Source organism: Cyprinus carpio, chromosome A13 (assembly GCF_018340385.1).
Source record: "Cyprinus carpio isolate SPL01 chromosome A13, ASM1834038v1, whole genome shotgun sequence".
Lineage (NCBI taxonomy): Eukaryota > Metazoa > Chordata > Actinopteri > Cypriniformes > Cyprinidae > Cyprinus > Cyprinus carpio.
Window position 1 is genome coordinate 13,276,242 of NC_056584.1, and position 144,179 is coordinate 13,420,420.

Below are 144,179 nucleotides of genomic sequence, written 5' to 3' on the forward strand. Positions count from 1 at the left end.
CCTTATTGTCACCCCACTTTGGAACTGCATTTCCCATAGTCCTGTCTGTTTCATCACTGCTCATTGCACTCAGCTGTCCCTGGTTTATTAATCATTGCACTCAGCCAGTTCCTCGTTAGTATTTGTAATCCCACCTGTCTATATATACCTGGTTTGTTTCTGTCTGTGTCACGGAGTCCTTGTTAATGTTGAGTATTATTCTTATTCTACTCTTGCCTTGTGTTCGTGTCATATTTAGTTGTTTGGATTATGTTTGGTTTTGACCCCTGCCTGGACTGTTTACCCTTTTGGATTATCCCTAAATAAACGACTTACCTGCAATTGGTTCTATCACCGATGTGTCATTGGATCCGTGCCGTGACAGAAGGACTCCGTCAACATGAGAAAGAGGTGTGTGTGTGCAGATATCTTCCCCAGCCACAGAGCGGGAGAGAGGCGGTTTTGAGGGAACTCGCCTGGTGATTTTCCGGGGGACCAGGGGAGGTCGCCGAGGAGGGAGTGGCCGAGAGGAGATTCAGCATCGCTCTCAAACCATGGCCTTTGACCCGGGACTCCTATGGAATGGGTCCAGAGCCACCATCTCACCATGAAGGAGCACACGCCCGCCATGGTGGCGCCATGCCCATGATGGCCGCTAGATCAGCGCCAAGAGGCAGAAAAGCCAGCCCAACCAACTGGTCACCAGCCCAGTACCACATCACAAGAATGGCCGTCACAAAACCGCAGCACAAGATGGCCGCCAACCCAGCGCAGCTGCGGTGCATGGCCACCAACCCCGCACCACGAGGCAAGATGGAGTGCCATCCTCACACCTCAGTTCCAGATGGCCACCATCTCAGATCCTACGCCCAAGGATGGCCGCTGACTCATTCTTGGAGTATTTCTCCAGGCTGTGACCCTAACTGTTCACATCAAAGCTGCTGAGCCAGCGCCACAGCACAAGATGGCCGCCAGCCCAGCGCCACAGCACAAGATGGCCGCCAGCCCAGCGCCACAGCACGAGAGGGCCGCCAGCCCAGCACCACTGCACAAGATGGCCGAATCTACACCTGTGTTGGCAGACAAGATGGCTGACATCTTACCGACATAGAGGTCGCAGGAGGAGGAGACCGGCGTCAGCCGTTCCTCAAAGCCAGGAGGACGTTCCCAGAGGCAGGCCGCTGCCGTCCAGAGGGACGTTCCCGAGCAGGCCGCTTGACGTTCCCGAGCATGGCCGCTGCCGTCCAGGGGGACGTTCCCGAGCATGCCGCTGCTGTCCAGGGGGACGTTCCCGGCGAGCAGGCCGCTGCCGGAAGGGGGACGTTCCCGAGCAGGCCGCTGCCGTCCAGGGGGACGTTCCCAGAGCAGGCCGCTGCCGTCCAGGGGGGACGTTCCCGAGCAGGCCGCTGCCGTCCAGGGGGACGTTCCCGAGCAGGCCGCTGCCGTCCAGGAGGAACGTTCCCGAGCAGGCCGCTGCCGTCCAGGAGGACGTTCCCGTTCAAGTCCAGGAGGACGATCCCGAGCAGGCCGCTGTCGTTTGGACGTGCCCAAGGTTCCCGAATGCCGAAGCGGTGCCCAATTTTGTTCCCCGAAGGCGGTGCCCCGAGAGTGACCGATTGGTCCAGGTCGAGGCGGTGCTGAGATGGTTCCGGAGGTCGAGGTAGTGCCGATAGAGTCCGGAGGTCGAGGCGGTGCCCGATGCCGGTCCGGAATGCCGGTGACTGCCCGATGCCGGTCCGGAGGTTCGAGGCGGGGCCCGATGCCGGTCCCGATGCCGAGGCGGGGCCCGATGCCTTTCCGAAGGCTGTGCCCGATGCCGAGGCGGGGCCCGAGGCTGTGCCCGATGCCGAGGCGGGGGCCCGAGCTGTGCCCGATGCCGAGGCGGGGCTTGTTGCCCGAGGCTGTGCCTGTGCCGAGGCTGGGATGAGGCGGGGCCCGAGGCTGTGCCCGATGCAGAGGCGGGGCCCGAGGCTGTGCCCGATGCAGAGGCGGGGCCCGAGGCTGTTCCGGAGGCCGAGGCGGTGCCCCGTAGGCTGGTTCCGGAGGCCGAGGCGGTGCCCGAGCTGTTTCCGGAGGCCGAGGCGGTGTCCGAGGCGGTGCACGAGATGGTTCCGGATCTTTCCGGAGGCCGAGGGCGGTGTGAGGCGGTGCACCGAGATGGTTTCCGGAGGCCGAGGGCTGCACGAGATGGTTCCGGCCAGGCGCGGTGTCCGAGTGACGAGATCTTCCGGAGGCCGAGGCGGTTTGTCGAGATGGTTCGGAGGCCGAATGCACGAGATGGTTCCGGAGGCCGAGGCGGTGCACGAGATGGTTCCCGGAGGCCGAGGCGGTGTCCGAGTGCACGCGCAGATGGTTTCCGGAGGCCGAGGCTGCACGAGATGGTTCGCGGATGCAAAGTAGGCGGTTCCTGGTTCCGGAGTTGACCGTCCGAAGTAAGGCCTTTCATCTGTGAATGGAGGCCGAGGCGGTGCCCGAGATGGTTTCCGGAAGGCGGTGTGCCGACTCCGTTCTCCGGAGGCCGAGGGCGGTGTCCGAGGCGGTGCACGAGATAATATTTTTGTCCCATGCCGTTCCGGAGGCCGCTTAAGGTCGTATTGCCCGAACCCGAGTCGTTCCCGAGGCGGTTGCCCTTGTCCAATGCCGTTCCCGAGGCGGTGTCCAATGCCGTGACCTGGATCGCCACAGTCTGCCTCCTCCACTGGCTCCCCGAATGGCAGGTTTCGGGCCACTCAAAAATTCCTCCCTGGCCATCGGCACCACGAGAATGGACTGATCCACCGTGGCACCTGAACTGCCTGGCCCCTCGTGGTCCCCTGAACTTTCGGGTCCACCGTGGCCCACCTGAACTGCCTGGTTCCTCGTGGTCCCCTGAACTTTCGGGTCCACCATGGGCCCCTGATCTGACCGAGCCACCTGGCTGCCAGGGGGAGCCATCGCTGCCGGTCCCAGTTACCTCACACGGGCCTGGCCCGCCATCCCTCCCCCTGTTCTGCCTCCACTGGTCTCTTTGTTTTGTTTGGTTTGTTTCTGAGGAGCATCTAAATCTAGAAGCTGCTCCTTTAGTGTCACGGTGTCTGGATGATCCCTGGGTGTCCACTTCTCACTTCCCCTTATTGTCACCCCCTTACAAAACTGCATTTCCCATAGTCCTGTCTGTTTCATCACTGCTCATTGCACTCAGCTGTCCCTGGTCATTAATCATTGCACTCAGCCAGTTCCTCGTTAGTATTGTAATCACCTGTCTATATATACCTGGTTTGTTTCTGTCTGTGTCACGGAGTCCTTGTTTAATGTTGAGTATTATTCTTATCCGTCTACTCTTGCCTTGTGTTCGTGTCATATTTATGTATTGTAATTTTGACCCCTGCCTGGATGTTTACCCTTTTGGATTATCCCTAAATAAACGACTTACCTGCAATTGGTTCTATCACCGATGTGTCATTGGATCCGTGCCGTGACAGAAGGTGCATGGCACTTTGTGTCCATATTAAATAGTTCTGAATCAAATTACTCCAAAGATGCTTGGATATTTTTCCATATTTGTGGACCAATAGGTATGTCTTTCCACAAGGTGATCTAATAAAGCCATTCATTGGTTCCTGGCTTTGTCTTTCATTCGAAACATAACTGATAAATATGAGAGAACATTTGGTTTCTAGCTTCCTTTTTCCTTTTAGCCAGCTACCCTTTGCTGTACAAATCCTAAAGACTAATAAGAAGCTATAATACAGCTTAATGACTTGTGTGAGTTGCAGTTTTGAGTGGATGGGTGAACTTGTTCTATTTTACAAATCCTATTCATGTCCCTGAATTGGCAGTCCTGAACTAATCCATTCATTTACATCTTCTACAACAGATGACCCCCAAGTAGTAGAGTGAAGATGACTATTTTTCATCTGGCTCTTTGTGCTCCAGAGTCTACTTAACTGTCACAGTTCTCATAGACAGAAATGATTACTAATGCTGACTGACCTTGACCAGTGTGTCTGTTGCTTTCAGCTTTTCAGCTCTGTTTCCATTCAAGCTAGAGCTATTTTGTCAGTGTTTGAAGTGTAGATGTACTACTGACAACTTTTTACTCTACAATCATGTCTGATTCTGTACCATATTTAGAGGCCTAAATTATTATTAATTCAGCAATATATGTTACTTAATAAATATTTTGCAATAGTATACACTAAATGACACACAGTGGCCCACAACTGTTACTTTTAATGAAACTATATGGTTGACCCTCTGTATCCATTCAAAGTTATTATGCTGCATAACTCAACATTACTATGCACATATAATAATTTCACAAATATATATTGATTTTGACATTATTGTGACTTGTAATAAGTATTCTGTGATGTGATAGAAGTAGTGTTGTCCTAATCCTTGCCGTGTGAATTCTGGTTCCATAAGCCTGCCCATGTGTCATCAGATAAGTACAGTAGGATTATTGTGAATATGTGATGAGACTGTGAATGTGCTTCAGCATCACTGCTGTGAGTGCTTGTCTGATCTGGTGGTTTATCACAGTTATGGATTTACCAGTGGATTGTTATTGCTTTGTGAAATAAATGTTTTATTTACATTTTTGAAGGGGCTTTATGCTTGCATATGGACAGCTAAAATATTTAGAATTTCTATTAAAGAGGTTGTTCATGGCTGCTTGGCCAGTTATAGTAAATTATGAGAGACTGTTGTGTGTGTTTGTTTGTGATTAATTAACTGAGTTTTCTTGAGTATTTATTTCTTTAAGTAAAGCCACATTTTGTTTGGACTGGAGAGAAGCTGAAGCACAAATGAGAATCCATCAGTGCATGCAGGTCTCAGGCCTTTGCATCATATACTCCCATGGCCTTTGTGGGAAAATATATTTTTCATAGTTATCCATTCTTTTTATGTGAAAAAAGAATTACGCAATATTTTTGGCAGTTTTGTAAAGAAACACACTCATAACAGACCAAAGCACGGTGTATTCTTTAATGAAAAGCAGAAACGTAAGGCCACACACTTCACATCTTCACATGAGACAGAATGTGACAGATCACCACCCTAAGGTTTGTGTGTGTGTGTGTGTGTGTGTGATATTCAGGAACTAATATTTATTCATGAACTAGAATCTTTTCTAATGGATTAAACTGAACTAAAAGAGAAATTAAAATGTCACACCAAACCCCCCCCCCAAAAAAAAGATTTATAATAATTTTATGCAACATGTCCTCATTACAAAGGATAATACTGCATACTGTGCAGACAATATTAAGAAATATTTTGTCTGAAAAAATTGGTGGACTGGTTTTCCACTAGACTTGTGAAGTGATGCAATTAAGTGACGCAAATGCTGACATTAATCTCCCATTAGCACAGCATCTGTCCTCTTTCTTATTGCGTCTGTTCACAGGTCAGAATTAGATTAGGTTTATTTTAGTGTATAAATGTTGATTTAGAATGGCATACTTTTTGTTAAAGTTTGGAGTATATAAGTTAGAGATTTTAAATCGTATACAGTATAAAATAAGTGATTTTAAATCAATGTTGGTTGCCTATAACCTATTTATGGGCTATTGGTTTGCATTTTTCTCACATTTCATCAAATCAGCATTCATTTATTTTTTAGTTTTATGTTACTTTTTATGTTTTATGTGACTTCAGAAGCACTCATGTTATCATCAGCATGTTGAGCTGTTGCCTAGATTGATGTTCTGCATGCAGGTTTAAGAACTACGGCTCAATGTGACTGCAACTAATTCTGACCTGTCAGTAAGAAGGATTCAAGGGAAAGTGATTTGACCCCTGCAGGGGTTGTGTTGACTGATGGGGGGCTGCTGAGCTGCCATTTACCTCCTTAAGTGCAGGTGTGTGTGAGTGGCCAGCCTTCTGAGCATCTGTTCCAAAATCAAACTGAGACACTCCTGTGTGCTCTGAACTGGAGATCAATGTCTGTGTGTCTTTTCCATATCTCTTCTACAAGTTGGAGCAAATTTGTTTTAAATATTCTCGTTGGCCTACTTAATGTTAAAGAGACAGCCCAAAAATGACAATTCTCAACATTATTTACTCATTCTCACATTGTCCAAAGCTGTATGACTTTCATTCTTCTGTGGGACTTACAAGATATTTTGGTAACCGAACCGTTTTGGTTTCTTATTGACTTTGTTTGGGTTTGTACAGTAGTTGTATGGACAAAATACAATGTAAGTCAATGCTCACTTTTGTTACCAACGTTCTTCAAAATATCATCTTTTATGTTCTACAGAATAAAGAAAGTTTGGAACGACAGGTTGAGTAAACGATGACAGAATTGTCATTTTTTGCGCACTTTCAATTAATGATAGCATTCTGCAAATAGATTGCTTACTAATTGTAGTCCGATACTGATTCCAAATTGCATGACAAAAATGGTAGTTATTAACGTAATCCATTACATTAAACATTTTTGATTACATTTTGATTTATTTAACTAGGATAATCTTGTACCATATGGATATAAAAATGCAAAGAAAAAGAAAACATATTCCATTTGTTGTTAATGGCAACACGAAGTGCATTAAACATTACATTACATCAAGGTTTCCCAAACTTGAAGGAACTGCAGGGGGTTCATGAGTTTAATGAAAAGCAAATACCTAATTAAATCGTAAAAATGTAAAATAAATCATAAATAAATCGTTTAAAATAACACCAATCGAAATAAAAAACTTACAAAAAAAAGAAATTAATATTTTATTTGTTTACCTGCATATCATGTGATCATTAAGCAACGTCAGAGAACTGTGAACATGCAAAATGTGATACTAAATGATTAACTTATTACCATAAAATCTAAGGTAAATATGTCATGTGAAAGGTTGACAAAAAAAGTTTGGGAATCCCAGCACTGCATAAACATACAAGTAGCCTACACCATTTTTGGAATCTGATTAGTAATCCAGATTAGGTCTATATGTAATAAAATACTATCTAGTAACCTACTGTACGTTGCATGTTAATTGCGATTACGACAAGTGTCCAAAAACATTACATTCAGTTCGCACTTAAGTATTTTTAAAGTACGCTAAAGTGTACTCCATTTTTTCAAGGGTAAATACATATAAACGACCTACATTAAGTCAGAAATTTGAAATTATAACATTTCCTCTAATTTCTATTCAAATCATTGTGATTGTGCATTAGTTAGAAAATAATGCAAAATAAAAATCTTTCCACTGAACCCCACTGTATGCCTGTATAAAACTAAATTTATGTTTGTTTCATATTAATTTGGTGTAAAATCAATGATCTGACAGACATAAATGACCATTAAATGTCGTGTTATGTACAATTGCATCAAAAGGAATAAAAAAATATGTATAGAATTGTCTTAACATTGTTACACTTTTATGTCCTTTCACATTTCTCTTTTTTGTTTGTTAGTTTGTTTGCTTGCTTGCTTGCTTTTTAAGCTACTGACTATTTAATCGTTTTTGCTTTTGGAGTGTGTAAGGTCATGTCACTATGCTGCTCTAATTTCATAACAATCGTCTCTCTGTGTGTGTGTGTGTGTGTGTGTGTGTGTGTGTGTGTGTGTGTGTCTGTGTGAATGAAATATAAAGGTGTGCGAATAGTTATGCTGTCACTGGGGTACTTCTGCGCGCGCTCGCACACGGTGAGCACGACGTCTGAACAGAATCTGACATCTGTACAAGCCTCGCTCTAATCGCGTTTAACGCTTTCTGTCAGTTGCGCGAGTGATGATGAGCGGCGCCGCGCGCTCAGTGAGGAAGGGCATCTCGTGTCCGACACAAGACCCGAACTGCACTCGCATCGCGGAAAGCCTCTCCTCGTGGAACAGCTCCGCGATGAGCGCGTACAGGCTGGTAGATTTACCCCCCACGACCACATCTGTGAGTTAAACATGTTTCTCCAAGATATTTCTTTCAGTCTTTCTCATCTTCTCCTTTGCAGATGTTCAGGTGTAACTGAAAATGTTTGGCCAAATGCCATAAATGTTTTTCTTTAAATATAGTGTAATAGATGGATTTGTCTCTGTTTGGTTCCAGTCAAATTTACAGTAGGTTTTACAATATCAACATGTTATGTTTGCAATGTAGCATACAGATGTTGGATATGTTTATGTTGTGCATTTGACTAGACAAAACAAATAGTTTAGACCAAACATATAGTGTAACTGCTCTACAGTTGTAATAGTGCTTAAAAAGTTCACTCTGCATAATTATGATGATCTATGCCAAGGAGGGACATCTTTTGGTAAATGTTTCTCTCAGCCTTTGAGAGTTCTTTCTTGATGCTACATCCTTCATAAATGTGACGTCTAAACAATTGAGTTCAGGGATTTAAATTGTAAAAAAAATTTTTTTTTTTTTACTTTCTTCAATTTAAATTGAATGTCGTTAAATTGAAGTGATGCTGTCGTGTGTATGTTCCCGTTATGTCCCTGTTTGTCCTTGTCCTGTGTGTTTTCCTGGTTCCTTGAATATTATTAAAGTCTATAAGTTTGAATTCGACTCTGTGTCTCCTCGCTCTGTGCTCCTCGCAGTAGCAAACCGTGACAGATGCATTTAAAGAAATGTATTTCTATGACATAAATATGTTGTTCTGGGTGAAATCCATCATACCAGTGTAAGCTTAACCAGTGTTTGGAACTAGTTTGTCACTGGTCTAAAGTGCCTTTTTTTTAAGTCTGCCAACCTTAACCAGCTTTATCAAACTCTTAACAGGTTGATTTAGACCCCAGCATCTGATAGTCTCTCTAATCTCTCATCTCTAGATAAGCTTGGACCTGCATAGCATAGAAAGCCAGTTTCCATCAGCAGGGAAACTGAAAAATATCCAAAGATTTTGATATTTAATTTATACGTTTCCAGGAGTTAAGCTATTCCAATAGCTTACATATAAAAATGGTATTACACCCATCTTGTTTTAACTGTCTTAAAATTCATACCTATAGTTAAGACTGTGTCTTTATGCTACTGAGTCAGGTCAGGTGCATTCCTTTTTTCTCTTGTGAAATCTCAATTCTTAAACACAGATGACTGAAACTGTCCTTCGCCGTTAATCACTTAATTTTACCATATATGGCTCGAGACTGTGGTTTGAGCCTGAAGATGTATTTGTGAGGTTAAGTCCTTTGGGGTTTTTACTGTTGGGATAATTATTAAACATTAAGCTATGAGAGGACTTATGAAGGCATGTCAGTGCCACAGAGGAGTACCACTGAATTATATATTTATGCTAATTGTGTATGACTTGGGGCTGTTTATTCTTTCTCTTACATGTTGATGTGTCTTTCTCCCATCATTAAATGAGGTGAACAGATAGTCTGGTCTCCTGATGGGCGTCTCTGCCAACACAACACAAAGTGTGGTAGATTGGTAGGCATTCATTTAACCAATAAATAAATATACACTACCAGTTGAAACTTTGAAAAAAATAAGGATTTGTAAAATGTTTTTAAAAGAAGTTTTTGAAAGTTAATTCAAATCCTATCTATATATCTATCTAATTCCTATCTATAATTCAGCATGTCTACATCAGTAAATGAGATCTGAAAATTAAGCTAAAATAAATGAGATTTTCTAAGAGAGAATTTGAACAGTCATTCATTTAAAAGAAACACATGATTTCAATGAGATTATAACTTAATGACCTGGACTAGGATTTGAATGATTTTATTTTACGCAAATTTAGTAAAACACTGTTATTGACCTAATCTCTTGTTGCCACAACGTTTTAGCATAAAATGAACAGATGGGGGTGCTGTATTTATATCCTGAATTTGCATTAGGGTGGAATGTGGGAGACATTAAAATGGGCCCCAAAAGCTGTTACTGTAACACATCACTATTTCAGCTATCTGAAATTATTTTATGTAACTCTGAGCCTTATTTAGGAGGATACATTTTTGGGTCAAATGGGATTTATTATGTGATGAACCAAATTTGCATAAATCATACACACACACACTTGTGCTTGTGACCCATCAGAAATAAAATGTGACCTAGAAACCCAGTGACACCTCAAGATGATAAGATGCTCATATTTCCAGGTCATAGTGATGTAGATTTAAGTCTATCAATAACTTTGATAAACTGACAGCAACAAACCTCACAGGAAAACTAGCTTCACTGAGCATGAGGGATTAGGATAAAAAAGATGCTCCATAATCACGCGATTATGATATAATCATATTGAGGTCTATGCTCACATATTGACTTCTAAATGCGTTCTTTTCCTCCTGTTGATTAAAATAATGTGATCTGTGAGCAGACTCATAACGTGGACTATCTTATAGATGTAGGACAGTTTGTTTACTTAAGGAGAGTTTGTTGACTTTGGGATCTTGAGATTAATATCAAATTGTGTGGGTGCATAAATGTTTATTATTATGAAAATTGTTATTATTGTGAAAACATTCTGCAAGTACAGTTATTTTGACTCATGGGAATTAGCCATTCACCATAAACAAAATTAAGAAAACACATTAATTGGCTGATTGTTTGGCACTAAAACCCAATATATTGTGTAACAACCAAAACAAGCTCATCTGCCAACTTTGGACAAAATTTGCATGCCTTATACAGTGTTTCTCATAGAAATGCAGCATTTTTTGAGACAATAGAAACCAGTGTTCTTTTAACAGGGTTTTTTAATTTATTTAAATAATGTATAATGATGTGATTTGAATGTACAAAGGGGGAAAAAAGCAACATATGTGGTTTTAATTCCTTAATATTCTTTAAAAACACATTTTAAATAATTTGCTCAATATAGGTCACTAATCACTATGTAGCTATGATTCTTTCAGATGAATTACTGTTTGGCTTGTTACATCATTTATCTGAACTGCTGAACTCCAAAATTAATTAAATGACTAAATTATATATTAATTATTATATAACATAAGAAGCACTGTACCCTTAATTGTGGTTAAATGTTCAAAGGTTACCATTTGAAGAAACAATCCGTGTAATGTTAACTATTTCCAATGACAGTGAGTTGTATTCATCCTCAGGAGTGAGATATATAATAGTAAAAATGTCAAAACAATAATTATTTTGTGTTCATAGTGAGGCGATCCTGATTCCAGAGCAAATGTTTTCATGATGAGTTATCCCATTTGCGTTATCATCTGCAGTAAATTAAAAATAGCTTTAAAACACCTTTCTTCTCTAGAATAACATGGTTTCGAAGAAGCTGGCACTTTGAAACATCTTCAAAAAATCCCATCAAAACGCCTCAACACAGTTACTGTCATATTATATACAGAGTGAGAAACAGATGTGGAACTCAAACAGTATCTATTTCATATAATCATATTAAGGATAGCAAATTGCATGAGCTCATAAACATTTAAAAGGGAGGAGAAAATGCTTCCCATGTAATGTGTTTTGTTGTTGATGCCAAAGGCTGTGTCCAAGCAAACCTATTTTGGCTCAAACCCATCGATTGGAAAAACTAGCCAAATTAGACAGATTGCATGACATCCTTGAGAACATAAACACATCTACACGAAACAAGATATGACCCAGAAAAAAAATGCATGGTTCTGTTATAGCTGACTCTGTTTTGCATGCAATAATTTCCCAGGATTTATATTAACCGAGTGTTGTGAGAGATTACACCATCAAAAACAATTCCTTTGCCATAGTAGGATTTCTTAACTCTCCTTCTTTTAAGTATCTATTTCAGTCTATTTAAAAAAGGGTTTACTGATCTAATTGATCTGTCATTTATAAATCAAGAGTCAGACATTTGAGAAAAGCTAAAGAAGATTTTAAAATAAAGATTTCAGCTATTCAGATTCACATTCTAGCTTTTACTACCAGTTTGTGTCTCAATACACAGGTATTTATATGAACAGATTAAATGTCCTGATTTAGACCTGAATCTGCAATGAAAAGCCTAAAGAAATGCCAGCTCACTGTCATTTTGGCCTGTTTAAATCCCTCAAAGATTCAAATGTGCATGAAAATTGCCAGCAAATAATTGGATTTGACTGCAAGTTCACAGACTTTTCAACATTAATACAATGTGTTTATATCTATACAGTCAAGAAGACAATCAAAAATATTGTATAAACTATAGCTGTATAAACTGTTTTCAATACTTTCAATGTAGTTCAAATTCCCATTTAGCGTAGATACCACAACTGGATATCCTTTCAAAAAAAAAAAAAAAGTAATCTGTCTAAAAATAAGTGATGAAAATCTATTTATCATTTGATGAAATATACAGAACAAAACATCTACAGTGTGAATGAATTAATGTCAGTTGAGCTCAGGCCTAATGGTGTTTGTTAAACAGAATGCACTAGAGCTGTAGTCAAGTCCAGCTTTGTCGAGTCCAAGTCAAGTCCAAGTCCAAAAGTTTCGAGTCCAAGTCAAGACCGAGTCCAAAGAGGTTCGAGTCCAAGTCAAGTCCTCAGTCCAAAAGTTTCGAGTCCAAGTCAAGACCCGAGTCCAAATGAGAGAAAAAAAAGGACCTCTTCAAGACCACATACTTAACTAATGTATGTGATGCGAGAGACAGATCACAGCATCCTATTCTAAGAAAATAATTTTACATTATTATTTGTAATGATCAAAAAGCATGTGCAAAGTAACAACTCTGTAGGAAAGGGGTCTCCAAACTAGATCCTGGAGGGCCAGTGCCCTGCAGAGTTTAGCTCCAACTGGCCTTAACACTATCTGGATGTTTCTAGTGTGTCTAGTAAGAGCTTGATTAGCTGGTTCAAGTGTTGTTTAATTAGGGTTGGAGCTAAACTCTAAAGGACACCGGCCCTCTAGGACCGAGTTTGGAGCTGTAGGGTCAAATTATTTTTATGTACTTTATTTACATTTTATTTACTTTATAATGCTGCTGTTGCTGACATTATGTCTGTGGTCAAAAATTTAAATGACTGATGCCTTGGCGCAGCACACACACGCAAAGCGGGATATGACAATGCGCGCAGTTAAGGCTAGAAGGGATACGTTTGGCTCTACTGGGGCATGCGCACATAAATACCGGCGAAATTTTTGTCATACTGTACTAGGGCTTGTCGGAAACAATCGACTACTCGAGCATGTATTAACCATAATGCATACAAATGTTTGCGAGTTTGCAAGTGCGTGAATTTTAGGATTACAATATTGCGTGGTAGCTGTTACTTTCTATGACCTTATCTATGTTTCATGTAAAAATAAAATATGTAATGTAATAATTAGGCGTGTGCCTAAAGCCTAATACCTGGATAATGGCTTCAAAAACGAATAACGGACAAGGAATAATTCTGCCTGAATAATCGGCTGAAGCTGGCACAGTCCGGTGTTTGCTAGATAACAGCTGAGTCATGTGATCAGCGCAATAGTATACACAGACCTCTATAGTCACGAGTGTGAAGTAAATGAATGTAAACTTTATGAGTGAAAAGAGCGCAAATCAAACACAGAATTGGTGTTTCCTCTCTGTGCATCTCTCAGAAATCAGAGCTTTGCAGGAGTAATATCACCTATAATAGTACATCATACACGTTATATTATTTGTGTATATATTTTAAAAAGCAATGATTTAAACCTTAGGCTACGATATGATATGAATGAATGGAATAAGCTCATCAATCAAACAGCAGCGTTGCGCGTCTCAGTCTCTCAAAAACCAAACCAGTTCTCTCTCAAGAGTAGGCTAATAATCAGCGTAGATAAGGATACAATTTTCTACTTGTCCTACATGTTTGCATCGTTATCTTTTGCTGGTTTGCGCGGGACACCCACATTTGTTTAGTGAAGTTCACTAAACACTTGCTTAAAGAGTTCTGCGTAATGAAAATGTGCGCATTGAATGGATTCAGTCGTGTTCAAATGATCACTAAATGTTTGTCATGACATCTCTCTGCTTGCATGATAAATATTATTTTAGAAATTAATAGTTATTTTAGTTTAACACGACATACTTGTTCAGTGATAACTTTGAAAAAAAGATAAAAAAGTCATGACGGTCTTGTCAAGTAACTGTACGACGTTGTATCCGAATGCAGATACGAAAAATGTTGGTGATTGCTACAAATACTGGCTGTTACATGAAAATTTTAAATATGTAATGTCATAATTATAAAGTTTTGCAAATTTACAAATGTAATTGTTGCATAAGGCTATAAATTAATAAGCATTTATTGATTAAAAAAACCAATTTAATGTGTTTTCATTTACAATAGCATGAACCATGAGTAGATGAGTAACTAAAATAAAATAAAAAATCGACTAGTAGAAATCAGTAGTCTTGCAACCCCTATACTGTACAACATTAATAAGTATTTCATTATTGGTAAATTTAAGGCTACCTATGTGTAGACGTAAATAAAACACAATCTAACAGGTAGAAAATTAAATTAGAAACATCTAAACTTTTCAGAACGCAGCAAGTGCGCCACTGGTCATGCACATCCTTTCCGTAACAAAATTGAAAGCTAAGCCAAGATGGAGAAACAGGTGATCATAGCTGTACAAGGATAGCCATTTTCAAAAAATTAATTTATTAGCAGAGCTACTGCAAGGGATTTTTAGTGCTGGAAATCCATTTATTTTTTGCTGAAACTTCTGCGTCTTCATGGAGAGCAGGTCATGGTTGCTTAGCAACGGCAGACGCCACGGGAGTGCAAGCATAGAGCGCAGGCTACAGAGTGCTTTGGAAAAAAGGAGAAAGCGGCGCGCCTAGCGTTTTCCACACGTTTTCAGTCGCGACATGCAAATGTGGTTTTGGTTTTGAAGGAGAAGAAATGTTTTTTTTTTTTTTTTTTTTTGCTGGACTCGACAGCGAGTCCAATGAACCAGTCCGAGACAAGTCCGAGTGCAAACACCACCGAGTCCGAGACATTCCGAGACGATAGAAAAATGTCTCGAGTCCGGACTCGAGTCCAGTCCGGACTCGAGTAATACAGCCCTGTTTGTTTTGTTAAACAGAACAAAGGTCATTAAAAAACAGCAAGTGCTGCTTTTCATCTGAGCTATTAATTAATGTGTTACCCTGTGTCTTCAAGGTTTCCATGGTGGAAGAGTCAGTTTACCCTTTCCCAACAGTGGACGTGCCTGATCATGCTCATTACACTATCGGTGCTGTCATCCTTACTGTTGGCATCACTGGCATGTTGGGAAACTTCCTGGTCATCTATGCATTCAGCAGGTAAGGAAAAGAAAAGAAAAGAAGAGAAAAGAAAAGAAAAGAAAAGAAAAGAAAAGAAAAGAAAAGAAAAAAAAAACACTTATTATGAAATCAGTGTATGAATTTTTTATTGTTCATTTTCAAAAGAAGCCAAACTGTAGTCAGATGGATTGGTGCTCAGCATCATTAGACCTGTTTATGAGCATGTCATGGAATCATCTACTCAACCGATTCATTCAAAAACACTGATTTGTTTAGGAACAAAACAAATGACTGCCTGAGTGAGTCACGAACAGTCACTCAACCGATTCAGTAAAAAACACTGGTTCAGTAACTAAACTATTGTTTCAGCTTTTTCTTTGTGTTGCACAGGGAGGCTAATATTCTCATAGATGTCATATAGCTAATATAATTTTCCAAATGAAAGAAAAATTAATAAACTGATTGTGTGTGTGTGTGTGTGTTTGTGTGTGTGTGTGTGTGTAGGAGCCGGACCCTGAGAACACCTGCAAACTTGTTCATAATAAACCTTGCCATCACAGACTTCCTCATGTGTGTCACCCAGGCACCCATCTTTTTCACCACCAGCATGCACAAGAGATGGATCTTTGGGGAGAAAGGTACATATGCATGGTTTCACTATATATATATACCATGATGATGCCCCTGTTAATAAGATGCAAAATGTGGACAGGACCAGTCAAATGTTCTCACAACAAGTACAGCCAAATGTACACACAGACAGAGTCAAATACATAGACTTATCTCTGCAGATAGATCATTAGTTATTGCATAGCCAGTGTCTGAAATAAAACATGCATGTCCATGATTTATTGTACTCTATACTTTTTGAATTATTATGAATGGATTTAAGATTAAAGAAGAGTTAGATGGTCTGATGAAATGAATCACTTCTCAGGTTGAATGGGTTCAAATGAAGCAGAGGTTGCCCTTGGAGATGGCCTTGGTCTCTTACTACTTACATGGATTCATACTGAGCTTTCTTTATGCTTTTGTTGCTATGAATGATGAATGTCTTTCTGACAGATGTATGTAACCTTTTCTAGTACAGTTGTTTCTTTTTCATCAGTTGCCAAATTATAATATCTCTAAATTCCTCTCAAAACTCCGCATCAAGGCTTTTCTTTTCTTTACTTTGCTCAGCTGTGAAATGCCACTGTTTGTGGTTCTAGCTGATGGCAGACTCTATTTTCCCTGAGGTGTTTTAAATGTCAGTTCCTATCAGGACTGAATCGTAATTGCCTTCATCAGCTTTGACTGGTGCTTGCTGACGTTTGCAGTGAGACCAGGCGTTCTGTGATTGTGATTACTGTAGTGATTGATGCTGATCTTTTGTGTTCAGGGGGTTTACTGAGCAGCCATGAAATTGTTGTCCACTCTTTTCCTCTGTAACAGGAAATCATCTCACCCAGTCTTATCTTAAAGAGACGGTTGTTTTCATTGGAAAACAAGTAGCAGATCTCAAAGTAGCAGATCTCAAAACCAATGATATACATAGTCTGACTATTGGTGGAGACCAATAGATAAATTAAAAAGATAAGTTGAAATTAATTAAAATAAGACAAATCAAGCACTAAAATAAGCAAATAAAAACAACTTAATATTAAGATATTTATCAAGATATCACCTCCATCTACTTTCTTGAAAAATCGAGCTATAAGAGCGTGTAATTTTTTTATTAATAAAATTATTTTTTTCCATCTAGCCAAGCTTCTTATCCAGTAACAGCTGGAAAAGTCACTGTGCCCTTTAAGTATTGTTGTAGACAGTGGGGGGGCAATAAGTGAAAAACGTTGAGAAACACTGATATACAGTACATGTTCTGTAATCAGTCCTGCCTTGAACAAAAAAATAGCATATGGCAAAAAATCAATTTATTATGTAATTTCCTCTCAAATAAGTTTTTTGGCATATTGAAGGCATCTGCTCTATTGACTTCCATTCAAACAGAACAGCCTCTGGTCGCAGTTGGGATCCTGATATGTTACGCTTTTCCAAGCGGAGCTCGAATCCTCCCTCCTGGAGGTGGAAAACAGTTAAAAGATGTGCTTCTTGCTTCTGTCAGCTCTGACTCCACTACACAAAACAAGACCCAAAAATGACCATCCTAATTCGATCATGACAACCGTGCGCTTGATCCCCCTGAAAGCTTTCTCAATCAATCAGAGACAACCCACAAAAATGCTCACTTCCAGGATTAACCTGAAAGCATAATCTAACTGACAAGGTGTGAGAGAAGAGAGAAGACATCCTGATGTGTGAGAGGATTATCTTCTATAAACAGACATCTCTGTTTTGTAATTAATTAAAGTGCATGCCATAAATGTGTTCCGAGAAAACAAGCACAAATTATCTTAAATCAGACTGAATGCATTGCTGCTTATTCTGAATGGGTGTGTGGATGTTGAGGAGGTGCCAGACTGTGTGTGAATCGAGTATAATGGTGTGAAATCATCTGTTTCTAATCTCTCCACTGGTTCTTCTTCTGACTGTGTGTGAATCGAGTATAATGGTGTGAAATCATCTGTTTCTAATCTCTCCACTGGTTCTTCTTCTCTTTGACCTGTTTTATTGCCAACATGATGAATTATGTGAAATAAACTCCAGACAGTGCCAAACCATCTCTCTCTCTGTATTTGTGTGTTTATTTAATGTATTGTAGAATCCACTTAGAACAGTAGCGTTACTAGGATACCATGATGTGCATTTGGATATGTGGGGTGAACAAAGTTCATTTAAAATGCCGGGGGGCCCTACTAGAGGGCCTTAGCAATACTCAATATTTCATCAGGTGGAAGTTTAGTTAATGTAAAAAAAATCTTTATCCAGTAAATCAAGTGATATAAGGGGGCCTTGGAGCCATGACATGACATGGAGTCAAAAAGGCTGAGAACCACTGATTTTAAAAGAAGTAAAATTCAAGTAAAATAATTTTGCCATTTTAAAAAGTATGAAATACTGCCCACTGCAACGCAAATTAGTTCACCAGTTTCCAATTCTGTGGCAATGCACTGTATTGTAACAATAAGGGGGACAGTTAACCTAAGCATGTCTACACACAGATCTGTTTAGCAACAGATGGAGATGGGACAGCAGTAACCAGAAAGAAAAAACATTCATTGTAAGTTTCATACCTGATTATTTAATGTCAGTCCTCAAATGGAGCCAGCGGCAGTTTGTGTTTCCTGCCAGCCAGTAGTCTCCAGGCCTAAAAAGCTAGTTCACACTGCCCCAACAAAACAGCAGAAAACACCAACATTTCAAATTTAGAATGTTTGGAAGCATAAATGTTATTTTCACACTGATCACCCCAACAAAAACACCAGGGTAAAGGTACTACTCCAACAAAATTTACCTACAATTTACCACAGAAAATGTGAATTCTGTATTAGCTGATGGCAGACTCTCTTTTTCCCTGAGGTGTTTTTTAAATGTCAGTTCCTATCAGGACTGAATCGTAATTGCCCTTCATCAGCTTTGACTGGTGCTTGCTGACGTTTGCAGTGAGACCAGGCGTTCTGTGATTGTGATTACTGTAGTGATTGATGCTGATCTTTTGTGTTCAGGGGGTTTACTGGGCAGCCATGAAATTGTTGTCCACTCTTTTCCTCTGTAACAGGAAATCAGCTCACCCAGTCTTGTCCTATAGAGACGGTTGGTTTCATTGGAAAACAAGTAGCAGATCTCAAAGTAGCAGATCTCAAAACTAGTGATATACATAGTCTGACTATTGGTGGAGACCAATAGATAAATTAAAAAGATAAGTTGAAATTAATTAAAATAAGACAAATCAAGCACTAAAATAAGCAAAAAACAACAACTTAATATTAAGATATTTATCAAGATATCATCTCCATCTACTTTCTTGAAAAATCGAGATATAAGAGCAAGTGTAATTTTTTTTAATAAAATTATTTTTTTAAAGTTATGCCAAGCTTCTTATCCAGTAACAGCTGGAAAAGTCACTGTGCCTTTAAGTATTGTTGTAGACAGTGGGGGGGCAATAAGTGAAAAACGTTGAGAAACACTGATATACAGTACATGTTCTGTAATCAGTCCTGCCTGTAACAAAAAAATATCATATGGCAAAAATCAATTCATTATGTAATTTCCTCTCAAATAAGTTTATTTGGCATATTGAAGGCATCTGCTCTATTGACTTCCATTCAAACAGAACAGCCTCTGGTCGCAGTTGGGATCCTGATATGTTACGCTTTTCCAAGCGGAGCTCGAATCCTCCCTCCTGGAGGTGGAAACAGTTAAAAGATGTGCTTCTTGCTTCTGTCAGCTCTGACTCCACTACAAAACAAGACCCAAAAATGACCATCCTTAATTCGATCATGACAACCGTGCGCTTGATCCCCCTGAAAGCTTTCTCAATCAATCAGAGACAACCCACAAAAATGCTCACTTCCAGGATTAACCTGAAAGCATAATCTAACTGACAAGGTGTGAGAGAAGAGAGAAGACATCCTGATGTGTGAGAGGATTATCTTCTATAACAGACATCTCTGTTTTGTAATTAATTAAAGTGCATGCCATAAATGTGTTCCGAGAAAACAAGCACAAATTATCTTAAATCAGACTGAATGCATTGCTGCTTATTCTGAATGGGTGTGTGGATGTTGAGGAGGTGCCAGACTGTGTGTGAATCGAGTATAATGGTGTGAAATCATCTGTTTCTAATCTCTCCACTGGTTCTTCTTCTGTTAAAAAAAAAAAACAGTGAAAGAGATATAAGAGCAAGCATAATTTTTTTTATTAATAATTATTTTTATTTTCTTCAGTCCACTGGTTCTTCTTCTCTTTGACCTGTTTTATTGCCAACAAACTCCAGACAGTGCCAAACCATCTCTCTCTCTGTATTTGTGTGTTTATTTAATGTATTGTAGAATCCACTTAGAACAGTAGCGTTACTAGGATACCATGATGTGCATTTGGATATGTGGGGTGAACAAAGTTCATTTAAATTGCCGGGGCCCACTAGAGGGCCTTAGCAATACTCAATATTTCATCAGGTGGAAGTTTAGTTAATGTAAAAAAATCTTTATCCAGTAAATCAAGTGCTATAAGGGGGCCTTGGAGCCATGACATGACATGGAGTCAAAAAGGCTGAGAACCACTGATTTTAAAAGAAGTAAAATTCAAGTAAAAATAATTTTGCCATTTTAAAAAGTATGAAATACTGCCACTGCAACGCAAATTAGTTCACCAGTTTCCAATTCTGTGGCAATGCACTGTATTGTAACAATAAGGGGACAGTTAACCTAAGCATGTCTACACACAGATCTGTTTAGCAACAGATGGAGATGGACAGCAGTAACCAGAAAGAAAAAACATTCATTGTAAGTTTTTCATACCTGATTATTTAATGTCAGTCCTCAAATGGAGCCAGCGGCAGTTTGTGTTCCTGCCAGCCAGTAGTCTCCAGGCCTAAAAAGCTAGTTCACACTGCCCCAACAAACAGCAGAAAACACCAACATTTCAAATTTAGAATGTTTGGAAGCATAAATGTTATTTTCACACTGACCCAACAAACACCAGGGTAAAGGTACTACTCCAACAAAATTTACCTACAATTTACCACAGAAATGTGAATTCTGTATAAATTGCTTGGTTACAGACTTAATTCTGTTCCTCTTGTCTCTCCAGGTTGTGAGTTGTATGCATTCTGTGGGGCTTTATTTGGCATCTGCTCCATGATCACACTCATGGTCATCGCTGTGGATCGATACTTCGTGATCACACGGCCGCTAGCCTCCATCGGTGTGTTGTCTCAGAAGAGAGCGATGCTGATCCTTCTGATAGCTTGGGCTTATTCACTTGGCTGGAGCCTGCCACCCTTCTTTGGCTGGAGTAAGTGTAGTATATCTGTTGTTTTAACATTTTAAACCAATTAAACTTTGTGAAATGTTTTAATAGGAAAGTGTTCTTTTGCTTTTCCCCCCATTTTTCTTTTAAAATAAATGCCACTTTTTAAAATATATTTATCTAACAGGCCTACAAGGTCATTCATACATGATTAAGTGTGGCCTGAAGGGATAGTTCACCCAAAAATTAAAATTATGTCATCATTTATGTCATGTTGTTCCAAAACTGTATGACTTTCTTTCTTCTGTGTAATACAGAATAAGAAAAAAGGGCAATATTGCAAAACTTGAAAACACAGAGTCCTTCTTTGTAAAAAAAAAAAATATAGTGACCCGATTTACTCATCTATAAAAAAAAAGCTAAATATTACTGAATTAGATCAAAACAAAACAAAATAACAAACAAAATCTTATTTATTTTAAGCCAGATGTCAACGTGTCATGTGATGTCTGTGCATTTGCAGGTGATTAAGTGTGGTCCTGTGCTAATGGTGTTGTGTATACCTTTGATGCTCTCACAAGATGCATCAGTCTTTTATAAGCTCAGATCTTTTGGGACAAGTACACTGAGCATTCTGGGTCATCCATGTGTGAGCACACGAGCATGTGAGTGGTTAGCCAATGGCTTTACAAACAGTGCGCTGTTGGACTCTGATCTGTATCGCATAAAGGTGGTCTCTGAGGACCAAGGCTTTTAGCTTAAGAAGGATAGACAGTTAAAGCCCGGTGCTTTTGGCTCTCCAGCACTTTCTGTCTCTGGTTTACAGGCAAACTGCTCTTCACACGAAGGGTGTCTGTCTGCTTTAACAGTTCTGACAGACATATATATCTTCTGAAAGTCACACCAACCTCAAACCTCAGAGAACTGATGATAGCAGCACACATGCATGAAAGCCAGACTGTGATTGGTGGCAATAAGAAATACTGTGATTATAGCGTATTCTTAAATATCCTCAGCTGTGTGTGCATTGGTTCGTATTTCAGACAGTATACTTAAATCCTTTTTCTTTGTGAGTTTGTTCCAGTTTTTACAATATTCCATTGGGTGTAAAACAGCTTAGCTGCTGTCTATCCTTCACTTCCCTCCACAAATTCTTTATTTTTTGTCTCTGTTTTTCAGGTGCTTATGTTCCCGAAGGGCTGTTGACCTCTTGCACCTGGGATTATATGACCTTCACACCCTCCGTGCGAGCTTACACTATGCTCCTCTTCACCTTTGTCTTCTTCATTCCGCTTATCGTCATCATCTACTGCTATTTCTTTATTTTCCGATCCATTCGCAGCACTAATGAGTGAGTTCGTCAATACAGATCTAACAGAACAGTATGAATTAATTAGCATCAGCAGTGTTCCAAAGCTGTCTGTTCCTAAAATTTCTTTTGTTTTAAATATGTAATATATAAAATCTTATATTCATATATAAGTTGTATTGGTGAAATGTGAGTACAATGTAACAATGAAGTACTTAAAAACCTTCATTCAGCATTCAGTTAATCTTGAGGTGTGACCTATTGAAAATAGTTAAACTTCTGATGGCAATAAACCAATGATAGCAAATTAGTGTTGTTAAACTGTTGCTTTTTTTTTGTCTTTGGAAGAGCTGTGGGCAAAATTAATGGAGATAATAAGAGAGATTCAATGAAACGATTCCAACGGCTGAAAAATGAATGGAAGATGGCGAAAATTGCTCTTATTGTCATTCTCATGTATGTCATCTCCTGGTCTCCATATTCAGCTGTGGCACTGACAGCCTTTGCTGGGTAAATAAATCCCAACCCTGACAACACAATATAATGTAATATTGATATACACTACCATTCAAAAATTTTGTGTCAGTAAGATTTCGTTTTTCAGGAAATTATTACTTTTATTCTGCAAGGACACATTAATTTGATCAAAAGTGACAGTAAATACATTTATAATGTTACATTAATGTTGCTGAGTTTTTTATTTATTTATTTATTTTCTGGACATTGAAGAATCATGAAAAAAATGTATCATGGTTTTAACAAAAGAATATTTAGCAGCACAACTGTTTTTAACATTGATAATAATAATAATTTAAAAAAATGTTTATTGAGCAGCAAATCATCATATTAGAATGATTTCTGAAGTATCTGAATACTGGAGTAATTTCAGCTAGAAATTCAGCTTTGCCATCTTATTTACAGTATGACTTACGGTCATTATGTAGACTGCAAGTACTGCAAGTACTGCAAGTACCATACAGTAAAATATATACATAAATTAGCATGTTAATTAATCTATACACTTATTTTCCATTTGTTTTTCAGTTATGCTGATATGCTCACACCATACATGAATTCAGTACCTGCTGTGATAGCCAAAGCTTCAGCAATCCACAATCCCATCATCTATGCCATCACACACCCCAAATACAGGTACTGGAGCGAGTCTTAGTTTCTTAGTCACTGATGTCAGTTCCATATATTTTTGAAACGAGACTGGTTTAGTTTTGACTCCCAAAGTGGTAATGAAAAACATTATTGATACTGTAAGTGGTAACGTTTGACAATTTAATGGACAGACTCACTTTCCATTAATGCAGAACATGGGTCAGAGTTAAGATTACCCGGTCTGGCCCCATTAGGACTAAACACCTGAGGCAAATTGTGATTGTTTTAATTTTTCCTAGTGTCTAGCTCACTGAGCCATTCAATCGCAGATTGATCAGAAACATGCATTGCTTCTGGGTTAAAGTGTGAAATTCCATTTTGATTGATTTCATTAACCTGAATATCCATTTTAGCATAAAGAGTCATTAATCTTGCACAGAGCGTCCTGATGGTATGGTACCATGTGTAAGGCCTGCTGGGGTAAAAAGTCTTTTTGATTGGATTTTCTCCCACAACACTAAACCACATTTTCCTAAGCACATTTTAGTCCCTATGCATTGAACACATTACCATGCATGCACTGTCAAAAGGTTTATTTTGATCTAGGTCTAAAATGTAATAATACTACAGTATCTGAATTATGTAGCTAACTTGAAGCTCTGACACAAAAGATTTTCAATAAACTTATTTTGTCTATTAAAATTGCTGCCTTCAAAACAGGTTTCACTTCAACTGAATTAAAAACATATCTGTGTATATATTTTTAACAAGACTACACACTAAGATTTTGACATTTCTGATACCAATTAGTGTCATTTTAGTATTATTTGTATATTATTGTAATATTTTCAAATATTTTAAATTAGCTTTTATTTTTATATTTTCATATTTTAGTTTTTTGGGACATGCTTTTGTCATTTTTATTCATTTTTAAACTGTTAAACTGTACTTGTACTGGTTAGTTGCCAAGTCAACATTTCTAATATTTGCTTAAGTTTATTAAATGTTAAGTTTTAATCAAATATTTATATTTTGGTTTTTTTTTGTTGCATTTTAATAACTGAAAACATTTGATTGTTGATGATTGTTGATACCAATGAATAGATAAATTAATATATCTATCAGTGATTTCTCATGAGTATTTTACAGTGTCTCATTGACATTGATTTTGATATGATTATTATTTGAATAGATCTGGACCATGATCTATGTACAGTAAATATGGATCCACCATGTCTACGGTGTTTCATGTCTGTATCTCATCTATGTCTTTTTCAGGTTGGCCATAGCAAAATACATTCCGTGTCTTCGTGTGCTGTTGTGCGTCCCCAGGCATGACCTTAACTCGTTCCACAGCAGCTTTACATCCACACGTCGCTCTACCGTCACAAGCCAGTCCTCTGATATGTCCGGACAGTTTCGCAGAACCAGCACCGGCAAGTCCCGGCTCTCCTCAGCCTCTGACAGTGAATGGACAGATACTGAGGCTGATCTCTCGAGCATGAGCTCCAGGCCTGCCAGCCGGCAGGTGTCTTGTGACATCAGCAAGGACACTGCGGAGACCCCAGACTTCAAACCTTGTAACTCCTCCAGCTTCAAGACTAAGCTCAAAAGCCATGACTCAGGCATCTTTGAAAAGGTGACCTCACAGGCTGAATGTATTACATATGTGGCAAGTATCAAAGGAGTGTAACTTGTGTCACAAAAATGTGTTCATGTAGATTTGCTAATCCTGTCATCCTCTGTTTATCCTCATGTTGCTCTGTTAAACCATGAGTGTAGTTTGACATTTGATCTAGCCAGTCAATTTGGTCAGTCACACTTTTAAACCAAAGACTATAGAATACCCAAGATGTGTCACTCCTATAGTTTTGCAGAATGCAGCGCTCAATATGGCCACTCTATAGAATAAAGCCCTGCCTTCTGAATAAAAGAGCCAATCGATAATCTGTAAAGTCATCGCATCACTGCAGCTGCTGTTAGAAGTCCTGATTGCTATAAGAACAGTCAGCCTTGTGGAGACGTGCACTTAGGACTGCACATGCGCACTGGCTGGTCTAACCTTAATAATAAGCTTTTTAAGCAAAATAAACATTCATGAGACAGTTGTTGTCAGATTTCATTGGTGATTTCAAATATGAAATTTAATTGTAAGCTTGGCAAACATTTTTTGAGAATTTGATGTTTACCCATTCAAAGAGATAGGAGCTGCACTTGCATGCCCGAAAGGGGTTACAAAGATGGCCACTGAGTGAAATGACTTACCTTAAAGGGACTTAGTTTAAAACACATTTCAGCTTTTCTACATAGTTCTAAAAGTTTCTTTTCTTATAGTTCTAAAATCTGTGTTTAGGTTTTTGTGGGTAAATTAAAAAACCTTCAGATGTAAATGATCCTTCTTCTGACATAAATGTAGAAAAGTGAGCTGCTACAATGGGTTACGTCCTGTCCTGATTATCAAACACCACATCAGCATATTCATCTAACTTTTTTTGTTACATGCAAATTTGTCTACAGTTGGTGTGCGTTGTAAAAAAAAAAAAGCTGCTTATCCATTTATGTCATACAACAGGCAAGCAAGGCAGGCTATTATCCATCAAAATGCAGATTTGAGATTATGAGAATTTTGATTTATTATTTATTTACAATATAAGGCTTAAAATGTATTAAAATAACTACATTATATGCATATTAACTTTTGAGTTGAAAATATTATTTGATATTATATAAATATTATATATATAAAAAAACTGTAAAATCATTCAGTTGCTAGGCCATGCTTCTCTGGCTCCCCTGCAAGCAACACATATGTGTTGAATATAGAACAAGCAGTTCAACAGTGACCATCAAGAGTATGGACTATATACTCTTATGGACTATATAAAAAAAAAGCTATCAGGCAAGTTTTATCACGTTTTGGTTACACTTGGAGTATATAATAAAAAATTTATCACGTTTTGGTTACACTAATACATGAGAATAGGTAGATGACAACAGAATGTTCATTTGTGAGTGATCTAAATAAGATGTAATGTACAGTCAGTTGGTTATTGTCACAAAATAAACCCCTTCAGGATAATGTGAAATCACCCGGTTGATGTTGGTTTTTGTTGTTGTTTTTTGTGATTATCCTTTACATATTGCTTAAAAAAGGTGCACTGTGCCACCAACTAAGTCTCTAATGCTCACCGAGGCTGAATTTATTCAGTCAAAATACAGTGAATACAGTAATTATATTATAATATATATATATATATATATATATATATATATATATATATATATATATATATGTATATATATATATATAAATATTTTATTCCTGTGATGTTACATGATTCTTCAGAAATCATTTTGATGATTTGATGCTTAAGAAACATTTTCATTATTATAAAAGAAGCACATTTATTTGAAATAGAAATCTTTTTTTACTAAATGTCTCAATTTAATGTGTCCCTGCTAAGTAAAAGTATTGCTTTCTTTAAACACTTTCTGACCCCAGACTTTCAAACAGTAGTGTATGTACCTGATTAATATCCTGGCTCTCTTATTTCTGACCTAGAGTTCCTTTGATGTGGATGATGCATCTGTGGCCGGACTCGTTCATCCAGACTGTACTAACCCTTTAGCTGTAAGTGTGAGTCTGTTTAAGTTCAGTATAAACCAATCAAGCCTTTGCAGGATCCTGGAGGTGGAATGGTTTGAAAAATTTGCTTACCTCAGGAACGTTTCGCTCTGGTGTCACTGGCAGAACAACTCGACCAGGCAATCAAATTTGTACATGAAAAATCTGAAAGCATATTCGAATTGCTAGAATGCTGTTTGCTGAATCACAGTGTGCTGTTAAATTAGTTAATGAATTTGAATTCTGATTGCAGAAGAAACCGTATAATAAGATTACTGTTCCATTTTTCCATGAAATGCATTTTTCAAATGCATTTATCAAAACTTTCTTCTGTGCTGTTTGCAGGCTGGTGACGGTACAGACATGTCAATTTCAAGAACTGCGATTGGTCGGATTCCCAGTATTGTCATCACCTCTGAGTCTAGGTCTTTCCTGTCCTCAGTACGGCCCAGCCACAGAAGCAGCCGCTCAAGCGCATCCAGTGCTGGGGCAAATCCACCCAGGAGAGACTCTCGTGGAGGAGTCCAGCAGGGGGCAGTGCATCTCTCCACTGCTGCTGAAACACCTGCATCTGCTCATCCTTAATATCTCTAGTGCTCATACCTCTTCACGCGCATCTGAAACTTACCTTCGAGCTTTGTATTGGGGTTCAGTGTTTTTTGTGAGTTATCCTGTTCTGTGGATTAGACCTTCAGTAAAGGGAACTTGAAATGAAAAAAAAAACCTGAGAGATGAATCAGTGTCTGTATCACAGAAGGTCAAATATGAAAGTCACACATTGATGTCTTTTACATGTGTATTACATTTTTATAATGACCTCAACTGTTACACAATGTCCAGCACCTTTGTTTCGCTCTATTTTAAGGAAATATTTAACAGAATCAGTCACTGCTCAATCCGTGGAGACTTGGATGGATGGAGAGAAAGCATCTCAAATGATTTTAGTCTGGACATCATTGTTAAATGGCTTGTACAGGTAATATCTGCTTGTTTGTGTTTGCTTTAGTTTTAAGCTTTTTTGTGTTTCTTGTATACATTATAAATGTAATTTTGATTGTTTAGTTTTAACCTTCAGCATTTTTTATGATGCCATAATGATACCATTTCAACCATAAATCTGATCTGGTTATTTTACTGAGATTCTACCTGAATGTTTTGCCTAACAGGATCATCTTAAGACTGTGTGGTACGTGAGTTTTGCTCACAAGACACTGAAATGCTTGCTTCCACAGAACTTCAAGGTATGCAATGTAAAGACATATTACAGGAACATCCTAACTCAGAATCCTATTTTATCTGTTTAGTAACCATGGTGATCTCATTTTGAATATTAAACCTCTCAGATCTTCAGACTTAAAGCTAGACTATGTAACTTTTTTATTAAAACAAACAAACAAAAAAACAAAAACAGCAAATTGTTATTGATGAGAGATTGAAAGAGATTGATCTTTCGAGCTATGACTTTTCTTTACCTTTAAATACTGAATTATCATATAGGAAATCGTATAGGCTACATATATTATTTTCCTGTGCTTGTCACGTCATATCTGTACACAAAGTAAACCTCCAGTATTAAAACAAAGAAACACTCTGGTAAGAAACCCTGTAGCCATGTGTACACCAGTGCCTCAGACCACTTTCATTCACACAGAGACACCGAGCTGATGCGCAACCAAAGCAATTTTCTTCTGCAAGATGAATGCAGTTTTCCTTTTTAACCGCTAGAGGGCCACAAGTTCCTTAGGGCTTGTCCCTGTACCCACACGTATATTGGGATTTTATATTGGAATTAATTCATTTTCTTCCAAATAGCACATAGTGTAGCTTTAAGAAGTTTATGTTGTTTTTAATTTGTTTTGTTTTATATAGGAATTTTTGTAGTTTTTTTTTTTAGCTTTTTTATCATTTTTTATTTTTGTATGGTGCAATGGGAACTTGAGAGTTGAGGATTTGGGATTGTGGAATTTCATTTGTTTTCATGTTTTGGATTTAACATTATTGAAAATAGAAACGGCACCTCATTTCACCATAAAGTATCTGTTTATTATCTGTTTAACTGATGTAATCTAGTGATTGGAGGGATAAAAAGATTTTTGTATTGCTTTGGATAAAAATAATCTTAAACAGCCACAGAATCCAGCCACAGAATGCATATGCCTGGAATATTGATCACATGCTGACATGTACATCCACCTTTACAAGCGTGTTGTTTTTAATATCCTAAAAATGTTAGTTATTCTTTGTGTTTTTAATTAGCACTGTTTGAATATTCACTTTAGAGTACACAGTCAAATTATATTTTTTTTTTGATGTCCTAAAAATACTGTTAAAAATAAGTTTCTTGGAAATACATATGTATATTTAATTTTATTTTTTTAAGTGAATATATATAAATTGACACTCCCAGAATTCCCTGCATGACACATTTGATGTTCTTTTTTGTTGAAATTGATTTTTTTTTTTTTATCATTGTGTACATTAGGTTTTTATCTTACATCTAATGTTGTTAAATTAATGTTATTGCATTATTTCAGTATCGTGTGTTACCATGATGGTGTTTGGTGTTTGTGTGGATGACTCTGTGTATCTTCTATATACAAATATTGCCCTCCTCAGCTCGTAGAATCTGTTTATGATGAGCTTTGGTTCATCATGTGACTTTCTCATCACCACCAGTTTTTGGTGGTTATCATTATTACAATGGTTCAAAACAGATATTTAGTACTTCAATATGTTGGTTTATTAATATTACATCATTTAATGAAATATGGTATTTTATTGTAAATTTGAGTTAAGTCTTTAAAACCTAAAATTTTGCTATTACATTTTTTACTGTGAAGTTCTGGCAACCACAGCTGCCGGTATTTTACCGTAAATGTCACAGATTTTATTTTACAGTGTATGTTTCCAACACCAAGGAGAACATTATTGTATATTTGTAATGCACTTATGTGGTTGTCCCTTTTTATTTATTTTTAATAAACCTGCAGTTGTACTCATTGTTTCTTTTCTTTATAAAATATAAAGAGGAGCTAGTTCTTTCATAATCAAATTTGCAAGAATTATTGTAATTTTTCCTTTATAAAATATTTACTGTCAAGTGACATCACTGAAGTAAAAAAAAAAAAAAAAAAAAATAGCTGGTCTATTTATAAAGATGTTTCTCTAGCCTTCAGACATCGCTGTCCTCACCAACACTTGCTGTCAGTAATGCTTTGATAATTTTTCTCAACCACAGCTTTGATGGGTTTTTCATTGGCATTTAGAGAATACAGCTAAAGTTTCCTATATTGTCAAGATGAATGCTTCTGAGGATGAATGGGCTTTTTCATGACAAGAAGCCCACTCTTAAACTGAATGAGGAGGGATACAGACATACGTTGTTTACTAGAAGTATTATTTTCTTTTTATGGTTCTGCAAGTAATTTTGAGTTAATTGTGCCCAAAGGAAAAACACATCTGCATCCCTCTGGCCATGAGTTGAACTGCATGAGCCCACTTTTAAGTTTATTGTCTCTTAACGATGATGGGAAGAGGAAAAATGACCAATTCATGTAAACACTCTGATGAACAGTCAATAACATGGTGCGAAGAGGACAAACAAATACAGAAAATACAGATTTAAAAAAAAAGAAAAGGTATCAGTAAGTGTTTTTTGTTGTTGTTGGTTTGTTTTTAAATCTTTGATTCACCCAGGATGCATTAAAGTGGTTAAACTGAAAAATTGAAAAGTGACAATAAAGAATTTTACATTGTTGCAAAAACATTTAGAACTTTTGAATTTCATATTCATAAAAGAATCTTGGAAAAATATGTATTTAAAAATATTTTAAATTGTAATATTTCACAGCGGTAATGTTTTTACTATTATTTCTGATCAAATAAATGCAGTTGTAAGCATAAGAGTCTCATTCAAAAACATAAACAAATCTCACCGACCCCAAAAGTCTGAACAACAGTGTGTATATCCTGGAATAGGCTAGAAATATTGGGCATAACATTTGCCAGCATGTGAGTGTAAAATATGTGGATTCCCATCTCAGTCAAGTCTTCTTTTAAAGGTATTTGGGAACATTATTCATGTAGGCCTAATCATGTCTGCGTGCACTGTGGTTTGTGGTTAAAATGCTCTTACACTGAGTCCTCTCATTGCAACTATGACGCAGGTAGTCATTTCTAAACAATGCAGCATCTGCTTTTTCAGACAAAGACCTCCTGTGGGCAATGTGCCAGTTGCTAATTCAGCAATGGCTCTTGAAAAAACACATGCCATTACATTACAGCAAGAAATGTTTGCACAATTCTGCACAATATTCCATCATGGGTTGGAAAAGTAACAAAAGTATTTTTAGCACTGTTTTCTCTTTAGAGGAAAAGTTTCTCATGTGTAAAAGCTTATATTAATTCATCTAGCATTACGAATTTACATCAATGTGTCAATATGATTAATGGAAAAATCTGATTGTAAGGAATGTGTGCTGTATCTGAACATGAAAAACCCACTGAATAAAATGCAATAAAAGTAAAATAAATGCGTAAAATAAAATAATAATAAAATAAAAGCGTCTGGTTTAAGTTCACAAGGACAACAGAGGGACGACTGTCTCTTTAATAATTCCTCTCTAATGAAAATCCCTCGCCCTCTGCCCCCCCGTCCCGTGTAAGAAATTACGAATCCTACTATGGAAAAAAGACTTTGCTCATTAATATTTATTGATGCGTTGCATGGTAACCCTACTAACACACATAGACTGTATAAAAACAGCTAACACATCAATCACAAAGCTACTTAATATTTATGAGACAAACGCTCACCATGTGATGATTCGTTAATTCGCCAAGGTGATTAGCTAACCGTCTACATTTCAGCGAATCACTGAGGCTCACTGGGGGAACACCACATTCCATAATTAATATTCATGAGCAAATCCTTCAGCATAGTATGATTGGTCAATTTGCGTCCCGTGTGCTTACGTACGTACACCCGGGGTTCCAAGGATCTGGCGTGAGTGACAGAGAGCTCGCCTCTGGAGGAAACGGAGCGACTGCAAACTGCAAGGCTCGCGGCTGTCAGTATAAAGCAACTTTTAGCACGCAATGTAGGCTGAAACAGTAGTTTGAGAAGTTGTTTAATGGTTTGTTGGATGGAAATGGAGGCAACAGGCTTGACCCTGTTCTCGAGACGCTCAGTGGCTGCAGTCGCGTGAAAGCATTTGTAGGGCTTCACGAATTTTCACATTCATCCATACCTAACCGATATATTACTATAAATATAATGTGAGTCTAAATATAGACTATTCTGCAGTCAGTAGCGTATCTGTTATTGTTTTGAATTTGTTGTCATGGTCATGAATCTGGTTTTGGCTTCTGGCAGCACTGATTCAGTGATGCTCATTCTCTTTGAGGTGTTTTGCATGGGACATTATTTTACATGTTTTGCATGTTTCTATCTACTAAAAGAGGAATCAGTGATTTTTGTTTATAGTAGCTACATGTAACGTTAAGTCACTACTGTGCATGGTGAAAAGGTGTAAATGTGTTTTGTTTAAAGCTATGATTGAGGTGGAATACATATTGTCATCAGGTGGCAAGTTCTGGATGCTGCTGCTGTCAGTTTTGTTGTGAATTTATTTTATTTATTTTTTTGAAGGTCAGTATTCAAAACCTTGGAAACCTTGGTGCAAACCATTATGTCTGGTTAGAAAAGATACCACGACTTGAATCAGAAAATACTTTGAAAACTTAAAAAAAAAAAAAAAAAAAAAAAACAATACAAGTTTTTACAATAATAGTATGTTGACTTTGCCAGGGTTCATAATGACAAGCACTGCATCAGAGCAATGTCACACACTGTCCAGGATTGGCACAATTGCTATATTACTTCAAATTCTTCCATTGACAAAGAGTGCTAAACTTAGCTGGAAACTAGTGGTGTCCCAAATTAGGCCGGGTGAACTGGCAGGCCCTCAGTAGTTATCTTCCCTCTGATGTCTTGGTGCGGACCTTGTGATGTGCTAGTGCACGAGAGGTCCTCTTATCTTGGCTCTCTGAGAGCAATAAGAGCATATCAAGCTTTTCTCACTGCCACTCATTCTTTGTTTAAAGCTGCTCATAAAGAGCCTCCAGATGCCTCTGAATGCTTGGGATAACATTATCTCATGTAGATGCCATTCAAGGTTTGTTTGCAATAAAGAATATGAGAAAATTACCTCTTACATTAATGATTACAGTGTCAGTGGAATGTTTTAAATGCTAGTATGACTTTAGAGTGATTGATTGCATCTAAAGTTAATCTATCCATGAAGAAATACTACCATTCAAAAGTCTGGGGCTTAATGATTTTTAATGATTTAAAAAAAAGTCTCTTATGCTCATCAATGCTGCATTTTATTTTTTTAAAAATGCAGTAAAAGCAGTGAAATATAATTACAATTTAATTAACTGTTTTATATTTCAATATATTTTTAAATGTAATTTATTCCTGAGATGCAAAGCTGAATTTTCAGCAGTCATTACTTCAGTCTTCAGAGTCACATCGTCCTCCAGAAATATGCTGATTTGCTGCTCAAGAAACATTTTTTATTATGAGTGTTGAAAATAGTTAAGCTGGTTAATATTTCTGTGGAAACTGTGATCTTTTTTTAAATCTTTTGTGGCATTAAAAATGCCCTTACTGTTATTTTTTTTATTAAAATTTGAATTTCCTCAAACATATTGAATATATTATTGACCCAGTTGTTTAGAGTGATGATAAAATTGATAAGCACTTCATTTAAACAGGAGACACAGTTCAATCCCAGAATGCATGAGATAAGCTTGTTTGTGTCCGTAGGGGCTGCCAATTAAGTCTAACCTTTTGTTAACCTTTTTCAGAATCAGCCAGGTTGCACTTGCAAGGAATTAAGCCCAACCCTAACCAAAACCTGCCCAGGACCCAGATAGATGAGGCACCCTTAAAGAAAGGAGTCTAGAAAAATCTTTTAACCTAAGAGGCGCCTATATTAGCCCTGTGAATCATGGGAGGCCTGGCATTCTGGGTGTCCCCTTACATGCCATATAAGTTCCCCTTCCTCCCCCTCCCCACAATGCCATAGTGCTATCGCTCTCGGCAGAGGGGCAGCTATTCTTAGGCTGTCTGTCCAGCTCATTTGAACAGGCAAGAATCCTCTTCCTCTGGCTCATAGCTCTTCTCTGTTGCTCCAGTTATTTTGCATTAGTTGCAGTTTGGCTGGGACTGAATTCATTGTTTTATGCTTTTACTTTGACCCTTTTGGCCTGCAGGTTTTTTTTGTTTTGTTTTGTTTTGTTTTGTTTTGTTTTTTATCGGAGAGGTGTGAGTGTTACTTTCATTTTACACTTTTTTTTTTCTTCTTCTTCTTTCAGAGGCTGTTTGGCACGTGCCCCGCCCCCTCCAAATTCATTTTCCCCATCTGTTCTGATATTCTGTTGCTTAAATAATACACAGGATTTGTTTGAACAATGAGTTCGTACACAATTTCACTCGCTGGACCTTCACCTTGGGGCTTCCGGTTGCAAGGAGGCAAGGACTTCAACATGCCCCTCACCGTCTCCAGGGTAAGACCCCCAAATCCTGGCCAAACAGACAGTGATTCATTAGTTCAGCACCATTTATTGGATACAAATCAATGTAGATTGAGTCCAATCGACTTAATTTAAGTTTTCATGAGTTTTGTTTGAATACAAAGAATTTTCAGTTTCACTCAAATTTGAATTCAATTAAATTCAATTGCAGTTCAGTTTAGTTTTTTCAAACATTACTCTCCAATCTTATTATGAGACTTAAAAAATGATCCTTCATTTCACTACAGTGTAACTTGGTTATTTGTAGTTCATTTGTTCATTCATTGTTATATTGGTTCTTGATCCTATGCTGATATGTTGCTGATCCAGAGTTGTTTGTTATGTGTAGTAATGACCTTACTCATAATATGATGAAAATTATTATGCCTCTCCTATATTCTTATGCTATATCCTTCTTGATTTGGAAATTTGCATTGGGCATGTGCAGTTTGTGCCACAAAGAAGTGATTTGTATCTTGGTGTAAAGTTTATGCATTGCCCTTCAATGCTGTTAGATATTGTGTAATGGATTTTCTGAATCATTTTATAATCTTTCTACAATACTGCTTTATTGAGGGCTCCTGTAAATCCATATTTACAATGTAGTTGTACTGTATTGAACAAATGCATGCTGTGAGTTCATTGCACTCAAGTCGATTCATCCTTGTTCTGCTGTTATCCTTGCATGTGACATGAAGTCATGGTGACTAATGCTTCTCTTGTACAGCTAGTTCTGTGAAATTGTAGTTCGATATATACAAGGAATTCAGCATGAATGAGTGCAAAAAGGTGTTTATGAGGACTTTATTTTGCCAGTATTGTAAGACAGGAAGGTCAAATATCACAGAAGGGTGAGTTCTCATTGTACTGTAACAATTATAGCTCTGCAAATGCACATAGTTGACCTACAGTAGTAGGAGAAACATTTTACTTTGTGAAAGCATAATGAAAACAAATCAGAGAATGTTATATTGTTGGCATATGTATGTTTGACTATAAATGTATCTGTTTGTGTGGTTGTGTTGGAGTGTATCTGTCAAGTGAGAGCCCATTCCACATGGACATTCCTATTCTCAGATGTCTAGTGAGGACAGATTCACTGCCCCAATATGTTGCTGGCATTAGAGGGTCTTGAAAAAATAGATCCTCTTGTGTAAAAAATGTCAGACAGTGATTGAGTGGTGAAACAGTGGCAATACGTGCCACAAAGAGATGATGCACTGCCAATCTGTCACCTCTGCCAACATAGTCTGCGGTCAGGAAGAATGTCTGTCCTGCACTATGCTAGGTGGTCCATAGTGTTAGTCATATTATAGTGACCTGTACACCTTCAACAGTATCGTAATGCACACTGGAATCTTCTGACGCTTATCTAGGCCTTTTATTTGCAACATTTGACAGCCATTTGGTCTCACTGTACTGGTTACTAAGAATATCTAAATCGAGATGTGTGTGGCAGGTCTGTTTGTCTACAGGAAAAGACCAGTAGCACAGGGCCTAGTCAGTCACTGTAGAGTGACAGATGGTACCCAGTACATTTGTTCTGGCTGTTGGTTGGCTCAGTAGGGGGCTTTTCTATAAAAGTACCTCACAGGTGTGCGGGCCTGCTGTAAATGAGGCAAGAAGTGTTCTGCTATTCTGTATTTGAATCAAGACGTAGATTTACATCTGCTGTGAGTATCACATTAGTAGGTCTGAGGAAGATCAGTGTAACTTAAGAGGATGAATATTATTCACCAACCCACAGGAGACAGACGGCCTGGGTGTTATTTACTGATCAGCCAGTGAGAATTCCAGTTCGGTTCCGGACACTTTGAGTGTTATAACATGCAATAATTAACTGTTCTGGACCTGTTCATGGGCTGTTGAGATCGAAGAGTAATTAATTAGCTATATAATATAATATAATATAATATAATATAATATAATATGATTTATTATGATATTATATGTTATGATTTATTATGATATTATATGTTATTATTTTATTATATAAGAATTAAATTGATCAGAAATGACAAAGACTTTTACATATATTTTTATATTTTATCCTGACAAATGTATTTATCAAAAAATAAAATAAAATAAATAATATATATGTTGTTGTTTATTTTTTCAACATTGATAATAATGAGAAATGGTTCTTGAGCACCAAATCAAAATATTAGAATGATTTCTGAAGTGTCATGTGACACTGAAGACTGGAGTAATGGCTGCTAAATTCTTTTAAAAATACAATAGAAAACAGTTATTTGAAATTTTAATAATATTTCACAATATTACAGTTTTGCTAAGCATTAAATATAAATAAATAACCTTCTGAATTGGGTGAAATATTGTTGTCAGATAATTTTGTGTATGACTGTGAGTGCTCCTATACAGTGCTAGGTGCTGAAATGAGGGTTTCTGTTGGCTGAGAGCAGCTCAGACTGTTAACAGATGGCACACAGAAAGCATGAACTTGCAATTCAGTTCAAACTGAAAGCAGCAGATGAGGGATATAAATACCTCTGGGTGGTTTGGATGAAAAGGAGCTGCTAAGGAAAATAATACTTTTATCTGGAGAATGCATTAGACAGTAATTAAGTAACAGCAACAAAGAGACATTAGCAAACATTTGCATTCTTACTAAATTTACAAAATGTCTCTACAGCATTTAAACTAAGTTGAGATCCAAACATTTTTTTATTATTCTAATGTGTAATAATCAAACATTTGTATTGTTTATTATTGTTGAGAAGTTGATTTGTACTATTGATCTGACTGGTGGTAGGAGTAAAGGGGGGTTGGGACCGCCAATGTAAAAGAGGAAAGTGATGTGGTTACCCATCACTAAATCACCTTATACTTACACTAATGTTCTGTGACATTTAATTTGATGCTATGGCGTCATTCGAAATGTGTTTGCCTCTGAAAAGATTTTACAGTTAAATGTGAGCACAGATCCACAGTTTAGGATCTGCCAAATAGTTTGAGGATGTTTCATCCATTGAAGGGCATTTGCTGCAGCCTAATATAAAACTCAGCATAATGTTATTGTGGGCTTTCTTGATGTACCCTAATGAACCAACTGGTGGAATAGTGTTTCACTTTTGTGAAATGATATTAGGGAGTTCAAATATGGATATTTCAAATTAAGGGCTACTCTCATTCACATGGAATTCACTGAGCATCCAGTTAAAGCTTGTGAAGATTGAGTTTTATGGTTGGCTTAAATTTGATCTGCATTAATACTATCAGTGTGTAGGATTAATGACACAAATGTAGCTGTCTCTTCACTTGGACCACATGTAAAAATGTTTTTTTAAGTTCTAGAAATAGCACAACACCCCTTGTGAGAGTGTCCCCAACAGTGTTGATTTTCATTGTGACTTTCCAGTGCTGGACTGCTTATATGACATCTCTCCACACGCCTATTCTCTAATGAGCCGAGGGAAGTTGTTCATTCCAGTCAGTCTTCAGGAAGATTGATGCTGGCAGATGAACACAAACCTACTTAATTTTTAAAGCTGATTATTGCATTCTCTGTTCCCAAGAGCTAGTTGAAAGAAAAAAGGGGCTACAGTCAGTCTTTCATGGTTACTTGTTTTTTTGTGTAATGTACTTATTCAGTGTATTTATAAAATATTATATTATATATATATATACACTGGCCCCATGGCAAAATATGTATATATGTTTTAACAACATACACTACCATTTAAAAATATCAATGTTATTTAACAAGGATGCATTCAGTTGATCATAACTGACAATATATAAAAAAAAACTATTAAAAAAAAACCCTGATTTAAATAAATGCTGTTCTTTTGAACTTTCATCAAAGAATCCTGAAAAAAGTTTTATGGTTTCCACAAAACTATTAAGTAGCAAATTTATAATCATATAATAAAGAAATCCTTCTTGAGTAGCAAATCAGCGTATTGATTTGCTTGATTTCTAAAGGATTGTGACACTAAAGACTGGAGTAATGGCTGCTGAAAATTCAGCTTTGCAAATTAAAAACATATTAAAATAGTTATTTTAAATTGTAATAATATTTTACAACATTGCTGTTTAGACTGTATGTGTGATCAGATAAATGTAGCCTTGGTGAGTGACTTCCAATTAAACAAAATTTTTTGGAATGGTAGTGTATATTACATGCATCAGAAAAATATGTTAATATTTTTTTTATTCTGTGTTTTTTCTATAAATATTTGTTTGGAAAACAGTTGCATGCAGTGAATAATTATTTGCTTGCAACAAGTGACAGGAGGTTTTGTTGATTGTTTGATTTCTGTTTTTGACACTGGTTAGCCTACCGTGAAATGTCCTTGGTACAAAATATTGCTTCACATAACTGTTCATTAAGCATCTAATATCTTCTTATTGGCTGATTTTGTGTCTCATTGGACCAGGTTAAGTCACGGTGCCAGTCAGTTGTGGTCCACCAGACTAACTTGATGATAAAAGCATGCAATTCATTGAACTTGATGTATTAAGTCAGGAATCGAAAACACTCAGGACGTTCTTCAGAGCAAATTGTATGACCCTCAAATAGTTGTGTTAATAATGTTATTATGTAATGGTAGTCTCTCTCAGATAGTCCCAAACCAGTAGGCAGCAAGTGCCAGTCTTGGAGTTTGCCACGAGAGCCTGAAGCTGGGGCTGCTGACAGGCAGAGCTGTTTTTAGGCTGCTGAAGTTCAAGTTAGTCCTGCTGGGGAAGACTCTTAAGAGCTATTATATACCAACATAAACCAAAATGACACGCTTCCGTCCAGCAGTACAGAAATGTTTGATGTTTTTAACCAAAGCTTGTACTCAGATATTTCAACAGGTTGGCTTTGATGTGTTGTGATAAACTCTTGGTCTTTTTCACATGTGTTGTATTCATTTGGTGTCGGGCAGGTTTACTCAGCTCTTATATGAGGGAGGATCAGGTCACATTGCATTCATATGGTGTCGGATTCTTTTCGGTCTTGTTAGCATAAATGAGCCCATCTGGTTAAGTACTCAGGCCTCAATCATGAGCGAGTATTGCTACTTCTGTTTTATGTAACTGATAAAGTCTTCACCATTTCAGATATTTTGATACCATGACTGTCAATTCAAATCATGATTGGTACAGATCTTATTGTGTTTACTTAGAAACCACAGAGTACAAGGCTATAAAAATAGTGGGACTTTATCCATTATCTTGATTTTATCCAAGGAGACCAGGAATGTTTATTAAGAAAATATATAGGGTGCATTTGGTTTCATGTTGAATTCATTTTATTTTTGCTTTACAGTCCATCTATCTAGCCATGAAATTTCTCTCTAGTTTTCCCTTTGGCCTTTCCCCTCTGCCATTTACTTGACCCATAGAACAGCTCCTTTGTGTTGTTGTGAGTGAGCAGGAGATTTGAGCTGGCATATCAGCCACTCATTCATCCAGGCATCAATTGGAATGAGCTAGAATGGAGAGTTAGTGCATATTTTGTGTGCCAGGCCTGTTAATCCTCCCTTCAATCTCTCCAAGCCTTTGTTTTCCCATGCTCCCTTCCATTTCCTTTTGCCTTTAGTTTTGCTAACCCCGGCACAAAGCAACAGTACCGGTGCATTTACTAAAACAAGTCAATCTGAATTAAAAATGTTTTGCAAAACATCTTTATCCATTTGTTTTTTTTTCTGCCAAATTTTATATTATGTGGCCTAATATTCAACATAAATAATGAAGCCTTAAAGGGGCGAATCACCCAGAAATTTAAATTCCAGCATCATATACTTATGCATATCATTTCAAACCCGTGTTAATGGGTTTCATTTTTGGGTAAAGTAACCGTTTTAATTTGTAGCACAGGTCAATTTTTGGGGATGAACATTACTGTCACAGTGGCCTGTCTGAAGGTGGCAGGACACTCCCCCTGTTAGATGTGGCAATTAGACTTGATGTTTATAGAGGAAAAAGACTCTTAAAACAACCCCTGCACTCTAGTGGGTAGCACCATTTGCACAGATACAATTTAGAGCAGCTGTCAAGCAGGAAAATGACTGCAATTGCTACCCACTGTGGGTAGTTATATATACAGAACACCTTTTTGAAAGGAGGAGGAAGAAGCCTGTCATTTAAGGCTATTTTGGTCTCAACGTGGCCATTTAACTGTGAGCATAATCATTCCAACCTCGATTTAACCAAGGGCTGGATGTTAGATTCTGACTGATACCCAGACCAGCAGACTAAGTTGAGTGTTGTTGTTTTTTTTTTTTTTGCCAAATCTAGTGTGGCTTATTCTTACAGTCTTGTACCTCAATAAGCATATGAGACAGACTTTAGTTATTTGTGAATTTGTTCCAGAGGATAGGAGCTTTCCAGTTGGGAGCTGCAATTATGTTGGGTTCAGTTCATAAACATGGTCAGTGAACTTGAGCTGGTTAATAAATTTGAGAAAATGATTATCAAAAACTGTGCCACGGCAGTATGTAAGAAGGGCAAATGCAATCTGTCATATTTGCCAATGAGTATGTGTGAAGTGCTTGGATATTGACCATCCAGGTGTCGGATTGCATTGATCATGTTAAGCTCATCCACAGTGTGGATGTGACCACAGTAGTGGAAACACAGCTGTCACATACCGTATTCACATCACATAGATATAACACACAGTAGCCAGATGCTGCAAGCTTTTCCCAACAACGGCACTGATTTATGAGATATTATGGAGTGAAATATCAAGACGAGATTGAATCTGCAGGCTTTTTCATGTTTTTTTTTATTTTTATTATTTTGAGTAAAAATATTTGTAATGATTAAACCTGATCAAATAAGATAAGTTCTACACTCTTATTGCAAGCCTAAAGCATAATCAAATTAACCAAAATATTTTGTAAGCAAACACTCAAGGGGTGCAATCAAAGACTCTGTGTTTGCCCAACAATTATCAGCTTTACATTAGTAACCAGATATCCTTGATGCATGATAGTTTTAATCTTTCTTTTACGCCGATTGAATTGTCTGACCTTTGATGTAAAGGGATGAGTCTGTAAAAAGTATCAGAGGAGAATAACAGCAGTAACAATAAAGTTGTGGCTACATTTACTGTTGTACTGCTGATTTTTCAATAGAAATACATGCAAATCCACAACAAGTTCAAGTTGTACATGTGATATTCGCTGCATTGACCAACAGAAAGCTGATTGGTTTGAAAGTGACTTCTGTGTAAACTGTGATTCATACAGTATAAACAATGTACCTTTTTTGCTAACTTGACAGGACCTTAAGAAACAAAAGTGTCCATCTATCCACACATTTCTCAGATTTCTAAGCCAAGTGTAATTTGAATGCAACTTCAAAAAAAGAGTATTTTTCATTCCATCATTTATTGTAGCCAGTGCATAATGATGTTGTTCGGCCAGCTCTGCTGTTCTTTTCTGTCTGTCAGTTTGATATTCCTGCTGGACCATTTGCTGGTTTGTCAAAGTCTCAATTTAGGTACCACAGGCTTTCAAAGCTTCCCACTAGTTAATGAGTATCAAATAGCAGACACTGATCAATGTCTGACACTGATCTAGATAACTGAAAACCAAAGAATAATCTTGGCAAAAATATTGCAGGTATGATACCAAAGGTGACCCATGAATTGGCACTTTAGTTAAATTGATTGTTCTATTAGCATTGTGGCTTAGAGTGAAGCATTTTGGAGGGATAGTTCACCCAAAAATGGAAATTCTGTCATCATTTACTGACTCTCATGTTATTCCAAACCTGTATGACTTGTTTTGAAGTATGTTTATAATCAAAATGTTTAGTCACCATTGACTAAAATAAAAATGCTCACTTTTTCTCCAAATCGTCTTATGTAGTTGCAAAGCTTTAGCAATCTTACTGCTTGATAGGTTTTGGATAATTGACAACAAATGTCTTCCCTGAAGGAGGCAATGGAGATGTTACGTTGACACTTGGGAGCCCAATCTCTTTACAAGAAATGGCCAATGATAATTGGTGAATGGCATTGGCATGCCAAGCCACTCCCCGTACATATGGGTTTATAAGATGGAAGCATGCATCCACTCATTCAGGTTTGTGCTGAGGAGCCGAGAAAGAATCCCGGTATTTTTTGTAATGTTCATGGTTGAAGCAAGCTTGTCAGGACAGATGCACCTCAGTCTGCAACCTACCCAACACCCCATAAGCCAGATCACTGATCATTGATGCGGAGACGCAACCAAAAAGGAATGTGAATAGTAAGACTGGTCACAGCAGTCTAACAAACTGTCTTGACCCCAGTACAGGGGAACACAACAGGGACTGACAGAAAAAACTGTCCAGGGAAAGACACAGGTTTACAAAGGGAAACCATAACATGGAAGAACCAGGAACATTGTCTTAAATGACAGGAACTTGACCTCAACTGAGTCAAGTGGCTCGAAGGGGTCAAAAAATCCCACCAGGATAACAGAGAGATCCCAACAGGGAATAAGACCAGTCTGGAGGATTTAATCTCCTTGTGCCTCTCAGGAACCTGATGATCAGATCGTGCTTCCCCAAGGATCTTCCATCCACTGCATCATGATGTGCTGCAATATCAGCGACATACACTTTCAAAGTGGAGGGGAACAGCCTCTGTTCCAGTTTCTCTTGCAGTAATGAAAGCACAATTCTGACCGGGCATCTTTGGGGGTCCTCTTAGTGAGAGGAACACCAATCAATGAACAGACTCCACTTCAGAGCACAGGCCTGCCTGGTAGAGGGGGCCCTAGCCTGAGTGATAGTATCTATCACAGCCCGTGAGAGGCCAGTGAGGTCCGCCACTTCCTGTCCAGAAGCCAGACATGCAGGTTCAACTGATCAGGATGTGGGTGCCAAATAGTGACCCTGCCCCTGAGAAAGATAGTCCTTCCTCAGGGGTATTCTCCAGGGAGGGGCTGTTGCGAGAAGCATGAGATAGATTAGGGTGGGCTAATATGGCACAAGCATCAGGACCTGCTCCTCGTTCTCCCTAATTTTGTGCAGAGTCTGAGCAAGAGGGCACACTGGGGGAAAGGCGTACTTGCGCATAACCTGGTGCCAGCCGTGTGCCAGTGCATCTGTGCTGAGGTGGGCCTCGTTCAGGGAGTAGAACAGATGGCAGTGTGAGGATTCCTGGAAAGTGAACATGTACACCTGGGCTTCCCTGAATCGACTCCAAATCAGCCAGACCACCTGGGGATGGAGTCTCCGTTTTCCCGGAAGGGTAAGCTGTCATGAGAGCGCAAGAGGAGCCTCTGAAATTGCTCTAGAAGAATTGCCGTTTTCCCCCTGAATGAATTTAAGAAATTCATCACCGAATGAGCATGCTCATTTGTGAGACATGCTGTCATGTTGACTGAGTCCAGGCCCCCAAGTTCCAAGCAAGCGGCAACATATGGACGATTCCTGACGTACCCATGGTGGGGTAGCAGAGGGGAGGAAGAGGGCCCAACCTGGGAAGCGTGGCATCCGGAAGTAGAGGCAGAGGAGAAGCTCTTACCTGACTCCCCGGTTCCTGTGGGAAGGCAGCAAGGGAAGTGTGAGGAAGTGGAGCATCCTGCAACCACAACCTCTTGAGTAGCAAAACAGTGTGCTGAGACTGATAGTGAGGAAGCAAAGCATCGTTCACTGACAGATCCTGACACATCTGACCCAAAGATGAAGGAAATTGTTCTTTCATTGAGAATGTGTGTACTGCTGCCCGAGGGGTCAGCGGTGACTGAGCGGTTCACTGTCGTCGCTCCTCTTTTGTATCCTCCCAGTCTCCTCCGTGGGACTCGAGACCGGTGAGTGGAGCAGATGTCGCTCATTTCCCAATCACTCCACCGGCCTCGCTCCGTTCCCATGGCTCTCGGCCCCGCCCCACCCGTCACAGGCGCTTACAAAGCGATCAGCTCTGAAGCAAAAAACTGAAATAGTGGATACACGCCGCTATCTTATATATCCATGTACTGGGAGTGGCTTAGCATTCAAATTCCATTTGCCACTTGTCATTGGCTATTGCTTGTAATGCTTAGAGGTGATTGGGGCTCTGAAGTGAAACCCCTAACGTCAATGTCAACGTAACGTTGAATGTGACTGACTGAAAGGGAACTAACTTTCACAGAGTAATGTTTCAGACACATAATTCTAATTTTCTTTTCATGGCTGGGTTGAAATAGGCTTTGCAGTCTTGGCACTTCTGTTTAAAGCCTTGGCTCACATGTGTATGGATAAATTTATTCATTAAAAATTCAGAACAGATGGAAATGGAAAAAAGATGGGGAAAAAAAGATGGAAAAATGCAAAGTCAGTTCTTCAGTTCTTCTCAATGGGAGATTTTACTCAGGAAAACATAGAGTCAAAACTTCATAATCTAGCCAAAAGAGATTAGAGAGAGAAACATGCACACATCTGAAATCAGCTTTATTCATTTTGCATTCACACTGCTTTTTTGTAAATGAGACAGTCCTTAGACATCTACATGACCATGCATTTTATGCATATGCATTATTTCAGACTTATGGTCTGTAGACTAAGCATGTGACTTTATTCTGCAAACTCAGTCTTATTTTTAGAAAGAGGAGCACATTGTCTGTTCCAGCACCAAGCATGCAGCATGCCAAATGTGTGCTTAAGATCTCTTTGTGCACCCAGCTGTCATGGATTCAGAATCAGAATGTGGTTTTATCCTCTGCTGATTTTATTGAGAGTGTATCAAGCAAGCACCTGTAGATGACAGAGCCTTTCCTTTTGTTCAGCTTTATTCATACATCCCACTTACATTATCAAATGTCTAAGTATTGTGTTTGCAAAAGTGCTGACCTGTCAGTATTTAATTTAAAAGCTTGTTTGGTTTGTGGCAGATTACACCCGGGAGCAAGGCAGCTTCCAGCAACCTGATTCAGGGTGACATCATCGTGGCCATTGATGGGGTCAGCACAGAGGGGATGACACACCTGGAGGCCCAAAACAAGATCAAGTCTGCCAACTTCAATCTGGCCCTCACCATGCAAAGGTACAGTGCATTGCTAGTGTTTTGGAGGTGTGTGTGTGTAACTCTTGTTTGAGATCAAAAGTTTGAGATCAGTAAGATTTTTTTTTTTTTTTTTAAAGAAGTCTCTTATGCTCACCAAGACTGAGTTTATTTGATCAAAAGCACAGTCAAATCAGTTATATTGTGAAATATTATTGCAATTTAAAAGCTCAGGGAAAACATCCCAGGATGATTCCCGTTTAAGTTTCTTCCATTCTGGTGATCTGTCATGTTTACACTGTGATGCACACTGCTATTTAATCTGTTTTGGCGACCATAAGTTTGTAACACCCTGTATCTTCACTTTTTCTCATCCTCTTGTGGGGTCTGTCAATTCTGTAGCTACAAGCAAATTATTGATTTAAGTAATTATAGTAAATACAGATGATGGAGGGTATGGGTTACTGTGATGAAGATGCTATTGTTGGCTCATTCACTGCAGTGTAACAAAAGCAGGCCTTGACTGTTCAGTGTAGTCAATCATGGGATTAATTTTTATGAACCGTAAACAGACTGCAGCTTCAATATATCATAAACAAATGTGACGGAGATTTTATGTGAGTTCAGATGAGCTCAGTACGTGTTTAGCCAGGGAAAGGTGATGTGATTTTATTGCCTTCATGTTAGTCGAAAAAGAACATATAAAGAGTATTATGACACATCTGACAACTCACTGGCTTTATCAGATCAGACTGGCTGCTGATTCATATTACTCATGTTCAGCATTACTAGACAAGCGTCCTATAGCCAAGCATCCACGCATTTAAAAAGCTCTTCAAAACAGACAATGAATATCATCCACTCAGAAGCTGCAGCTTCTAAAATCATTCTTCACAGCCTCTGGTGAGAGTCCATTCATCCACTGGGAACCTCATACACAAATTAACTTGATTTGCTATTTTCCAGCTTTGTGCTCCAGCTCAAGGCTGCCCAGCACTGACACAGCATAGCTTTAAGCAAGGCTACGATCAGTTGATCTGGATCATTTTCTAATTCTTATATGGATATGACTTTCAAACTTTTCAGTTAGATCAGAACTCATGCAACTTTATTTACATTCATTTAACTAGCTCTGTATTCATCTTAATTGTGTGCTAGATTTACAAATACAATTAATGCATGAAGTGCACTGCTTGAAGTATTACACTGAAAGGTAATAAATAAAGGAAAAAAGCATTTAAAAAAATATATTGTTGCACTTTAAGTGTAAAAATATATGCTACTATTCAACAAGATTTCTAAATGAATTAATACTTTTATTCAGCATGCATTCAGGATGCATTTTAAATAGATGCTGTTGTTCTCATCAGTTTCATACTTTATATTCATCATAGAATCCTGAAAAAGTATCAGTTTCCTCAAATATGTTAATATTTTTGAAAAAGTCATTGATAATGTTTCTTGAGCATCAAATTAGCATATCAAAATAATTTCTGAAGGACCATGTGACTCTGAAGGCTGAAATAATGAAAATAAAATATATTTAAAATGCAAATAGAAAAAAAATATTTAAATTTTGATAATATTTCACAGTATAACTGTTTTTAATCTTATCGGCCCCAAACTTTAAAGGGGTCATAAACTGAGAAATCAAAATTCAATTGACCATTTGACATGTAAGAGGTCATTGTACTATAAAAACATCCTGTAAGTTTCAAAAAATTTCTTGTTAGTCTATAAACAGCTTATATTGAAGCCAGTCAGCCAAAGCGACAGGTTGTGGAATGTGCCACTTTATAATGTAATAGTGTGGTCAAACACCGCCTCCACAGAAGAAGATCAACACCTGCTTCTACATCACTGCCTGTTAAGCCCCGCCCACCAATTCACGTATGTAAGCAGAGAGGCAGATGCAGGTCGATAAAGATGATAGCAGAAAAAAAAGTCATAACTGGGACACATTGAAGGCTCTTGGGTAAAAAGATTGTATTGAAGGATATCTGTCATTTATTTTAGGCATGTAGTACAAATATCAATTATCAATAGATGAAGCTTCAAATTACTCAGAAAAATCTCTTTTTTTGTGACCCATTCAGAGGGAGTGGCATGCTTGGGTTAGTGTATCTTCCTCATGGACCATATCTGCACCAGTCATCTGTGAGATACATGAAATATATGAGTTTGTAAATACATCCTTGATCTCTCCAGTGCAGGTTACTATTCTGATGTGTCTTATTTATCAAGTCAGGTTTACTGTAAGTTCACTTTATCAAGAGCAAAACCCCCAAAAGGCATGTTCACCTTTATTTCCCCTCTTTGAGCATACCTGCAGGGATTTTAAAACTTGTCAAGATATGTTGTTTGCTTTGTCGTCAACCTGTATTGTGTTCCAAGGACTTCTCTTGTGTCAATTGTTCTTTGTGCTTTTCGTTTTGCACAAATTTTCAAACAATGTGCACTATGAAGTATGTTAGTGTTTTCCTTGTTGTGTACAAGGCAAGTAATGTTTTGATTTTTGTTCTTCTGAAAAGGTTCAATTCGGCACAACGTCTGTTTGGACAAAAGCATTTTTCTGATAGCTGCAAAAAAAAAAAAAGCTTCGGCTGAGGATGGGATTCATCATTATATTGTAAATGTGCCAGTGTTCAATCTCAAAGGAAAGTTTAAGAAGAGACCAGGAAAACTGATAATTTGTGTATCTAGAACTGTGTGTGAGATGTTTATAGTTCAACACTGGACATTGCAATTTTGTCATAAAATATGTGATCCTTTAGCACTTCTGTCATTTACTTCAAATGTTTACTCAATTTTATCATAGGTCAAAGCGACCCACTCCAGTTACCATGACAGCACCAAGGATTGACTCCCCTATGCCTGTGATCCCCCATCAGAAGGTCTGTCACACGTTACTAATGCACCACTCACTCATGCATTCTGCATACATCTGCACAGTATATGTCCATGTAATTCAGATATTTTAAGTCCATATTGAATGTCCACATTACGTTCCACATGAATGTTCATGAAATGTCAGAATTAGAGAAAGTATAATTTAGGCCTCAGAGCAAGCTTCAGCTGAAGTCCACAGTTAAAAGGGGATTTTTTTTTATAGGATTATATTAAAGATTCTTTTTAGAGGGTAAGATAATAGATTCTGTTCTTTGGCTTCCCTCAATTCAGGATGCCTTTATCATTTATGATATCGTTACAAATGTTCTGCTTTAGTAAAAAGCCTTATGATTCCCCTGTTTGTTTTCACTTTGCATACTCAGCAAAAAGTTAACTAACCATTGTTAATGTAATGCTGATAACAATTAGTTTGGCATTTTATTAAAAATATTGTGTTAGTCACACAAAAGAAAAGCTCATAAAGCCTTGATTCAAAGTCCTGATTAGTACATACACTACCATTCAAAACATACTTACTCAGTAAAGATGCAATAAATGACCAAAAGTGACAGTGAAGACTTTTATCAAATTTCATAGTCACGGATTCCACAAAAATATTAAGCAGCACAACTGTTTTCAACTTTGATAATAACAAGAAATGTTTCTTGAGCATCAAATCAGCAAATTATAATGATTTCTGAAGGAAATGACTGGAGTAATGGCTGCTGAAAATGTAGCTTTCCATCTAAATAAATACAGTTGTAAATGTATATTGCTTTAAATTGTAATAACATTTACAGTTTTTACAGTGCTTTCACCAAATAAATGCAGTCTTGGTGAGCAAGACATCTTAAGAGACTTAAAAAAAAAATCTATGAAAACTGATCTTTTTGAATGGTAGTGTACAAACTCATTATGTTTTAGAATGTAAAAAATAAGGTATTTAATCAAAACATGAGTCGTTTCCCACCTTCATTTGGTTACAAATCAATATGATCAGACTTTCTTTGTTTCAACAAGAAGGAGGTAGAGTATTTTTCGAAATGTCCTGCCTGCACTTCAGTTTAATGAATACAAAATAGGGGCTATAAAGCTTTAAAATAAGCATTCTGCAAATAAAATATAAAAAATATTCATATGTTTTTCAAACAACACAAGGGTGCATACTGTAAATTATGACTGAATAAAATGTTTTTGGGGTGAACTATTCCTGTAGCTTTCAGTAAAACATCAACTCATCAGTTTTCAAATTAACTTACATAGTTTATGTAGTGTGAACGTAGTTAAATTGTTGTCATTCTAAGCTTTTTGACCAGCTCCTTCTGTTCTTTCTTTCTCAACACTGTCCACACACATGCACGTTCCCCTTTAAGGATCAGCCTTTGCAAATGAATGGGGCTCTCTCAGCGTCTGCTGAGACAAACTCTAGCTACTCAAGCAAGCACACCAACCAGTCCTATAGCACTGTGGTGAGCAGTAGCAGAGACACTTCTGTTCCTGCTCAAAGCCATTTAGCTGCTCCGAGGGACAAATCCACCACCGGGCAAAAAAGCCAGCAGTATAACACCCCCATCGGTCTGTACTCTGCAGAGACATTGCGAGAGATGGTCATGCTGCAAGAGAGGGTTAAGAGCTCGGGGTCAGGCATGCCTAGTGGGTATGTAATCATAGATCGAGTGCGGTAAACCTTAACCAGTCCTCTTTAAAAAATATAGTGTTTATTGCTAAATTAAGAGTTTAGTATTTATAAAAGAGGTTAGAATTAGTGGGTCGGTTATAGTTCAGCCCCACATGGTTGCTAACGTTGTTTTTGACAGAAGAATGACAGCGGCTATGCAACATTCAGAAAAGAGAGGTTACATCTGTTACATTGACCCTATCCCCCACTGGCATTAGCAGGCCAGAGGAGGATCTAGTTAAAGCTTCAAGCCTCTGAAGGAATGTGCAAGACAAATTTGTGCTGAGGCTTCAGTTGATTTCAGGTACAGTGATCAAGTTATACCAGATAATGCATCCACCAGAGTTAGATTGAAAAAAAATTGGCTGTCAAAATGCAAAATACACTACGGTTCTAAATTCTGGGCTCAGTAAATTTTTTTTTGTTTGTTTTTTTTGGGATGAAATTAATACCTATTAATTTTATTTAGCAAGGATGCATTAAATTGATCAAAAGTAACTGTAGACATTTTACAGTTTATTATAAAAAAAAATGCAGTTCTTTTGAACTTTCTGTTGAAAATTTATCATGGTTTTCACAAATATATTAAGCAGCACAACTGTTTTTCTTGATAATAGTAAGACACTTGTAATAAGAAGAAATGTTCACCAAAATATTATATCAGAATGATTTCTATATTGGAGTAATGGCTGCTGAAAATTCAGTTTTGCCATTATAGGAATAAATTACATTTTTAAAATATATTAAAATAGAAAATAGTTATTTTGAATTGTAATAATATTTCACAATTTTACTATATTTCTGATCAAATGAATGCAGCCTTGCTAAGCATTAGAGACTTTTTTTTTTTTCAAAAACATTTAAAAATCAAACAAACAAACCCTATGTTTGAAAACAGACCCTAGATTTGTATCTGCATAGATTTGTGTTCTTATAAGCACAGCAAGCTGTTGTATTAAGACATTAAATGCACCATATCACTTTCCCAGTTTGACAGTTTCACTTCTGTGTTGTAACCTCAAAGCAATGCACTTTGGCAGTACTGTGGTGGATTAGGTAAATGGACGACAATGTCCTGTACCCCTCTCCGTTTACTCTCTTCCTCATATGCGGTGAAAAGGGTCTTAGCGTGTGCCTCAGCCCAGAGGAAATCTCAGGCCGTCCAGTGTTACGGTTGGAGACGGGTGAGAAAGCACCTGGCGCGGCTCTCCCTATAAAAGGTCATGGAATTTCAGGGTTCAGTTTCCTAACTACACTGATACACCCCCACCACTCCCTCCTGTCACATCTTTGCAGGGAGGCACTCTTATGAAAATGTATTTCTCTTTTGTCAGTTGTGGTCAGTGACGCATCTTTCGCGTTCAGTTAATTATTTATTTGCCTCTTTGAAAGGCGACTCGCTACTGTGTGCACAAACACGTCATATCACTCACGCCAAACACACACACATTGGTGTGTAATTTCTGTGCCACAAACAGAATTTGTCTATTTGAGCAGCACGACTGGATCAATGTTGGGTCAATCAGTAGCTTGAGTTTAGGGCAGGACATCCTGTGGAAGACAGGAAGACAGGAAGTGTTTGAGCAGGCATTATTTTTACAATTCTGAAATTACACACTGCACCTTGAAAATCTGATGAGATTCCTCATCTTGAAGAACTTTCACTGGCACAACCCTTCCATGTTAAGTTAATGTGAGTTGCTAACCAATTTCCTTGTTTCTGTTTGCTTTCGCCCATTGTAGGTTATTACCAACACTCCTGCCAAGTTAGTAACAGCCTCCTGGCATAACGTTGTAGTGCTCTGTGTGGTATACGTGCATGGAATTGTTTGGAACTGCCTTTGTGGTATACAGTGTGGTTAGTGAGATTTGTCATCCTGTGCAATCACAGCTTGCTTTAATGATGCACTAATGCTTAATGTAACCTATACTACAACATAGAGAAGCATATCAGAATCTTTGGAATATGTACCTATGAGAATCCCAGTTGGAACCGTGCTGCAGTGTGTGTTTTAGGAGACTAGAGAAGTTTGCTTGCTGAACTCATGTTGAGCGTTGAGAATATGTTTGTCATAATTTTATTGGTCCCCGTAAGGCATTCTCCGTTAGTATACTCATAGTCTTTGGGTTGGGAATCAAGAACTGCTTCTTATGTTGTAATTACCACATTTAGTAGATGGCAACCCGGGACTATTAGTTGTGATCTGAATTATGTATTTCTGTTGCAACACTATTAACGGCAAAATTAATTTGTGGAATTTCAGTAATCAATAGACAAAACCACAATATAACAACTAACAGTCATTATTCAAATAATATTTATAGTTTATAGTTAATTATTTAGTGGGGTATTAGTTATTTAACTCTTTGATAGCTACATTAAATTGTATTTTTTCTCATTTATTATCCGATTACTCATGCATTATTAAGACATTAACAATAATCAGTTATGGGAATTACTAAACAGAATTATTCTGAAATAAATGCTTAACTATTTTACTGCTGAAGCCCTTGCTATTTTGAGTGTTTCTGCATGATGATGTGGTGGTCATGTGGTACAAGTTGTAAGAGTACAAGTCTTAACTACTTAAATGCCATGAATGTACCTTTATTCACAAATGAATTCCATATGTTTTTTTTTAATACCACAATTAAATGATGTCCAGTTCTGTTAACAGTTCTTGCACATGTATGTGTTAATGTACTGAAAAATCTTTTCCAAGAATTGTTTAACATTATTAATTATTAAAATCACCTTTTTATTTATTTTTTTCAAGTATTTATTCTTTGAAATGACTAAAAGAATCACTAAAAAAGCCATTAAGGAGCTGGAATGGTTAAGAAGAGGAATTTAAATTCTAGCTAATTCCCATCCCTGTTTAGTATATTATGTTGTACTGCTTGCTGTAGTTATATATACAATAAGTAATTGTATGTGTTGTGTGCAGTAGTAAGTTTTTGCTGTGTGAAGTGTGTTTTTGATGGGTTGTCTAGACTGAGCCTTTTATTTATATATTTACCTATTTAATTATTATCATACTGTGGTTTAACTCACTTTGTCTCACCTGCAACACCTGCCATCATGACTTTCCATGCTGGTCCAGGCTGGTCTAGCTGGTGAGCCAGTATAAGCATGAACTGGTCAAACAGCATGGTTTTTCTGGTGGTTAATCTAATCAAGGAGCTTTGTTGAAATACCAGTATTCCAGCATCCAGAACACAACATATGCTGGTATTGTCAACTGGGTTCTTACCTTTCCCTCCCAATTCACTGTCCACATACTCTTCATCTCACTCTCTCTGGCTAACCTCCATGTTATCTCTCTTGTCTCTCTTCTACCCATACTCATCCCTTATCACCGCTCCCTCACTTGTACAGAAATGAATACCTGCCCAGCTTCAACCCAATAGCTCTGAAGGACACTGCACTCTCCACCAACAAACCCATTGAGGTGAAGGGGCCTGGAGGCAAGGCCACCATCATCCATGCGCAGTACAACACCCCCATCAGCATGTACTCCCAGGATGCTATTATGGATGCCATTGCTGGCCAGTCCCAGGCCAGAGGTAGCGAGCTGTCTGGGTAAGACCCGTAACACCTAAATGTGTCTTCTCCCTCCTCTCGTGACCTGCATGACACCCGTTTGCCATAATGCCTGTCAAACAGCCACGCTTGTCTCGGCCAGCACTATCTGCTAATGCTCAAGAGGCTAAAGACTTTCCCAAGGATGTCTGATTATAGTCTGGATATAGTCTTACTCTTTTTCGGTATTACAGTATTGATCTGACAATGATTTAAATCAAAGTCTTCATTGGTAGCATATGTTATGCTGAGTTTCTGTGGAACCAGCTGGATTTTTGTGTGGTTTTCAAAGGGGAATGATGATGGGAATGCTCAGTTGCACAAGTTAGGGATCGTGGTTTATGAGTGAACTACCCTTCAAAAGTTTCGGGTCAATTTTTTAAAAATAAATTTTTATTATTAGTATTTCAGCAAGGATGCATTTATTTGATCAGAAGTGACAGTAAAGACATTTAAAATGTTACAAAAGGTTTCTATTTCTATTATCTTTCTGTTAAAGATTTCTATTTCTATTATAAGTGCTTTTCATGTGAACTCTTATTTATCAAAGAATCCTAAAAATATATATCATAGTTTCCACAAAAATAGTAAGCAGCACAACTGTTTTCAATATTGATAATAAGAAGAAATGTTTCTTGAGTAATGGCTGCTGAAAATTTAGTTTTGCCATCTCAGGAAAATATTATATTTTCAAATATACTAAAATAGACAACAGTTATTGTACATTATAATAATATTTTACAATATTACTGTTTTTACTGTATTTTTGATTAAATATGTGCAGCCTCGGTGAGCATAAGAGACTTTTTTCAAAAAAAAAACAAACAAAAAAAATCTCACCGACTACAAACTTTTGAAAGGCGGTGTGTGACTCTGTAATCTGTACTGGAGTGAGTTGTGTATTTGTGCACTTTTTCTACTGCATATCCATGAGTTTTAGCAGTGGTCTACTTATTTTTATGTTTGTTGGTGCCAGTTTTCTGATGTCCTGTGGTTTTTGTATGGTTTGAGATCATGAAAATGAGAGATGAGGCTTTCGGTCTTGTATTAGAAGCCACTCTCTAATGCATAACATAGAAGCTTTATCTAACTGTCCCTCTCTCACTCCAATCCCTTCATCCATCTATCCCTCACACTCTACATCATGTACCCTGTCCCCACCCTACCTGTGTCCAATCTCAATGGTCCTGCCCGCAGCAATGAAACTGACTCTCCGCTATCGTAAGTAGCCTGATCCATCTGTTTGATATGATTAGTCTCTTTTCGTCTCTTCCCTTGCGCATTGCATGCCTGATCACCACATTATCCCTTTCTCTCTCATCTCTCTGTCTAACCTGCCTTTGATTGATCTGGAGCATCTGGAGTTCTGAAATGCACCTGGTTTTCATGAGTCGAGACTGTCCTGTGACTGCTGAATTAGTTGTATTTTGTCTTTTTATTTAGCCGAATGCATCGATGACCTCACATACTACTCCTCTTTTTGTTCCTCTCAGACTGCACCTTTCAAATTCTATTCTGAAACCCTTAATATTGCTGCTAGGTGACTTTAAGAGTGTTTGGTGGAAACGTGTTTAAATGTTGAGGTTTACAGAAGGAGGCTCTGCTAATGTGGAAACACAAAATCTGTCAGAGATTGAGTTTTAAATGCCAACAACCAGTTTTCTGAATGCTCTGCTCTGTCATTCTTCTGGGTAAGCGATATAACGTGTCTAAAATATGCTGTCATACTGCATTTGGTAGTGATAAGCAAGCTTCTGGCCACAATGCCCATGCTTTTATTTTTATTAACACTTGTATGAAATATGCTGCAAAATATTCATTGGTTTATATAATATCATCAGTTTTAACAAACATATGTTAGGCTGTACACTGTAAATTAGTGATAATTGCGGTAAATTAATCAGAATGGATGCATTTACATCCCAGTGAATTATCTATACAGTTTCAAGTTCAACTTCAAAAATGCTTTTAATGTCATTAAACATGAAAAGACTGGCTCTTTCTGTGGTTGCAGTAATCTGCCAGTTAAAGACCGTGTTATAGACAGTGCTTCCCCAGTGTATCAGGCCGTCATCCCCAGTGAAATTGATAAACTGGAGCCACCTGATTGGGCCAAAAGAGCCGCCCAGCTGCAGTCCAAGTCCTTCCGTATCCTCGCCCACATTACTGGAACTGAATACAGTAAGTCTGCCTTCATGTTTTTGTCACTTTGCTTTTGTTTTGATATAGATTCTGATTTACAGTGTAGAGTCTGACATGTTCTCTCTTTGTCTTTTCACTTCTCCTCTGCAGTGCAAGACCCTGATGAGGAAGCTCTAAGAAGAACAAGGTAGGCATCTAGCAGCAGCATCTGGTGGCCACATACTTGACCTGTGCTGAAATTTAGCCCTCTGCCTCATGAAACTTAAAAGGCTGATCAAAAAGCTGACATATGATCAGATCCCCCAACCAGACCCCCAAAATCAGACACCACTCTCTGTGCTGAACTTGATTCACACTCATTAGATGCATCAATCTAATATAGCTTGGATGTATTCATAGTAGTCTGTATCAGGGGTGTAGTACAGAGGATTTGTACTTTTTGTTAAAGAAGCTGTTATATGGTAAAGTTTGAGTAGTGAAATATAATTTTTTTTACATAAATATGAAAATATTTAATTGAAAGTACCAGAGTTTTCATATTTAATTGTACATTAATTGTACATATTGAATTTAGAATTAGATGTTGCATTACAAAATGTTTTTTTAACCCTGTCTTTGCAAAACTATATAAAATTTTTCAAATTGGATGTGCAAATAACATAACATATAAACCCAGTTACTTGACCTGAAGAGTTTTGACATTACTCTCCATTAAACCTACAGGAATTACATATTGCAAAACCAGAAGTTCACCCACCTAGAAAAGTAATCCACCCCAAAAGGGCAACAAACATTTAACTACATAGTGTAGTAAAAATAAAACTAGCAAGGTGGAAGGTCATTCGTAATTACAATGATTAAAGTTATGATATATATTTTGAGATGTAAAGATTTTCTCTAAATTAATTTATAAAGACTAAAATATATAATTAAGTATAAGTATAAGTACAAGTATAAATTCCTAAAATTCAGAAATGACTACTTATTAATTTTATTACTACATTAGTAATGAGGTACAGTTAGTTAAATACTGTACTTTACACCCCTGGTTTGTGGTACTTACATCAAGCTTTATCTTTAGCTCTCATTTATTTCACACTGTAGTTACATATCTGACACAATACAATGCAGAATGTGACCCCTGGCATTTAGTAACTTGAACATTTTAGCTCAAGGCAGCCACCAATATCTGTATACACTCACATCTTGGTCAGGGAAGTGAAGGCCATATTCCCTAACCCATTTCTCCACCCTCTTTTTTCTCTTTTTTCCTTCCCCTTTTGTCTTGTATATATGTCTTGATGTTACAGGGAAATGTTTGAATCTGAAGCCAAAGGCCCTCGTTTTGCTAAACTGAAAAACTGGCACCATGGCCTGTCTGCACAAATACTTAATGTGCCTCAGTAAAGCACCCCAAGATAGAGAGAGCTAGACAGGTGGCATAGACAGAATGCAGTACTGCTATAACAGGAAAGTCAGTGCATGTGAGAGGAAAGCAGAAAGAATGAAGAGAAATGTAAATTATGTTGTTTGGCTCATCACTACAGTCAAGCTAGTTGTTCACTCTATAGTATAGATTTAGGAATTGTTCATGAGAGTGCTGCCACCATGTAAATTCTCTCTCTTGTATCGGATTGTTTGCTTACACACTGATGGTTGTTGAGAACATCATTGCATCTGTGCACAAGTCTTTCAAATCCATCAAATAAAAGAAATGTGATGAACTAATCATGTGGAAAGGCTTTTTGGCACTTGGATTTGTTTAGGTGTGAAAGTATCTATGGATTCAAAAGATTTATGTGTACAGAAAGGAAATTAACTTTAAACTTTGAATTAAATAATGTTCTTTAAAAATGTCCTGATATTAATCTTTAGATATATAGCCTATAGCCTGATAACTTTCACTCATTCCCATTTTATTCTTGGCCATAAGTTCACAAAGAAGCCACTCTGCTTTTTAGAATAGATCAGTGGTTCTCAGCATAGGGGCCTAGGTCTTGGCAAACTTCCATGGGCATAGTGTTGTTTAAAATTATTTATTTTAATGATTTAAAACTAAGTTTTTTAAATGATGTTTAGCATTTTAAGAATTACATTTATTGGAATATCCAACTAATCCATTTCTAACTAATATATCCATGGAATATCCATTTATTGGAATATCTTTTAAAATGCAAAAATGTGTGTGTGTGTGTGTGTGTGTGTGTGTGTGTGTGTGTGTGTGTGTGTGTGTGTGACTCCTCAATACTGATTTCTTTTTTTTTTCTTTTTTTTTATTAAAGAACGTACAGAATCAGGACATTAAATCTTTTGGAATCACAAAAATAACTAAAATTCTTAAAATTAAATAAAAAATATTATTTATATTTTTAAAACATTTATTTAAAAATAAATAAATAAAGTGAGCAGTGTTGTTATAATTATGTTAAAAATACCAGAGGAATATGGGGGGGCCTTTGAATAATATTTTGGACAATGGGGATCCTTGAAGAGTCAATAAACTTGAGAACCACTGAATTAGATCATTTGTTATTTGACCTTTTTCTGTGTAGATCTAAGAGTCTAACCCTTTGATACTGTGATAGCATTTCAGTGATTACGTAAGGGCAAATTTGTTTAAAAAAGTTAGCAAATGTTGAAATCGCTTGCACATGCAGTCAGTTTTATTCCAGGAGTCATTTCTTATCTGTTGAAAAGCTAAATCCTGACAGACAGTCACTAACACTATTATCTCTTTGAAGAAATTTTTTTCGTTGATGTTCTGAACTTGACAGACATTTCTTACTTAAGCCTGTGGTTAAATATTAGACTGCCCAGGGGTTTCAAGTGATAAGGATGTTGATCTGTCTGTCAATTGTCTAACTATCACAGAGCTTTGCATATGGCACTGATCTGGAATGAGACTGGAAAAATGTTGTTACTCTGATAGATCACTATTTTGAAATCCAGTGGTTTTACTTTTGAGAAAATTAGGCTGTTAGTAAGATTTTATGGAGGGACTGTAAAGTTTATTTGTGTAGGAAGAGTAATAATTTAGCTAGATGAGTGGTGGCTGAAGGGACAAAGCTCTCTGTCTGGAGGATGAGCGAAGGCACGTGAAGCCATCAGAACTTCAAACGGTTGAGCAAGAAGGATGTCAATGTCTGTGAGTAGAGAGAGTCTATAAACCAGGACTTTTCCTCCAGGTAATTCTGCTTGTCTGGTTGTCACATAGGGAAATGGTGTTAGCTCTGCTTTGGGCTGGTTTGCGCTAAATTTTTATTTATAGTATAGAACTACAGTATGCCTCTGCTAACCGTGTCCTTTTCTCATACCATCTCACCACTGGTTTACTTCACTTCTGAGCCTCCAACTTGCATGCAGTGCATGCTGGGAAGTCTGTGTGACCACACTGGAGTGCTTGTGGCCCTGGGTGGCTGGCCCCTCCCTCACTCTTCATCCTTGTCATATTTATTCAGATCTCTGCCTTCATGTACATATGAACACATCATGCTAGACATATGTTGCATCAGTTAGCTCTTTTGTATGTCATGCTGTCATTTTCTTCATATTTTCAGTCTCCAACTTTTTATCAGACACTTCTCATTTGATTGAAACAAAACATTTATTTCATTGCACATCACTGCAGTGCTGTTTCCTGCTGTCCATTAAGTGTCGTATGTTTATTTTTGCTCGTTCCGCCAAGAATTTTGTTTTCGATATGACTTATCAACTTGGCACTTTATTGGTATCAGTAATTTGATGCTTTTTTCTTTTTTGGCTCTATAATTGTAAGCAAACAATATCAGATTGTTTGCTTACATATTGATGGTTGTTGAGAACATCATTGCATCTGCACAAGTCTTTCAAATCCATCAAATAAAAGAAATGTGTTTTTTTTTTTGGCACTGGGATTTGTTTAGGTGTGAAAGTATGCATGGATTCAAAAGATTTATTTGTACAGAAAGCAAATGAACTTTAAACTTTGTATTAAATAATATTCTTTTAAAAAATTCCTATTAATCTTTAGATATATAGCCTATAGCCTGATAACTTTTTTTAATGAAAAGGCTGGAAGTAATCATTCCAATTTTATTCCCATTGTATAATTGCAGTGTTATTTTATAATTATTAATATTTATATGCTATTATGGTATTTATTGATATTTTGAATTTTACTTTTATATTTTCATTTCATTATTAGTTAATATTTTAGTAATTATTTTTAATAGTTTTCCCATTTAGCTTTAAATTATTTTTATTACAGTTTTAGTTTAGTAACTTCAACAACTTATTTTAATTAGTTTCCAAGGCCACATTTCTAATTTTCAATTCCAAAGTTTTTTTATATATATATTTACTTAATGTTTCACATTAACATGCATTATATATTATATTATATTATAATGTTATGTTATTTTATATTATATATTATATTATATTCATGTATTGTGCTTATATTGTGTATATATTATTGTACTTTTTAAATATTAAAAGGTCAAGCCAGCAGAGTGCCACCATTTTTTTATTTGGTCAAAGAACAATTATTTTGGTGTTTTTATTTTGGACAAATTTCTTTTTTTTCCACCATGCTAATATAGATTGCATGAATCTGTTGAATGTTCATTGTTGTATTGTTCTACTAGTCTAGTCTTTATACACTTTGTGTTGCAATCATTTAGTGTTAATTATTAGTATTTAACAATGTTTTTTCACAAATTTATTTATTTAATGTTTAAAAGCCTCTCCATAATTCTCTACATAATATTAAATAATTAGTTTGGTGTTTTTAACCCATCATTATAAAGGTTATTTTCTGTCATGCATGATTGTAAGTAGATACAAAAGTGGCCAAATTATCTTTTTTTTAAGCTTTCAAAGAAACACAAATAAGTCTTTGCCGTAACTCGTTACCCAGTCATATGTCTTCCTGTATTTTATGTTAACAGATTTCTTTAATGAAAGGTCTTAGTATTTTCCTCAAAACAGTGATACATAAATGGAAACAAATGGAAACCAGAACCTATCCAACATTCAAAGCTTTACAGTCCCTTCAATGTGTCCTGTGTGTGGTTGCATGAATATTTCATATTTTATTCAATATTCATTTAGTCTTTCCTCACAACCCTCTACTATGCCAATTGCTAATTTGCATGTAAAGAGAGATAGTCTACATGTTAGGCTGCTTTTCATGAGACTGTGTTGCACTAATCCGCTTTAGGATGAGAACACACTTTTCCCTATGTCCAAGCTGTGTGTCAAGCGTATAATGCCAGCAGGTGGCACTGCAGTATCTTGTCTGAATTACCCTCTGCCTGTCTTGACTCTCTTTGCCCTTTGGACCTGGTCCATTAAATAGCGAGTTAGATGTTTTCAAGTAGTTTAGTACATGTTTCACTTGCAACCCCTCTTTCTGAAGGCATTGTCTGCTTCTGTGATCTGTATTTTATTGTTCTCTGAATCTGTGCTGAGATTCAAGATTTTGTTAATATAACTAAACCAGAGTTTGACAGCCTAGCTAGTTGATGAATACAGTGATTAGGACTTTATGACCTATATAGTGTTTTTGTATGTGTGTTTGTGTGTGAGAGAGAAAGACTAGAGTCATGTAATCAGTGATTTTTTGTTTGTTTGTTTGTATGTAGACTTTCTCTAGTTTCAGTCTCTCACAGCTTGCAATAAATGCTAATCTGTGTTTGCTTTCTGCCACCAAACACCTCTTCCAAAACCCCTCCGATACACACATACATGCTTTTCTTCCATTATACACTTCAAAATAACATTGTGGGATTCCATACACATACAAGTTCATCACAGAAAGTGTTTAAATCTTCGTGAAGGCTTCATAAATGTCTGCAACCAACATTTACAGACCTTTCTCTCTGTTCCAAAACCATAACTCAATATGAGCCACAGAATGACATTAAAGCTGAAGTGTGTCATTTTTGAGACAGCAAGTTCACAAATTGGAATTGCAAACATAGCTATTTTTATACAGGTTTCCAGATTATTTTCCCTCTTTTTTTTTTATTGGTCGGACAAACAAATAGTCCTGTTCCAAACTAGTTGCATGAGACTGGGTTGGTTAAGCCAATGTTGCTGTGTTGGATTGGTCGTAAACATGAGATCAATCAACAGGAAAACTAACAAATGGTTCACTTATAGGTGTTTCTGCAAATTAACATGGACTAAATACAAATAAATAATTAGACACTTCAGCTTTAAATGCTCTCTTTATTTAATCTTTTACCTCACTCTTCCCTATGGGCTTTTTCAACATAAAATGAGACCGGAAGAGAGAGAGAAGGTCAGGAAGGATGGTTGCGGAGTGTGTAAAGGGGGTCAGCCATCGGTCCACCACCAGGCCAGCTGCTGCTAGGTGCCTGCCTTTTATCTTCTTTCTCCTGCCTGGGCGGCTCCAACACCAATCTATTTTCATCATTTGACTGTGTTTGATTATGTACCGGCCAGGGGATGCCAATTGATTAAAGAAATGTCTATTTGTGAATAATGCACTTTTCTTTGCTTGGATCACAGGGGAGTATTATTTAACACTAATCTACTGCTCTCTAACCACTGAATTTTGTTTTATGGACACGCTAAAAGGGTTTAAGTAGCATAGGTATATACCCCCGTCATTGTAAAATGGTGAGGTCCTGCCATATGCAGTTCATTGCCCCATGTTTGAGGACATGATTGATAGTAGCCCTTATGTCTGGATTCATTTAATTCATCCTAGAATAGCTGCTGAGACACCACTGTAAAATACAGTCCGGTCCTTCTTCACAGCTCAAACTGTGACTCATACCAAATCAATAGTTCATAGTCTTTTATGTTACAGTTTTTACAATCCTTCAATGACTAAATAGATAAGTATAACGAGAATAAAGCAATTAACATTTCTTTCCCCCATGATGGACATCCTTGCATTCTGCTTAGAATTGTTGTAAGCATGAGAATGAAATAGCTACTTATAACAAAATGTAACTTAAATTAAGCCATATATACATACATGGCCTGAAACACGGCTGCTGTCTGTATTTATGGCTTGACATCAGCCTGACATCAGTTTCTGACATCACTGCAACCTAACCTTGTATCTAGTACTCCGGCTGAGCATGCTCCAGTTTCCACCAGTATTGCACCTGTCTGTCCGCCTACTATCGCTGCTTTGCCCAATAAGCTCCTTTCGGAGCTGCAGATAGCCAATCAGGCACCCAAGCCTGATGAGGAGCAGGTTCCTGAGCAAACCACTGTAACCAGGTAAAGTTGCATGCGTTGCATTTTATGCTTGGTTTATTATATTTCTCATTGGTATGTATATGTGCAATGCATACACAAAAGATTGAGGTCAGTAAGATTTTTTATTTATTTTTTTTAAATAAAGAATTTATTACATTTATTCAGCAAGAATGCAAACTTATTGTAATATTACAAAAGATATTCAATTAAAAATTGTATTGCAGTCATCAAATATTAATATTAAACAGCACAACTGTTTTCATCATTGATTGATTATAATGAGAAATGTTTCTTGAGCAATAAATCAACATATCAGAATGATTGCTGAAGGATCATGTGGAGTAATGGCTGCTGAATATTCAGCTTTACAAACAAAAGAGTAAATGACATTATAAAATATATTACAATAAAAAAACATTTTAAATTGTAATAATATTTCACAATATTACTGTTTTACTGTGCTTTTAATCAAATAAATGCTGTCTTATTGAGCACAAGAGACTTCTTTCAAAAACATTTAAAAATCCTGCCGACCTCAAACATTCGTAGTGTTATTTATGTTCTAAGTTGTATTTGCTGTTTTTCTGTGGTTTGGGGGTTATTTATTCCTAATTTTAATGTTTATATAAATAGCACAGTTTAAAATTTGATTACCTAAAGGCCATTTGTTTGGCTGTGTGTAGGACATAGCATTAGCAAGTTATTTAAATTTTAATGAACTTCTCTTACTGGAGACATGTGATAGATGTTATAGAAATGTAACTATTTATATTAGATTTTGACCTAATGTTTGACAGATTGTAGGACAAAGTCAAATTGTGTTAGAGCAGAGAGTCTCCATTGATCCTGGAGACTCAAAGCAAAGCCAGTTCTCCAATCCTATTAATGTTATAATCAATGACTTTAATCCTCTAATATGATCTTCTTTGTCTTAACCCAATTTCTTGTTGCAGCTGCTGCTTCATTTGCTACAGCTTATTACTACTTACACTCTTCCCCCAAAGGAAACTAGAAACTCACATTTGAATCAATCCATGTCATCAATGACAGGATGGCTGTTTATTTTGGCCTTCTGCTTTTATGAGTGGCATCTCTTTATCATCACATTGTTCAGCAACGGGACTTGACCAATAGAAAAACCTCCCAAGACTTCCATTAACTACTTTTCCATTAAGCTTAAGATCACCATAAGCAGTCATATGTGCCATCTTCTTGTGTAACTTTAACAACAAAAGTAACAGCAGCTGTTTATAAAACCAGAGATAAAGCAACTTAATATATTTTCTCTGGGGATTGAGCATGTTTATTTTTCTTTCTTTTTTTTAATGAGGTACTACTACACCTGATGCTGTAATGTAACCCTCAAGCATTTTATTTGCTTTTTTGATAAGTCTCTAACAGTCCCAGTTAAGTCTCAGATCTCGAAGTTGCCTTATTTTATGAAATCTTTTTCATTTTCTTATATGTAATATTAAATGTTAATACTTTAGAATAGGGAAAACATATTCACTATTAATTAAGTTTTTCCTCAATAAACTCCTAATTTGCTGCTTATTATTAGTTAGTAAGGTAGTTGTTAAGTTTAGGTATGAGGTAGGATTAAGGGATCTAAAATATGCCATGCAGAATAAGGCGTTAATATGTGCTTTATAAGTACTAATAAACAGCCAGTATGCTAGTAATATGCATGCTTATAATAAGCTAGTTAATAGTGAGAACTGGTCCTTAAAATAAAGTATTACCAAAATAACAATTAAGTCTCCAGTACTTGTTAAAAACCTTATTCATATTTTTTGTTAATTCAGATTTAGATGACTATCTTTCATTTGTCTCCTACTACAGGAGCCAGTGATTGAGCCAGCAGCTGACTTAAAGACTATTAAGTTTCAGGTCCACTCTGTTAGCCCTGAAATGTATGAATCTTGTGTTAACTCATTTTTGTACTAGCTTCTGAAATATAGTTGTTGGTACATGGTATATCTTTGCATTGAATTTGTATGTTTGTTTTCTGCTTTGTGTGTGTCTGCATGTCTTTATGTTGGTAAGATGGTTTGTTCATGGTCTGTTTGTTGCCATGTTCACTCATATTGTACTCTACTCCTAGTGTACTGTTGGTATATTCAGACAAAACAATAACAGAATACATATCTGACAAGTTATTTAAATATTTACTGCATATTCAGTTCATTTCAATATTTGGATTAGTTTGGAAGTCATACAGACATGAGTGCACATGACCACTCTCTGGTTCAATCTAGGCATGATTGGTTTGACTGTCCACAATTTTTGTCTTTGTTACATTATAGCTTCAACTTGCAGACCTCTATGGGTTACACTTCCCAGTACAAAACCTCCGTCTCCAGGTACTGCTGTTACCAGCTCTGTATTCAAACAGCAAGTGTGTTTTCTCTCTCCCAGTGTCAGAGTGGCCTGTCACATGTGCCATAACACATATTTTCTCCCTTTCTGCTTCTTTTAGCCAACTTACCCAAAGGACTTACTTATGCATGGGGTATTGTTTTTTAGCTTTCATGTTGTAACCATTCTTGAATAGGTGTCTTTATGTATATACATGGAAAGCATTTGTGTAATTTTACTCAATTTAATGGAGACTATCTCTTCTAACACTGTTGTTGTTACTAGACTGTCTTTTTCTTGTGCACTACTCTGTTAAAATAACACTAATTTTTGCATTAAAAATGTATAGAAGCGATTTTAAATGTGTATGTGATTATGTGGTCAGACATCCTTGGGTAATATTAGCAGTAATATCAGTCTCTGAGAACTGAATGTGCATCCAAACTTAGAGTCAGTAACCCATTTAGAGCCTGTGGACAACTAAATTTACTAAAAGAAATATCACTCCTTTTCTATTTGTAGATATTTGCATGACTATAGATGTTTTAAAAACAGCTGACATACTGTAAAAATAAACAACCTTAGGAAAAGCTTATGACAACTTATTGGGTAATGTGTCATGTGGTGTTTAATTCTTGTTGCCCTTTCTGCAATCTATAATCTATTATAGATTTTGCACGTTTCTGTGATATGTACCACATATTTAAAACTTAAAATGCAGTTACAGTTTGCACACAGTACGTATGTTTGGTGCAAATACGAATGATGCAAATACATAATTTCACAGAGAGAAAAAATATGGGCATCAATGGGTGAAGTCTTGTAAAATGTGTAGTGGCTCTTTATAAAAAAAACATCAACAATATAATTATTATATATTACAATTATAATTTATAAAAAAGAAAGCATCTGCAAAAGTGTATTGTAAATGTTTTAGATTGATCAGAAAAAGTTTAAGTTGTTAGGAAAAGCAGAAAGGAGGAGTAAAATGTTTCTGGTCTGTTCTTCTGTAGTTCTTACACCCAGCCTCCACCTATGCAGCAACCACCACCATCCATGCAGCACAGCTCCATCCAGATTCCTCTAGGTCCACCTCCAACTAAAGTGGTCAGCACTGCCACCATTGTGCCCGCAGCATACCCAGCTGCCCCAGGTAGCCAATGCACATACAGTGGGTATAGAAAAGAATCACCTTCTTTAAAATAATCACATTTTGCTGCTTTGCAGCCTGAAATGAAGACGGACACAATATTTGTTTTATCCAGTTGTATTTACTCAGTGCAACTTACAACATTCAAGTGAAAGATATAACACCAACATAGAAAAAAAAAATTAAATAAAAAACAGAATCAGTTGGAGTTGGAAGAAGGATCACCCCCTTGTGTCAGTGTTTTGTTGAACCAACTTTTGCTGTAATTACAGTCTGTTGTGATATGTCTCTACTAACTTTGCACATCTAGACTTTATCATATTTTCCCAGTCTTCTTTGCAAAACTGCTCAAGTTCAGTTAAATTTGATGGAGACCATTTTTCCGGAATGCAGTCTTCAATTAATTCCAGGGATTTTCAGTGGGGTTTGAGTCTGGGCTCTGAGTAGGCCATGCAAAGAAATTCACCCATTTCTCCTTCAAACACTGTGTGGTCAGTTTTGCTGTGTGCTTTGGGTCATTGTGGAAGGTAAACCTTCTTCCCATTGACAACTTTAGCTACATCTGACTGAGATTACAAGTCATTTTTCTGACATGTTGCTGTTATATCTTTCACTTGGATGTTATAAGTTGCAGTGAGTAAATACAGCTGGATAAAACAAAAACTGTGTCTGTCTTCATCTCTGGCTGCAAAACAACAAAATGTGATTATTTTAAATGGGGGTGATTCTTTTCTTTTTTATGTAATTCAGTATATGTGTGTGTCAATTTTTGTACGACTGTATATTTGCAATACTAGCTCATGGGCATCTTTTATCACCAGCTCCTCCAATGGTTCACAAACCTGCTCCTCCTCCACCTGCTCCTGCTGTAGCTCCAGCATCTTCTTCCAACAGGCCTCCTTGGGTTACTGATGGGAACTTTGCCCAGAAATTTGACCCTAGCAAACCCACCACCACCACAAATATCAGAGTGAACCCTCTTCCCCAGGCAGCCCCACCACCACCAGTCTACATCCCCAACCCTGTCCCTGCTCCCACTCCTGCTGCACCCAGCCCTGCATTCAACCCTGCCCCTTCCCCATTCAACCCTGCCCCTTCCCCATTCAACCCTGCCCCCTTCCCACCTGTGGCTCGTGGAGTTGCTCAAAGAGCAGAGCGGTTTGCAGCCAGCAACAGAACACCTCTGTGTGGAGCCTGCAACAGCATCATCAGGTGTGATAACACTTGTGCAACATTCACCCATCTGTAATCACAAGACCTCTTGTGAAATGTGTTTTTATTCGACTTCGGACACTTTTATGTCCCAGAGGTTGATTTTTATTCAAACAAGCAGATTTCAGATTTTTCATAACTAAAACAAAAATGTATTGATTAAAAATCGTTTTCATTAATTAAAATATAGCTTAAAGGGATACTCCATCCCAAAATGAAAATTTTGTCATTAATCACTTACCCCCATGTCGTTCCAAACCCATAAAAGTTCCGTTCGTCTTTGGAACACAATTTAAGATATTTTGGATGAAAACCGGTAGGCTTGAGACGGTCCCATAGACTGCCAAATAAATAAGTGTCAAGATCCAGGAAAGTATGAAAAGCATCGTCAGAATAGTTCATCTGTCATCAGTGACTCAACTGTAACATTATGAAGTGACGAGAATACTTTTTGTACACAAAGGAAACTATAATAACGACTTTATTCAACAATTCCTCTTCTCTTAGTCTCTCCAAATCAGCATAGCGCCATTTTGGCAATTCTGAGCAGTACGCAGATGGTGTACGTTCTTGTTGAATAAAGTCATTATTTTTGTTTTTTATTTAAATACACTTGAAGAGAATATTTTTGTGTCACTTCCTTAGCAAGACAGAAATCTGTCCAATGTATTTATTTATATTTAAATAATTACTGTTAAATGTTCTCAAAATACAATTTGTCTTTGATGAATGTCCAAGGACATTTTTAATGAGTGTTTTTGGACTCCTCAGGGGACCATTCCTGGTGGCATTGGGTCGTTCCTGGCATCCAGAAGAGTTCAATTGCCATTATTGCCACACGTGCCTGGCTGATGTCAGCTTTGTGGAGGAGCAGAATAATGTTTACTGTGAAAACTGCTATGGTGAATTCTTTGCACCTACCTGTGCTCGCTGCAACACCAAGATCATGGGAGTATGTTGAAAACATATTAATATTGCACAGACATGACTGAAAACACACTTCACAGGAACTGACAGTTATTCCACTCCACATCTGCTCAACAGGAAGTGATGCATGCGCTGCGGCAGACCTGGCACACCACTTGCTTTGTGTGTGCAGCTTGTGGAAAGCCCTTTGGAAACAGCCTCTTTCATATGGAGGATGGTGAGCCGTATTGTGAGAAAGGTATGGGAGCCACCAGCTATGTCTGACAAAAATTTGTATAAATTATTTACAAGTTTGGTATATACATTTTCATTAAATATTTCTGTCACCAGATTATATTGCACTCTTCAGCACAAAGTGCCATGGCTGTGACTTCCCAGTTGAGGCAGGAGACAAATTTATTGAAGCTCTTGGCCACACATGGCATGATACCTGCTTTGTTTGTGCGGTAGGTTCAAAATCATTGCATTATAGCACTTATATACTTTACTTACTATAAATAATTCAGCACTGAGGAATTATGACTCTATGCATTTCTGTCCCAACATACAGGTGTGCCATGTGAACCTGGAAGGACAGCCTTTCTATTCCAAGAAAGACAAGCCCTTATGCAAGAAGCATGCACATGCCATCAATGTGTAGATGCTTCAACATTGCATCAAAAGCTGTCAGTGAAGGAACTAAATGCAATTGTTACATTTGCATGTGTGGGTTAATGGCAAGACATCAGTGCCAATCCAAATGACACAACAATTTATATTAAAGATATACAGTATATAGTTTATTAAACAGCATATTACTAGGCAAATGACTGAATGATACATAAACTAGGACGTTTGACATTTTTAATCCAAATCCAATGTGCACATATAATTCGAGGTCATTCTTTATCTTTATTAATACCCTAATACATTTAAATACATGCACTTGTTTGTCTGATATACATTAATTTAAGAGATAAAACATTTTCACATTTTGGGGGGTTTGGTGAATTTATGCAACATACAATTTTGTGATATTTTTGTGACTAAAACCTAAAAGATAGTAATATTATACATGAATGTTGAAGATTGCCTGCAGATGTAGTTGCTTTTGACATAGTCTGTCATGTCCTGAATCATTCATAAACCAGAAACAGCCTGAAAAGGTCTATGCATGTTTTTATGCCTTAAACTGTGTTTTTATTCCATTACTATTTGTTTTCCTGAACAATAATGAGGCCTATAAATCCCTGGCTTGTATATCAGTCACAAAAGGCTGTTAAATACATTGAGACGGTATGTTGTTGTGCAGTCTTTTCAATACTGAATGAGTGTTTTATGTGTTACTAATCTTGTTTATTTGTGCTTTTAGTGTGTGTGAAAGCAAGTGAGCTAACTCATGCATATGTGATGTTGAAATTAGCATTATGTGTCATTCTGTTTTTATCAACTTATTTTAAGAATATAAGCAGGGCTTCTGAAAAGGAATTTATTTTAAACATAATTTATTTTATTTAAATAATTATTTCCCAGCTAATAATAATGTCCAGCTCTCAAGGTTTAACAGAGGATTTTTTTTTAATTGTTCATGTTTTGCCTTGTCACCTATGAAAGTTGATTTTTGTTCTGTTATTTATTGTGTGCATAATCTTTGCAAATGGTGTACTGTTCTGAATTTGCATGGAAAATTTAGTTGTTTTCTTTGCCAAGAAGGAGGGATTCTGATTTTAATTGAATATATTCTTTAATTAACAAGACAGAGCCACACACAAGGATGAAAGTTGTGTTGTTAATACGTTTCTTAAAATTAATAACAAATGGGGCAGCTGAGACTTTTTTTTTCTCTGTGGGTATATGCTACCAAATGATGTGCATCTTTAAGATTATAGTAAAGTTGTGGTTTCATGCTACGCAGCTATTCAAGAACATCAAGGTCAAATTCTGAGATTGCAATTGCAGACACTCATGTTTTCCTAGGTAATACTGATATTTTATGCATACAATTCATTTTATGAAATGGTCTTTGATTTATCAGTATATATTTTCACTGCCATATTGAAGTTAATCTAACCTACCACAGCTGAAATGTGTTCTTAGGACTACTTTTGATTTTGGCTTGTTTGTTTTAAATATTACTAACACCATGGTTTGGCATATCATAATTGCCTCTCTTAAATGTAATACATTGTTAGCTACTTTTTTTTTTTTTTTTTTTTTTTTTTTTTTTTTTTTTTTACACAAGATTAGTAAGTTACTTAAAATGACATTAATAGCAGTGTTGTGTTCAGAAGTGGGAATGTTGTATCTGTTTTATCATTTTTCAAAAACAGATTTATTTGATGTAATTTAACACCATTAAATGCAAAGCAGTCCTTTTACACATAATGTATTATCTCGATTTGCCATCTGCTATATTCTGCAGTTCACCTTGGAATTACAGAGATAAAAGACTGATCCATAATTACATAGTTTTCACCGATTATTAGTGTTACTGCAATAATACAATAAAGAACCATATACAGTATGTGTTATGTGACAGTCATATTTATAAACATGACGTTCTGGAGTATGTGTTAAGTGTCATTAATACAATCTTCTGTTGAGAACTACAGTTTCTCTCTTGGTGTTTATGTATGAGAGTTCAAACTGAGATGTGGCTCTACAGAATACTGTAGATTTACTTTATGTAGTATCTACTTAAACATGAGCTGTATGTGTATTTGTTTTTCCAAGATGGAATGAAAAAATAACTTGTTCTCTTTTTTTTTTTTTGTATTTTAAATTATCTTGTGAAAACAGCCTTATTACTTTGTGCTTATTTTGACCATGGCCTTAATGCCCCAAAATTCACCTAAATCTATACTGAAGTGTTAAATATGGCTTTATAAACTGAAAACAGCTCATAACACAACATTTTACGGGCACTGTTCTTAATGTATGATTAAATATTATTAAACTGTAGTGAAGTCTGGACAGCCCCATTACTACTTATTGACTTTTGTAGTATTTAAATCTATTTATTTTATTAAAATCTAAATGATCATGTTCCCCACAATCAAAGGAACTGTTTTAAAGGATGTATGCATTGTACAGTATTTACAAATACCATACAAAATGATTGCACCTGATTAAGCGCAGGTATAATGTTTATCATTCATTTAATAAATCAGTAACATAACAAATGAACTATGATTTCTATCTGATAATATGACTTTTATTATCATCGAACTGCCAGCGTATTTAGTTTTTTCGCTTCGGTCGCCAGGGGGCGCGCTCGCTGCTGTGAGTTGTCTCGACTTTGATGGTCAGTGCAAGACCCTTATCAGACCTCAATGAGAGTCCAGCACGAGCACAACTAGAAACGAATCCTCTTGAGTTATTCGATTGCCGAGAGCTCAATAAATTGACGGAGTACACCGAAATAAGATTTGCTGAAGAATCTTTTCGGTAAGTGAAATGGAAAGTGTTAGCTTGGCTGTGCTAAACGCTGCCTCGCGAAAGTTTGTTGCGCTAAATTTTCCATTTGCACGTAATTTTTTTAACGCGTTACAAAGGCGAAACTGACTGCCATGGTGTGTTATATATTATTTGAATACGCTCTACACAAATGTGCAAGTGTTAAAGAAATAACAATGAGCGTTTACGCGTTTGTTAAATGATTTTGTCGGGAGATTTCCTCAGAATAAAGCGAGTTTGAGCGATAGCTAGTGTGCTATCAGCGTTAGCAAGTCAAAATACGTTTAAATAGACTCCCATAACTATCAACAAGGACTGTCTTGTTTCAAAGTAATACAGTGTCTTTGTAAATCTGCGTTATATTATGTTTACTATACCATTGTTATTGTTAGAAGAAAACTGTCAGGATTTGTAAAAGACCGAGTAAAAAGTTATTAACGCGACTTTCGCTTAACGCTAGCAACAAATCCCCTGAAAATCTTGACAGCTGTGCGTTGCTTTTAAATGTTTATTTTTCTCTCTTATGGAAACTGTTTTACATTTCATGTTCGTTTCTTTTCACTTCACAATAGCGTGTTTATTTTTATTCTGGATTATATATTCTTTTCATGGGTTGTTTTTAACTCCAGGTTGTTTTGCTCACGTATCCGACTCAAAAAGCTGTTTGGGGCCTTTTTCTAGGAGTAGGTTCGTGGAAATTCGTTACATTTAAATTGTGCTGGTTTTAGTGTACATTTTGTACTGCTTTCCAGATTTTAGTCTCTTTTGGACATGCCTCTAGCCCGCTCAATACATAGCTGCTTTTAATTTATGGGTTCTGAGGGAAGGGGGTCTGCTCAGCTCCTTTACACACTCTCTCTCTACATGCCTCTATCTCTCTCTATATATATCTGTTTTTATTTTATGTGTTTTTATGTATATATATATATATATATATATATATTGTGTGTGTAAAACCTGTGCTGATGAGAAGAAAGCCAGGGTTTGTTAAAGGGGTGATTCATTCGAAAATAAAAATTGTCATCAGTTACTCAGCCTCATGTGCTCTGTAAGTTTCTGGAGATGTGAGGCAGAATATTAGCGAGCAAAGTCAGCATTCACTTTATTTTTACCCCGTACAGTAAAAATGAATGGTGACATCATCATTCACATGTTTCACAGAAGAACGTAAGTTATGCAAGTTTGGTATGACATGGAGATTGGGAAAGGATGAAAGAATGTAATTTTCTGGCTGATCTGTTACGTTAATAAGTGCTAAACAGTGACTCCTTTTACGTCCTGTTATTTGTATTGTGTAGCATGTGACACTGTATTTACAGTAACTGCTAGAGCAATTATTTGTTCAGTCTTTGAATGTTAATTAATGATCAATTGTGATGCAGATGTGATGGTAAAGTGCTTTGTGTGAGTAGATGGTTTAGTGTAGGGGCCACAAACCCCCAAATATAATCATCCTAAAAGGCATCTATATAGTTTCTTGTATAGAAATACCCAATTTATACAGTGAAAAAAACTGTAAATTTTTTGTAAATCTATTGTAAATGTCTCTCTCTCTCTCTCTCTCTCTCTCTCTCTCTCTCTCTCTCTCTCTCTATATATATATAGGAAAATATTTTTTTTCTATTAAGTTAATTATTATATATATTATAATTATCAAAGATTTATAATTTTATTTTGATATTTTGATGTATTTTTGTATGTATTTATTTTACATTTTATTTTTTATTGTTTTATTATTATTAATAATTTTACACTGTTTGTCTCTAAACATACCTATGGACCCCCTAGCAATCCCTTGCACCCCCCTCAATTTGAACATGACTGTTTTACTTCTTATTGACATATATTCTATTTGGCACAGATCTGCCCTCAGATAATGTGCGAAATCAATCACTTAAATGCTTAAAAGGCTGCTATATATCATACAACAATAAACAGAGATGTTTTTCTCCTCCTATCTGTTTTTTAAAATATCAGCCAGGCCCAGATTGAGTTGCCCTGGAGACCTCTTGGAGTTTGTTTCAATCTCAGCCACAGTGCAAGGGATCGGATTGCAGTGGGAGTCTATGGCGAGGAGTGGGGAGGTTGGAGGGGACGAGGGGGGCGTGGGGGCAGGAGGGTTAAGAGGCAGTGTAGATCAGGTTTCACATCCCTGCCTGCGTTCCTCAGGCTGCTGCGCCATCTAAAGTCAGCCCCCACCCTCACTGACTCGCTCTGGAGACAGGATGGCTAAGTAGGAGGGAAAAACACACGGCCACCTAGACCTGGCCCCAAATGTATCACCCATCCCATCATAAAGGTGCTGATGAATCACCCCACCATTTAGTCATATCATTCTGATCTAAAAGGTGGAAAACGAATCCTAGATGAGCACGGAAATTTGATACACACTGCTGAGCTTTTATTGAACAGACTTTTCTTTAACACTAACTGTAGGCTGTGGAGTCCTCTGTGCTTGAGCGTCCAATGGATGGTAGGGAAGTGAGTGAGAGCCATTGATTTCTTTAACTCTTTCTACGCCACTGTTGGTTAGTGTAATGGCAGATCAGATAAAGATAGATTGGATAAAGCTATGCAGTGGGAGGCCAGTGTAGTTCTGGAGAGTGGTCTCTGTTTATTCAGTATGTCCCAGCTGTCCTTTAATGGTATTGATCTGCTTTAAATACACTTGGCTATCGGAGTAAATTATTTAGAGTGGCACCAGATAGGGTGAATTCAATGAGGGGTTGGGTTAGTGCAAAGACAACCAAAAAGATTTCTGTCTGGTCTTATAATGAGTCACAATGCTTGTTTACCATATTATTAAGGGGATTTCATTTGGTTGTAGAGACCCAGATGATTGAATTACATGCCCGTTTTTTCTTCTTCTTTTTTTTTAATGCCAAGTAATGAACATCTTGTGAGAGTTGTAATGCTCGGAATGCCTTTGACACGCCAGGCCTTGTTTATACCAGCACTTTTCTCTTTGTAAAGCAACTAGTCTAATTCCACTTGGTGGCAGGCTTTAGATATAAGATTTGTTTTGATATTGTACTTTAAAAAGCCAGAATGCCAATTTTAAAGGAATCGTTTACTCAAAAATGAAAATTTGCTGAAAATGTACCCCTCCTCAGGCCATCCAAGATGTTGATAAGTTTGTTTCTTCATCAGAACAGATTAGGAGATATTTAGCATTACATCTTTTTCTCACCAATTGATCCTCTGCAGTGAATGGAAGACGTCAGAAGAAGAGTTCAAACAGCTGATAAAAACATCACAATAACCCACAAGTAATTCGCACAGCTCCAGTCCATCACTTAATGTTTTCTGAAGTATAAAATTGTGTTTGTAAGAAACAAATCTATAAATAAGTCAATTTGAATCATAGCTTCTGAAAGCAAAGCTAAAAATCTGTTCTGATGATCTTTAATGAACTTAAATTTTTGGGTGAACTATTCCTTTAACCCAGCCAAAGTAACCAAACAGCATTACTTAACCATGAATGCCTTTGTAGTAGAGTTGAGCATTTTGGTGATTTTTGGCTACTTGAGAATTTGTCTGATGATTTAGTCAAGTTAGGGTTAGGGTTAGGGTCAGATAAACACCTTCTGTTTTTTCAGCATGTCGTAGTTCACTGAAAATTAGGCAATAACGCATTCATAATCGCAGATGAATCACATTCGATTTCGAATATGTCCGATATCACCTAGCTTGTCAGTGAACTACGGCTCTGTGTAGTGAATGCTGCTCAATCTGAAAGCAGGTGATTTACTACTAATCACGGGACCAGCTTCACTGACGAGATTATACAAATATTGACTGGGTTCTCATGTTACCCTGGTTTAGAGATTCAGTCAAATATTTATTATTTATAAACTCTCTTACCTTAACCTTGTATTTCTGGCAGTTTGTTAAAGATTGATAGTAAAAAATAAATAAATAAATAAAATAAACTGCTTTAACATACTCTACAGCATAAAAGATTTTCTCCTATGTTTTATAGGATTTTTTGGTACTATGCAAGTATCCAAATGCCATTTGGACATTCAGCCACCTGGATCCGAATGACACCTGTAGCCAGCCTTCATGCTTACCGAACTCTATGCCTACAGGGTTCACAGAAATGGATCTTTTTGTACGGTAAGGAAACCTCTGCTAAAAAAAAAAAAGCCACTTCTTCTGACATCCCCTCTGCACTACAAGCAACCAAGAAGTGTGTTTTCATGTGGTGATTACATGACCACAGTAGATAAAAATGCTCCCTACACCAGAGATGGACGGACTGCAACAAATGGTTTCCACATGTTTGGATCTAAGAATTCACTTAAAAAAAAAAAAAAAGAATTCAGGTCACAGTTCATCCATCTTTGGCTGGCTTCCAAGGCAACAGCCCCACCCAGTTTCTCTCACACCTGAGCTGCAGACTTAAAGGGTTAGTTAACCCAAAAATGAAAATTAGCCCATAAATTACTCACCCTCAAGTCATCCCTCATGTTAAATTTATTTCTATATGACTTTCTTCTTGTTAATGTCTCCATGTTTTGAACTAGGTCTAGGGTCAACAACGGCATCGTTTTGTTTTTGTGGATGTATTTTTGTAAGAAAGGCAAAACGTAATAATCAACTTGCAAGAGATGTAGCTTGTGGCGCTCACTGTTGTAAACGGAAGCCGGATCTGTATAAAGAATTTCTCGAGGTTCCGGGGGCGGATGACGTACGAGTTCGGCTTTGCGCATGCGCCGCTCAGAAGGGATGAACGTGGAAGCACAGGGGAGAGATCAAAACAAAACAACAGTCACTGATTGGAAGTAAAAAACGAGGATTTGTAAAGAATAATGTTGGAGGATTTTGATATAAGCCAAGAGGAGACTGGTTCTCCTTTGCTAAAGTAAGGAAACTTTGCTCCCTTTGTTCCTGTTAACAAACGTTGGTTTTCACGAGACTCCCCAGCGACCTCATACCGACCTCATACATCATCAGCCTGGAGCTGCTTCCGTGTACAACTGTTGATGCAAGCTACATTAAAGTGGTTATAAGGTTTTGAATATGTATATTTTCTTACAAAAACGCATCGATTCGCTACAGGAGGCCTTTGTTCACCCCCCAGAGCCGTGTGAGACACTTTTTTTTAATGGATGGGCACTTTTTATTTAACTTCTTTTGGACTGATGCATGCAACAGCTTGAAAGATCAAAGACAATTTTTTATATAACTTCGACTGGATTCGTCTGAAAGAAGAAAGGCATATACACCTCTAGTGGCCATTTGACGAATTACAGTTTAAGTCACTTCCGTATGGGCTTCACAAGAGCGAGCAGGAGGTTGCCGCTTGGTGTGAACAGGCCTTCATGTTCTGCAGATGCTAAGCTGTGAAATATTCAGGAATTAATTTTGTTATGGGGATGAAGAGAGTTAAGGAGGTTTTCGCTTGGTGTATAAGCTGTGAAATATTCAGGAATTAATTTTCGCAGAGGAAAAAATTATTTTCACTTCAAAAAAGAAGTAATGTGATTACTCTGAAAATATAAAATGGATTATCTGAAAGAAAAAGTCCGTTTACATTTACATTTAATCGTATGGGCTTTAGCAGAGGTTGCCGCTTGGTATCCACTAGCAGATGATTTTTTAGAAGAGTATGATTTTTTAGATAGAGGTTTTCAGTTTATTTAATTAATCATAACAGATGAGATTGTCTGAAAATATAACATATCGGGCATTATTCCTGGCTGTATGATACAATGTGTCCCTTGAAGTAAAGGGTATCTCAGTGCAGGGTCATCTTAAGTCTGGAGATGGTTCAGAATTAAAGAGACAATATAGGGAGTACGGTAGGTCTGTGCTCTGAACCTGTTTATCATCAAACCCCAGCACACCCACATGCTCAGACCCTTTGGTGGAATGTGTGAGGCAGGTAAAGGAAAACGAACTTGCAATAAACCTCTGCTGCTTCAGTAATTCCAGGAAATTTGTGGACTTTTCCATCCCCATATTTGTTCCTATATAAATTCCAAGAAACAAAAGTAGAGAAATATAATAATAAAGTGTAGAATGTCTTTTTGGAGAACTGATCAATTATTAAAGTCACCATGAAATCATATTTATAAACAAACATAAGTATTTATAAATGATTAATTCATGCATTTTTTAAATTTATTTGGCCTTGTAATCTTTAATCAAGCACTGAATTTTTTTCCTCTCACAACAATATCTGAAGACATGCACTGGCACGAGGGCGAAAGATTTAGTTAGTGCTTCATAGACGAGCTGTTCCGATCTTAGTCTGTTGGGCTGAGTTTCTTAAGTTCTCAGCCAAAATGTGCTAAAATTTTGGGGGCTTTGTTCTAAAAATGTTGTCTCAACCCATCACCCCCCCAGAGGAATCTGGCCTTAGGAGCTCATATTGTACCCAGATGCTCCACGGATTAACTTTTGTTCTTCTCCTGCAATCCACTGCTGTGTCACCAGTCTTGTGCTACTTTTAAAGTCTCTGCTTGACTGACTCTCTGCGATGCAGCTGCTTGACAGTGTTTGGTTTTGTGTCAGGAGGAGATGTGGGACTTCAGTGAGGATGAAAAGAAGAGAAGATGATAGAAGAGAGAGAGCTGGTTGTGGGGCACATCTCATTGTGCTTAAGAATTCTTATGCTAATCCTTTCCTGAGATGAGGCGCAAAGCAGCCATGCAAACAATGGCAGCAGAGCCAGAAAGTCTGCCGTGCAGTTTAGCAGGCCTTGAAAGGCATGTTGGGCATAGCGCCGACACTGAGGGAAGGGATCCTCCAGTACTGGGAGCCCTGCTAAAAGGAGGGGCCCCTGGAGGGACCAGAGACCCGGGCCAAAGCAGCCTAAGAGAGCGGGGGCGAGGGGGAGACAAACACCAGACCACTCTGGTCGTCATGCAGGCTGTAGTTAGAAGTGATAAGAAAGGCAAGGTGAGTTTTATTTCACAAATATATTTCATAATATTATCACACATTGGCTTTTTCTTCTGGTTGGAACCCCCACCCAAACCGTCTGAATGTTGTGGTGAACTGTCATTTATGTTGGGTTTTTGACCTGAGGGAACCATTGAGTTCTGCACATTAGGAAGGTCAGATATTACTCAATTCTTAGGGATTGAGAGAGATTCATGGTCAAGCATAAAGCCCAAAGTTTACTTCAGCTTACTGCATTCTGCACACTGTCTGCTATGCAGACATGGCTGTGCACAAGATTCAGCGGAATGCAGAAAATGAAGTACAGGCCTTAAGGTTGACTCCAAAGATACACCATAGTTACACATCACCATACAATACCCCTATTCATTCAGCCTCCTTAAATAAATTTATGGCGCCATCAAAGCCTTTCAGAGGGCAAAGCTCCAGGAGTGTCTGATGAAACACTGACCCATAGTGTGCCTTATATATTGCTTTTTAAGATCTGTGATACTTTTGAAGCAATAATAGTGATAGATGTCCATTGAAGGCACTTGACTGCTGGACTTGTTTTATATGAACGTCCCCAAGGTTTAGCAGTAGATTTAATCTGTCTAATATTAGAAGCATAATACGCTGTTTTCAGGGGTGTCCTTATCTCCACACTTCTTTTTTGGATGTGCAGACCCAGGTTTTGTCTTCAAGTCAAGACCTGACTCAACTTGCTTAGCCATTCATGTATAAGAAACTTCTGAATAAAAGTTGATTTTACTTGCAGAATGTGTGATTGCTTTCATTTCCTTGGTGTTTAGGATGTTCTTTTGAACTTTTTGATCACAGTTGCAATAAACATGTTAAACAGCAAAACTGTTTTCAACATGGATAATAGTTAGAATGTTTCTTAGTCTAGAATTGTTAGGAACAATTTCTGAAGGATAATGTGACTCTGAAGACTGGGTCTTTTGAAAGTAGTGACTGACACCTCTAAACATCCTCCTGTACTGTGTTGGCTCTCCACCCACTCTCAACCTTATATGTTGCGGTCTTAGCACCAGATTTCATTCCTGATGCAAGAGAGAAAGCAAGAAAGGACTTTGGATGCTTGTCTGATATGGCATCCTTACCATATCTTTACACATGCAAATTTAACATGGCTCTTTATACCGTTCTTTTTTTTTTAAAAGTGTTCAAATGTGATGCCACCTGGTAAGTTGTGAGCCATCATCTTTGCAGCAGGCCTCAACTTTTCCCAGTTGTGCTTGATCCTGCTGCTTGTGTACCTCTTAACCTTGCAGCCGCAGCTTCTTGTCTCTGTGTGTAGGTGCCTACACAGCTATCATGTCCCCTCGCTTTGCGGAGGCTAGCTTTGTGCCCTTGTTATCCGGTCAGGGATGTGTGAAAGTGGGGCACAGGTCGGGGCTCTTTGTCCCCCTTAGGCAAATCAGAAGTGACAGACACCAGCCCACTCCACAACTAATTTATTCCCTCCTCAGGGCAGACTTCGCTCAGGGCCACTAATTGCAGCGAGATGCACAGGCCTACAAGGGAACAGACACATCATGTTATTAACGCTGGAAGGGGCCAATGGGGTAATTGCGGAACATCCTTCATCAAATTATTTGGGCATGTTTCAGCATTCAAGAGTAGCGCCGGCCTGACGGGTTGAGGGGTCAAGCCCAGAAAAAACAAGGAGGCAATGATCTCCAGTGCTACCAAGAAGAATTACAGCACTGCTGAATCAAGGCTGTTTTTTCTTGTAATATTGAGAGATTATTACACTATAGATGATTTTTTTTTAGGACTTTGTGTTTGTAGAGATTGTTTAAACTTGTCTAGAAAGATGCATTGAGACATGTATGATCTGCTCATCACGTTTTTTTGTTTTTGTTTGTTTGTTTCTTTTATTACTTTAGTGCCGTGGACCCCGTGAAAAGGGATCTCTGAGTTTCTAGTGCCATCATCATCCCCCAGCTCTTCCTCTCATTCTCTGCATCTCTTCAGCCATAATTTTAATTGCTCCACCTGTACATTAGTCTTCACTGGGATTTCAGGAGCATAAGCAGCCATCATCACTCATCTCATTACGACAACGCTGTTTGACGATGGCACAGCTTTTGTATGCCACTGTGGTTTTGGCCGGAGTCTGCCTGCTTCTGAGGCTCTGCGTTGGAGGTAAGGGTTCTTTCCTTCACACCTGTGTCTTTGCCTGTGTCGTACTTTTACAGTAGCTTTAGCTTATATTTATAGTCTTTACATAAAGTTTATGAGTTTGCCTAGCCTATTTGTGATTTCTCTATGCAAACTCTGTTCTGAGAGCTCAGCTCACAAGCATTTCAATATTTAATTCTGAATGCGGAGTTCAAGTGAACACTGAATGCACACAGACTATATTCATACTGAAAGCTTAGATATTTAAAGATGTTTAATTGAAGAAATCAAGAAATATATTATTACTGTTGTGTAGTAACATAACAGTAATCTAAATTATTACACAGTATCACACAGAATGGCTGTGACTCAAACAGTCTTGTGCCAAAGGTAATTTAATTCCACAGATAGAACTTCAACAAAAAAATAAGAATGTAGTGTTTTATTTTATGCTGTGAAGCTCTGTATTGAAGCAATTTGTAAAAGTTTCTTAATTAATTGTTATATTTTCATTTGAACTCAGTGAGGTACAGATGGGAGGGGTGGGCGTTATATACTGGTATGAAAGTGTCTACCAGTATTATGTTGTTCCATGATATGGATTTTGGTATACTGTGGATACCGTTATATATGTTTATGAATTCAAATTTTGCATTTATATTGTTTTGTTCAATTTGGTACGCTTTGCAAATTTGAACACAAATGACGATAAAGAGTCGATGCTGAACGTTTTTGTCCTCTGTGTGCAATGCTGTACAACACAGGCATTAGTAATCAAACACATAGAGCATCGTAACAGACCAAATTAATAGAGCGCAATTCGCTTACTCCTGTGGTCCAGCGAGATATTCGCCTCAATCAAGTCTTCCACGCAAGTTCAAAAATTTCAGTTAGAGCGGAAAATTCACCTGACGCGCTCTCGCGCTAGCCAATCAGTGAAGACCTTATTGGCACATCTGGTTGAATCAGAAAATGGAGAAGCGCGTTATTGTAGCTGTTTGCGGGCACCCCTAAAATCTATGATACAACTTCACTGAGTTGTGTGCGCCTCTGTATGGTGCTGTGAACCCAGACACGTCTGTGTTTGGCTTTCCTGCGTTTTGATTTATCCTCACCATGGTTGTACTCACAGGATGTTTTTCGCCTAATCAAATAAAAACATAGCACGTGTGACGCAAAAAACGATCATGTGACACTGAAGACTGGAGTAATGATGCTGAAAATTCAGCTTTGATCACAGGAATGCAGTAGCCTATATGTTAAAATCTTTAAATAGATAATTTAAATTGACAATATTTCACAATATTACAGTGTTTACTGTATTCTTAATGAATAAATTTAGCCTTGGTGAGCATAAGAGACTTTCCAAAAAAAAGAAGGGGGGTAGGGGTCCTTGAAAATGTTTTTTTTCTTTGAAATGGGTTTTTTGTATAAAAAGTTTGGGCCCGGCAGAAAACGTTTGGGAACCACTGGCCTACTCAAACACAAAATTTAATTCATACAGGCCTACCTCATGTTGCACGTTTGCACTTTTTGAGAAAACAATGGCACAATAAAAAAAATACTTTTCAGGTCTATGTCCAATCCCTCACCTTTTCTAGTTATATAAGGTTAAAATATTTTGCCCATAATTTTTTTTTTTTTTTTTCTCATATAGCAATATAATATCGATGTCACCAGGACAGTGTAAAATATTGTGATGGGTGTTTTTGTGATTTAAAGTTTAGGTAATAAGGTACAAGTTTAAAGCTGAGACACTCTGGTAGTTTCGAGTTTCGCATTCTCTTGCATCTGTTTGTTTTTTGGGGGGCTTTGATGTGATTGCAGTACAGCAGGGCAGGAATCATATGTGTCCGTCTGAATGTTTCCATATGCTTAAAAACCTGATGTTTACTGATGTCAAAGAAAACTGATACCTTTGTTTGATAAAAACGCTATCCCTGAGACAAACTAACTGATGGTTGCCTGCAGACAGTCAATGAGCTGTGAAGGCAAACAGCAACAGCCGAATGCTCGGAAAGCAATTTAGTGCACAGAAAAAATTTAGTTTGAGTTGAAAAGCCTGCTGCTTTACATTTTAGCTCACATTGTTTATGCTAACATACTTTAACTCTGAACTTCTGTGTAAAACAATACTTTGTGCTCTAGGTTAGAACACCCTCTGATATCTCTGAGGTGTGTTTACTCATGCCAGGGAGTTCAAAAGACATCTTTCCTGTCGTGACTCACTTCTGAGTCTCTCAGAGGCCCCCCTCTAAAGGAAGCTGTTGAAGTGATTGTTGCCGCTCTCTCTTCCTTTTTTAGCACATTAACCATTTCCTCTATGGCACTTCACAATTACTAGTTGGTAAGAACTATTCCAAACACAGAAATACTTGGGCCCTTTTCTGCTGTTGAAGCCCTCATTTAGTAGATTTTAGATATTACAAGTGGCTTGCTTTCTGTTATACACTGACTTAAGAACTAGAAAAATGTTTGAAAAGTTTTGAATTAATCTTACTTAGTCCACACTTAGATTTTTTTTAAAGGTCTTTTCAGTACTTTTTTATTTGACTGATAAATTAGTTGAGAGAAAGAGAAGAAGCCTTGTAACATGCCAAGTAGTGGGATTTTCAAACAGCTCAGTTTTCCTTTAGAGTTCATATATATCAAACATCAGTCTAATGTCCTTGTCAGTGTATTTTTGTACAGGTGCAGCAGAAAAGGAGATGGTTGAAACCATAGACGCAGCATGAAGGCAAGGACATTTGACTTCTCAATGCGCTGTTGTTTCTCTCAGTGTTAGAGTTGTGTAACGGCTAGTTAAATACCTCTATAGTACATCTTTTTTACCTTGCTCATCAGATGCACCCCTGAGGTGTAATTTCAGGCAGGTGTCTGCACCTCTGAAACATAATCGTGAAGAAACAGAGAATATTGGGAGACTGAAATCCCTCAATTGGCTCCATAGTGCTAAGTGCTTTTTTTCCAAGCAATTGTAGACTTCTACCTGGATTTAATAGTGAGTGAGGTTAGCACTCCTCCTAGGGGAGAAGAAAGCGTGTTTTTTAAATGTAGGCAGGCATTTAATTTGGCGAGGTGAAAAATTTAAAATTGCCCCAGAAATGACACAGGCAATTTATTCCAGTATACTGACTTAATTCAGTTATATTTAATTCACAGTTCTCTTCCAAGTACCATTTCAAGAAGCATGTGTGAAGATTGAACATTAAACAATGTAAAGTGATATATAGTCAATAAAACAATGCCTTGCTGTGAAGGCTCTTCCAAGTACCATTTCAAGAAGCCATTTTGTTATTTTGATATTTTTTTTCTGTTTGGTCTTTTTTTATTAATGAGATGGAGAGAGAGAGAGAGAGAGAGAGAGAGAGAGAGAGAGAGAGAGGGTAATGGTGTGTATCTGCTAGAGAGTCTCTTTATGGGGAGATGATCTGCCAGACCTCAGGCTCCACTGTAACCGGCGGCAAAATTAGGCTCACATATTAATGTGGAGGCTCTAATGGGCCCCTCTGACACATCAGTCATCGCCCACAGCCAGTCACAAGCCAGCAGTGGGCAGAGATCCTTTGCCCAGTCAGAAGGACTGCCTCATAGCTATTTTGAAGACCATGAGAGTTTTGAAATCCTAGCATTGTTGTAAGTTGCACTTTCTGCCACTCCCATAGATTTTTGTGCAGTTACAGTGAAAACCAGAACCTTCAAGGATTCAAGATCCTTCAATCCCAAAATCATTCCTCAAGCACCGACCTTGAGTGGAAAGAATGGAGAAGGGGAGTAAAGAGTGATGTAGAAGGATCCCATGGGTTCCTCTGTGGGGCTTTGCTCATTTGATCCATGTCCAGCTTTCTCCTAATGTGAAATTTCCATCCTGGCCCTGTGCATCAGGATCTGCGGTCATAAAGGGGGACTGTCTCCCTTAGCCTGGGCTCAAGGCCACACAATCTCTTACATTTGCTTTATGAGTAGCTCAATTACTGAATGACCTCATTGAAATCCCTTGCGAGCAGTTGAATGAGATTAAGTCTAGACAGTGTAATTCTCTTTAAGAGTTTATTTTTATAGTTTAGTAAAGTAACATTAGATGGTGTGTTTGATCCACTTAAGTAAGAAAGATATAGAGTCTGTCCGCACCCTGAACGAGAGCATTTGAGAGGCTGAGTGCATCATTTAGTTTGCGGTCTAGAATTGTTCTGATAGTCTGAGCCTATCAAAGGCAGTGGGCTTTATCTTCCGCCATCAGCTCTGTTTTTTCAGGGTGTTTCTTCAGCAGTCTTGTTTGTGTTAATGTTTCTTACTGTCTCACATTCTGTCTTTGCCTCTCATAATGCTGTTAAAGACAACCACAATTTCCTCTTTCCACACCATCCAAATTCGAATGTTTTTTTTTTTTTATGTAAATATCACTATAAAAATAGTTCTGAATCTGCAACTTTTAGGGCTGTGACAGTGGCAGATTTTTACCATCGTGGACCAATTACCGCCGGTGATGCGGTGTTGTTGTGTGTGTGTGTGTGTGTGTGTGTGTGTGTGTGTGTGTGTGTGTGTGTGTGTGTGTGTGTGTGGTATATATATATATATATATATATATATATATAACACACAAAACACATCACACACACACACCACACACACACACACACACACACACACACACACACACACATATAACAACACCGCATCACCGGCGGTAATTGGTCCACGATGGTTAAAAAATCTGCCACTGTCACAGCCCTAAAAGTTGCAGATTCAGAACTATTTTCATTCAATAGTGTGAATTTTACATACAAAAAAAATTCTACGGACGCCTTGGTGATGCGGTGTTGTTAATATGTGTGTGTGTGTGTGTGTGTGTGTGTGTATATATATATATATATATATATATATATATATATATATATATATATATATATATATATATATATATATATATATATATATATATATATATATAATACTATATATTAATATTAAATTAAATATTTTTTCAAACCTGAAAATACACTCTTAAAATCAGTCAAGCATTGCATGATATCTGATAATCAGTCACTTTTCTAATGATAGAACTTTAGTAATTTATTTACTTGGTCACAGAATGAATGCATAGACGTGACTGAATTTAGGACAGGTGGTGCTGGCACTTCACTTCAATGTTTCAGTAAAAAAAGGGGGGGGAACGGAAATAATACTGATAACTGATGCTAATAATAATATTGCTCTTCATTCTACGCATAAGAAGGCGCCGGATTCATGACTGTAGCCTGTATTCTTTCATATCGGTCAAACTGATTTGCTAAAGTACATGAGCACAAGCCTCTGAGATTGCCCTTGCGCAATTAGTTCCGGCATTAGTTCCACCCACTACCAGAAAACCCGGCAGTTCTTCAAAGTTGAAAAAAATCCAAAGGAACTTTTCAAACACAGGTGCACTGGGCGTCCATTGAGATGAACTGATAAAATATCACAGATCACTTGACGAGAAAGAAACTCTGAATCGCTCAGTCAGTGTGTTCGGCGAGTGAAAATATATGTGCGCTAAACTTATACTTAGCCTCCAACTCACACACTGGCGAGTAAAATCTGAGAATTATTAGCCATTGGCTAATGTTAGACATCATGAATTCGCCAGAGTGAACATTTTCGCATATGCGAGTGAATTTAGCAATGTAGAGGGTTGATACTTTGTCGTGGTCAGTTAAGTGTTTCTGTTAAAAAAGGGGATTAAACCTGACCAATAATACTGTGATATGATGATCTAATATATTTTAATATAATTCTACATTTAAGAACATCTAATGAAATGGTTTTCATACTGTAATCAGGTTGCCCTGCGTTCGGTCATCTGATTTGCTCGTAGGTGACTCACCAGCCAATGATTTTTGCCATTTTGCGCATTAATACACAGCCACTGCAAAACAGAAATAAAGCAGTTCTTCACAGTTAAACAAAAATCCAATAGGAACTTTTCATGTACCAGGTCTACTGGGCGTCCATTGAGCGGAACTGACAAAAAATATCACAGATCACTTGATCAGTGAAAGAAACTCTGGATCGCTCGGCACGTGTGTTCCCCGAGTAAAATATATGTGCGCTAAACTTATACTTGCCTCCAACTCACAACTGGCGAGTAAGACATCTGAGACTAAATATATTATGCCATTGGCTAATGTTAGACACATTCATTCGCCAGAGTGAAGCATTAACTCCTCATCGCATATGTGCGAAGTAGGAGTGATTTACTCGCAATGTAGAGGGTTGATACATGCAATGTCGTGGTCAGTTAAGTCATGAAGTTACAAAAGGGGATTAAAGCTGACTTAAATCTGTGCATGCATCTAATATATTTTATATAAGTCACATTTAAGAACATGTCTCTGAAATGGTTTTCATAACTGTCCTGGAGCAGCCCAGCACTGTCTGACTCATCTAACACACCCGATTTAACTCGTCAGCTCGTGTTTATTTTAGCAATTCTGTCAGTGAATACACAGCCTGCAAAACACTAACATAAAGAAATAATACAGTTAAACAAGAAAGTTGACCAAATAAGAAAGTTAAATGTACCCTGTCTACCGGACGCGAGTGACGCGGCACGACAAAATAATATAAAACTCATTATAATCAGTGATGCTACATTGGATGCGGCACGACGTGATAAATCCCCTACAGTAAACTGCCTCGTCCTATTTATGAGGTATTGACACAAAGTTCAAATGTCCTGTGTAGACACCAGACAGACTAAACCTGTTGTGATGCGGTGTTGTCGCGTTCGGTGTAGACACGGTTCACTGTTCCGCCGCCAAGCAAGCGACGCATTAACTCCTCATCTACATGTGCTTTGAAATAGGAATTGTTCCCACATTTCTTGTTAACATATTTCATTTATCGCTGTCTCGTTTGTATTTGGCTCATTTTATTTGGCCAAAACTTACTATGCTTGTTATAGAGTGCATGACGTCACGTGCACTACCGGCGGTGGCAGTAGACAACCGCGGTGATGCAGTTGTCACGGCGACCGTCACAGCCCTAGGAACTTTAGTAACTAGAATTGTTATATAAACAACAGTAATGACTATAACGATTTATATCTAATGAATCTCATTATATAATATGTTTTTAGAGGGTAAAAGGGATATTTCACCCAAAAATGAAATCTTTTAATCACCCTCATGTCATTCCAAGCCAAAAGCAACACTGAACCCCTCTGACTTTCATTGTGGACAAAAACACAAATTTTTCCAAAATATTTTCTTTTGTATTGCTCAAGAGAAAGTAAGTTATACAGGGTTGGGAAAACATGAGGTAAGAAAATAACAGAATTTTACTAGAACTATCTCTTTAAGCACCCGCAGTATGGTAAAATCTATTTTAACTTATTACGTATAATTCAGCTAAGAGCTAAATATTCTAAATAAAATGTTTTCTTTTGCCGTTGGGCATGATATGCTTACACATGGGAAAATGTGTGTTCATCATAGGCTGCCTGTTTTGTTGGGCTCATACTGTGTTTATATTGAGTTGTTTGTACTCATCAATCACATTTTCACTGTATGTACATTGTAGACGATTCATTGAATTATGCATTGAATCGTTGAGTAACAGAATCTCCTTTATCATGCCCAGTTCTCTATTTAAGCACTGAGTCCTAATTGAATTAGTCCAAGAGGAGAGTCCAGTCTAATTGTAAGATCAGCAGCACATGTGGAGGCTGTATAAGACAGACCGTAATGGGATCTGAAGATGGAATGCAGCTGATAAAAAGAGCCCTGCCGCCCAATCTCACAAACTGCTGCTTTGTGAGTGATTAGATGTTTTACCGACAGGTCTGGACTGGAACGTCTGCAGTGGAGTCATGCTGAACAGAAAGCTTCAGCAGTACATGCTGATGAACTGTGGCATGATAAGAAGACTGTAAGATTAGTAGTGACATCTCAGAGGCCTTTATTGAAATGAAATTCAAATAAAAAGCAAAATAAATGGTTGTGAGTGAGGGTTTGAAACAGAAAGGGGCCTACAGGGATGTACTTGGTAGTTGTGCTGGATCTGAACAGGAGCAGGTTTAAAGAGGAGGAGCGAAGGATGGGAAATTATAAAAGTAGGAGATTATTGAGGATTGACACAATACCTAAATTTTATTAGCCGACTCAGCCAGAACAGGCTACTAAATTGAGTATTCGATACAGATACTACAGAAAGGTAGGTATCAAAGCTTTCTTTTATTTTAGTATATTTTTGGTTCTTAAGTACTGTTACTTTTTGCTTCCCTACTTAAGACATTTTATGAAGAGAAAAAACACAACTTGCGAGCTTTTAAGCTATAATTGTCATAGATCTACACTAATGTTCAAAGTTTGGGGTCTGTAAGATTTTATTTTTTTTTTTTTAGGTTTTTGAAAGAATTCTCTTCTGCCCTGCAGGCTGCATTCATTTGATTAAAAGTTCAGTTAAAAGGAAAGTTGTGAAATACAATTACAATTTAAAATAATTGCATCATTACTTCAGTCTTCAGTGTCACACATTTCAGAAATCATTCAAATATGCTAATTTGCTGCTCAAGAAACATTTCTTATTAACATAAAAAATAAAAAAAAACTTGCACAGCCTAATATTTTTGTGGAAAACTTTATAATTTTTAGGATTATCTGATGAATGTCAAAGGAACAGATTTTTAACAAATCTATATGTTTTGAAATGATGTACATGTCTTTACTGTCACTTTTGATCAATTTAATGCATTCCTGCTGAATAAAAGTATTAATTTATTTTTAGATAATGTTCCTGACCCCAAACTTTTGAACATTTTGTGTGTCTGCTCACCTGGCCTGCCATTGATTGTTAGTGTCTTGTCACTTACAGCAGGTCAGAATCCTGACCATGTGCTACAGGGCACTGGAGTGAAGCCTGGCTCAGACTCCAGAAGGCCCGGGGACGACTCTACTGTGGCACCAGAAGATGCTGCTCGCTTCCTCAGCTGCTACTGCTCAGGGCACTGCCCTGATGACGCCAAGAACAACACCTGCAAGTTAGTGTCATAAGACATGCCACATTTTAAGTGATTATTGGACATGTTTGTGTTTTATGTATTTAAATTAGAGGTCGACTGATAGTGGTTTTGCTGATACCGATAGCTAGGTTTGACCACACTGTCCGATACCGATTAATTAACCAATACTAAACAAAAACTAAAATTGTGCTTGATTTAAAAAAAAAAAAAAAAAAAAAAAAAAAAAAAAAAACCTTACTAAATCATACTACTAGTAGTAATAATAATAAAAGTAATAATAATAGTAATAGTAAATGTTGAAATTACCACAAAATCCATTTTATTTTTTCCTAAATTCTGTTATTTCCGTTTGAATTTTTCTAGATTCAGTTTTTTCCGTTTTAATTTTTCTCCACTTAATAGTTAAAGTTTATTAATGAAAAAGCAAGTCTAATTAAAACCATGAAACTTATACATTTTCACATCAATTTAATAAAGGTTTAACAAAAATTACGTTTAGGGCCCTATGAAATGGTTAATTTTTTCTCACCATATTTTTTTTTGTTGTTACCAAACTCTGTGTTTTAGCATGTCTAATTATATGAATGCATAAAACAACTGAATTTATTCATTTTTTTTCTTAAAGAAGCGTTATGATTTTTTTCCCCCTCAAATATTCAGTGTTGTGTATTAAATTTTTCTGGTTATCAAATCAAGGAATGAAACATTCATTTAATTTATCTTTTAATTGCTGAAAATTAAGCAAACTTTTTTTGGCAAACAAAGGGGATTTACTATTAAAATTAAAACATGGAAGAAATGTTGTGTGATTATTCCTTAAAAATTAAATTTTGTCTCATTTTAGTAGTAGTAGTAGGCTATGTACATTCTACTGAAAAATAGACCGGACTTTTATTTAGATGGGTTGCTGTGAATACCTTTACAGTTCTGTGTATTTGATATGAGGCTAGTTTTACTCAAATCAAATGGTCAGAAGCTGAAATCACCGCGAGCGTCACACGTGCTTCAGTATAAATGAAACCTCGCGTCTGCGCCATTTGAGTCATGCAGAACATGCAGGATTCATATTTAAATCGACTTTTAAGGCTTAATAGTTACAGATACTAATCCATATCACGATTTGATTTAAGTGTAGTGACCTACTTTTGATTAATTAATTAAAAATTTGACCAATCCCCCATGACATTCCGTGTTAAACTGTCAATTCTGTTTTTATGACAGGATTCCGTCTGCATTTTCCGCATCACAGAAATCACAGGGCACTACAGTTATACCAGCACAATGTATACTCTAACACTTTAACTGCTTCTATTCTTGAACACTTAATGATTATCTAATCAAAATAAAAGAGCAGCGATGAGTTTAGGAGAACTCACTGGTAACACACACACTCCGGATGTGTCGTGTTCAACTTGAGCAGCGGTTTAAAACAGTTTATTTATTCACTGAACAGACACAAGTTTACTTCAAGAATGAACAATGAAGCATAGATAAGTTTGAAGTTCAATGTTTAAAAAAACGGAGCAAATGGAAAGAGCGATCTATATTATAGATCTATAAATGACGCATACAGACTTTATTAGAGCCACAGAAAGTCAAATGTTTCAATGAAAATGCTCAATATACAATTCATTATGTACATTAACAATGATTATAACGTAATTTAATGGGAAAACTTTGTTGAACTCTGTTCAGCGCGCAGCGTCACACGTCTAAACAAATAGCACATGCTTTCAATGTACCGCTCTCGCACTGTATAATGAAAACAGACCCTTCTCAGCCGCTCCAGCAACAGACACAACCCGGAAAACTATCGGCATGGTTTTTTCCGATAACCGATTGTTCCAGCAATCAACTACCGGTGCCGATTAATCTGCAAAACCGATACATCGGTCGACCTCTAATTTAAATAAATAAATAAATAAGTAGATTGCTTTACTTTAAAACATTACAGGACAAATGGGCAGTGCTTCGCCATCATTGAAGAAGATGAAAATGCAGACGTGATCTTAAGCTCAGGCTGTATGAAATATGAGGGCTCCCACTTTCAGTGCAAGGTAAGGAAAGTTGTTTCTTGTAAAGGTTTTACGCTTTGACATCACATGTAATACAATATCAGACTTTCTAAGTTTGACTTGTTTGATTATTCACAGGATTCACAATTTGCACAGGCCCGCCGAAACATCGAATGCTGCCAATTTGACTTTTGTAATCGAGACCTAAAGCCAGAGTTACCACCTCGAGACACCGGTATGCTTCAGTACTAACTGCCTGACAAATATTACACATGATATAATATACAAAATAAACATAATCTAGCTAGCTAAAATAGATTGCATTGAAATTTTTAAGAATGGCTTGTCTGGGACAAAACAATTAGTAATGTGTTGTTGTTGTTGTTTTTTTTTAGGATATTAATACTTTCATTCAGCAAGAATGCATTAAATGACAGTAAAGACATTTAAATTGTTTCAAAAATACCAAAAAAAAAAAAAATACAAATACTAATACTTTGAACTTTCAGTTCATCATAGAATCATGAAAAGAATATAATGGTTTCCACTAAAATATTAAGCAGCACAGCTGTTTGGATTATTATTATTATTATTATTATTATTATTAACATTGATGATAATAAGAAATGTTTCTTGAGCACCAGATCAGTATATTGAAATGATTTCTGTAGGATCACGTGACACTGATGACTGGAGTAATGGCTGCTGAAAATTCAACTTTTAAAATTATTCCATATTATTTTGAAATGTATAAAATTTGCCAAACTTAAAAATTGACTAGGCCTGTTTATTGAGCCCTGGCTTATTTAATGCCGTAATAATGGTTTCTCTTGATCTCTTTACAGAACCACCAGACCCTCACTGGCTGGCCTTACTCATTTCAGTGACTGTGTGCTTCTGCACCCTCTTCTGTGTCACTGTCATCTGTTATTACAGGTGAGATAGTCACCGCACTGAAGCAGCAAAACACTGAAACTCTTACATATAATAGCCGTTTGTGACATGCCCATTCTTCCTGCATCAGTGAACTGTAATTGTAATGCTTGATGTGTTTTTGCAAAGCACCTTTGAAAACACATGCCACCCACATCATGGCCTGTTGTTGTCAAAATAGAAACACTTCTGTTATTGCAAGTAGGTGCAAGACTACGAATACCTTGTCTTGGGTACACAACTATGGAAAAGTTTGCCTTACAACAAATTAACTTTTTAGTGTCTGTTTACTGAGCTGTAAAAAAAGATGTTGTTTTTGACTGTGTCCTCAGGTATAAGTGGCAGACAGAGAGGCAGCGCTACCACAGAGACCTGGAGCAGGACAAGGCTTTTATCCCAGCAGGAGAATCTCTGAAAGATCTCATCAACCAGTCTCAAACCTCAGGCAGTGGCTCTGGGCTCCCCCTACTGGTGAGAAATCAGAAATGCAGACTGTAGGAGCTTTGTAGGACTGCTGGAGCTCATTTTTTCACTGTGTTTCTGTTCACTTTTTACAGGTGCAGCGCACCATTGCGAAGCAGATCCAGACAGTGCGTCTTATTGGAAAAGGCAGGTATGGAGAAGTGTGGCTCGGCCGGTGGAGAGGGGAGAAGGTAGCAGTGAAAGTGTTCTTCACTCGAGAGGAGGCCAGCTGGTTCAGAGAGACGGAGATCTACCAAACCGTGCTCATGAGACACGAGAACATACTAGGTACACTTCATGTCTTTCAAGATTATCTGGTTTTTGTGGAGCGCTTGTAATTGTATATCAGTTCCATGTTTTCCCATGTAACGCAACTCTTCGATCTGTCCAAAGGCTTCATTGCTGCAGACATAAATGGCACTGGAGCCTCTACACAGCTGTACCTGATCACAGACTACCATGAGAACGGATCTCTGTATGACTATTTGAAGTTCACCACTCTGGACACACAGACCCTTCTCAAACTGGCCTACTCTGCAGCCTGTGGCTTGTGTCACCTGCACACAGAGATCTACGGCACACAGGGAAAGCCAGCCATCGCTCACAGAGACCTGAAGAGCAAGAACATCCTCATAAAGAAGAACGGCACCTGTTGCATCGCTGACCTCGGGCTTGCTGTGAAGTTCAACAGGTGCTTCATCATGGTTATTTTAAAAGCTTGTTTTTTAAATGGTTTGTTCAGTCATTTTGAGGAAGTAACATTTTTTCTTTGTCTCAGTGACACAAATGAAGTGGACATCCCACTGAGCACACGTATGGGCACCCGACGCTATATGGCTCCAGAGGTCCTGAATGAGACTCTGAATAAGAATCACTTTCAGGCCTACATCATGGCGGACATCTACAGCTATGGGCTGGTTATATGGGAAATGGCCAGACGCTGTGTCACTGGAGGTATTCATAAAACTAATTCACTGGCAAATCTTTCTTTTGTTTTGCTTTATACACCTGTTAAGAGTTTATTCTTACCCAAGCCATCATTTTACAATCAGCATGAAATGGAAATTCAACCTATAAAGGTTCTAAAATACATCTTGATGTACTTCATTTCATACTATTTAATTTTTTTTGATCTTTCAGACCAATTATTTTGTCTCCATAAGCCCTGCCCCTTTCTTATAACCAACTGCAAGCTAGCATTCAGAACTGCCTCCATCCAATCAACAACTGATGGAAAGAACCAAGTCCCGCCCTAAATTTTTTTCTTTTTGATAATTTTTTCTCAGATTTCTGTTACAATACAGAAGAAAAGATCTGTTACTACTTCCCATTACATTGCAACTTTAAGTATTTTGATCCAAAATGATCTCAAATGAAAACTTCCTGTTGTGGATGCTTGCAGAATTTAAACTATTATTAATTAATGAATTGTTTTCGGTATCGTTGAGGACTATCAGGTACCATATTATGAGATGGTGCCATCAGATCCGTCTTATGAGGATATGCTGGAGGTTGTGTGTGTCAAAGGACTGCGGCCCACTGTATCCAACAGATGGAACAGTGATGAGGTGAGTCATCCAGCAGATGGCAGTATATTTGCAGAATGTTTACAGATTTAGTTAGTATTTGTAGCTTTGCATTGAAGCTTGAGTGATAAATACATACAAAAGAAAAATGTATTTGAAAAGAGTTTGTCTCCCCAGTGTTTGAGGGCCATGTTAAAGCTGATGTCAGAATGCTGGGCTCATAATCCTGCATCACGCCTGACCATCCTACGAGTCAAGAAGACTTTAGCAAAAATGGTGGAATCTCAAGACATTAAAATCTGATCTGCGGAGTGGCTTTTATTTCATCGTTGACATCATTGTCCCTTTCACAGAGGAGGAGAGTCGTGATAGTGACATCTAACACAACTATAAAATATAACAAGCTCTCTCTTTCTCTGCCGGATCAGACAATGGTGCCTTTTGCTGCTTTCTGTGAAAGCTGTATCATTGCAAACTTGGATAAGAGGATTACTGCAACAGACTGAAACAGTAGAGTGGGAAAGATTGATGTAAACCTCACTGCCTTAAAATACACTCAAGATATTCTGCATTGATTCTGGGATAAACTTCCAGCCATATTGATGAAATGCTGTTGACTTCTCATGGAATCTGTGTAAAGTGTACTGTGATTAATATATGATGTGTAATATATTATAGTACTAGATGAACTGGCAACAGAGCAAAATAATATGTTATCAATATAACCTCGTCCAGTTAAGAGCTTGACCTGATGTGTGGCATTTAAAAATCATAATTTAACTATACAGAAGTTCTTCTCTCGTCCCCCACAAGGTTAGAGGTAAAGAGATGCATGCTGCTTTTTCAGTAGATGCAGTTTGATTTTTCACACGTGTCAAAATGATTGTTGCATAAACCATATATTGTTTGCTTTTTTAAAGCATCCTATTTTTAACATCCTCAAAATAGAAAACATTCCCAGTGCATTCTTTCACTAAGCCTTTGAACATGTATTTTCATAAAGTGAACCAGCTGTCGATACATCTCATTTTAATTAGAAAAGAAAACTCTTCATACTGACAGGCGTTTACAGTCGAGTGGGTCTCCTGTTAGCAGCGATTTGGCAGCGATTTGTCTTTAACTGCAGTCAGTGTGAACACTCCATCAAAGTTGCCAAACTCAGTGCAGTGTTTGTTGGGGGATAGGTTGATACATTTATGAGTTCACTTCATTTAGAGATGCTGGGTCATTTTTTACAGATTACTATGAATTGGACTTTCGAGGATTTGGTGATATTCTGATCATATGTCCTTGCCAATATTATGAATCATGTGTTTGAACTGTGTTTGTTTGTGAGGTAGCTGAAGGTGAATGGTACGACTGTAACATATGTTAGTCATCAGTGCTTAAGATTTCAGTAAGGGCTGCCAAAATACAGTATTGGTAACCGGTATAATCCAAAACACACATTGTTGCATAACTTGTTTACAGAACTCCCATGCAAATTTAATTTTGTTATTCTTTAGAAAGTGCATTGTTGTATTCTAGAATACTTGTTTATTATTCTCAGTGCCATTGAAAAGACCAATTTAATTTGCAAACATGAAAGAAAACAATTCACAATAGTTCTTTACACCAATATCTGGACTCTTAGAGACAGGAACAGTGACTATACAATGCTTTGATAATATCAGTGCCAGACTAAGGTGCTTTGTCACAATACTTCCGGAACAGTATGCTCTGAAATGCCAAAAGGGCATCTTGATTAAAACAATATACCAAGGTTACACACATGCTTACAAAAGTATTTAAAATATTTGGAAAATAAATATTAGATATATTAAAGGAAGCCTTATCTCACCTCAGAGTGGGTAACTTCCGCATACAGCACAATATGCTACAAAAACACTAGATTTGGTGTATATGAGAATATTTGTATACATTTGCATCTTACTATACAAGAAATCTGTGAGATTGATAATCTATATCAAATGTTTTATGTGGCTAAAAGAGATTTTCAAACGGACCATTAAGTTAGTTTTTGACTGCAGTAAAGAAAGAGGGAATCATCTTGTGGCTATTCCAGTGTTTCTGAGGAGCATTTACCAGTTGAAGAATCTCATCTTTTTCATCTCAATAATTTTGTCTGCATTTTTCCAAATACTAAATTTTGCATCCATCCCCTATGTCTTCTGTCCTGCATCCAAAAACTGAGAATGCACCTCTTAACTGTAATCTGAGTTATGATGTATGTTGATAAGACGTGTTTTACCATACTGTATATATGCCTGTAGATATTTCGATGTGCTCTCCCAGAGTATCACCCAGCCCATCTCTATGTAATATATTAAACAACCTGTCTAATTTGGAAAAAGTTTTTTTTTTCAGCCCCATTTTTAAAAGGCTTATGAGTAGGCCTCATATTCTACAAAATTTGTCCATGTAATCTTTAAAAAATATAATTTTAGTATACAACTTTTTTTGTTGTTTGTTTTGTTTCTTTGTTTTTTGGTGAGTGTTGTTTCTCTTTGTTGTTTTAACTGGAAACGCACAATATCTTAAAATTTAAGGAATATCATGTAAATGTCACATTGAAGCCAAATGTAAGACTTTTGATAGTCCACCAGGTAGGGACACATCATCTAAACCTTGCTTCTTGAAAACAGTGCTCAGTGTCTCAATAACCTGTCACAGTTACTAACAACATAAGCTGTTATTTTAGTCTTTCAGATCCTGAAAGAGAAATTTAAGTGGTGGGCATTACAAGAAAAAAAAAAAGATTTTCTTTTTTTTCACCATCTCACAGTCTTCTAACACCTTTAGATTGTTGCATGTTCTCAGGTGGTCTGCAGCATTAGTAGTCCAGCAAACGTGTTATCTTGTGGGTTGTTGCGCTCTATAGTTCCCTGCACCAGCTCTAGACGGAGTTCCTCTCCTTGCTCCATCTGCAGGATGCAAACACGTGTTGCAGGTGCACCCAACTTCCTCGGGTTCTGCCGCAAGGAGGCAGCTACCTCTCCACCTCTCTTTAATTGAGCCAGAGATGCGCCTGGTCCAAAGTCCAGTGTCACCACAAAGAGGTAAGCACCAGAAGTAGGAGCACGAAATATGCCTGTTTTTGGCGAGTATAACTCTCCATGATTTAGGGTCACGCTTTCAAAAAGTATTGTGCCAGATCCATTAGTACCTTCAGTAGTGCTGGCCAGGAACATAATTGGACTATCTGGGAGCTGACGAAGCACTGTTTGAAATCAAATGATAATGATAAGGTATTAAAATATGAGTGCTCAGAGGAAAGAAAAAGGGATATAATGCAATCACAATTGACTTCTACTGGAGGTGCTCTTGTCATGTAAATGTCAGCTAACATTTATTCTAGGTTCAATGTGAAGAACATTTTATCATTATGTTTAATGACATAACATTATCTGCATTATTTCTGTCTAGAAAATGTTATATTTAGTTAATATAGAAAGGCTCTCATTAGGAAAGTTTTTAGCTGTGTAAACAAAGAGCTTATTCAGGGATTGAAAATTACACAAATGTTAAATTCTTGTTTGAAAGTACTAACAAACATGGAACCCTGCACATGACATGGAGGATGAAGAATTTGTTCCCACAACCTATTAATCTGGATCCATGTTTGAATTAATTCCCCCATTTTAGCTCAATTATGGCCATGTGTTGTACTAATTTTCCCCCTTGTTTTAATTTAAATCATAGCCACGATTTAACTAAAAGTTGTGGGAATAAATTCAATAGAATGAATATTAAAATAATTTTGATGTGCCCATTTTTTAATAGAGAAAGCCCTGTAAGTGGCAGAATGAATTCACAGTGTAATTCAAGAAAAATAGATATATTAATAAGTGTGGTGAGTAGTTTTGCAAGGTACTATATGTTTAATTCACCTTAATATCTCCTTACCTGCGGACTCCAGTGATGCATCCCTCCTGCTGCGGTAATTCACTCGAACAGCTCTGTTATCTGCTCTCTTCTTTTGTTTCCGGTTTTGTTGTTTTGCTTCCTTTCTCTTCATCAATGCTGACAATTTATTCAAATCCACAGACACCTCAGAGCCAGTAAATCCCTCTGTATTACTGAAAATGCTGTTAAAAACTCCAAGGTGGTTCTCCAGGTCCTTACGCACAGCATCCACCTCGGACTGCAGTTTCACCTCCACACCACCAGAGGCAGAAATTTTAGTGCAGTTGCAGCAAGAAGGACAGCGGTGTTCCTCAAGCTTTTTAATGTGAGCTTCAAGTTCTTTCACCAATTTCTCTAAAGTCCAGAAGTCATTATCAGAGTACTCTGGCAGTTCCTCAGACAAGTCAAACCTTTCATCCCCACGTCTACTTTGGGTGCCCACCGAGACCCAGTCTGAAAGCACTGAGGGCTCATCTGCTGCCGCCACCTGATGTGGAGCAGAGTTCAGCATTGAGGCCAAGCTGCGACTGTGTCCATTGATCTGCTCTTGCATATCTCTGATGCGTTTCCTCAATTCTGGAATAGAGAAACTTGTTTTGTCCTCACGAGACGCCATAAACTCCAACACCTCTTCCGCCAGCAAAATCTCCAGTACTTCTGAGTGACGAATAGTGTCCTGAAGCAAGGTGTTGAAAATGCTATGTAGTTGCTGGATCTTCTTGACCTCGGTCCTGTTCTGCTCCTGAAGTGTTTGGATGTCCTGCTGGCTCCCCAGGAGAGAGGCCTGGAGCTGGCTCACATTGTGCTGTAACATTCTGCTCTTTTCCTGTTCAAAAGCAAGGGATTTTTGCACATTTAGTAGCCCTAGTTTCAGATCTTCGACGGATGGAATCCAAGCACCACTGTCCCGATTGTCCAACATCTCCTGTGTCTTACTCTCACGGGCCAACTTATTTTCATCCGCTATCTTCATCACGTTAGCTACAGTTTGTTCCATTTGGGTCACAGATGCTCCAAGAGCAATACAGTCACAATCCCCACTTGCCAAACTTATATTCTTGTAGAACTCTTCATAGAGATGGTCAACATCAGTCTCCGTCTCCTGCATGGTGCTTTGGAGAACAGTGATGTTGCTGCTCAGCTCATTAATGCGGTCAAGAACTGCTACCTTGGCTGCCTCCACCTCTAAACCGGTCTCCATAAACTGAACCTGGCTGTTCCGGCCAGTCTGGACTATTTTCTGGTCCAGATCTCGCCAACCATTCTGAAGGTCCTTAATGTTTTCAGTCACTTGTTCTTGGCCTTCGATCAAGCCACTAAGTCTCACTGTGTTGTTGATGACTTTGTTGTCCAGACGTGTGATGGCCTCCCAAACAGCTGTGCTCTCATAAGACTGACTCTGTGCAGGATCGGTTTTCTTTTCATGCCAAATCTTCTGGAGTTCCTTGTCCAGCCTCTCTTGTTCCTGGCGCACTTCAGACATTGATGTGTTCAGAGAGTGGAGATTCACCTAAAGCAATATACACAAATTTAGTACAATAGTTCTTAATGAATAAAAGTTACTTGAGGCTGGTTGAAGTTGAGTCAAAATTCTCACCTGTAACATCTTTTGGTTACGCTTAATTTTGACATCCATGTCTGTCTTGAAATTCGTCATGTTGTAGTGCATCATGGTTTGCTGTGCGTGGAGCCTTGCTTCTACCTCACTGCGGTGATCGCGAATCTGAGCTTTCACCTCCTCCAGCTTCTGGAAACTCTCCCTCAACTCTGCCTCAACAGCCTCCTGTGGATTGTGCTCCTCACCACCAACCTCTAGAGGCTCAGCGACCCTCCCCTGCCCCTGCTCATGTCGGAGTTGGTCCATGTCCCGCTGCAAACCCTGCATCTCCTGAAAAAGCCGTTCCAGGGTTAGATTGAAATTCTCCAACACAGGTTGAAGTTGAGACATCACAGCCTCTTTCAAGATTGGTAGGAGCCCATGGTAAAGGTAAGGTATTTCAGGGTGAGGAACACTTTCATTTACAGCATGAGGATCTGGAAAAAAAAAAGATGGACATTGTGACGGAACTAAGCATGCTAGACATGTGAACTTTGAATTGGCCTTGTTTAGAAAGAATCTTAAAATAGATGTGTTCTCATCGGACATCAGATTCTATGAACATTCAAAGCAACTTACAAAGAGGGGAATCCCAGCAACAATAATGTTTTGGAGGATAATAACCACATTGCCAAAAAATAGAAATTTGATTCTATTGTCATTCTTGGATAATAATTTTCCCTGTGGTACTGTTTGTCCTCTCTGACTGTGCTGCTCATAAGGAAACATCGATATCATGTTGGAAAGATTTATATCTCTGTTTCCAGCTCAGCATGGGCCATTCAACTGACCTTTTAACCTTTTAACTGACCCATCAACAGCCCACAGTCTTTCACATCCCCTGCGTTGTAAGAGATTGTAAGAGATGTTTTGTTACATTTTTGTGCACAAATTTTAGTTATGAGATTAAAGCAAGAAGAGATGTGTACATGTACAAGTCCCCTGCTGGGAACCTGAATATCGAGGTCATGTGCTGTTTTTATTCTTTTTATTCACATGTCAAACGCTGTCTGGAAAAGCTTCAGAATTTATGCTACTGCCATTTTTTTTCCTGTGTTGTAAAGACTAATGTATATGATTGAGTGTGTTTTATTACACTGACAACATTGTTTTTACTCGTTGAACCACATTTCATACAGACACAAAAGCTCTGCCTACCCAGAACAACGGTAACAAAAAGAAAATTCTCTATTCAGACTTCAAATTTTTTTCTTTCTTTTTGGAATCCTCTGTGAGAGAATAAACTTTTAAAAAAGGCTCTCAAGCGTTATGTGACAAATGGGTCTTTACATCAATATGGCTCCAGCTGTTCAAAGTTTTCTCAGTGTCGTGTGTGCCTGGATTCAATCTATATCTGAACCTCATTTCCATAGACCATTACATCACACGCACAACCATACAATGTACGGGATTTTTTTCCCAGGGAAAGAGAGGATATCCTGTGTAGGAACTAGTAATGAGAAGAGACAGTAAGAAGTTGTCATAGCAAAGGAATGGAGGTTTTCGCCCAGTCTGCAGCATTATTTACTGTTCTGTTAATCCGGCATCCTTTGGACAGAAGGATGTAAGAGAGACTGGCTCTGGCCGAGACAGACAGAATAATATCCCTATAATATCTCTGACAATGCATATTACTACCAAAGGAAGTGTTTTCAGCAGTGTTTGTATGTACAAGAGAGTGGGAAGAGAGACCTGTTGAATGGATTACTTCAAAATCATAACCTTCTGAAAAATGTTCAGTTTATTTAAAATCTACAGGTTGGAAAGTCTGAGTTGCAAAAACGCAAGAAGAAGACTGTAAAAGAGGACTAATGAGAGTTTGAGTTTATTTGTTGTATAAACGCAAGAAGAAGACTGTGAGGGATGATTAGTTGGGTTAGTTAATTTATTTTTTTGTTGTCTAATGTCAGCCTCTGCAGTTTTATTTTGCTAGTTGTTTTGCATATAAAATTTAACATACCTCTCCTCTCAAAGTGCTGATTGTTTTGTTGGTCATGGACCGATTGAGGACTGTGCTCATAGTCATCGATGGGCTCTGCTGCAGTTTGATTCTCTACATCTGGTTGTTGAGTTTCATAGAATGGACCGCCGAACATTTGGTAATCACTCTGCTCTATGTTCTCCTGAGTTAGTTTTTTATATCCTAAGAAAAGAGAAGAAAAATGTTACGTGACATTTTGGTTGTACTGACTGATGATGCCTTTGCCATCATGCAGGTCTTCTTATTTTGTTACTCACAGCACAAATGAATTTCCAAGTTTGCATCCAAAGCCTTTGTTTTTGTCCCAACAACTAGCTCGAAGGATTATTTTTAGAGCTGTGGATTTAACGGCCTCCTTGTGCTATTATTCTAGCGTGCTCCAGTGCATGTGTATTTACCCAAGACTGAATTGTTTTGTCCATGCTCGGACTGAAGCACAGTCATACACGTTAACACCCTGTGTGGGCTTGCCCATTGCCTTCAGAATGCTCATACGCCCTTTTCCGTCCTCCCTTTTGGGCAATAACATTCCCATAGCCAGCTAATATTTGCACAAACACACTTTTGTCACTTCCTCAGTTTGTTTCAGCAGTCAGGCCAGTGACACAGGTATATACTCATGCATGGCTAGAATGCTGTAGTGTATTAACCATGCTTTAATTAAAGATCATTCAATTACAGATTGAAAAAATGTAGATCTTTAACTAATTTAAAGAGGAGTTTTTACACCACATACGTCTGTCTGTTGCTTCATGTCTCTCTGGATGTTCAGTGCCTGCCATGGTGGGGTCTTCAGATTCAGAGACATGGCCATCTGTGACTGACAGAGCACAGTGAAAACAGAGAGAAAGTAATGTTGACCGGTTAAGCCATTCTTATGTTTTCATGAACATATGGCACCTCACCATTTAAAAGCACCTTTTACACAAGCCATTTTACATGTAAGACAATCTGGTCCAATTTAGAGTAGAGGGGGAAGTTTATATACTTTTGTCCAAGCAGTGTATTCAGATATCTAATGTTGTTAAATCTATACAAGAGAGGAGTAACACCATGATCAAACTTTTCTCACAGTTATTAAAGTTTATCACTGACTTATGAAGCAAGTCAGGCGTGATATTGCATGCACTTGTTCTTGGTTCTAGCATCACTTTAAGCACTGTTGTGTCAAAGTTCACCAGTACCTGTCTCCTCACAGTTTTCCCCAGCATGCCCAGGGCAACATCGCCACTGCAGTGCAGTGTAGATATTCTCCTTCTGCCTGTACACTGGCCGAGTGGACAGCTTGTACCTGCATACAAATAAAGGGATTTGATTAAGTCATGCTACACAAAGCTGTGCACTTTTCAGATGAAGTTTTATGTTAAAATACCTATTCTATTCTAACTTAATATTCAGAGGCAACAAGTTAGTCATTTGTATGTAGATTTGTATGTCTAGTGGCAGAGAATCTACATTTCACCTATTTCACTTTTAAGATATGATGTATCACTTACATGACTAGCTGGCAGTCTGGGGTGCCGATAGGACAGGGACTCAGGGACTTGACGATGTACTTCTCAGTTCCACAGTATACTGCCACAGTAACGGCACGCTTGTGAACAAACGCACACCAATTCCTGGAAGGGAGAGTGAACGTTATACAACTCAGTACGTCTACTCTGTACTTAGGAAACATTGCAAGTATTCAGTTTGGTCAAGGCCAGCAACAGCAACATTAAGAGCAAACATACTGGGATTCCTGCACTAATGCTATACATCAAGAAAGCTTTTCACAATATAAATAGTTTACACAGGGTTATTATTGAGAGTTTCCTCTGCATATAAAAGTTCTGTGACTATACTATACAAAGCACATGAACATTTAATAAGGCAAGCCCTGAGGCAGTTTATGATTGGTTGTTTGTTGCTAAACAATTAGACATTACTTCCTCACACACTGTAAACATTTGTAGATAACCTCTTTTTAGGGTTAAAAGTGGTGCTAAACACCATTCAAAATTACAAGCTTGAAATGTTGAAATGGTTCCAATCATATGTGTATGCAGAATTTTCAGATCCATTTGAGCATTGTTGAAACATTTGAACTTTTGCAACTGTATATATATGTATGTATGTATGTATATGTATGTATATATATATATATATATATATATATATAATTTAAATTAGGAGCTCCATTAGAAGATAAACAAAAAGCAAGGGTGATTGCTCCACACAAAGGTCAAAGAAGGTCTGTACCACACAAGTTTAGAGAGGTTGGTTATATACACTGATTGAGGGTGGCTTACCAGAAAGACAAACAAACTGAGATTTCACTGAGTTCAGCTGTGAGGTCCTTAGGTCACCGCAGAGCTGATGATGATTAGCTACAGTTATTTTACTGTTTTTTTTATCATTAGAGCTGATCTTTGACACAAGTCTTTATTACTGATGATGAGTAAACCGGTAACCTCTGAGCAGAGATCAGGTTTGTTGAAATTAAAGGCTGGACAGACAAGGCTCTGTGTGCAATTGTTGTTTAAACTTGCTCAATCCTCTTCATGTATGATTCATAGTCCACAAGCAAGACAGGTCAAAACCTCCCTGCCCAATCCCCTCCATTTCCGAGTTGTGAATTGTTTTGGGTGTAATTGTTCAGTCTTTGGTCAATGGTAAATGTGTTCGGTATGAGCTTGAGAATGAGAAACTCTGTATTTGTCTCTCCATTAATCCAACATGAATGTATAAGGCAGATCTGGTAAAACTTTTCGAAATATTTTTCTGACTAAATGACTTGGAATACGCGAGATGGAGTTTTTAATTTGTGTACCGTATCTAAACCCACAGGCCATGACACATCCAACATAGCCAAGTGAATCAGTCAAGCAAAGTTGCACTTTGGTTATAAGCCAAAACACAACACAAACATACTACTTCCAACACTATTGATCCTTGTGATGGTAACATGAAGAGATGCAAGTAACAGACTATTTATGTAATACCTATTAATGTAATACCCATTAATATGATTAGTATACCTTAATACATTTTAAATCATTAGACTATGAAACTTACAGCATGACTTATTCTAGAGAGCTTTAAGCAAGGTCTGAGCTGACAAAATACAGCTTTATACTATACATGCCACAGTTAGTCTTACATGAAGGTCTTTAGTACTTCAAATAAAACTGTGACAAAAAAAAAAAAACCTCACATTTTCAGTATACAAAGGGTAACAGTAAGACAAATCATCCAAGTGGTGATTCTTGTGCAACATTTGTGCAACACAAGATTTCTGGAAATGCACACTAACTTTTTACACAAGCCATTTTACATGTAAGACATCTGGTCCAATTTAGAGTAGAGGGGGAAGTTTATATACTTTTGTCCAAAGCAGTGTATTCAGATATCTAATGTTTGTTAAATCTATACAAGAGAGGTAACACCTGTTCAAACTTTTGGAAACATACAGTGTAAGAATCAAACTTTTCTCACAGTTATTAAAGTTTATCACTGACTTATGAAGCAAGTCAGGCGTGATATTGCATGCACTTGTTCTTGGTTCTAGCATCACTTTAAGCACTGTTGTGTCAAAGTTCACCAGTACCTGTCTCCTCACAGTTTTCCCCAGCATGCCCAGGGCAACATCGCCACTGCAGTGCAGTGTAGATATTCTCCTTCTGCCTGTACACTGGCCGAGTGGACAGCTTGTACCTGCATACAAATAAAGGGATTTGATTAAGTCATGCTACACAAAGCTGTGCACTTTTCAGATGAAGTTTTATGTTAAAATACCTATTCTATTCTAACTTAATATTCAGAGGCAACAAGTTAGTCATTTGTATGTAGATTTGTATGTCTAGTGGCAGAGAATCTACATTTCACCTATTTCACTTTTAAGATATGATGTATCACTTACATGACTAGCTGGCAGTCTGGGGTGCCGATAGGACAGGGACTCAGGGACTTGACGATGTACTTCTCAGTTCCACAGTATACTGCCACAGTAACGGCACGCTTGTGAACAAACGCACACCAATTCCTGGAAGGGAGAGTGAACGTTAGCCATACAACTCAGTACGTCTACTCTGTAGTTAGGAAACATTGCAAGTATTCAGTTTGGTCAAGGCCAGCAACAGCAACATTAAGAGCAAACATACTGGGATTCCTGCACTAATGCTATACATCAAGAAAGCTTTTCACAATATAAATAGTTTACACAGGGTTATTATTGAGAGTTTCCCTCTGCATATAAAAGTTCTGTGACTATACTATACAAAGCACATGAACATTTAATAAGGCAAGCCCTGAGGCAGTTTATGATTGGTTGTTTGTTGCTAAACAATTAGACATTACTTCCTCACACACTGTAAACATTTGTAGATAACCTCTTTTTAGGGTTAAAAGTGGTGCTAAACACCATTCAAAATTACAAGCTTGAAATGTTGAAATGGTTCCAATCATATGTGTATGCAGAATTTTCAGATCCATTTGAGCATTGTTGAAACATTTTGAACTTTTGCAACTGTATATGTATGTATGTATGTATGTATGTATATATATATATATATATATATATATATATATATATATATAAATTAGGAGCTCCATTAGAAGATAAATTAAGCAAGGGTGATTGCTCCACACAAATCATAGAATATATACCACACAATATAGAGATATACATACACTGATGATGGCTACCAGAAAGACAAAACATATATATTTCACTAGTTCAGCTGTGAGGTCCTTAGGTCACCGCAGAGCTGATGATGACATATATATACATACTACTACTAGCTACAGTTATTTTACTGTTCTTTGACACAAGTCTTTATTACTGATGATGAGTAAACCGGTAACCTCTGAGCAGAGATCAGGTTTGTTGAAATTAAAGGCTGGACAGACAAGGCTCTGTGTGCAATTGGTTATTTAAACTTGCTCAATCCTCTTCATGTATGATTCATAGTCCACAAGCAAGACAGGTCAAAACCTCCCTGCCCAATCCCCTCCATTTCCGAGTTGTGAATTGTTTTGGGTGTAATTGTTCAGTCTTTGGTCAATGGTAAATGTGTTCGGTATGAGCTTGAGAATGAGAAACTCTGTATTTGTCTCTCCATTAATCCAACATGAATGTATAAGGCAGATCTGGTAAACTTTTCGAAAGAATTTTTCTGACTAAATGACTTGGAATACGCGAGATGGAGTTTTTAATTTGTGTACCGTATCTAAACCCACAGGCCATGACACATCCAACATAGCCAAGTGAATCAGTCAAGCAAAGTTGCACTTTGGTTATAAGCCAAAACACAACACAAACATACTACTTCCAACACTATTGATCCTTGTGATGGTAACATGAAGAGATGCAAGTAACAGCACTATTTATGTACGATTAGTAATACCTTAATACATTTTAAATCATTAGACTATGAAACTTACAGCATGACTTATTCTAGAGAGCTTTAAGCAAGGTCTGAGCTGACAAAATACAGCTTTATACTATACATGCCACAGTTAGTCTTACATGAAGGTCTTTAGTACTTCAAATAAAACTGTGACAAAAAAAAAAAAACCTCACATTTTCAGTATACAAAGGGTAACAGTAAGACAAATCATCCAAGTGGTGATTCTTGTGCAACAGTTGTGCAACACAAGATTTCTGGAAATGCACACTAACTGAAAATGTCAAACAGCAGGGAATAGTATTGCAGATGTAAAGGCATTTGTCTCTGTTGTTAGAGTAAAAACAAGGCGCATTTCGAGCATTACTTGGTCATTCCTCTGACATTATATTTGTCTTTTTAACTAAGCTGACTGTGATGTGCTCATTGATTAATCGGATCTGAAGGTAAAGGGATTAAAGATCTCACGCACGTGAATCATTATCGGTTACATGCCTGTGATTTTGCTTTATTCTGGGGCAGACTGGGATTAACGGATTAAAGGATGGTGCACAACAGACTTCCTTCTCGCTGCCTTCATCTCTGGTTTACGTTATCTTCTGAAACCCTAAGAAGAGGTTAAATTGAGCTTAAATTGAAATTTATTTAATGTATGATCTAGTTGGGTACACAGTACACACATTCTCTCTCCATTAAATGAGTGTACTTGTTCAAAAAACTACAATTTCACTGCATCACAGTTTTCTTGGTTGACAAAAAGTTTTTACCATTGGGTTAAAAGTGTACTGGACTAACACATTCTACAACTTTATATACTTCAGTGATGTTTGCACATTACGTATGCTCATATACAACAGCTAATTTTTCCTAATCAGCACCTTTTCAGGCTTAAATCAGACTTTATGTCACTTCCTGCCATAAAATTCTATGGATGGGCATCTCTGTAAGCACATTGCTTTTCCTCTTGCTTTTTGACGATTAGTGTCCCCTCACAGGAAGGAAGTGTCTGACACTCTGTCCCTCCTGCAAACTTCCCTCATCCTGGGATCCTTACACAACGAAAATACCCACGGACTTCCATGCATACAGACTCACATGACCTCTAACCTTTTAGCCCCTTTGTTTCATAGTTTCCCTTGGTCCTGTGTCATTTTCCAGAGAGTGTACTGAAAAAAATCTTTCTCTTAATCAGTATTTTGATCTTGTTTTTAATATCTAAACATTCTTAAGACAATATATATATATTTACTTAAGAAGCTAAACTGAACAAGATATCACTTACTTTCAGATAGTGTACACTACTGTTTAAAAGTTTGAGGTCAGTAAGATTTTTCATGTTTTTAAAAGAAGTCTCTTATGCTCACCAAGGCTGCAAAACAGTTGTGAAATATTATTACAATTTAAAATAACTGTTTTCTATTTTAATATTCATTAAAATGTAATAAATTAATCATTACTCCAGTCTTCAGTGTCACTTGATCCCCCAAAAATCATTCTAACAGTCTTTTTGGTGCTACAAAGAATTTTGTATTATCAATCTTAAAAACAGCATTTATTTGAATTAAAAAAAAAATATATATATATATAGCATTATGGATGTCTTTAATGTCACTTTTGACCAATTTATGACATCCATGCTGAAAAAAAAGTATTAATTTCTTAACCAAAAAAAAAAAAATCTTACTGACCTAAAAAATTTGAATGGTAGTGTAGTGGATCTTGAATGAAGTCTATTTTTCTTCCCACATTGTAAAACAGTGAACATCGCAAGACATAACATGTATACAAATGCCTGTTACAAATCAAAGAGCTTTGAAAAGTTGCTTTGATGTTTTTAACAGCAGACATGTATCCTACTGTATACAGAGTTGAAATATTAAGGCTGAATATTCATGGTTTTGTTTGACTTTATATCCTCTATACAGGTTTCTCATTGCCTCTCACTGTTTTACAGCAGCTGCAATAGATAAAACATCCATGTCATTCTATTGATTCTAATCCAAGAAAGAAAACTCATGATAAGCAAGTGAAGTGGGATTTGAGCACAGAAGGAAACAAGGCTTTTGGACAGACAGACCTCTGTTGAGACTGGTTAAGACCCAAGAAAATAAACTGTAGGCAATACTTTTTTAGGGCCAAAACATAAGCTATAGCTGCTTCCTGAGATGGACCCAGGATGAAAACAGATTAACTAAAACCACATCAGAGAAAGATTGTGTGAGAGGATTTGGAAACTGAATACACAGGCATGGAGGTCAGATTCTGATGAATTCAGGAGATTTCAATGACAAAAGATGTGTGTCTTGATTATTTGACTTTGGCTAAACAAGGTTTTGTTTCTTGAGAACATGTAATTTGTTTTGACATTTGATTTGTTGTGATATTCAAGCAGCTGTTTTTGGTTCAGAAAGCTTGAGAAACTTTGTGAAGTGAAATTTCTATTTCAGTTATTTCCCACAATTTTTATTTAACTTTCCACAAAAGTACAAAACATTCCCTCTGTTACCATGATCAGTGATATTTTCCTCCTTGTCCATAAGTACTCTAGCTTCCTCCAATTTTGTGCACCTGGGCATCAAACCCTCTCTTTGTTGCTCTGTCTTTCTTTCTAACTATTCAGAGCTGTCCATGCGTGCCAAGATATCACATCTCTAAAAAAAAAAAGATTATTTTCTTTCATCCACTGCCCAAGACCTCCCCTAAAGCCCACCTGGAATTTACAGTAACAAACCTTTTATGTTACCGTTTAAATAAACATCAAAATATTAAAGACAAGTTACCATTACAAAATAAATGGAAGCATTGCCATTTCAAATGCAGTTGATTATTAATAACCATCTGTACATAACTAATGTTTTATGTATAATAATGTTTAAACATACTGAAAATATGCATATTTAATTAAAAACCACACCTACAAAAGTTAAATTCATTTGAATTTATTCCTTTAAAAAATTGAATTCTGTAATTATTAAATTACTGTACTATATTTGCTACCTCGAGTCAAATTAAATCCCAATTCGGTACTCGCATGAATTGGATTTTGATTCTCGGCAATTGGCAATTCTCGGTCCAGTTCTGAATGGGACTGGAATGGGATTTTAATCATACCCAAACCAAATGTTCTTCCTTTAATCACAGTGAAAACATATTAAATACAAGGACTGTAGGAGATGGTGTTATCAGAGAATCAAGCCTGCTGCCAAACAATTTGGGTATTTGTGTTGATGTGAAGAGTGACCCAGCTTATTGTGCAAAGATTAAACCGAGTCTAATCTCAAAGTGCAGGAAACATTCAGCTCCTATGTGCTCCAGGTAATTAGGCTGAATTATATGGATTACCCAGAGTTAAGAGAAAACATATGGACACTCTTGACACTTTGAGGAGACGTGGGGTCATAGGACACCTTTAAGTACAGAATTTTCTTAGTGACAGGTACTTCCCAATGTTTGCTGAAATGCTTTTCCTGTGTTTGGTTTCCACATCAGTCAAATGCTGATTGTAACAGAGATGGAGTAGATAATAAACTTGAGGAAGTGATGGAGAGGAACCCAACTTTACTTTGTTTTTACAGCAACTGTTGCACAAGCTCCTCTGCTTCAGCCTCATGTGGCATATTTTTGGAAAGAGATTAATTCTTTTATTCAGCTAGGATGTATTAAACTAAAGATAAATAATGAGCTCTAAAACCATGCAAACCATGCACGTTTTTTATAACATGCATGTAATGAGCCAGATTAATAGGATAATTACCTGGGATAACCCCATTTTCAGCTAAAACCTGCATTTTTGTACAGTGTGGTCATGATTTTGTGTTTGAATCAAATGAAGCAAGAAGAATGAATGAGGAACAGCAACACTTACCCAGTGCGAAGTAAAGAACCCTTGGTCTCAATTGCACCTGATGGGTCCTCTGTTCCCTTCGGCATGTCTGGAGAAAGATGTCCATGAGTGGGATCATGGTGTCCATGACCAAGTCGATGATGGACAGATGCATAGACATCAGGGCTCTGCCTGTTTAGTCCTTGACCATGATGAGGTGCTCCAGACCCAACCAGTGGAACTCTATGGTCCCATCCACGACCATCAGACATGTCCTTCAGCTCGTCCTCCTCTTCTACCTCTGGGTCTCTGGCTCTGACCTCACATCGTGCTGCGAGAAGCAGCCCCTGCAGTAGCACAACCAACCTCAGCACCACCATATCTGTGTGCTCCTCAAAATGCACAGGAACTGCTACAAACACGAAAGAACAAGATGTTGTAAAGCTGTTGCTCTCTGGTGCTTTATGGAAACTCTCCGCCCCCCCATCTCAAAAAGTATCCTCTCCCTCCCTCCTCCTGTCAGTCCACTCCCCTCCGTTCCCTGTGTCCCCCACCTCTATCTAATCCCCTCCCTCATCTTAATAGTTTCAAAGACCTCCAACAATCCTCGGAAATGACACCCCCCACCCCCCCAACACACACACCCCTACCTATGTATAGCTTATTCCCCGTGGAAATGTTGTGGAGCCTGGAACAATGAGCTCCCAGGCTTTACATGCTCAGAGGTGCTGGACAAACACACTTGACTGTATGAGTGAGGAAGCAGTTTATTTCTCTTGGCTGATCACCAGAAATTTTACACTCTTATCGCCTCTTACTGCTCTAGTCTCCACTCGACACTAAGTAGCTCAGGAAATTAATGTTAAAGCTGAATTTAAGTGTATTATTAGAAGATAAAAGGACAACCATTGAAAAAAGTACTCCGTTTATATAAGTATCAAATAGCTTGAAGGGATAATTTAGCATAAATATGAAAATTCTGTCATAGACATTGTTCAAAAATTTTTGTTTTAAATGAATGCTATTCTTACGAATTTTCTAATAATCAAAGAATCCTGGAAAAAAATTTATCATAATTTCCACAAAAATATTAAACAGCAGTTTTCCACATCGATAATAATAAGAAATGTTTCTTCAGCACCAAATCTGCATATTAAAATTATTTCTGAAGGATCATGTGGAAATGAAGACAAATTCAGCTTTGCTATCACATGAATAAATTTTATTTTAAAATATATTAATTTTAATAATACTTCACAATACTGCTGTTTTTACTGAATTTTACTTAAAGTCTACAGACACCAGTTATGATACTGTCATGATGATTTTGCATCATTTTTGAAGCTTGAAACCCCCATGCCCATAGAAACACAGAAACAATGGCTTAAATCTTTAAAGAAAGTCATAAAGGTTTGGAACAGTGTTTTTGACTGAACTGTCCCTTTAAAAGATATAAATAGCTGGGAGGACCTTAGCTGGCAGCAGTATGTGAGAAAACATGGATTTGTGACGTTTATTGTTTGGTCAAAGGATGAGTCAGTTTCTCTGCTTTACTATACTTACAGAAACAGATGTTTTAGTGGTTTTGTACAAACAATGATCGAATATTGTGTCTAGAGCTCATTGTGAAGAAAGACTTTTATACCACAGGGTTTTTCTGTAGTAAACTGTGAATCTCTACCAACCTGTTAGCAAAAATAAATAAATAAATAAAAAGCACAACCATTTAAACTTTTTGAGCAGTCTGGGGGGGAATACAGCCATTTGTGTGTTAATTTACTGTTCAAATATGAGCTCATAAATAGAGATTGTATTGCTGAAAATTACACAATAATTAAGCCTCATGCAGGACATTTACTTAAAGTCACCATTAGATGTCAGTGCTGTAAAACAAAAGTGAAAGCAGATACAGCACGTTGATTGGTGGGAATGCATTGCTGATGAGCGAATTGCCATTCAGGCACCTTTATGTCACACACAAGTTAACGGTAGAACTAACCAAGTGAATATTTAATGACTTCGATATTGAAGTGAAGTGACATGACGTGTAGTCAAGTATGATGACTCATACTTGGAAATTGTGCATTTGTGCATTGTGTACCCATCCAAGGGCACACACACACACACTGTGAACACACCCGGAGCAGTGGGCAGCCATACTGCTGCGTCACCCGGGGAGTAGTTGGGGGTTCGGTGCCTCAGTCGTGGTATTGAGGGTGGAAGAGAGCGCTGGTAATTCACTCCCCGCTACTGACAATTCCTGCCAGACCTGAGACTCAAACACCGCAACCTTTGGGTTACAAGTCAGACTCTCTAACCATTAGGCCGCAACTGCCCCATATTATGTAGTATAGTACAGCCTTTCAAAATCATCTGAAAAATAATAGTTAATATAACCATATAAACACCAAAATAATCCTGTGGATTTGTGACTTTCCTGTTGTTGTTCAAAGTTCAAATAGCTTAAGATTTCAAGGTCATTAAATTCATGCATACTAGCAGGATTTAAAAGTACTCAAATGTATTCAAAGTACTCTGTTTCCAGTACTTTTGATTAACTGCATCCCAGTGGTTCCCACCTAGAGTTATAAAAAGTTGGGCTTGAAAACATTTTTCTCTACAAAAGGGGGGAGGGGGGGTCTGGCAGACAAGTTTGGGAACCACTGGTGTATACTAACACTGCTGTTGCCTCACAGTTAGAGGAAAGAGTAAAGTGAAGGCATATACTGTGGATCATAGCACTTTGATCTCTCGATTGGAACACCACGTTGGAGTCCGAGGGATGGCCCTTTGTGGTATAAAGGGTTAGTTCATCAAGAAATGAAAATTTGCCCATGAATTACTCACCCTCAAGGCATCCAAAGGTGTATATGACTTAATTCTTTCAGAAGAATCCTGTCGGAGTTATAATAAAACACCAGCCTCATACGTCATCAGCCTGGAGCTGCTTCTGTGTACAACTGTTGGCGCAGGCTAGATTAAATTGATTATTACATTAACAATATGGATATTTTTCTTACAAAAACACATCAGTTCGCTACAGGAGGCCTTTGTTCACCCCCCGGAGCCGTGTGAGACACTTTCTTTATGGATGGGAGCTTTTTATTTCACTTCTTTTGGACTGGTGCACTGAAACACCCGCTGACTGCCATTAAACAGCTTGAAAGATCAAATACAATTTTTAAATTAACTTCGAATGGATTCGTCTGAAAGAAGTCAAGTCAAGTCACCTTTATTTATATAGCGCTTTATACAAAACAGATTGTGTCAAAGCAACTGAACAACATTAATTAGGAAAACTGTCAATAATGCATAATGACAGTTAAAGGCAGTTCATCATTGAATTCAGTGATGTCATCATTCAGCTCAGTTCAGTTTAAATAGTATCTGTGCAATCATTTGCAATCAAGGCAACGATATCGCTGTAAATGAAGTGTCCCCAACTAAGCAAGCCAGAGGCAACAGCTGCAAGGAGCCAAAACTCCATCAATGACAGAATGGAGAAAAAACCTTGAGAGAAACCAGGCTCAGTCGGGGGGTCATTTCTTCTCTGACCAGACGAAACCTGCAGTTCAATTCCAGGCTGCAGCAAAGTCAGATTGTGCAGAAGAATCATCTGTTTCCTGTGGTCTTGTCCCGGTGGTCGTCTGAGACAAAGTCTTTACAGGGTATCTGGGGCTCATCTAGTTGTCCAGGTGTACGCTATCTTTCAGGAAAGAAGAAAGTCATACAGTATACACCTAGCATGCCTTGAGGGTGAGTAATTTATGGGCTAATTTTCATTTTTGGGTGAACTAACCCTTGAAGTCCTATTTAACACAAAGAAGCTTTAAATTTGGTTGAATGTCTGTCGACTTCAGCTCCACTTACCTGTGGAGTTCCTCAAGGGTCTTTTGTTTTAATTGTATATGCTCCCTTTAGGATCCATTTTTAGAAAACATTGTTTCTTTTCATTGTTATGCTGATGACACATCGATTTATATGTCATTTCAAAAGAATGACAAAATTGACAATAACTTTTTTATCTCTGCTTTTGGACTGCCTAAAGGACATAAAAAGCTGGATGGCCATACATTTTCTGAAATGTAATGACAATAAAACAGAGATTATTTTATTTGGACAAACTGAAAATTTGGCCTCTTTAAATCTAAATATGGGTCCACTTTCTGTGTACAACAAAGCAGTTGTAAAATATTTAGGCGTATCGTTCAACAGAGTACTCAAATTTGATGCTTGTGCTTTTTTAATCTGATACTTATATCTTAAATTAAGATTTTTCTTTGTTTTAACAACCTTAAGAAACTCATCCAAGCCTTCATTTTTTCGTAACTCGATTATTGTAATACTATATATATATAGGAGTTAGCCAGACAGCTTTGGCGCGTTTGCAGGCAGTTCAAAATGCGGCAGCTAGGCTGCTGACAGGTACACGCAAGCATGAGCACATTACACCAATTTTGCCTTTTCTCCAGTGGTTGCCGGTTCGTTTCTGTATAGAATACAAACTCTTTAGTGTTTGTTTTTAAATCCTTAAACGGTTTGACTCCAACATATCTTGATGCTTTAGTGAAATGTCAAACATCTGCTAGATTCTTGAGGTCTTCTGATCAGCAACTTTTAGCAATTCTCAGATCTAGATTTTAACTTAGGGGTGATTGTGCCTTTTCGGTTGTTGCCCCGAAACTGTGGAATTGTTAACTGTGAATATTAGGATAGCTCTGACTATCCTTAAATTATTGATAAAAACTTATCAATAAACTCAGGCTTTTAATCTTTCTGGGTTTATAATATTTCTCTATCTCTGTACAGCACATCAATGGTTGTATTAAACTGTGCTATAGAAATAAAAGAAAAAAAATAATACTGCAGAATGAAAAACCATAAATGTACAAAAGATTAGGTTCCAAGAGACTTTCTTTTTTTTAAAGAAATTAATACTGTTCCCCTTCTTGGGAACTCCACACTGTGTCCCCTAGGGGGCACTTTGGAATGCCATCAGAATTTCAAATTCATTGGACCATGCAGCACGTGATGTCATAAGAGGGGTGCCCGGGAGTATAAGAGGGTGCCTGTAATGCACTTCATCAGCTTTTTTGTCTTCAGGAGCCGTTTGTATGTTCAGTGTGTGTGAAGCACTATGGAGAGAAAGAAGCTGAGCAAGCATTTTTGGAAATGTGTGCCACCGTATCAAGATTTCCAACACCTGAGGACACACATGACCTTAGCGTTATGTGTCTCAGCGAGGAGCACGCTCGTTCAGTGCTCGAAGGCACTAAATGCTCTCATTGTAATATATTTAGGATGAGGAAGCGATGTGGGATGTGGGACAGGCATCTGCTTTTCGCAGCTCGGGTCCTGGAAGTGGATATGGTTGGTGACAACGACGAGAGTGTGAGTACTTGGTCATCTCAACCTGCCAGCCCCGCATATGGGGAAATGTTGGAAGTTATGGCTCACGCTGCAAAGAGGCTTGATCTGCAGGCAGACCTTCTTAGGGATTTGGATGAAGGTGGTCAAAGAGCTGCACCGCACTACAGATTTAGCTCTCCGTGCAACTAAGCAGACTGCTTCTGCCATAGAGAAATCAGTTGTTTTCAGGAGATACATTGCCGACCAGATCCTCTCCTTAAGCCTCTGAGGGGGCTGGCCTATCATGATCTGAGGATTGGAGACAGGACCAGAAGCTTAGTGTTGCCACACATGCTCCTTCCCCTTCCCGGAGTCGAGCACAGAGGAAGTGCGATGCTAAGAAGAGAAGGGGAGACCTCAGAGAGGTGACTGACAAGAAGAGTTGTGGCTGTCCTGATGCCTCTCCTTGATGTCTCTCCTGAGTTCTCTTAAGGCTCTGAGGATGGATTTATGACGACATTGGTAAGCTTTGCATATGTTTGACCATACTGGCAAACCAACGGGAATGGAGAAACCAATTAAAAGTCTGAGACAGTAGTATGTGACCCTTAAGGACACAGAACAAGTGGATCATTTTGTTCAATCTCAAAAGTGGAAAAAAATGGAAAGGCTGATTAGCTCTTTTGTTAAGAAGTGGTTAGGTGTCCCTAGGTGCATGAGCAGTATAGGGCCATATGGAAAAGGCATCCTGGAGCTTCCAGTGTCCAGCCTGGTAGAGGAGTACAAGTGCTCAAAAGTAAGGCTGGAAATGACACAGATGGATTCCTGAGACCCTTGCATAACTAAAATAGTTCTGGCCTTTAAAACTAGAAGGACATGGATTCCAGCAGCAGGAGTACAACAGGGTAAGTCAGCTTAAAGCATCGAGACATCACTGGCCATGTACAGCAAGGGAGAAGAGGTTCTGGCACAAGGTAGCCCCATCTCAGTGTCAAAAATTGATGGTTGAAGAGGTGTGCCAGCAAGGGCGAGCAACAAGATGTGGAAAAGTGATCTCCCAAGTAAAGCAAGGGCAGAGTTGAGAGGTGAAAACTCTCTTGGAAGGAACTGTGGGGCATGGATGCATTCCAAATCAGCTTCCCTTCCTTATTATGTCGCACCTTCACCAGTCAACCATAACCAGTTGTTCGGAGAAGATCCCCCTTTGTCCATCTTCAGCAAACCTGAAATACATCTTTGTTGGCTGCAAGGTCAGCCTGGTGCAAGTATTCTGAGCTGGCAGTTGACGTGAAGCAACGTGGCTGGAAAACAAAGGTTTGTCCAGTCAAAGTTGGTTGCAGGGGCTTCGTAGGGACATCTGCCATCAAACTGTTTAGGAAACTAGGAATCCGAGGCCAATCCCAACTGCAAGCTGTCAAGGCCCTTTCCAGTGGCACTGAACAAGCGAGTCGATGACTCTGGATTAAGAGGAGGGAAGCCGTCTGGGCCCTATAACAATAATGATGAAAGCAGAGGAGGGCACATTGGGATGCCAGTTGTTGCCGATGAGCCCTCTGGAGGTGGGCTGATATCATTGAAAAACCAAGGATGGGGTGCCCACCTGATGACCCCAATGAAGCTGAGACCTCTTTCCCTCTATACCTTCCCCCCTCCACCCCTGGTACCACCACTCAAAATGCTCTACACTATACCCCACTTATCTCAGGCAGGTGCAATAGTAATACAGGATAGTACCACCTAGTCCTAAAATGCAACAGCAAATTGAAAATCAGAACTAACCCTGAATTTCTGAATGGTATGTAAAGATTATGTAATTGGTTAGACACTGCTATGATGATGTTATTGCTAATAGATGAGGAATCAAGTATTTTTGTATTGAAAATTGTGTTGATATTAGATATTTTAATGCTGTAACACAGTTTGATTAATTTTTTTTTTTGTGATAAAATTTTTATTTATTTTTATACATACAACAAATCTCACAAAACACTAAAACAACAACAACAGACATGATCCACACACTCTGTGTTACTATACAGTTACCATTAATTGCTTTGTGATTTATTTTGAGATGTGTAAGACGATGAGAGGCCAAACTGAGGTTAGACCACACCCCCTCCCAAGTCGACAGATAAATCAAGGTCAGATAATTCCCGATTCCAAAGAGATTTGACAGAAAAAGGCATTGCAATGCGATCAACAATTCCACCACACACTGAGGAAACAGATGGTCGACCAGAAAATGGCGCAAACCAATCCCGTACAAAATGGGATCTCCTTAAAGTAACTCTATATGGCAAACCACCCGAGTGCACAATCCTTTTAAAATTCAAATGAAATAAATAAAGATATTAATGTCTGTTGTATAAAAAAAAAAGTAGCACAGAAAAAGGAACGACAAACAACATTGAACAAGAACCAAAAATCAGTCACTAGCAAGATTGCAGGATAGAAGATCACAGCAGAATCTTAAGTGTCCATGTCCACCTTGTTATTCTCCTCTCCTGGGCAGTTAAGATGCTTCTTCTGTGGCAGTGAGCTGATAAAATCCTCTGCTTTCTGAGAAGAGTCGAACATCATCTGCTTACCGTTGTGTCATAGTTTAATTATCGCCGGATAGATGAGAAACGGCTGCTGACCCAGTGCTGTCATCCTCCTAAGGAATGGGTTGAGGTACCTTCTCCTGGCAGACGTGGTTGGACTGAAGTCAGGAAAAAACAGCAGCGTGACATTATCCTGCGTATATTTCACTGGGTATGCCTGCCGTGCACCATTCAGGATCGCTGATCTGTCTTGCCATCTCAGCATCTCAGCACATGAAAAATAAGAGTACATGTCCGCTCGGAGTTACTTTTTCTTTTTTCTTTTTTAAATGCGATGAGCCCGCACAATCTCAATATCGCGTCCTTTCAGTGCAGGAATCCACTTGGAAAGATTATCTCTGAGAAAGCCGGCTGGATCGGAGCCTTCTACCCCCTCTAGCAACCCCACCACAGTTGTACGTTATTTCTCCTGCTCCTATCCTCCATGTTCGTCACTTTATCTATAAGTTGTTCTAACTGTTTTCTCAGGTTCATGACTGTTCTCCTATCCTCAAATGCAGCTGCTTGAACGGAATCGACCCGGTCACGTGCCTGTTTTGCCACGATGGCTAGCTTTTCAACTTCTGCTTTTAGCTCTTTTACAGAGTTGTTGGTCAATAGTATGTCCATATGTAGGTCATGCAATACCGGGGTCAGTACAGATTCTATCGCATCTCTTACTGTCGAGGCTACAACCAAATCCAAAGTACTTTGCTGCTCTTTAAGTGCTAGCTTGATACCATTAGCAATGGCACCGTCGAGCTCTTCTTTAGTAATGGTGGAATCTTTGAATTTTTTCTTTATTAGCGATTGCTCAATCACTCTTTTCCAATTGTCCTTGACCGCTGAAGTACTCATGATGGAGTAAATAGAAAGTGGTTCGAAATGTACTTTCAGGATTGTAGAATATTTGACAAAGTGAGCAGAGCACCGGCGTCGAAGGGTCACATGATCCAGCTTGATTAATTATTACCAGTAATGCACATTTGCAAGTGTCCGTAATCTACGACTCATGACATGGTATATAATGATCCTAAGATGTGGGCAGAGAGAGACTTGGGCTATAAAGCATAGAATATGTTATGCCTGAGGAAGGCTTCCACTAGCAGTGCATTAGCTCCAGTGCGGTCAGGAGCAGTAAGCACTCAGGATACCTATGCCACAGCTGTTTTTGTTTGTACAGTTGCCAATAACATACACAGGTATTTGAGCAAGGCTTGTGACTGTGTTCAGCGAATGTGTCATTTAGCACTGTTGTGCAAATTTGGTTGCCTATATTACAGCAACCAATTTTGCTGTCATAATGAGAATGACCTCTGGTGGTGAGCTATGACCCACAGCACTTGAAGAGCTACTTAGATATGTGTAGAGACAGTATCTTTCACAGTTCTCACCTTTGAACTAATTCTTTTGACCCAGGTTCAATGAGAACAAAACATTTTGTTTCCCGGTAACACAAGCTGTTGCAATGGATTTTTTAATGTCACTAAAACAGACCCTTTGCAGGCATTGTTTGTGTGTGTGTGTGTGTGTGTGTGTGTGTGTGTGTGTGTGTGTGTGTGTGTGTGTTTGTGAAAGAGAGAGAGAGAGAGAGAGAGAGAGAGAGAGAGAGAGAGAGAGAGAGAAACTGCAAAGTTAAAGAAAGTTTTAAACAGTTACTTTGCTTTACAATGCAATACAATACAATTCAGCTATAACAATACACTTTTATTTCCCAACTATAGCTACATGCTCTGTCTCTCACTTCTTATTTATTTACTGGGACATACAAATTTATTTGTGTGTCTATATATACACACAATATTTTTAGGGAAGTGGTATTTCATATATAGTAAAACATTTTTTAGTATAATACACTGTGATATCAAAGCAGCCATTACTCTAGCCTTCAGTGTCACATGATCCTTCAGAAATCATTCTAATATGCTGATTTACTGCTCAAGAAACATTTCTTATTATTATCAAAGTTGAAAACGTTGTGGAAACAGTGCTACATTCTTTGATGAATAAAAACATATTACAACATATATGTAATTATACATTTAATGTTAAATAATGACATTTTGAATAATGAATACTTTGAAATAGAGTTCTTTTTTCAAAAGGAATACCACTGAACTAATGGAATTGCTATGTACAAAGTTTTAGCCTTTAGTCCTAAATCAAAGCTCTATGTTTGAAAACATATGAGTGTCACCATAGAGATGTCCTAGGAGGACACTGACATTGTTTTTATGTGTCATTTCCCAGTCTGCCAGTGGCACTATGTCACAGCTGCAATACAATGAACATAGAAAACGTGATGGAGGAAGATAAAATAAAACAACTGACCTTTATTATGAAAGAAATCCACTGAAATGGTTTCATATAGTAGCACTGATGATAAATGCTATAAAGGCAGACTTATGTTTGCTCCTATGAAGTTAACAAGTACATTTAACATTTGTTAATTTTTCATGTACTCAAGAGCAGCATCTCCAGCTTTTCAGCATAAAAAGGCCTTTCTGTCCACTGATAAATTCTATTAAATTAGTGCTGAGCTCAAATTACAGAGAATTTTGTTTTGCAAAGTTTGACATATATGCTCCAGATATTGATTCAAAGGTGAATTAAGAGAGTTTGGATGTGATATTTCACACTATTCTGTCATCATGTTGGTGATTCCTTATGCTGTTCTCCCATGGTCTCGATTTTTGCCACATGATGGATACATATCGACCCGAAAGTGTTGCATTCTGAGCAGCTGGTATTAGATTACGTTCTCTCACTGTCCTGGAAAATGCAAGGAGTTATATTTAGATATACAGAGGTGGTCATCTAGTTTGCCTGGGCAGAGCATCCTCATGGAGGTGGATAACAAGGTCACATGACTACTAGTGACCAGACGCTACAGTATTTCTGCTTTGAGAGATCTGTCTGCAACATATCAGGAGCGGTTTTGTATCTTCCAGGCACAGCTGAAAGAATAAATAACTGCATTTATGCCAGGATGATTGATGACAAAACCATTGCATTTGTACTTTCATGAACTAGTGAGGTATTTGTATCAAATCTCTTCTTGTGACTGGAATCTAAGTAAACCAATCCAATCTTATTGCAAGTTTATAAGAAGATATAAAGTCACAGTTTTGAATTGTGAAATATAAACTCACAATTGCAAGAAGTCAGAAGTGTGAGATAAAAAGTCACAATTAACTATAATTTTTTTATTCCTTTGCTTAAATAAACTTGAATTAAAATTAGAATGTCCCACACACTCCAATAGCTATTTGAAAAAAGGGACAGTCTCGTCACTATACTGCCCAAAGTTCCTGTATAAAAACAGTTAAGAAAATGCTTGTCATTCCATGGGTTTTTAATATCATGTATCAGACTAGCATGCTTGAATCATTTTTATTCAGTTCAGAGTGGTGCAGTGGCTCAGACTGCACACGCTCACTAAGGGATTTAACTTTCTAAATATATAAAGGACTATACATCATTTGCCTTCATGTTGGATTAGCCAACACAAATTACAACTATGATGAAAAAACAAATTTCCTGCTGTCCTGTGCCCCAGTGTGATTTTATTAAGCTCTTATCAAGATACTGTTTTGCTATTTATGGAACTGCTTGTATAACATAGAAAGAGAAGGATTATTCATTGAGGTTTATCTTTCATATACTGCATGCATCAGAACAATTATGTGGTTCTTTCTTAATTTCACTTTTGCATATCATACAGAGGCTGCACATCAGCTTCAAAGAGATGATCCACACAAAGAGGATCCATGTTAGATTACAGCAAACATGCATTTATACACTCATGTCAGACTGAAATTATTATTTGATGAATATGACAGGCTCTGTGAGCCTGAGGAGTGTTGCCACTGATGCGGAAGCCGGTGCAGTGCAGCTTGCGCATTTTGATATTAAACTATGCACATGTAGAATATGCATATTGGAATACATGTAATCTAGCTACAATTAAATTCTGAATTAAATTTAATTATAATTACTTCAAATAGACTAGGAATCAGTGTTAACTAAAACTATTAAAACTGAAAATAAGATAAAATATAGCCTAAATATTAAATGAAAACTTAAGCTTAAATGAAAATTATAAATGTTGCCTTGGCAATTAGAAGAGGTTGTTTAATAGTTTTATGAAGTTGTGCGAAGATGCTGGATTTTAGCATTAAGAATTTAATCTTCCAGTACATGAATCTCATTTTTTATGGGTGGCTAGAGAAAACAGGCCAAACTGAAAAAGCTTTCTTCTTGTGGAATCCATTTCTCATCATTCCTCTCACCCACTTGTTATTATACCCCCCCCCCACATGCCTTCTTCTCTCAATCCGCTTGGCTACTCTTCTTGTAAAGGGTGTCCCAATCTGTCTGAGCACTGAGTGCCCATCCCACTCTCAAAGGAGCTGCACACACACTCTAGCAAACACACTTACCACACTGGCAGTCAGAGCACACACAGCTCCATTCAACAGTTATAAGACGAGAGCCACTTCCAGTTAAAGGACATAAAGCCCAGATCCGAGCTCCAGTATGGATGCGCTGAAGAAGGGATTCTCCATGGCTAAGGAGGGAGTGGTGACCGCCGCCGAAAAAACCAAGGCCGGGGTGGAGGAGGCAGCTGCCAAAACCAAAGAAGGGGTCATGTATGTAGGTATGTACAAATTCAACTGAGGGGAGAAAATTGAGAGAATTAAAGTAAGAAAAGGCTTTTTGTATATATTCCATTATATTTCGTACTTTTTTCTTCAGTAAAGTGTAGTGGAAATATAGAGCCATTTAAAATGGTATGGTGTGCCATTTTCATAATTAAAAACAATGCCAATTACAAATTTACAAACCAATTGTAATTACAAAAGCGTATTTATAGGCAATTTTATTGACAATTTAAATCTTTAATATAATATAATTCATTATGTTAACAAAAACAAAATATCATTTTCAGTTTTAGATAACTGAATTATTAGCCAGTGATGATACAAGTCCTGCAAATGGAAACCAGGGCAATGAAGATAAATGTGTGGCATGAGCCCATTATTACATTTGACTGCTGTGCTTTATCACTACAAGTAAGTGAACAACAGCGAGCATTCAAAGACAAACCAGCACTATCCACCTGCCTGTCGTCTCTTACTAGATCATAAATTCATTTGCCTAGATTCAGCTGAAAACAACACTGCTAGACAACTTACATGGTAAATAGTACTATGGTTATTTACTCCGGAGCAGTATTTTTCTACACGTTCCTACTGTCAGGAATGGGTGGGGAATGAGGAGGGAGATAGAAAGAGATAAAGAAAGACAGAAGGTAAAGGACAAGAAGGAGAAAGGAAGCACTTTGTGTTTTCAGTAACTTCAGGATGCAATCAATCGATGAGCTGTCAGCGGCAGATACATTATGAAGAGAAAAGCCAGATTGATCTTGTACATGACGTTTGGCACAAGCATTGTGTGAAATACATCATTTCTTGGTTGTGCTGCTGTGCTGACAGGAACACACAGTACTGTAATCCCATTCCCTTCTGGTCCACTTCACATCCCGGTCCACAGAGACCATGGTCTGCCCGGGTCAATACACAATCTTTGATGACTGTAATGGCTCTCAGTGTGTGTATACACCAGTCACAGGAGCCTGTCACTGTCTGCTTTCAGTTTTTAAGAGCATAACTTGTCCTTCACATCAGAGAAAGGAAAGAACAATGTGCTTGCTATTACAAGTAGCTTTGACTTATGTTGGAGAAGAGGAGAAGGACGTGTATGTGTGTGTGAGAGAGACAGGATGTGTGTGAGACAGAGTGTGTTTGTGTGTGTTACAGCTAGAGGTACAAGCTTTCCTCTGCACCACACAGACGATCTACTTTACTCAGAGAAATCTCAGGCTGTGACAACTGAACTGTGACAAATTGCCAACACATACACATCTACATATATACAGTACCTTTAATTTTTTTGTTTGTTTGTTTTAGTTTAACTAAACGAAATGAAAATGGGAAATGAAATAAAATCTGAGCTGAAATAACTGAAATAAAAATTTAAATAATATTAAGTTTACTTTTTAATTTTATGTTATTTAATTTAATGTTTATTTTATTTCAAGTAATTATTTTTTATTGTTTTAGTTTTAGTTAACAAAAATGACTTTAGTAGGGAAAGGTCTGAGACCACATTGAAAATCAGTGGTTCAGAATCTAAATTTTGGGGTAAAGTTTTAGGGTTAAAAAATGTTTTAACATTATAATGTAGAATTAATATATATATTATTATTATTTTTTGAGATTCTGCACTACTGATCACTACTGATCATGTGACTCTTTGCAAAGACAGTCAAACGATCTTCCATTGAAGATGCTGTTTGGATCATGCTGGAGAACATGATCATCAGATTTGACACAAACTTGTGGAGCTCATGATGCTCGAGTGCTGCTATCATTATAGCAAAAAAGCAACAAACCAAAAAACCATATATAATAATTAAATAAAAATAATTAACTAGTGGTCTCAGACATTTGGACCCCTGCTGTAGACCAGGCTGAGCTCACATAAAAGTGTCACTTTAATTTCTGTTGCATTATATAACACCAATTTCATCACAGAACTGTGTGAGCAAAGTCCAGCTTAATTATTTTTAATACGTAAGTCCATTAAGTCTCTTATGGATCAGAAATTAAAGCATTGGGATTGTACTAGAGAGAGAGAGAGAGGTGATGTAATTCAGATTTAAGAATGGAATACAAATGAAGATACAAGGCATTAAATTGTGCCATGTGTAAGTACAACTTTTAAATATAAATCCTGCTAGCATTTATATTATTATATATTAGCATTATTATCTGAAAAAGTGCTGTGCCATCTTTGTGTTACAAGATTAATCTCAATAATATCTAATAACTTCCTTTATAATCTATACTCAACTATATTAATATATCACAGTCTCCTCTTAATCGCAGCAAGCTGCAGCAGTTGAAACGTTTTATGCTTCGTCACATAATCCGAGATGCTGTGGAAGTGACATCATATTGCAGCAGTGGTCAGGTGACAGCAATATTCTTAGTCTTTATTGATTATAACATTAATAATATAAGATTTCAGGCTTGTGTTTGTGTTGCAAGCAGAGGCTAAGCCCTGAAGAATGTATCAATGTCTTGATAGTTAAACCAGCTCTTTGTCCAGAACAACAAGGACAATGTCGTGTCTCTCTTGAGGGGTGCACATGTTGGGAAGGAGGAGCGACTTTCACAGACACGTTGCTGTGATCTCAAAGGTTCTGGGAAAGAAACAGAGCTAAAGCTTGTTCTACAGGCCATTTGTGCAACGCAGATTCAGTACAAGAGATGCCAGGGCCTTTCAGATGCTGAAGTGGGATTTTCCACTGTTAACATGTAGGAAGCGTCTCAGTAGAAAGGATGTTTCTCAATCTATAATGCTTAATAGCACTTAGTGATGCCAATCAGCATTTACTTGCCATGATTTTGTAGAGTCTCTTGGGTACTGGAGAAGGCTGGACCTTTAGCTGAACTGCCAGAGGAGACTGTGCACAGCAGACTAAGTGAATGGATCCCAGGACAGAACAGGAGTCAGAGCTGAAAGCATCAATCAAGGATCAGACATCTGTCCAAAAATAAGATGAAATTAGGTACAAGGTTGTGAAAAAAACATTCACAGAAGCGCATGTCTAAGAGCTTAAAGGGATAGTTCACCTCAATAGAAAGATTATGTTATTATTTAAATAATTTGCTCATTCTAAACCTGTATGAATCACATTCTTCTGCAGAACAAAAAAGAAGGTTGTTTGAAGAAATGTCTCCGTATTTGTTGCACATGTTGCTTTGGACTTTTATTACATGGAAAAAAAAATCTTCTTTTGTGTTCCAAAGAAAAAGTCACACAGGTCTGGAATTATTCGAGGGTGGTAAATGATGACAAAATTTTCATTTTTAGTTCAGCTTATGCTTTAGTGTTATTAGCTGAACTTCGCAATAAACTTTTATTTTTATTTTTCTGACAGGCACAAAGACAAAGGAAGGTGTTGTGACAAGTGTAAACACAGGTAAAAGTATTAATAGAAACAGGTCTTAACTAAATAAAACACTCAAAATTATTTTCCTAAATACCCTATCTATGGAAAGTCTCAAATCAAAATATAAGGACATCTCTTTTATCTGTCCTAGTTGCCCACAAAACAACCGAGCAGGCGAATCTTATGAGTGAGACTGCCGTGGCTGGAGCCAATCAGGTGTCAGAAAAGGCGGTGGAGGGGCTGGAAAGTGTGGTCGCATCCACTGGCCTCGTCAAACCGGTAAGGATTCAATTTGCACAAGGCCAATAATTGGTCAAATTAACCAGAAAAAGTGTGTAAAAATGTAAACATAAGTGTTCAGTTGCATTGGTGTCTTTAGGCGCACTGTGTTGTTATTTGGTCTTATCATTCAGAAAAATTGCAAATTGCTTAAAGGGACAGTTCAGCCAAGAATGAAAATGACCCTATGATTTACTTAGCCTCAAGCCATCCTAGTTGTATATGACTTTCTTCTTTCAGATGAATTATTAAAAATGTCCTGGCTCTTCCAATCTTTATAATGGCAGTGAATGGTGGTCAAGATTGTGAAGCAAAATAAAGTGCATCCATCGATCATAAAATGTACTCCACACGGCTCCGAGGGGTTAATAAAGGCCTTCTGAAGTGAATCAATGTGTTTGTGTGAGAAAAATATCCATATTTAAAACTTTAACCGTAATGTCTAGCATCCACTAACTATCATAGGCATGTTCACGAGAGAGAGGCATTCCAGTGGATGATTTAGGACATAGGCATAGCGTAAGCTCTGGTGAGAAGTGAATGTGGAAGTGCAGAGGAAAGAGTAAAACAAAACACTAGTCATGAATTAGAAGTACAAAATGAGGATCTGTAAATAAAAATGTCAGAGGATTTTGATATCAGCCCAGAGGAGTGTCACAGAGCAGCCATCTGTTCCCAGTGTTCCCCTTGCTTAAGCCCTTTGTATAAAGACATGAACACATACTTGGGTTTTTAAAAACTCTTTATTTACCTTTATGTGTCAGCGAGGTGGATAGATGGATTACAAACACAGACCTCTACACACCCCAACAACTAGACCGTTGTGTTTCAGACTAGCCACCTGAACACTAAACCAGTGGACATTTAAGCTTTTCTTATAAACTGTTGACTATCACCTGGAACAGCACACTGTATATGGTGGCGGCCATATTGAACTGATTTACTTAACAACTTAACAAGACTTTCTTGTTGCATGTGGCTGTCTTGAACCAGTTACCTCATGAGGTAATACTGGGGCAAGATCTCCCCATTCTCTGTGATTTGGTGTCCCAAGTTCAGTCCAGTTATGCGGTAATCTGGGCCCAGAGTGCTAGAGCAGTCTTGAGTGAGTTGCCATTTGCTGATTTTGATGTTGAGGGGGTCTATGAGAAAAATAAATAAATCTAAAAAGGAAAGACGTAAGCTTAAGTTTGAGGGTAGTGTGGAGAGGAGGCAGGTTGAGGAGCTGTCTTTGCCAGAAGGGCCTCTTAATATGACTATCCCTGAGGACATAGTTGAACTGCAGAAAAAAGATCCAACTTTGCAGGATTGGTTCCAGAAGGTGTCTGAAGTAGATGGGGTTAGATGGGGTTGTCTCTTGTTTAATGGAAGAAAAGTACATCATTACATTTGTTACACTGCCACAGTAATCAGTGATTATGCCACCAAGTACCCAGAAGCCTTTCCCCTTAGAAAAATCAAAGCTAGACAAGAAGCCAACTGCCTTGTACAGCTGTTTTACAGCGTTGGGGTTCCCCGTGATTTTTTTACAGATCAGGGTACTAACTCTATATCCTTGCAGTTAAAACAGGTGTACCAACTGTTGAGGATTAAGGCTATTAAGACCACACCTTACCACCCCCAGAATGATGGTTTGGTCGGGCACTTCAACCTAACCCTAAAAAGCATGCTGCAAAAGTTTGTTTCCAAATCAAGGTCTGACTGGGACCAATAGTTACCTTATCTGTTGTTTGCTTACAGAGAGGTGCTGCTGGCTTCCACAGGTTTCTCCCCATTTGAACTGTTATATGGCCGGCAGGTGGGAGGTCCTTTGGACCTGCTTTAGATACAGTGGGAGGGACCCAAGTATGGTACTTGCAGTGTGGTCCAATACATGATTCAAATGAGAGAGCTTCTGAAAGAGATGAAATCATTGGCCAAGGAGAACATTAAAAAAGCCCAGCAAACTCAGAATGTTTGGTATGATAAGAGGGCAAGGGAGAGATTTGAGCCAGGCCAAAAGGTGCTGCTGTTGCTGCCCACCTGTGAGAATAAGTTGCTTACTAAGTGGCATGGACTCTAAGAGGTAGTGCAGAAAACTGGCAATGTCACATATAAGATCTCCATGCCAGGGAACAAACCTTCCGTATTAATTTGTTGAAAGAGTTCCACACCAGGGCTGCACAACTCTTTCTTTGTGTGGTCGAGGAGGAAGAGGAACCAACAGAGAAGCATTTTCCAACCAGGTGCACCAAATAAGCAGTATCCCATCTAGAGCAACCCCAAAGAGACCAGGTAAAGCAGCTGTTATACCCCAAGCTGTTTCAGGAGAAACCTGGGTGTACTAGCCTGGAGCTACATGACGTCATCCTTCGGAGGCAACTCCTGCCCGCCAGAAGATTTTTCGGATCCCAGGACGCCTGGTAACGGTGCTTAAAGATGAACTAGACATTATGCTCACCATGGGTGTTATTGAACCCTCCCTTAGTGAGTGGTGTAGCACCATTCCTAAAACAGCTTTCCTAAGGTAGACCCCTATCTGATACCAAGAATTGATAAGTTAGTGGAAAAACTGGGCAGAGCCGAATACCTATCCACTGTGGACTTATGCAAGGTGTACTGGTAGGTTTTTTAATTGCCAGAGCCAAAGAACTGAAAACTTTCAAAACCCCTTTTGGATTATACCATTTCTGGGTTATGCCTTCTGGCCTGCAGGGGGCGCCAACGTTTAATGGCTCAGATCCTGCAAAGCACCAGGGAGTTTGCTGCAGCCTATCTGGACAATGTGGTCCTTTTCAGTGAGACCTGGAAAGACCATTGTCAACATCGGAGGCAAGTCCTAGGGAGAATTAAGGCAGCAGGTCTTACCACCAACTGAAGAAGTGTACAATAGCCAATAGATCTCACTAGAGCTACAGTTCCCAACAAGGTGGTCTGGACTTTCCGGGACTTACAAGAGGCAGCATTTGGAGAACCTGTTCTGCTGAGCCCAGATTTCCAGAAACTGTTAATCTTGGAGACGGATGCTTTTGGAGTCGGGTAGGGGGCGGTGTTAATGCAGAAAGTGGATGGAGACTGCAGACCAGTGGCATTCTTGAGCTGGAAACTGTTCCCTCGAAACACTATGCCTACATCCTACATCATCTGCTTGAACACCACTCTCTAGTGAACAAGTGTATGACAGTTAGCGGAAGTTAGAAATTACGGTTTATAAAGTTTTAAACATGGATATTTTTTTTTTACACAAATGCATCTCTTCACTTCAAAAGGCCTTTATTGAGATGTGTTGATGTGTTTCTGCCTCCAGGGGGAGCTGACGAAGAAGGAGGGAGATGTAGAGCAGCCTACAGAAGCTGGACAGTAGGTGAGAGAGAGGATGAGCTTGTCTTGAGATGGGATTTTCTATTCTGCAAAAATTTACAGCAAAATAGCAACACCTTTAAAATAATAGTAATAGCAATAATAACAATAATAATAATATAGTATATTCTCTGAAAGTAATTCACAATTTGCTTCTCAAGTAAATTTATACAGATTAAGCACTAGTAAGAGATAAAGAACTATTAACTAGTAGATTTAAATGTAATGTGTTTTGAATGTAATTGAATGTAGAAAAATGCAGAAAATGTATGCACACCTTTTTAAATCAAATCTAAGCAAATCACTAGACTTTCTTCAAACACTGAACAAAACTTAATAATTATTTGATTATCTTTGAATGAACTTATTCAGGGAAGTCATTTGACAATAAGATCTGTGTCCTGTGACATTCATTAGTTCATGTAGTTTACAGTCTTACCAGACAGGTTTTATATCTACAGCCCATCACAACACAGTGTGTGCTTCAGAACAGTGCACAAACAGGCTCTCAAACATACCTCAGTGTTTCATGTGTAGCAAGTTTTGCAAGTTGTTTCTAAAATTATATTTTACAAATTTTGAAGAATCATCTGCACAGTATGTGCACTGAACCAACATAACCATCCTTCTGTTTCGTTTCAGGGAGATGTCAAGCTGAATGCCTCTGTGATGCTCTGCTTCTTGATCAAGAAGAGAGAGTTCATTAGCTGCTGTGCATTAGAGAGTTCATTATCATACTAAACCTCTGATGGATGCTAAATAAAAAAGACACCCACCTGTCTCTCTTGCTTTGACCTCACAAACTATATCTACTTAACTCAATTTACCACTTTCCTTCATGTAAACTTATCCTATTCACAAGAGAAAAAAAATGCTCATGTAACAACACTATTTAGCTATTTAGCTATATGCAATATTCACATATACTGAGCAGTGTGTAATCAAATCTGTGCAAATATTACAAGCATGTGCTTGTGATTTGGACATTTTTATATAGGCAAGGTCTATCTTTCTTACCTGCCCTAAAACTTGTTTTCCTCCACCCAACACAAAGAGATCAGATGGATGGTGATTTTACACAATCAGTGTGAGAAAAGATTTAAAATATTCCAGTCCAAATACACTCTCAATGTAGTATCTGAGACGATATTTGAAACAAGGAGCAGAAAAAAGTCAGAATCACATATCCAAATCCAAAGAAGAGGGCAACTGATGTCTGTAAGGGATGAAGATAGCTGGTTAAATCAGTTCTAGTATCTTAAAGTGTGGTTATAGAGTGATGGGGTTTTAGTAAAGCTCTTATATGTAGTTTGCTATTGCAGCCATTATAAACAACTCACAAAATCGGCAAATGATGTCAGAGCAGTTGCTAGGTTGCATGATTTGTATGTAAAAGCCATGCATGCTGCCTCACAACTTCACTTTTAACTGATCATATTAATTTACCTGACTCATTGTTTCCCTTTAAGTTTGAAAGCAGCTGTTTTTTTTTTTTGAATATTCCATCTGTAATAAATTCATTTTTGTGAAAAATAAATCTATTCTCATTTTTATCCTTATTTTTTTTTTAGAACAGAATGTTGCTAAGAAAGTTAACAAGTCTAGTTTGCACAATATTTGAAGTATAAAATAGCAAAAAAAAAAAAAAAAAAAAAGTAACAGTGCAAAGTATTTGTACTAAATAATTTTGTTTATATCGATAACATGAAGTACATCATATACCAAAGAGGCTGTGCAAGCACTACTTTTATTCAGTGAAACTATAAAAACTAATTTAAGAACATTGAAAGCATCAGAGACGCACACCCTTGAGATCAGAACACCCCTCCTGCTCTCCCCCTCACCCGCATATTGAATTTAATATGCATCTTAACAACAAACAAAAACGTTACCACATTACAATAACACCGAAAAGCACTATGCCTCTGGCAGAATCTCAACGTTTATGAAGTTTCCATGGTCTGCATGCGTAATCCGAGTTCAGAATGAGAGTTATTTAGCTTTTTCCACATTCCAGCTATGGGAGGGGGCAGAGAAGTCTATCAGCTCATTATTTTCCTCTTGCTCAGAGGAAAGCCATTTACACCAAAACATAAACAATGAAACTCATGTCAGAAATGTCCGTAACAAAACCACAACAACAATCAAAACCCTGCATATCCCTGAAAATCTTGACTCCCCCCGAACAGTAAAATAAAAATAATAAAATAGGACGAGAATCAAAGGACTATTAACCCTGTATACCTTCAAACTATCTCTAAACAATAAAATAACATAGAATAAAAAAAATTAAATATTAAATTACATAATTAAATAACTATATGCTCATGTTTAACAAATTATGAGTTATGCTGAAACCCTGTTTGATGATGATACAGGAAACCAGGTAAACCAGTCAAGCAAGCTTGCTGTTCTTTCTGCTGACTCCTTTCTACTCCACGCTGAAGTATCCAATAGGAGCACACATCCCTGACGTACTTTAATGGAGCACCAGCCTAATAAATCCGCATGAATCTTCCGTCTCAAAACACTGACACATACACGCTCTTGCAAACATCAACAACATAGAACTCTAAAAACATGTCTTTCCTTTCAAATTTTACGGGTAATAAAGCAGCAGATTCATTTGTCGACCAGGCTGTGGACAAAGCAGGTGAGTTTCTTATGCCTGAGAAGCTTAAAAAAAACTTTAAAATAGCTGTTGTGTGCAAAGTTTTTATACTTTTTATACTGAGGCTCTCTGTGTCCTCGTTTAACCAGCCAGTCGTTATGAGTTGTTTTTGAGTTGTATATTAATTTTCAGGGCACACAAGTATAGTTGAGACTTTTTCTGAGATTTTAAATATATATATATATATATATATATATATATATATATATATATATATATATATATATATATATATATATATAGTAGCTTATGTATTTTACCTAAAAATATTGGATAGCATATACTAACAATTATTTAATATAACTTGTAGTTTTACATTATGTATTTCTAATCCTTTTTCACAAACTAAATATGTAATAGAAATGTGATATCATTACTCATTTAACTGAATTATATTATTAAGCAAGTTGTTTTCCCTCCCTTTCAAATAGCCATGTTGCTTGTTTTAACTGCTTTTAAGTTTGTATTTGTTTTAATCCTGCTGATTGCTATATTTGTTCTCTATGAAAGCTAGATAAAATATTTTTAAGAATGCAGTCAGTCCAGTAATCATGCCACTCCGTATAAGGAATGGTATTAGAATGGGCCTTCAGAGTCAATAAAGCTATCCAAGGTTTTTTTTTTATTTTTAGACATCTAAGAAAAATATTTTTAATTTTTTTGTTTTTAGTGATCTGTGTATGAAAGATTATAATTTTTGGGATGTGTTACCATTATATAATGTTGCTTTCAAATCTCCCTAGCTGCTGTTGCTAAAAAAAAAGTGAAGGAAACAATTTCTGGAAAGAAACAGGAAACTGATAAGACCGGGGGCATGGGAGGTCTTTTCCCAAGTAGCGAGGAGAAGGACAAGAAACCAAAGGAAAAGTCAGGAGATGGACTAATTGGTGGCAATGTCAACACAGAAAAAACAGAGGAAAAAAGCGGTGGAGGTGCTGGAGGCAGCAATGCAGTAGACAAAAGTGGTGCAGACAGCAGTGAGTAATAAACAAATACACACACACACACATCCAAAAAAAAATAATAATAATACCAATAATGTAAATCCACCATGCACAAATATAATAACAGTAATATTTTGTGTTTGATTAGCTTTCAACGATGCACTGGATGACCTTGCTAATGAGTTCTGTGAAAAATGATGTTCTGACAACTAGGAAAAATCTCTTTGGCTGAGTTCTTGTCTTGCTGGAGACCTGTCTTACATCAGCACAATCTCCAAGTGTCATGGACTATAACAACAGAAGAAGATAGTCATTTGTTCCTAATGTAAATCATTTTAAACAGATGTCTCGGCAATATCTTATGTACAACTTCTTAAAAATACTAGAAATTATGCCTATTATATTCGTATTAGGTATTGTTTAAATAAATGAAACTTATTTAGCATGCTTTTGTTTTCAAAACTGTGAGTGAATAAATGTTGAGTGAATAAAGCTGAATAAAAAAAGTTTTTATTACTGATTGAAAAAGGTCTCATTTTATCCACTTACATGAGCATCGAGTAAAATCTCATTGTTTGTTTGTTTTTTAAATCACATTGTTTTTTCTTAATATTTTTTGGTCAATATTTTAAAAACAATTCAAAGTACAAATACAATTAACCCAGTAAATCAGCTGGCACACTGCAATTTTCATTTCTGTTTTATTAATAGAAGACAACTTAAAAAGGCAATACAAAGTCTTTTTTTTTTTTCAAAGGCTGTTTCATATTAAATGCTAATATTGCGATGAAAAGAAAACATTTGCTCCCAAATATATCCCCTACTGTTTGCATATTATTAAGAAATTAAACATTTAAAAAACAAAGGGAGCTTTTGGTTATCACTGAAAAATGTTCCAAAGAGCAGCAAAACCAGATATTTATGTGCAACATTTTGGTAACAGATATAAAAAGCCTGAGATTCATCCTGTATCCCTTTCCCACTTGACCATAACAGTGTCAAAATGAGTGGGGAAAAAGTAACCAACTAGAAATTCTAGAAACTGTCATTAGAATTAACAGTGTGTGGCTGTGACTCTAAGGCTTAATGTGTTTCAATATGCAGCAACTTCATTAACACTGAAGAAAACATTACAAAATAACTTTAAAATAAGTTACAACTGATCGGTGTTTCCTGGCGAAATGTGGCAAAGAGAGTGCATTAAACGGACTTTGGCTTTAATTAAAGCTTTTCCAAAAGCCATGAATATTTGAAAGGATGATAAACTAGATAATTCTAAAGATGCTTATTGGTAATCACATGCATAAATGATATGACATATATAATGACATATATATCTATGTCGTATAAAATGTAAACATGAGGAGCTGAGGGGTTAAGTGATATACCTTGAGTCTGTGCAGATGAACAGACTCAGATATAGAATCAGGTAAATAATAGAGTTATCTATGTGAAGGTAAGGCCAGCCTCATGGTAAACTTTGAAGACTTTCTCAATGGCGTTGACGTAGGCCGCTGTCCTCAGGTCCAGCCCAAGGTTATACCTATTAGCTGTGCGCATGATTTGCTAAAAGAGGAGAGATTAATTATGTGAACAAACAGAGCAGTATTTTACATCACAAAGGCTCTTCATACATCAAATTATCCTAAATACAGACAGATGAGTTCCCTGCCTCCCGAGACAAACACAATCTTTTCTCAAAGTGAGTATCATTCTAAAATGAATCTTAATTATGCTGCCTCCAAAATGACCTAATTTTGCTCAAATTCTAGGGCAGCATGGATCCAATCCATTTAATGGGCTTCAGGATCTCATTTCCAATTTCAAAAACAACTGACTGACAGCAACAATAACACATGAACTACAAAAAAGGTATAATACATAATATATTTGCATATTATTATATAAATAAATGTAAAGGACTATTATATATTTATATATATATCTACTTACTCTGGCAGATCGCTCCATTGTGTAAGCCAATCCAGAATGCACAATGTCCTTTTCAGAAGCTCCCTATCAGATAAGCAAAACAAGCGTATAAAGGTCTAGTAGTCAAATATGAAACGATTTAAAAATGCACATTATATGTGACAAGAGCTTTTGCGTTTATACTCACAGCAATCCTCTCTTGAAATTCAGATGTGGGAACAATAGGTATGGCTCCACCATGTTTCCCAAACTTCCTTTCCAGACTCTCCTGCACAGACACTGCCAAACAACGTAGTCGATCCCCATTAGTAATGAGCAAACTGACACGGATTTAAGATTCGACTATCAGTGAAGTGAGGTCATTTCAGGCCAGTCAGATGAAAGGCAGGACAGAGCAAGTTGGTGTTTTTGTGTATACATGCAAACATACCCAGATACTCTCAAGGGGACACCAATTCAACTATATTTGCTCGTGGGAGCAGAATAAACAAAGTGAACAAAAATACCACATGACCTATTCTAGCCTGCCTGAACCACCAACATTATCTAGAACAATTAGAAAATGGAAACCAAGCCCTTCCAGGGAACTAAATCTACTAACCAACCATACTGATTTTTATAAGCAAACACTTCTAAAAGCAAACACTGTTTTACTAGACATGATTGTTTCTGGGAAACAATTTTTTTGACTTACTAAGGAGATGGTAGTTTGAGTCCCTTTCGTATTTGAAGGTCAGTCTGCCATAACTGACGTGGTTTAGGTTCTTCAGCCACTCAAAGTAGGAGACTGTCACACCTCCAGCATTCAGGTACATGTCCTATATATAAATTATTTATTTTTAATATCCTATTAGCATCAAAGGATATTTTCAAGGCAAGATCAAAGTAGTTTAAAAAAGGGGGAAAAAACTTTATTACAATAATATAATAAAACCTATATAAAAATCTCCTATAAATAAAATCAAAATAAGGTAAATATATTAAATAAGATATGCATATAAACCAAATATTGTCTAATAGACTAGTAAATTTAGATTTAACATTAAAATAACATTTAGGACTGGAAAACGTACAGGGATCACCATGATATTCCTCTCTAGGAATATCTTGTCAGCTTCAGGGGTAGTGGGACCATTAGCTCCTTCAGCAATGATCTGTGAAAATAATAAGTGTTACACATTTGTCTTTTCATATTCTCATTGCAGCTTGAAAATTACTATTGTTATGGTTGACTCTGTTGACCTCTAACCTTGGCCTTGATATTGTTGGCGTTTTTCTTTGTAAGCTGTTTCTCACTTGCAGCAGGGATCAGAATATCACACTCAGCTTCCAAGATGCTGCCTTCATATGGGGTGGCCTTGGGAAAGCCAACAATAGTGCCATTGGCCTGGAAAAGAGAGTATTTGGCTGCATTTACACTGCAGGTCTTGATGCCCAAATCCGATTTTCTGACTATATCTATTATATATTTCTGTGATTTTTTTGACGACCTGCTTACATCATCTTTTAAAAGTGACCCGTATCCGATTTTTGCATTTACACTATACACTGCTGAAACTACCAAACGTAGACGTTCTGACTCGGAAAAGGAAGTAAAACAGCACGAAATACAATGGATGCAGATGCAAATAAAATTATACAGTGTTTTGCTTTCCATAATATATTGAAAAAAGTCAACAAAAAAAAAAAAAATCAGCAAAACATTGGTCTCGTACGGCGGGGAGAAAAAAGCGCTTAAACCGTGCCTCCCCATATCTCGTGAAATGTCTTCAAACTTATTTATTTCTGTAACAACCCTGCATCTTCGCCCCCAAAGACTTAAAAGACATGAAACCTCCGCATTGCTCCACTGTGTGTATCTTTGTCCTCTATCACACCTATAATAAGTCATGTGATCTCAGTTGGTGGCGTCCACCTGAGTTGACGTCACTTTTTTAATGACGTACGACTCGCATTTACTGGGGAATATCCGATTTGTCTGCTTACTTGGCACATGCAAATGCACGTATCCGATTCATATCCGATTTATTACCACATATGAATGAGGCCTGAATCCGATCTGTGAAAATCGGAATCCATGCGGTTTTTTCCTGCTTACACGTTCAGCGGTCATATCCGATCTGTGCCACATGAGAGGAAAAAATCGGAATTGGGTCACTTGAACCATGCAGTGTAAATGGGGCCTTCGATACATTTGGATTATAGATTTGCACTTATCACATGTAATACTGCCAATTTGCCACAAGGTGGAAGCCTTACAGTGAATATTCTTACACTGAACTGACGACGACGCTACAGAATGTCACTCCAGAGGAAATGAGTGCTTCATACTCACTAGCTTATAGTCTTCCAGCTCTTTGGGATCGATGCCGTTAGGGTTCCAGATGCTTCCATCCAGCTCTCCGACACCCACACACTTTGCTCCGTAACGGTGCAGGTAACGCATGGAGTGCAGGCCCACGTTACCAAATCCCTACAACAGAAATTGGGAAAATTCATTAAATATTTTTTTATACTGACAGCGGAGCTGAAGGTAATGTGGAATACTGATGGATTTAGTGCAGGAACATTGCTAAACATCTTTATACACTGCAAAACAAAGTCAGTATTTGTGTGTCATGGTTAAAAAATCCAAACATCACTAAAACAACATATACTTACTTCAGAAGTTAAAGATAATTAGAATTGTTTTGAGATAATATAGCTTGAATTAACATACATTTTCTTACCATTCTGCCAAATAGTTTAATCATAATCAAACTATATTTTTAGATTTATGCTTAAGACAGGGAAGAATATTAATGGTACACAAACTTAATTCAAAATATATTCACTATAAAAAGACATATTCAGTATTTTATCTTAAGGTATATTGAGGCATTTTACCTAACCCTAAGTGAAGTGGTTTGAATTATTTTTACACATACTTGTCCCAATTACTACTACTTATATTTGCAATATATATTTATTTATCTGACATTACAATGAAGTGTCGCAACACATAGTAAAATGAAGGAGTTTTTAATCATTTATGAAGGAAGTATAACATTTGCTGGTTTCGCACACTTTTAAGCTTTCTTTATAAATATTGATTGTGCATCTAAAAGCACACCGAATATTTAAAGTCCTTGGACAAGCAAAGTCAGAATGATCCATGTCAGCGTACACTAACTGATGGCACAGAGTCATGAGATAAAGGACAAAGTGCCTGTAAGTTCCAGCATGCAAGCAGAAGAATAAACAATAGTAATTTTCTCATTGAGATAAACATACTAAATCATATTAAAAATCCAAAGTTTGGAGTTACCAGTGTATTTTGGACCAATGCATAACAAGAACAATTCTTTAGCCAACTGATTTGATATGAAAAAAAAAAAATCAAAAGCATAATGTCATAAACTTGAAGTGTGGTTTATGTGTTAATTGACATGCACAAACCTGAATGACAAATGTCTTGTCTCCAAACCCCGGGCTCAGGCACAGCTGGCTCATGTAAGAAGCCTCATTGACAAAGTTTTCAATGCCATGGAAGACACCACGGCCAGTGGCAGAAATACGCCCGTGGATTCCCCCCTGACTGATGGGCTTACCAGTAACACAGGCATGAGCATTGATATCCTGATAAAGAAGAATTATAATTCTAAACATTTGAAGAATGTTGTTTGATTTCAAACAGAATAACATAAACTGTGATGCTTGTTATGAAGCACGAAACCATATCTTAAGTATTAACTGGTGCTTAGCGATATGAGTACTCAGTGTAAGGTCCTGTTGATGTTACAGTATATTTCTCAAGTACTTTCATTTATCTCGCTACAGGGCAGCTTGCAAACAGAACAGAACACCATGGCTATCTAGACAAAGCACATGACTGCCATGGGAGGACAGACTGTACTGAAGGAGTCTGTCAGGAGAGGGTGGAAAAACACAGGGGCACTTTGTTCTCTTGGTCCTATAAACACCACGCTCTTTGTCAGGGACAGTAAAGGCTCTGGGCACTGAGTCACCAACACAGCCACAATCTGTTTGTTAGTTCTTACAGATATCCTGTGTGATTTTTCAACATAGCTACAAGATGTTAAAGCTTTATAGAAATCACTGCACCATTTCAAGGTAATGTAGGCCTATGCAGTGAATTTTCTGTATGCGCTTATTTATCTAAGATATTACGCTATGAAATGTGTCTTTGGGGGAAACTAGATTTGAATTTCCTGAAGGAAGTCTTTGCAAGGCAGCAAAAGTAAGTTTAGTTTTTAGCTTGTTCTCTGATGCAGAGTAATATTTACACAAAATCAAAGTATGTCTTGTTTACAGTCAGCTAGACAAAAGCATCAACACATAAGACGACTATAAATAGTTAAATATATGCATTCCAGACAAGACTATTAACCATTTACTATATGTAAAGAGATTTAAGGAAGAAAACAACTGCAAATATTACAACAATTTCATTGCTGCTGGATGCATTTTGAATACTAAAAATAGATATAACTATAGCGGAAATTATAATAAGGCTTACAAATTCACAATGCATTTGATCCACTACCATGACAACACAGTTAACCAGTGCTTTAAATCAAGAGAACAATAGTTAAAAAATACAACAAGAATGAAATATAGTAAAAGTACATGTATCTTAAAATAAACTCTTTCTCTTAAACAGACACATCTGGTTATCAGAAATAACAATGTAACTACAGTGTTAAAATAAATTCAAGTACTTTATGGACTTTTGCTATATTCTATTTGACGTCTACATTCTTATCCTGCTGATTATTCAGCTGGCATATTAAATAAAAAAAATCTAACAGCATCAAAATATCACTGCTTGCATGTGATGTCAGTGGCATGATCTGTAACATAGCATATTGTATAATATAGCATGCCAAACAATACAATTGCTTTCTTATACATTTCGCTAAAGCAAACCTGTTGTAAACTATATGAACACTTGGTCAGGTTCTTCAACTTACATGATGGCCCATTGTGTTAGCATATGTGTCAGCAATCCAGGACATTTCCCTTTCTCCTGTGCTCATGTCCGGGGCTGGGACGTCAATGCCAGGCCCTGACACAGGAAACAGAAATGAGTGTGCGACTGATCCTCTCTTCCCATGCCCATGACTTATTTATTTAACTCAAATAGATGGACACAGTTAATTTAAATCATAAAAACCTCTGTGATGATATATTTATAAGACATTATGGCAACTGTGTCACTGCACAATTTTTTGAGAAGCTACACTGTCAGAGAGCAATGTGGGAATCCTGCACTCAAAAACACCTACTACCTATTGAAAGCTGGCTCTATTACAAGCTCTTTGAACTATTGTAACATGAATACAGCTTATCTAGGCTTTTGGGCTACAGGTTAAATAACTTATGTAGAGTCAGTTGCAGCCTGTTAATCTTTACTGTGCCATCTGATGCTAAGCATTAGATGACTATTGTTCCTGAGTTGTGGTTTAATCTTCCATAGAATTTCTGTTTCATTCTAGTCGAAATGGTAACATATGCTAAACAGATGTAATTTGGGATCAACAAATATTGATAAACTACTGTTTACTATAAATACATTTTAAATATAAAACAAAACCTTTCTGTACCATGCACTGCCTCATAATTAGCAGACTTATTTAGCATCTTCAGCACTCTGTAGGATTTGACTGAATGAATCTTAAAATGTGTTACACAGAGGACTATGCTTTTATAGGTAGATGAGTGCATAATTGGGCAAATTATTCCATAAACACCCACAAGGAATGAGCGACGCATAGACCTTTGTGCATGATGGGCATTTCGATTCTGCTGAGCTTTTGCAGAACTCAGGAGCAGATTCAGTTTATGCCTGCTCATAACTCACCAATGAAGCCCTTTTTTGCCAACTCAATAGTAAACCTTCTTGTGATCTTCTCCAGTTCTATGTCCTGAGTTAGGAAAACAACAACAACAACAATAAAAAAAAAAAAATGGTGGAACATCTGTGACTATAGTGAGATTAACAATATGGACGTATACAAAAAGAAAGCAATGCTTGGGCATTCATTGTTCCAGCTGTAGCTGGGGAATCCATCATCTGAGTGCTAAACTCAAAACTCAATGTTTAATCCACCAATGATAAAATACAAACAAACAAAGAACAGTCACAAACAGTCTTAACAGACATTAAACCCTGTAGGATTTTACTTTGCGAGTCATGAAATTAACAACATCCTGAATCTAATGGTTCCAGAGTTTCTGAATATATGAATTATATTTAGTCTGAGAATATGAAGAAAACACTCACAGAGTAATTCTTTGGGTTAATTTTCACCCCCGCTTTAGCTCCTCCAAAAGGCACATCTTGAGAGCACAGTTCATGTGAATGATTAAATGTTCATACTGAACAAATACATTTACACATAAACAAACTTAAGCACTTACCTACAACTGCACATTTGTATGTCATTAGTGAGGCAAGGGCTTTCACCTCATCCACTGACACCTCTGTGCTATAACGGATACCTGGAGAAGCAGAATCAGTGTCCTCATCAGACTTTAGGTCTACGCAAATAATGTCTATAGATCACTCAAGTCATTAAACAAGCATCAAAGTAGATCACATGCATTATAGCCTTCTTTTTAACTTGTTTTATGATGCTAAGACAGGATATTCTCTATCAATTAAAGCTTACAGACTACAACACTTTGATAACCTTTTATTTCACTTGAGTGCTTATATAATGCAAGACATTTAAAAGCTCTTGGGAAAATAAAAATAAAAAATAATAGAATAAAAGCTGCCAAATATTCGCCCACTGCAAAGGTGGGCCTTGTCTTTCAGTTAAAATAGCATTGATGATCCAGACTAATAAGCTGTTTAGAGTAGGACGTCTGGAAATTTCAAATGCTCTAACTGCCTTGCACAAAAAAACAAACAAAAAAAAGGTCTACAGTTCTGAGAGGGGAAATTTTGTGTGGCTAAACAGGCAGTAAACCAACCACCGTGATGACTCAATCTCTTCACTGAAATACAAGGAAAGAAAATCTAGGCAGGGCCCAAACTTGATGTGATTAAAGCCAATGTGTCTACCCCAAACTAAACATCTGTTTTCAGTCGGCCTCAAAAGCACTGCTTGGACAGCACTAGCAAGTTTCTTAAATTCATGGATGATGTGCTAGTAATTCATTATAAATTACTACTACTACTGTTTTGTTGGCTCTTCTGAATCTGTATGCATCTGGTTGAATGAGTATGTACTACTGTATATATTCAGTGAGTCCAAAGTCTGCATCTTTTTACCTATTATATGCATGTTTTTTCTTCATT

General features: G+C 37.6%; 6 protein-coding genes across 8 annotated transcripts in view; 4 read left to right on the forward strand and 2 right to left on the reverse strand.

The window, feature by feature from the left end:
• The first annotated feature begins 7,545 nt into the window (after positions 1–7,545).
• Positions 7,546–28,813, forward strand: opn4a (opsin 4a (melanopsin)). Its single transcript, XM_042768847.1, has 10 exons — positions 7,546–7,853; positions 14,984–15,126; positions 15,592–15,725; positions 20,779–20,982; positions 22,117–22,288; positions 22,595–22,756; positions 23,291–23,398; positions 24,632–24,992; positions 26,916–26,984; positions 27,324–28,813. Exons 1-10 carry the CDS (start codon positions 7,701–7,703, stop codon positions 27,561–27,563), a joined length of 1,746 nt encoding a protein of 581 aa, XP_042624781.1. The 5' UTR covers positions 7,546–7,700; the 3' UTR covers positions 27,564–28,813.
• Positions 28,814–33,876: 5,063 nt separating this feature from the next.
• LOC109047022 (LIM domain-binding protein 3-like) lies at positions 33,877–71,586 on the forward strand. Its single transcript, XM_042768306.1, has 17 exons — positions 33,877–34,134; positions 34,362–34,553; positions 45,377–45,528; positions 48,305–48,380; positions 51,797–51,819; positions 53,433–53,636; positions 55,651–55,817; positions 55,929–55,965; positions 57,089–57,181; positions 62,862–63,020; positions 65,306–65,362; positions 66,371–66,510; positions 67,329–67,719; positions 68,491–68,671; positions 68,764–68,884; positions 68,977–69,092; positions 69,197–71,586. Exons 2-17 carry the CDS (start codon positions 34,458–34,460, stop codon positions 69,284–69,286), a joined length of 2,103 nt encoding a protein of 700 aa, XP_042624240.1. The 5' UTR covers positions 33,877–34,134; positions 34,362–34,457; the 3' UTR covers positions 69,287–71,586.
• A 300-nt stretch (positions 71,587–71,886) lies between these two features.
• LOC109047029 (bone morphogenetic protein receptor type-1A-like) lies at positions 71,887–97,829 on the forward strand. Its single transcript, XM_042768850.1, has 13 exons — positions 71,887–72,072; positions 76,064–76,200; positions 80,886–81,144; positions 89,974–90,139; positions 92,076–92,178; positions 92,275–92,371; positions 92,982–93,072; positions 93,402–93,540; positions 93,627–93,819; positions 93,925–94,222; positions 94,310–94,484; positions 94,968–95,099; positions 95,235–97,829. Exons 3-13 carry the CDS (start codon positions 81,075–81,077, stop codon positions 95,358–95,360), a joined length of 1,590 nt encoding a protein of 529 aa, XP_042624784.1. The 5' UTR covers positions 71,887–72,072; positions 76,064–76,200; positions 80,886–81,074; the 3' UTR covers positions 95,361–97,829.
• Positions 96,521–112,221, reverse strand: LOC109046768 (multimerin-2-like). 3 transcript variants are annotated; one of them, XM_019064573.2, is made up of 8 exons: positions 111,794–112,221; positions 106,443–106,565; positions 106,131–106,237; positions 103,278–103,361; positions 102,521–102,703; positions 100,561–100,997; positions 98,964–100,473; positions 96,521–98,277 (listed from the first exon to the last, which is right to left on the reverse strand). In XM_019064573.2, exons 1-8 carry the CDS (start codon positions 112,129–112,131, stop codon positions 97,874–97,876), a joined length of 3,186 nt encoding a protein of 1,061 aa, XP_018920118.2. In that variant the 5' UTR covers positions 112,132–112,221; the 3' UTR covers positions 96,521–97,873. The 3 variants fall into 3 exon arrangements, with proteins under 3 accessions (XP_018920118.2, XP_042624783.1, XP_042624782.1); XM_042768849.1 differs by lacking the exons at positions 106,131–106,237; positions 106,443–106,565; positions 111,794–112,221 and adding exons at positions 103,726–103,832; positions 104,038–104,234 and having other exon boundaries at positions 103,278–103,355; XM_042768848.1 differs by lacking the exons at positions 106,131–106,237; positions 106,443–106,565; positions 111,794–112,221 and adding exons at positions 103,726–103,832; positions 104,038–104,234.
• Positions 112,222–124,058: 11,837 nt separating this feature from the next.
• On the forward strand, positions 124,059–132,104 carry LOC109046769 (synuclein-like). Its single transcript, XM_019064574.2, has 5 exons — positions 124,059–124,342; positions 127,694–127,735; positions 127,857–127,984; positions 131,271–131,327; positions 131,966–132,104. Exons 1-4 carry the CDS (start codon positions 124,222–124,224, stop codon positions 131,325–131,327), a joined length of 348 nt encoding a protein of 115 aa, XP_018920119.2. The 5' UTR covers positions 124,059–124,221; the 3' UTR covers positions 131,966–132,104.
• A 3,516-nt stretch (positions 132,105–135,620) lies between these two features.
• The window catches only part of LOC109047030 (glutamate dehydrogenase, mitochondrial-like), a 10,915-nt gene continuing 2,356 nt past the window's right edge, over positions 135,621–144,179 (reverse strand). The window contains exons 2-13 of the mRNA XM_042768851.1: positions 143,294–143,374; positions 143,157–143,212; positions 142,734–142,797; positions 141,844–141,938; positions 140,309–140,488; positions 139,206–139,343; positions 138,120–138,257; positions 137,944–138,024; positions 137,565–137,688; positions 137,058–137,149; positions 136,892–136,954; positions 135,621–136,504 (exon numbers count right to left, since the gene is read on the reverse strand). Of these exons, the coding sequence (XP_042624785.1) occupies positions 136,385–136,504; positions 136,892–136,954; positions 137,058–137,149; positions 137,565–137,688; positions 137,944–138,024; positions 138,120–138,257; positions 139,206–139,343; positions 140,309–140,488; positions 141,844–141,938; positions 142,734–142,797; positions 143,157–143,212; positions 143,294–143,374 (1,232 nt within the window). The 3' untranslated portion in view covers positions 135,621–136,384. The remainder of the gene's footprint in view (positions 136,505–136,891; positions 136,955–137,057; positions 137,150–137,564; positions 137,689–137,943; positions 138,025–138,119; positions 138,258–139,205; positions 139,344–140,308; positions 140,489–141,843; positions 141,939–142,733; positions 142,798–143,156; positions 143,213–143,293; positions 143,375–144,179) is intronic.

Excerpts from the sequence above, each read along its gene's own strand:
- opn4a (XM_042768847.1), top strand. The coding sequence starts at position 7,701 with ATGATGAGCGGCGCCGCGCGCTCAGTGAGGAAGGGCATCTCGTGTCCG. Across the intron at positions 22,757-23,290 it reads GCACTGACAGCCTTTGCTGG|TTATGCTGATATGCTCACAC; the intron begins GTAAATAAATCC and ends TTTGTTTTTCAG. Across the intron at positions 23,399-24,631 it reads ATCACACACCCCAAATACAG|GTTGGCCATAGCAAAATACA; the intron begins GTACTGGAGCGA and ends TGTCTTTTTCAG.
- LOC109047029 (XM_042768850.1), top strand. The coding sequence starts at position 81,075 with ATGGCACAGCTTTTGTATGCCACTGTGGTTTTGGCCGGAGTCTGCCTG. Across the intron at positions 90,140-92,075 it reads GCCAAGAACAACACCTGCAA|GACAAATGGGCAGTGCTTCG; the intron begins GTTAGTGTCATA and ends AAAACATTACAG. Across the intron at positions 94,223-94,309 it reads CTTGCTGTGAAGTTCAACAG|TGACACAAATGAAGTGGACA; the intron begins GTGCTTCATCAT and ends TCTTTGTCTCAG.
- LOC109047022 (XM_042768306.1), top strand. The coding sequence starts at position 34,458 with ATGAGTTCGTACACAATTTCACTCGCTGGACCTTCACCTTGGGGCTTC. Across the intron at positions 34,554-45,376 it reads TGCCCCTCACCGTCTCCAGG|ATTACACCCGGGAGCAAGGC; the intron begins GTAAGACCCCCA and ends GGTTTGTGGCAG. Across the intron at positions 51,820-53,432 it reads ATTACCAACACTCCTGCCAA|AAATGAATACCTGCCCAGCT; the intron begins GTTAGTAACAGC and ends TCACTTGTACAG.
- LOC109046769 (XM_019064574.2), top strand. The coding sequence starts at position 124,222 with ATGGATGCGCTGAAGAAGGGATTCTCCATGGCTAAGGAGGGAGTGGTG. Across the intron at positions 124,343-127,693 it reads AGAAGGGGTCATGTATGTAG|GCACAAAGACAAAGGAAGGT; the intron begins GTATGTACAAAT and ends TTTTTCTGACAG. Across the intron at positions 127,736-127,856 it reads TGTGACAAGTGTAAACACAG|TTGCCCACAAAACAACCGAG; the intron begins GTAAAAGTATTA and ends TATCTGTCCTAG.
- LOC109046768 (XM_019064573.2), bottom strand. The coding sequence starts at position 112,131 with ATGGTGGTGCTGAGGTTGGTTGTGCTACTGCAGGGGCTGCTTCTCGCA. Across the intron at positions 100,474-100,560 it reads GTAACCAAAAGATGTTACAG|GTGAATCTCCACTCTCTGAA; the intron begins GTGAGAATTTTG and ends ATATTGCTTTAG. Across the intron at positions 98,278-98,963 it reads TGCATCACTGGAGTCCGCAG|TGCTTCGTCAGCTCCCAGAT; the intron begins GTAAGGAGATAT and ends GATTTCAAACAG.